The sequence below is a fragment of the Paroedura picta genome, chromosome 2, assembly GCF_049243985.1.
Source record: "Paroedura picta isolate Pp20150507F chromosome 2, Ppicta_v3.0, whole genome shotgun sequence".
In the NCBI taxonomy this organism is placed as follows: domain Eukaryota; kingdom Metazoa; phylum Chordata; class Lepidosauria; order Squamata; family Gekkonidae; genus Paroedura; species Paroedura picta.
In genome coordinates, this window is record NC_135370.1 from 95,519,025 (window position 1) to 95,625,327 (window position 106,303).

A 106,303-nucleotide genomic window follows, 5' to 3' on the forward strand; every position below is an offset into this window, starting at 1 on the left:
TATAGCAGGGAAAATAATACTGATATGGGTGGGATGGGGAATATGTACACTTTCCCTTTCCATATGTATACTACCCTGGTTGCTGCAATCTTTCTGAGACCATCACAACAAAGCACATTTGAGACCAATGGCACGGAAGATAGGGAAACTTAGATGTGGCAGAGAAGCACCATGAGGCCGTGGGGACATGAGGGAGGAGAAACTATTTCCCACTAGCATTTTCCCATTAGAAAAGTTGGTTTTTCTACCCTGCTTATCACTGCCTAAAGGAGGCTCAGAGTGGCTTATAATAGCCTTCCCTTCCTCTCCCCATAACTGACAACCTATGAGGTAGGTGAGCCTGAGGGAGCTCTATGAGAACAGTTTCTAGCAGGGCTGTGACTAGCCCAAGGTCACCCAGCATTTGGAGGAGCAGGGAATCAAATGCAGCTCATATGTTACAAGCCGCTGCTCTTAACAGTTACACCAGGCTGTACCAATTGCCACTGCTTTGAAGAGATATAGCTGGAGCACAGACAAAAGCAGCTGCTAAAAGAGGATGGTATAAGTCTTTTTATACTTGCTCATTGACTGCTATAGAATACTTTTCTTTAAATGGAATCCTTCTGGCCAATGGCTTCTCTGAGCAATCCAAGTATTTCCTACATGGAGAGATGATTGTGTGGTCCTTAAGGTTTGCAATTTGAGAAGGGATTAACGCTTTTGTCTTCTGTGTTCTTTCTCTGTGTGTGTGTGTGTGTGCGCGTGTGTGTAGGAAGGGAGTGCTTCACATCTCCCCCCCCCCTCCAGTTCCTGTCCCAAGCAGTTCTATGGAACTAATCTCTGCAGTCTCGGGAGGAGCTTTCATTCTGGGGGTTCTCCCAGGGTACCTCGAGACTGGTACCCTGAACATTGGCAGGGATGCTAACCTCCAGCTGGGACATGGAGATCCCAATTCTAGGCTTTCTTTGCCCAGCAATGTTTTCATGTTTTATTGTTATTGTAATATACAACTGTTTTTGATTTACATAGATATTGAACTGAAATGAAGAACATACAGACTGAAAGGTTTTCAGTTCTTCAAAAAATGCTATTAAATATTTTCATTGAAGGAGGAAACAGTGACAAGTTAATGAATTACTTGATGTTTATTGTTATTAACAATTACTGCTACCCAGCATTTTTTCTTTGGTTCCCACCTGGAGTCTGCACCTCCATGGGATCCAAAGCCAGAGTGTTCCCCCCTCTCAAGTAACCTTTTTCTCCTGGGGGCCTGATCTCTGCCCAGCCTGCCCTTTGGGAGATGGGAATGGGTGGAAAGGAGGCAGCCAACTGCTCCACAGCCTTCCCTGTCTGCCTTTTGGGAGATGGGGTGGGTGGGAATGAGGCAGCCCATATCCCATGTACTTCTCCTAACAGCCTAGCCTTTGAGAGATGTGGGGGTAAGTGTGAAAGAGGCAGCCTCCCATGGCTTTTCCCAGCCAGCTTGGCCTTTGGGAGATATGAGGGAGGGGGTGGGAAGGAGGCAGCCCCCCCCCAGTCTTTCCTGCATGGCCTGACCTTTGGGAGATGGGGGAGAGAGGTTGCTCCCATGGCCTTCCCCATCCAGCCTGGCCTTTGAGAGATATGGAGAATGGGGCAGGAAGGAGGTAGCCCCCCCTTGGGCTTTCCCTGCCTAGCCTTTGAGAAATGTATGAGTGGGAGAAAGGTGGCAGCCCACTCCCCCTTTCTGTCCAGGATGTGGAGGGTGGGGAGGTGGGGACAGAGGTAACCTGTGTAGACACTGTTATATGGGTTGCGGGTTAGGAGGGCCACTGTCCCTCCACAGCAGCTTTTTTCTCTAGGAGAACTAGACCTCTTTCCCTCCTCCCTTCCCTCTCCACTATTTCTTTCTCTTTTTCTCTGTCTCTTTCTCTCTCATCCTTTCTTTCATCTTCTTGAAGGTTTCCAGGCCCCCACCTGAAATTTGACAACCCAGCTGGCTGCATAAGGAGGAGTAGTCAGGAGTCAAACCCAGCTTTTGGGATTAGAGTAGACTTCTCTTTAACCACTTCACCACATTGAATGTCAAGATTGAGCAGGAAGGGGTGGAGGGCCAGAACCCAGGAAGGTGCAGAAGTATGTGCTAGTGCCCATTGTATTCCTGGGTGCAATGAGCTTTGCTTCCAGTTAAGAGTATAATGCCATAGAATTCACACACACCCCTAAAAAAAAGTAGCCATTTTCTCCAGGTGAACTGTAACCTGGAGATCAGTTGCAGTTTCTGGAGAGTTTAGTTGATGACCCTACGTCCTACTCAAATTAGCTGTGACATTTCAGTCAGTCAGTATACCTTTAACAGCATTAAAAGAACAATGCAAATTAAAGAAGTAATTTCTAGGGACTTATCAGCCAACAAAAGGCTGATAGCCTTGTTATCTGGTACATTAATGGAAGGTAACAAAGGTAAAATCAGATGCTGGCAAAGTTGATCATAATTTATACAATGTAAAATAATATGATTGAGTGAATCTGGTTCATTGCAGCAGTATCTGCAAACTCTTGCATTGCAAGGAGTGTTCCTGTATTCCCCCTGTAACCATAGCCAAAGGGGAATATGTTAAATCTGGCTAACACGAAAGCTCTAAGATAAAATTGAATTATTAGATTTAAAAAGTAATGGGCCATACAAGTTGGAGGGTAAGTAAGACTCAGGGAGTGTGAGGAACAGCTGTGACATTTCCTCTTTTGACCTTCTTTATAACATATCATGGGAAAGATACACTATAACTCCATCACTTTTTCATTCCTCCATATGTAGGCCTCTGTAAATTTACCATACATGGTAAAACCTAAGAACTTTAGGTTGTTCTTAATGTTGAGTTGATCAGGCTCTGCCCCATAATTTATTATTACTAACCTTATATATCATATTGTTCTCAAACTTTTCAGTGTCCTTTGAAGGGGGGGATGTTGATTTCCATAATAATCCTTGAACTGAAATTGCCCTTACAAGCCATGAAACTGATTTCAGGTCAAATAAAACAATCCTCCACTGGGTCAGTATTTCTCTGTCTGCATCTTGCAGATGTGGGCTGAGGCCACCAAGAGAGTTCATGGCAGAGGGAGAAATTTCAACCAGAGCCTTCCAAGTTCATACTTCTGAGTGGCTTTGGATATCAAACCAAGCAGGAGCAGACATGTGAGGTCAAGGCATACATCTATCTTGAAGCATTGGAAAAACTTCTCCAGACTTCAGACAAGGTTCAGAAGCCAAGCAAAAGCAAGCATTCCTCTGTTTTCCCTATAACTCGGGATCAAATATTTTGGTCATTGTACTATAGGAGCTCTTATACTATAGGAGCTCCTATGGATGGTGGAAATATTTTTAATTATTTGATTCAAAACATTTGTAAGATACCTTTCCACCCAAATAGAGCCCAAAAGGTGGCAAACATCAACATTAAACCATTTTAAACATTAAAATAGCATTGAAATCGGAGTATGTTAAAAATATTTAAACAATTCAATTTAAAGCATATAAATGCACAAACACAATCTTCCATTACCTCAGTATTCTACTGTCTGCATGTTGCAGTCATGAGATGTGGCTGGGATATTTAAAGCTGGATGAAAAGGAAGGGTCATACATATCCAGAGTCTTGGCTCCAAAGATTGTCAGACCCAAGTGAAATGTTAGTAATAAGAAGCTTATCTACATCTGTTTTTCCCTTGATATGAAATAAGTTTGCTTCCTCTAATTTATATGTTCACTTATTCTGATTTATATGTTCATTGATTCTGACATTTATTATGACCCTTCTTTGGAGGAGGAGGAGGAAGATGAAGAGAAGGAGAAGGAGAAGGATTTGGTTCTGCTGCTTTTCTCTACCCGAAGGAGTCTCAAAGTGGCTTACAATTGCCTTCCCTGTCCTCTCCCCACAACAGATACCCTGTGAGGTGAGTGAGGCTGAGAGAGCCTAGATATCACTGCTCAGTCAAAACAGCTTTATCAGTGCTGTGGCAAGCTCAAGGTCATCCAGCTGGCTGCATGTGGGAGAGGAGCAGAGAATCAAACCCGGCTCTCCAGATTAGAAGTCCGCACTCCTAACCACTACACCAAGCTGGCTCTAAGTAACTTTACTTCTTGTCCTAGAACCTGCCCAGGCATGCATTTGCCATATCAAAACCTCCTTTCTATGTGGACACAGAAACGAAGAGTTAAAATCATCCAAATATTTCCATATTACAATTAACACAGTCTTGTCAATGAAAAACATTGCATTAGCCAAAGCTCCATATAGTGCAAAATGGCAACCTCTGACCTGGTGAATATATATTTCTTCTTAAAATGTAAAATTTGGAAGGATGAATATATTCTGGCCTTTTTGATAAACTGCTTTTTGCCTATTCTGGGACCCAAAGATACGGTGGGTGCTATCATAATAATGGGCAACACTATATTCTTCAAGCCCTGTTTTAAATGGGCAACGTAAATTCATTTGTTATGTAGGTTTTCTAGGTTACTATCTTTTGATAGTTGATCAGGCTTATGTTTTGCTTTAACACCTCCATGTGGAAGGTTAGAGTTCTACTGCATGTCAAAGATCATTGGCATACTACTATGCAGGGCCCATCCTTTGAATATGGCAGTCACAAAGTGTGCCTATGTGCTGTCAATATTACATTGTACCCTAATGCAGGGCACCTTTGTTAACCGGAGGGCTCTGGGAACAAAGAAACAAAAAAGCCACCAGTGTGAGAAGTAGTCCCATCCTCTCCCCCCCCTTTTTTTCTTCTGGTCTCTTCTTTAATTCACAGCCCCTCAAAGTCAGTGCCCACTAGCTTTAAAACAAAGAAAGAAACTTCATTTTAAATAAACGGGAGTCCCCCATGTACCTCATTAGCAGGGAAAAATGAATCCTTTCCTAGTTTACCTGAAGCCTATTATCTGCTTGTACTATAGGCCAGATAAGGCCTAGAAAGGCATTTGCTTATTTTCCTGTGGGAGACAGACAGGTGGCTGCATTGAAGCTAGCATCCAAGCCACTGTGGGGGGTAGAAGACAGCTATCTGGAAGCAGGCATGCGAGCTGATTCCCACTAAGGCTGCCACCTGGCTAGTTTTAAATACTCCAGCATTGTGAAATCATCCTTAGTGTCAAGACATGGGCAATTTAATACGTGCATCTATGCAAATTATTTAACACAAATTTGATCAAAGGTATTTCCCTTCTGGAAGAGGAGCCAGTTCTGCTGCCTTCTTCCCAGAGGCAATTAATGTGCCATGGCACCTTCTTACCTCTTAGCCACAAAAAGTCTAGTAAGTTCAGCACGGGAGATACAACGTGCTGGTGAACAAGGAAAGTGGCACGACCGACGATAGTAACAAGCAGCCATCAGGAGATTTGTGCAGACATCTAGCCTATTTTGCAACTACAACACACATTTGATGCATATAAATTTTTGGACTCAGTGTTTACAGTCTGCAACCGTCTAAATCTTTACGAACGAAGCCTCTTATCTGTATGCAGCCTGCTTTTGTTCCAGGCCTTTCTTCATGTTCTCCCTCTCTTCTTAATTAACAGAAAGCAGTTATGAATATTAAAGAAGAAATTAACAACAGTGTAAATAATTTCTTGGTGTTTGTAGATTCCATATTTAGTTTTTAATTAACCCCCACTGGTTTCAAAAGAATGTTTGAGGGACAGATATGCTTTTTAAATTCTCTGTGTGAGCCTATATGCTTTTTCTAAAGGTAACATTGCATTTACTTACTTACTTTATTTATAACCCGCCTTCCTCCTTGAGGAAATGGCATCTCATTATAAGTTTTATTTGAGGGCATTACAGAATTTTTACTTAGGGTGAGGTTCACAATAATGATTATGTCCAGAAAGATACCTGTCACCTCTGAGAACCTGCATGGCATGGTGGCTAAAGCAATAAATGAGGATCTGGGAGACCCAGGTTCAATCCATGCTCCTCTGCCATGGAAGCTTGTTAGGTGAGCTTGGGACAGTCAGCCTGAACTACCACGCAAGGCTGGGGTGAAGACAAAATGCAGGCTAGAAGAATGGGGGGAGAGGGGGAAAAACAGGGTATAAATATAAATTAATAAATATAGATTACCTTCTGAAATACCTTTTTGGATGGTAGACACATGGGGCCAGCGAGGTTGCTTACTGTTGTACCAGATCAATGGTCAGCAGTATGGCCCATTATGCACGGGCCACAAGGCCCGCACTCGCAGCAACAGCGCTTCGGTTAAAATCACCGAGAACGCTCGCTGCCACCGCCAGTGTATGCGCCTCCCGGCCCAGGGCTTCGGAAGACCCGCGTTAAGCGAACGCGGGATCTTCCGGAGCTTCCTGGGTAAGCCAGGGCTGCGGCAGCCCAGCGCTGTGCATAATCAGCAGCGCCGGGCTTGTCGGGCCGCCCAGCCTCGACCTGTGGTGTCCCTTAAGGGACACCACTGGCCCCTGCGGGCTCCGTGGTGGCAAGGAGCTGACAGGGGCGACACCCTGCCACCCCCACTCCCCCCAGCCCCTCCACACCTCCCCCGCCCACGCCGCTGCACTTACCTCGGCCGGGCCTCCTAGCCCTGGTGCAAAGCGTGCCCCGCCGCAACAGCATGGCGCCAGCGCGCGGAATCTGGCGCCGTGCATAAAGGGCCTATATCCGAGTTTGTGAAGCCCCTCAGGCCAGAGACACTTCAAACAAGGAATGTACTATTATCATAGCACACCTCGTGCACTCTTCCAGGGCCTTTTATGTTCCAACCAACTCTCCAGTCTTCTCTTCCCTGATGAGCAGCATAAAGAATGGATATGATAGGGATCCATTCAGCAAGCAGCGATTCCAACTACTTACCAGAACTCATTGCTGGGCAAGGCGTTTCATAACCCATGAGACTGTTGTATTTGGACATGGATATCCAAGTACAAACTGCAAGTGTCATGTTGAATGCACGAATTGGGAAGGAGGGTTAAATGTGAATTTGAATTCAAATTGAAGAAACTTTAAATTCAAATGTCCCCTGGATGACAGTGCATTGATCCTCATCACCAGCTCTCCTTCCTGCAAATGTACCTCTCAGGGCAAAGGCAGCAAGGCCTCTTCCTCTCTCTCTCCCTGTTTTCCTCTCACCACCTAGAAGGCTTGCCGGAGCAACAGCCCATATTCAAGGAACCCTGCAAAACTTCATTCTCTAGGGCTCCGCCAGCTTGGTGATTTGGTTAAGAGCAATGGACTCTAATCTGGAGAACGGGGTTTGATTCCCCACTACTTCCCTTGCAGCCTGCTGGATGACCTTGGGCCAGTCATAGTTCTCTCAGAGATCTCTCAGCCTCACCTGCCTCACAGGGTGTCTGTTCTGTGGGGAGGAAGGGCAGGAATTGTCAGACACTTTGAGCTCCTGGAGAATACGGTTTCCCAGAAACCTTCAACTTGAGAGACGGGTGTTGCACTTTTATTTGCAACCAAACAGAGGTGATAAAGGGGGACCTTGCTGTTGCTACAACTGCTATCCCAGCACTGCTGCTAGGTAAATTCAGAAGAAAGAAAAAGAAGGGATTGGTCAGGCCCTATCAGTAATGGATATCGAGGGATTGGCAGAGGGATTGGAAAAATGCAATGTCCACTCACTTTATCCGGTCTTTCACTGTGAGTGCTCAAAGAGACTCAGGTAAAGACTGCAAAAATTGAGAGGAGAGCAGAAGGGCATGTGCCTATTGCTCAGGAAATGTTGACCCACTTTGGGGGTATTAAACCCATGCCAGCATTAAAAACAGGAGCCAAACTCCTGCCAAAATTTTTGAACTTCAATTCAATTCATATTTGATGCACCAGTCATGTGTTTTGCACTTGGGAATTCAAATCTCCATTAAGAGGACTGAGAGGGAAATCTAAATTATAAATTACTACCAGCTCAAGCCACCACCACCCTCCTGCAGCGGTGGCAACACAAAGAGCATGCAGGTGGCCACAGAATGTTGTGGGCGGTGGAAGGAAGTGGCCATTCCCCCTCCCTCTCCGTCCCTCACCAGAGCTCTGCAGCATGGCACAAAGGCAACCGTGGGGTTTGGGGGGGGGGCAGGGGAGGCAGTGGCCATTCCCCCCTCCCTCCCTGCCACCCTCCAGAGCCCTGAAGAGCACTGTGGAGGCAGCTGCAGGGCTTTGGGAGAGGGAGGAGGTGGCAGCCATTCCCCCCTCCCTCCCTGCCACCCTCCAGAGTCCTGTGGAGCATTGGGCAGGCTGGTGGTCATCACCGCCACCACCTGGCCTTCTGTGTTGGTGGCGAGTACCTCAGCATCTTGTTTGGGGTAGAGACAGTCGGGTCCTCAGCAGGCAGGGCCAGCGCCACATGGGCACGGCAGGAAGCTCACTGTGTGCCGCCTTGTCTCCCATGCTCTCAGCACCTGGGTCAGCATGTTCTTTGGTGTGGGTGAAGGCATACTGGCACAGCTGGGTGCTCCGTAGCCAGCACACGGGTGGAGTGGCAGAGAGTTGGAGACATGCTCCACTCACCAGGCAGTTTCAGAAATATTAAGAGGACCAACAATGGATAAGAATGACTGGAACAGGAAAATAAAGTTAATATTTATAGCATTGGTATAAGGTAATCATTTGTTCCTCCATTGCATTGACTTTCATTTTGTTTTACTTTTAGTTGGTTGGAGATAGTTTAATGCAAAGTTCAGTTGTAACACAGGATCCATGTTTGATTCATGCAAGAAGGATCAATGCCTACTAGATTTCCTCACTTCTGTGGAATAGCAAGAAGATGCAGAAGCTCTTAGGTATTTGATCTCAAAATGCTTGTGGAAAGCTTTAGTTTGCACTTTCCTAAGTGCATGAAGGGTTATATTGCCCTCTCCCCTGTGCTTAACACCCATTAGCGTTAATTTGAGTTATCCTTGTTCACAGAGAAGAGAACATTGCCTGGAGCTGCTAGCATAGTTTCTAGCCTTCACACTAACACAAAGTATTCCCTCAGCATTCCCACACAACCATCATAAATGTATGTTCTTGGGTAACATACTGCGTACCGCAGCTGTGCTCATTCCTGTTAATGCAACACCTCCCCCTATCTCCTGATGCTTCTCCTCCATGAAGAGGAGGAAGAGGGAAATATCTTTAATGGTTCAAGACTATCCTATGGCTAAAGACTATAGCTGGTGGACAGACTTGAAATTGCTGTAAAAACAGGGAATGTTGTTTCAGTTCAGCTAGCAGTATGCTTTTTATTAAGCATAAAATGTTAACTAAGAACTAGCATTCCTATTAAGAAATTCATCCTGGTTTATTAAAATTATTATTTGATTGAAGTCAGTCAGACAAACTAGCCTGTGCTCTGCTTTTTTGTTTGTTTGTTCATTTTTGTTGGAATATGAAACTTTGAACCTAACAGAACACTCTGCAGACCTCTGCACCGAAACAAACACCAATAAGTAACACAACATGGAAATACAATGGCTGCAACTAGCCTCATGTTGGGGCCCAATCCCTTGGCCTAATGGTGATCCTCTAGGGGTAAATGAATGTTCCCTGCTGTTGTAGGTGTGCTTCTGGTGTGCATAAATGTTTGATTCCCCCTCCTCTAACTGTTGGAGTTCTTTGGATTTCACTGTTGGTTTTGTTTATTTACATTACACACTCATATAGCACATGTTTTATATACAATGTATGTATTTGATATTATACAGTGCAAGTATACAATGTATAATTCTGTGTGATACATAAATAACATGGGAACAGTGTGCCTGTTATCAAGGAAACAGAAAGGGACATAAAATAGTCAAAAGTTTGATTCTCACAAAAGAGAAGCAAAGTCAGAAGGGATTTCTGGTGAAAAATGAAGGGGATGAAGATGGATGTATATCATTCTAGACACATGCATTTGAAAGCATGTGTGCACATAGAGGCAAAATAGGAGCACAACACATTCTGTTCATCCTGTCTAATAACTATTTACTTATATAGGCAGTGTCACTAAATATAAAAGCATAAGAACCATGCAGGATCATTCCAGTGGTCTATCTAGTCCAGAATCCAGCCAACCAGTTTCCCTGGAGAACCAATAAGCAGGGCACAGAGATCAAGGGCTTCCTCTGATGTTGCCTCCTAAAACAGGCATTCTGAGGTTAAAGGTAAAGGTAAAGGTATCCCCTGTGCAAGCACCGAGTCATGTCTGACCCTTGGGGTGACACCCTCTAGCGTTTTCATGGCAGACTCAATACGGGGTGGTTTGCCAGTGCCTTCCCCAGTCATGACCGTTTACCCCCCAGCAGCAAGCTGGGTACTCATTTTACCGACCTCGGAAGGATGGAAGGCTGAGTCAACCTTGAGCCGGCTGCTGGGATCGAACTCCCAGCCTCATGGGCAAAGCTTTCAGACGGCTGCCTTACCACTCTGCGCCACAAGAGGCTCATTCTGAGGTTAACTGCCTCCAAATCTGGAGGTTCCCTTTAGTCACCATGGATTGTAGCTGTTGATGGGCCTGTCCTCCATGAACCATCTAATGCCCTTTTAAAGCCATCCATGCTTATGATCATTGTTACATCCTCTGACAGAGATTTCCCCAATTTGATTACTCATTGAATACAGAGGTTTTTCCTCCTATCCATCCTGAACTGATTGCCCATCAACTTGATTGGGAACTCCTGAGTTCTAGTGTTATGGGAGAGAGAGAGAGAGATGTATATTCACTTTTTCAGCCCGACTCCATGCACAGTTTTATAAACCTTAGTAGTCTTTTTTTCTAAACTGAGTTATCCTAAGATCTGGAAATATATCTCTCATTCAGTTAGGCTTCCTGTTAAAATTCCTTACTTTTTAAATTTAAAAATTAACGGTTATACTTTGTTTACTAAAATAACCTGTTTCAAAAACTGGTGTGGGATTGGTTATTGTAAACAGATGTTAAATGCTGCAGAGGGCGGTGTGTTGTATTTATCTTGTCAGCTTCACACTATTTGCCCTTTTCCTTCACTGCACTGCACTGCAAATCTGAGGGAGTGGGATTACTTTGTTACTGGCTCTTCCTGCAAAGAACTCTGAGTTCCTGCCATAAGTCTACAAACCATTTTATATCCAGGCAGAGCTTAGAGGCATACCCATGCAGCTTCAGAAACAGAACTGCATGCCATGAGTTTTGACCATTGTCTGTAGAAGCACATGTTGTGGTGTCATGTGAATGGCCTGTAATGCAGAACAGTTGCCACAGTGACTTGTCTACAAGTATCCACAACATAGTATACTGCATGGCATAGTCCCTGTGACAGAACATTTTGAGGCAATGAGGAATTCTGTCTTCTTCCAACCTGTGTTTTCTCTTTTATCTCAAACTCTATGGCCAGTCTTTTATTTGACTTTCTGGCAAGCTATTTTAATATATCTGCTGGTTGTTACCTTTTTTTTTTTGTTTTTTTGTAGTTTGTGTTTTGGGACTCTTGTTATCCTTTTATGAGGGTTTTTAAATTTGTAAGATGCCTTATGAATCCTTTACCAGCATTGGTGTCCCAATTAAACATTTATTTAACGTACTGGGAATCCAGTGATGAACCCACCTTATAAGATATAGTTTGAATACAAAGCTTATTACATCTGGAAAATCAGGACCAAATTCAGTGGGATGATAGAAATAAAAAAAACAGACTGCCTATGGATATGATGGCTGCAGATATGGGGTGAGCATGCAACTTCCCCCAAGGATCTTAATTCAAAAAATGACTGCTTTTGTTCCCTTTACCCTCAGAAGCAGGGTACCGCTCTCAGTTCCAGTTCCTGAGAGAAAGTTATTTTTTTTCTTTTTTTGCCAGCTTGAAACAACCACTATCACCTCCTACTGTATCTTTAGTGAGAACCCATATATAATACAAACAGTCTGGTCCTCCATCATGCATTTCACAAAATAAGCATTTCAACATGTGCTGTAGTAACTCTAAATGGGAGCAAGGTTCACCCATGTTAAGGGCCCGGGGTCACATCAATGTAAATAGATTCATCAATAGATCATTTTAATTCTTCTCTTAAAAGGTACTTATTCTAGGACGGGAACTCCCAGGAGCTTGTCTAACAACAGGATGATAGAAATTGTTTTCTATCTTGCTACATAAGCTGGTTTTCATGTTAACTAGTCCATTAGCAATCTGCTGTGCCTATGCATTACAAGTTAATCTTGCCTCAGGCAACATTAATTTTGGTTTCCTTTTTAATGGCATCTCCTCAGGGTTAAACATAGATCATGCAGTACAAATATTTTCTTGTGTAAATCCACATATAGCATTCCCCATTCTGTGCATTTCTGGTTTCTATAAATCATTCATGTTTTTACATCCATTATGATGGAAATTCCCAATTGCACTTGACTGTATACCTTAAATATATTGAACAACAGACTCCAAACATATAATATCTGAGTAGAGTTTTTAAATTAACTTATCCTGTGAAGGAGTCTGAGCTAAATCCAAATCACTCCAAGTGGAGCAAAGTAAATAGAATGGGATTAACAATGATTTTAATGATTTTGTTTAATTTTAAATAGTACTATATATTGTACCATATGGCTTTTTATCTGATGCTACCCACTCTGAGTCTATTGAGAAGGGCAGGTTATAAAAATATTATCATTATTATCATCATCATGCCTCTTTTCTCCTCTTGCTGCCACCGCACACTGAGCCATCCTGATTCTTCTAATGGGAGTCCAAAGATCCTCAGAAGAACATGGGGAGGGATCCAAGTAAGCCCTGCCCTGGGAGAGAAATTGCACCCTGCTGTGCTGTCAACAACTGAGTGCCCTTATGCTGCTGTAAGTGCTGTCACACCAGCATCACAGCACCTTGGGAGCTAGCTACATGTTCTTCATTGTTCACAAGTGCTGAAGAGGTGTTTTGATAGACCAATTGTTGAAAATATCCCTAGCTGTAATTATGGATTTGGAAATATGTATTAAGCAATTAGGAAGCAAAAAATAGTGTTTTGGGTCTTAGCGCTCTCTCTCTCTCTCTCACACACACACACACACACACACACACCTACACTTTTCTCTTTGTCACCTTGTGAGTGTATATGCATCAATAAAAAGTAACCCTTGATACATTTGAGAAAAGGATCCTGTCTCCCACAAAATTTTAGGACACAATAAATCTGTTAAATATTTAAAGTGCAACAACACTTTTAGTTAATATGGCAATAAACATGATAGAATATGAGTTATGCATACGTGCAATTCTAAAATGGATCAAGCAGAGTTGTCTGAAGCTCAATCCTGCAAAGATTGAGGTCCTGTGGTTGGGTAGGAAAGGACCATGGGAGGAAGCGCGCCTGCCCATCCTGGATGGTGTGCAGCTCCTAGCGACTCACTCCGCCAGGAACCTGGATGTGATTCTGGATGCTTCCCTTACAATGGAAGCCCAGGTCACGAAGGTAGTACGGCTGGCATTTTACCACCTCCACCAAGCCAAACTACTAGCGCCCTACCTGGAACCAGAGCACCTAGCCACAGTGATCCATGCGATGGTCACCTCCAGACTGTACTTCTGCAATTCGCTCTACGCAGGCCTACCCTTATCCTTGATCCAGAAACTACAACTGGTGCAGAATGCTGCGGCCAGGATTCTCACTAAGACATCATGGAGATCACATATCCGGCCGGTACTTCAAGAACTTGGTTGGTTCCCAGTTGAATTCCGGATTAAGCTTAAGGTTTTGGTAATCTCCTTTAAGGCCATACGCTGTCTGGGCCCAGTGTATCTGAGAGACCGCCTCCCTGCCTATACCCCCAGAAGAGCTCTACGGTCCTCCACCTCCAACTGGCTACGGATCCCTGGCCCTAAAGAGGCACGTCGGGCCTCAACAAGGGCCAGAGCCTTCTCGGTCCTGGCCCCCACCTGGTGGAATGAGCTCCCTAAAGAGATCAGGGCCCTGCCGGAACTTCCACAATTCCGCAGGGCTTGCAAAAAGAAGCTCTTCCACCAGGCATTTGGTGGGGCCGACTGAGCCGTAACACCTACAGGTGCCCCCCAGACTGAGGGAACAAACCGACTGAGGGATTGTCAAGTTATTGTTGAAGTGCTGTTCTAATTGTACCAGTTGATATGTTGTTGTTATTGTTATACTGCTATATTGATTTTGATATTGATTTTGATAGTGTTCTATGTGAATGTTCAAAAATGTTTCATGTAAACCGCCCAGAGCCGTAGGGAAGGGCGGTATAAAAATATAAATAAATAAAGTTTTTTAAAGATCCCTCCCTGTTTAAATGCATGGTCTAATTCTGAGCAATAACAAGAGTATTTTGGATGCCCAAAGTCCTTCAGATTATCTCAGCTGTGAGATTGATGAAGGGTGAACCTGAGCTGCTTACCATATGAGTTCAGACCACAGGAGTTTGAAAGGAAGCTCTTGGTTTACTGTGCCCACTTCAGATTGATTAGCAGAGGGGCAATTTGCCAATGAAGACATGACTCTTATTTGGCGTAAACAAGGCCACAACCATTTAATAAATGCCTCCCCGAGGAGGGTTGGCCCGAATCTCTCAACCGTCAGGCTGCTTAACTTGAGGGTCCATGGATGCCCAAAGGCCCGCTCCATCCCAGCCAGGAGAGCAGGTCCCCTACGGATCTGGATTCCCTCACAAGGAAGCAACCCCATCGGGGTCCATCAGACATCCACCTCACTTTGGTGCCCCTGGCCCCCCCAGCCAGGTAGGCTGCGCTCATGTCACCACCAGTCTCATTAAGGAGACCCCCATCTCCAGGGAACCCAGTGCACAAAGTGGAGTCCCTGCCAACAGGCTGTAACCGTGCTTACACTGCAGCTGTGATGAAGAAACAATACAAACAATGAGGACAACAGAAACAGATGTCCGGGAGGGAAGCTGTTTGGGCTGCTGGACAGGAAGGCGGCCTATATAGGCTCCCATGCTCCACCTCCCACGCACAGTGTGGCCATGTCCTTTACGTGGCCCCAGCTCGCCGCTGTCCTCCTTGCCGCCTCCCGCTTCATCAATGGCGACTGCGATGAGTCACAGGCAGCTAATTATTACTCAACATTCCCTCAACGGTAGAGTTGCCAGTTGCTGGATAGGAAATTCTTAAAGATGTGGGGGTCAAATAAGAAAGTTTCCATAGTGCAGTTTACAGAAGTTTCAGGTTAAGTGTAGTGGATAAGAGCAGCAGCCTGTAATCTGGAGGACCACGTTTGATTCCCCACTCCTCCACATGCAGCCATCTGGGTGACCTTGGGCCAGTCATACTTCTGTCAGAGCCCTCTCAGCCTCACCTACCTCACTGGGTGTCTGCTGTGGGGAGAGGAAGCAAAGTTGCTTTGAGACCCTCCCTAAGGTAGTAAAAAAAAGTGAGATACAAAACCCAGCTCTTCTTCTTCTCTAGAGATCAGAAAAAGAATGCAATTTTGCCCATACATGGAATTCAGGTTGAAGGGGGAAAAGAATACTTGGTATGTCCTGATCAAATTTATTTCCTGCAGATAGTGGCTGGTAGACACAATACTGAGGAATATCTTCATTCCCCATTTTTCAATTGCCTGTCATTCGGGAGAGAATTAAAGTACAAGCTGATGCTATTTGTGTGTGCTCTTGACTACCTCTTGAAGAGCTGCAGCTGATGTTTGGGAATTTCCAGGATACTAACATGTTACAGATCTTAAAAAGTGATTGGATAGGATACTGACCTTATCATTCTGTGATACACAGTAGGCCATAAAAATCTTGGTGCCTTCAGGATACGAAATAGAATATAAACATTTTGAAGAGGCTGAAAATGAATTCCCACACCGTGTCATTCTGTCTGCAGCCCCAAACTGGGACGTAATCAATCATGATGAATCCACATTTGGTCAACGACTTCTGCGTTACTTATTTCAGCCTGCCCAAATGTATGCAAACATTAAGGTCAACAATTCTCTACTAAAGTATAAATAAAGCTTGCAAGATTATCTGAAAGAGAAGTATTCCTGGAAATTAATGTGTTGTTGTGGCTTACAACAAACACACACACCTACAATCCCGTAATTGGAAGCAGGCTTCTGGCACATTTTACAGGAGCCTCTCTAATGAAACCTTTGGAGAGCTTAGATAATCTTTAGTTCAACAATTCAACTTTAGGTGGGTTTTTTTCCCTGCTCTTTTCAGATGTTTCCCCCAAGGTGTCTTTGCTGAGAGAATAGCTTTATGGTTAGACAAGTTCAAACACAACTTAAAGAAAATGTGTTTCATGTAACTTTTACAAGCCGAGGTTGGCACCTCACTGTTCCACAATGTCCCTAGCAGGTAAAGAAAAAAGCAAAAGGCAGATGCAAAGAGAAATATTTAAGCTAAGCACTAAAGCGATTCACAGAAAAGTTTCATTATTTTTCAAGTGTTTTTTTCCCTGACACCATCATCCGTTGACCCAGCCACTTGTACTTTTTAATCTCTCATCTATTTTATGCTTTTTCATTGCTTCCCATATCCCCTGGCATGTACAGTTGTACCCTCCCTACCATGCTCATTGGAAGACCTCTTTTTGCCTCTGATCTTTTTCCTTGGGACTTTCATACTATTGCTAGCCAAAGTACAACATCATGTGAACCCTTCAAATCCAGATTAGTCTTACTAGGTCACCTGTACCTGGCACTGCGCTCCAAATGTTATTGACAAATCTAAGAGCCTTTGCTCTGTCATAACTTTACCAAACAGCAGGAAGTCTCAGGCTTCCTGGTTTCAAGCCACGTGATGATCTCTTGCATCAAAGACATGGCTGAGAATAACAACAACTTTATTTTTGTAGCCCTCCCTTCCTTACAGGCTCAGGACAGGTAACAATAAAATATTTGAGCCAATAAATTATAAACAATAAACACATTATTTACATAATTTAAAAAAAGTTTTCAAATCGGTTGGAGAGATTAAATGCACTCTCTCATAATTAAAAACCTTCTGGTGGGGTTAGTTGGTACTTGGGTCAGTGACTATCTTCATATGGCTTCCAGATAGGGAGGACAGTATTTTGATGGTATTAATTCCATGGCCTCAACCATAAGCCTGGTAGAACAACCGTGTCTTGCAGGACCCTTGGAATTGTTTAAAATCCTGAACGACCCTGATCTCACAAGGAGACCAGGGCCAAGGTTGAAAAAGTCAAGGGCAGTTTTACTTCTATTATTTGGGGAAGGAGACTGGATAAAAGAAGAAGGGGATGCCACCACCTTGGAGAAAGTGAGGTAAATAACAATATGTTACAGAAAGTGTACCATTCTTGTACCAATTTTCTTTTACAAATATGCATACAAGCAAAGAATGAGTGATGGTACAGAGACATCTCAACAGGGCAACAAACTCACATCAGATCTCAAGAGACAGAGATAGTTTGTGCACATGATGGGTGGTCCAGCTCTCTACTCTCTCTTTCTTTCTCATCTCACACAATCTTTAGCCCTCATAGGTCACCACACACTTTCCTCTCCAGCTGTTTCACTCCAGATAGTTCCAGGACTCGAGTCTCCTGCTGCACACACATGGGAGGATGGTGTATCTGCAGTGATTAGATATAGCATCCTACCTGAACTGCTGAAACCAGAAGCCCAAACATGTAAGACATGTAAGACAGAAACATTCACAAGTAACCAACAAACCCCTGTGCTCATTAAACCACCCCCTTTCCAACCTGGGTAGACTTCCACCTTGCTTTACTATCTATCCATTCCCAAGAAGAAAAGTGAATGAGAAGGAGAAATAAAAAACAAGGTGTACAATTAATATCCTCCAGAACAATCTTATCCATTTGGTGCCTCTTAATAATTGTGAAACAGCCTTGGGGGACGAATGGTCCAGCCTCTCCAGGGCCAATCAGGGCGCAGCCAGCTACACCCTGATTGGCCCTGCCCCTACAGCTCCCACCCTCCCTCACCAAGTCCTCCCCCCTTGCCTCATAGACGTGCCTGCCTGTTAGAGCCAGGCACATCTCTGACTCCGCCGCTTCACTTGCAGGGCCCCAGGTAAGATGCCTGGCCGCAGGGGGGGGGGGGGAGAGGGAGCACTTCCCAAAGGCCTGGAAAGCACGAACACAATTCACACACACAGCAGCACTGGAGACATACAGGGACATAAATGTTACCAGTCACCAGGTAGGGCCTGGAGGTCTCCCATAATTACAACTGATCTTCAAATGATAGAGATCAGTTCCCTTGGGCAAAATGGCTGCTTTGGAGGATTGCCTGTATGGCTTTATACCCCACTGAGGTTCCTTACATCTCCCATCCCTGCCTTCCTGGGACTCCACCCCCAAGTCTCCAGGAATTATCCTACCCAGAGTTGGCCAGGAATTATCCTACCCAGAGCAAGCTGTGGGTTAAACAGTAATGACTGGGGAAGGCACTGGCAAACCACCCCATATTGAGTCTGCCATGAAAACGCTAGAGGGCGTCACCCCAAGGGTCAAACATGACCCGGTGCTTGCACAGGGGATACCTTTACCTCCTCTTGAGGAATGAATTTCAGAGACTTCCTAGGCCATTGTTTTGCAGGTACATTTAATCATCTAGCTCTTAGGCTCATTTGAAAAGCCCAACCTACTGTTCTATAACTTTTTATTCCGTCTGCACTATAAAGAAACACTCCCACCCCTCATAAGGCAGATCCAGTTTCTCCATTTCACTGAATACTCCTTTCTGCATTATCACATCTAACGTCTTTTATCCTTTCAGGTGGAGGAATGCCCTGTGTGTTGGTGCCTTTGAATTTGATGGGATCTCAGCTCATTAAAAGCAATAAAAGACCCACTTCTTATCCATGAAATTATATTTAGTGACAGAAATGCCCGTTCTTACTAATGTACGCATATGGACAGCTGCATTCTTTCCTGTGCCGTTAGCATCACCCACCAAGTGCATTAATATTGAATTAGAGGCTATAGATCACTTTCCCGTTCATAATTAGTGCTTAAATTTTCCTTTAGTGAAAATACTGATTGATACAATGTTAATACCAGTCATTTCAATGTGCCTACAGATCTTCTGAATGTCAAATAGATTAAAATAATGTGATTAGATTCCCTTTAAAAAAATGATAAAAATGATAATTGTTCCCCCTTCCCCAACAGAATGTCCACCTCTTACACTGATATTTCAAACAGTGTGTGTTTGTTGCAAAACATGATGCACCCAGTACTACCAAGCAAGATTTTAAATTTGACTTTCAGTTTGAATTTTTATAAGGGGGAGAACTGGGAATGAAGGCAGCTGACATGTTCAAGCTTCATGTGTCCAAGGTGTTGCTTTTTTAAGCGCAGTAGAAAATTTAAAAGAGCCTCTTGTGGCGCAGAGTGGTAAGGCAGCCTCCTGAAAGCTTTGCCCATGAGGCTGGGAGTTCGATCCCAGCAGCCGGCTCAAGGTTGACTCAGCCTTCCATCCTTCCGAGGTCGGTAAAATAAGTACCCAGCTTGCTGGGGGGTAAACGGTTAATGACTGGGGAAGGCACTGGCAAACCACCCCGTATTGAGTCTGCCATGAAAACGCTAGAGGGCGTCACCCCAACGGTCAGACATGACTCGGTGCTTGCACAGGGGATACCTTTAACTTTACCTTAGAAAATTTAAAAGTCACACTAGCTCAGAATAATAGTAAGTCCAACATCCTGTTTCTCATGGTGACTGACCAGGTGCCCAGAAAGAGTGACAGCAAGAGAACAAAGTGTTCACCTCCACCAACCTGGTTTTTGATATATAATGTCTCTCAACATGGAAGTTCCATTTAGCCAGTATAGTTAATAACCATTGATGGACATATCGATGATTAGTTTGTCTAGTCCCCTTTGAGAAGGAGGAGTTTGTTTTTATATGCCACTCTTCTCTACCAAGAGTCTCATGGCAGCTTACAATCACCTTCCCTTTTAAAGTCATCTTAAACTATCACACCTTTTGGCAGAAAATTCCACAATGTAAGTATGCACTATGCAATATACTTTCATGTTTTCTGTCCAGAATATACATTTGCATCACACTATACACACAATACACTTTGGCCCAAGATCTTATTCTTGGTAAGTCACTACTAGTTCAAAACCCACCCATGTAAAGTTAGGACTTTCACCACAGTTGGCAAAACAACTTGGGCAGACCTCCATCAAGATATGCAAGGTTTGCTGCATCCTGAATATTTTGGTATCATTCATAAATTCAACTACAGCACTCAACCACCCATCTACCAAATCATTGATGAATAAATGAACCACATACCAGTTCAGTTCATGGTTAGGAAGGTTAGGAAGGAGGGATAACTGAAGGAAGGCAAAATGAAACAGAATAGTCTTCAACTGTTAGTGGGATAAGGCAACAGAAGGAAGAATGAATCTCACTGGGGAGAAAGTTCCAGAGCTTTGGCAACGCAATTGAAAAGGCCCTCTCTGAGGTTGTCATCTGCCAAATCTCATACGGAAGGGGAACCTGAAGCACAGTTTCTGAAGAGGACCATGGCAATCAGACAGGCAGAACTTGGATTCATGAAGACTCAGATCTCTCTCAAGCACCCTTTTCACTGCCCCTTTCAACTTCCTTTTGGTTTAACCCAGTCATTTTTGACATGTCCTTTTTGAAATCAAATGTATACATGTTGGACTATGGAAAACATTTTCGATATACATAAATGCTGAACATGGCTCAGGACCGGGGTACCTGAAGGATATGTTCCTGCCCAGGAGTTAATATCACAGGGAGAGTTCCTCCTGACTGTCTCACCATTCAATAAGGCTCATCTGGTGAGCAAACAAGAGAGGATCTTTCAGTGGCAGCCCCAAATAATAGGCTAGAGACTGTGAAGCTGCTTGGGAGAGCTGATGGTCTTAAGGGACTTTTAGCAATGAAGAGTCAATGACACTGGCTTCACCAGAAGTTAGTTCATTCATCGTATTGAATTTGACGTTACCTTAATCATAGTTACAGTAGTAACCAATACTATGAATTACTAGCACAAAGTAACTCCTGTGCATGTACTACCCAATACAATGCTTAAATTATGTATTTGCTTCAATATTATAAACAGTGGTATCTTGGTTGCTAATCAATACTATAAATCTCAATGCATTATAGAGAGTTTGGTCACACAGATAAATTCTAGAGCCATTTGAGAGTTTTTTTTGGGGGGGGGTTACTATGAAGTGCTCTGTATTTTGCATTTAGAAATTTACTATTGCTGATGAAGATTCCTTTGAAACACAGTGTTAACTGGTGGCTTATGTGATACTGGTATACCAATATACAATGTTGAAATTTATAGCATTGATTAGCAAACAAGATACCACTGTTTAGAAATATATGTTTATAATATTGAAGCAAATGCAGTTTGTAGCAATGTATTATACACAGGAATTGCTTTGTGCTAGTAATTCATTGACTACACCAAAGAGACAAACTTTCTATTGAGAATACCCACATCCTATTTCCTGAAGAGTAAGATTTGAAGGCTATTAATAAGTACTCTGGCAAACCTTAATTACATTAAGACAAAAAGCAATTTAAAGAACCTAGGGCATAAATCATATTCAACCCATTGACCTGCTTCTAGAAAAATTATGGAAGCTAATGACAAAGGCAGAGCAAAGATCTGGCTAGGCTTGAAGTTAGCTCAATGCGCAGCACATTAAGGAAGTCCAATCTGGAGGTTACAGTAACAAACAAAGGATTTCTGGAACCAGAGACATCAATTAGGCACCTTTAAGATGTACTAACATTCACTAAAAAGGTAAGAAAGGGAAAGATTAAAGTCCCTTTGTCTCTTTGAAAATGCTCATCCTGACCTTTTTTCACTCTAGTTTCATGGAAGCCCATTTTTTCCCATCGATCATATCAAAGAGAAGCAACCCTTGAGCTACCAAGTTTGCTTTTTGTCCCTTATCCATACATCCTTTTCTTTGATTTTAAAGTGCTATGTCCCATCTTTTCCCCCTTCTTCTTCAAAACAGTTCCACGTTTGAATGCAGAGAACCCTCAGCTACATCCCCAAGTGGATTTCCTGCTTTAGGGGAATAGGACTATAATTTAGTTTGGAACTCATTTGTTCATGTCTCAATATTATGAGTAATTAAAAAACCAGAAACCCAAGGAAAAGAAGCATTAAAAAATAAAAACCATTTATCACCAGAATAAGTTTAGGAAGGCCTGGGGTTTGCACAGCATTTTTTGAAGCTGCTTTGTTAGGTTATAGGCATTCAGATAAACTGTGCTGCACTTTGTTATTTATAGCATCAACATACAAAATAAATCCTTTCCAAACAAACATTTTAATTTAGCTTTTATTCTCTTAAATTAGAGTCTAAAGCGTGTATAAAAATATTTTCCACCATTATATATATCTACTGGATTTTTTAACTGGAAAATAATTGAGAAAGTATATATTATTATTCTAAACATTTTGATGCCAAATTTCCACCCAATCAGGGTCCATAAAGTGGCTAACATAAAAACATTTAAACAGAGTTAAAAACATAAAATTCAGTTCAGAAAGCATATCCAAACAACACTAGAAGTGGGACCAATAACCTTTACTGGGGTATGCCAGAAGACAGAGGAAAGTCTTCACCTGTTGATGAAAGATACTGAGAGAGGAAGACAGACAAATCTCCCTGGAGAGGAAGTTCCAAAATGTTGGTCCCATAATGGAGAAGATCTTTTCTCAGGTTGCCACCCATCAGGTGGTGGAGACAACCAAAGTAGGGCTTCCGAGGATTACTGGAGTTAGGGTCCTCTGGGAGAAGGTGGTCCTTAAGGTATGTTGGTTCTAGACCAGGCAGGGATTTAAAGCTCATGACCAGTACCTTGAATTGTGCCCAGAAACAATCTGGAAGCCAGTGTAGGCAGGACAAGACTAGAACAATATGGCAGAACAAGACTAGGCAGAACAAGATTAGAGACCCACCCCAGTTAGCACTCTGGCATCAACACTCTGTACCAACTATAATTTCCAACCCCACATAGAGCACATTGCAGTTATCTAATCTAAATGTTACCTGGACAAACACCACAGTGGCAAGTTTTTTTATGTCCAGAACAGGTTGAAGCTTCTGAAAGGCATCCTTAACCAGGTATATCCAACAAGAGGTGAGGTCCAGGAACACCTCAAGCTACATACTTGTTCCTTTAAGAGGAGGGCATCCACATCCAGAACAGGGAATAACCCATTTCCAAGGTTGATCAGGCTTTCCCTGCTCCAGTAGCTCAATTTTGTCAGGATTAAGTTTAAACTTGTTAACCTTCTTCCATTCCAAAACTGCCTTCAAACACCAGTTCATAGATTCCAGTGCCTCCTTGAATCAGTCTCCCTGTCCATCTCATCACACATGTGATCCACCAGGCAATCAAGTCTGATTTGGTCCCATAACCAAGCCTGGAATGGATTTAAACTATCTGCCTCACAGCTCATGTGAGCACCTTGCTCAAGAATGGTATATTTGAGACTGAACAATAGTTATTCAATGCTTCTAGGTCCAGAGTAGGTTCCTCTAGGAGTGGATGCACCACTGCCTGACCACCCAGATGAGTTCTGCAACTGTCCAGTGTGTGGATGTAATGTGTTGATTCTCTGTTACCATCATCACCGTGGAATATGTTTTCAAATGAGCCAATATCCTATGAGATTTTGTCTGACTTTTCTCCATTTTTGTCCCCTCTCTTTTTTGCAATACACAGACCCACAGTAAGACAAGGGGCTGCCCAGATTCTTTGACCTGAAAGAGGAAGCCTAGATTCAAATGCATGGGTCATTTCCCCATTCTAGAGGTCAGTTAGGACATTGACAGGAGCACTGACCATATCAGCAGGAAAAATCCCACAATGTGGTACTTCTGCCTCAAAAATAGCCCTCCCAAGAGCCCCACCCACCTGAGCCCCAAATATCCAGGATACCTAATGGTCCCCATAGACAGTATTGGAGCAAAAGAAATATTCATTCCTGAATATTTACTGATATCTGAATACCATAACAATATTGGGATTTGAGCATATAAGGAAATACCAATATTTTTCAGGTTTAGCATACCAAAACCTGAAAAATACTGTTGTTGGGGTGTATTAAAGAATGTTAGGTTACAGCATAAGAAATCGTATGTGGATATTCTAGTTGTTCAGAGATGTACAGAAGGTTCTGTAAATTATATTTCCAGTGGCACAAAGATGATAGGGTCAGATCTAATACCACTGGTATGGTTCTTAAGATTTCTCAGACTTGCCACTGAAACAACACTGCTTCAAAGAAAGCAATAAAGTCATATTTTCTGCATTACTCAATATTTATCATTACTCAATGAGGAATAACACTGAATTCAGCATATCTTAACATAGGCAAGCGAGTCCCCCAACTACTGGTGTATTGTGATTCTAGAAAGCAGTATAACGTGCGCCAGATTCAGTCCCAGGAAATGATTCCTACTGTTTTTTTGAACCGTAATGGTAGTTTTGCACGTTCATGACCGTTTATGCACTGGAGGTTTCCTGCCAAGCTGCAGGCTGTAGTTGTGGCAGGTTGCCCCACCTCTTCCTGCACCCACACGGGGGAGCATTTGGCCTGGTGTGCCTCATCCGCCCCAGATTTGTGCTCCTGTACGGGAGCTGGGGCACTGAAGTTCCCAGTGCATAAACGGTTCATGTCTGGCTTGTTACCAAAAGTTCTACGTGCACCATTAGTGCAGACTGGCAAAAGATATTCCAGTGGTTATTGTACCCCCCAAAAGCCACCCTTTCTCAATCAGTAGCAGTTGTTCCTTTACCTTTTTTTTTGTACTGCAAAGAATATGCCTGTGCAAAGTACTTGAACCGCTCACCATCACTTTTTAAAAACCTAAGTAGAAAGGTTCTCTATTGTCTCTCTATAACATATTAATATTTGAAACATTATTCAAGGTGATTGTAGCTATCAAATTTTCATGTAGATTGGACTGAACAAAAGAACTAGTATTGCATTTTTAAACAATTAGACTACTGTTGATTAAGGTTTGTCAGAATGGGCACTTTCCTCTCGTTTTCCCTATGGAGCCACTTACTGTGGTAACTATATCACCACTAGCAAAGGCAAGCTGCTTGGAGGACAGAAAGCCCTCTAAGATTTGATATTTATGTGGGCATCCTCTGGGATAAATACATTTTTCACATTTGTATTCCATTCTTCTTTCCAGGAAGTCACATTAGTAGTTCAGTTTCATAACATTCTGTGAGGCAGCTTAGGCTGAGAGATAGTGACCTAGGGCTAGGGCTACCTAGACCTAGGGCTACCCAGCAGGTATTTTTAAACTTAAAAAAATATTACAGCTAACTTTATAGCTGCTATTATCTTGGATGAATTATTTTTAATATATTGATTAGCTTTCTTCAAACTGAGAGGTAAGATGTAAACAGCTTAAACAAATAAACAAACAATAGTGTTTTGACTGTTCATTTTCCACCTTCAAGCTTAGCTCTCCAACTTCCATAAAGCATAGAGAGCTCATATAGCGTGGTTGAAGCTAGAAGGTGGCAACCAAGGCTATGTAAAGCTGTGCATTGAATGGGCCATGAGATGCTTCACAATACAACAGCACAGATTATGCATTCATCTTTTAAGGAAGACTGAATTATGCATTCCATTTCTATAAAACTCAACATGTTCACGGACTTATGGCTCAAAAGAGTAGTAGGCACAATATATGTCAATTCATAAAATTTCATTGACAATAACCAAGAACTTACCTGAACACAGAACAGAATCAATTTTACCACCATGTCATCAGTTTGCAACTAGGCAACTACTCTGAGCGGGTAGGACTGTCGGGAGGTTGCCTAATGATGCCTCTGCAGCTCTAGCAGAGCAAGTCCTGACAATCCCTTCAAGTAACTGTCTCACTATGGGGAAAGAACTAGCAATGTGAGTTAACAGTCAGCTAGATTTAGTATTTTATGACAAAAAGGACCTATTGTGTCACTGTCAAGGAAATCAGAAAGCTGGCCGGACTTTCTAAGGGAATCTCTGTCCGTTTCATATCAAGACAGAGAGACGATCAGGTCTAGTATCTGGAACAGGGATTTGCTGAAAATAACCTGAGCCATATACTTCACGAAAAATTCTGTAGAATAAACTGAGTAGTCCATGTTAAATGCTTTGGAATGTCAGTAGAATATTCTACAAAACTCATGGTAGTCATTCTGTCTCAAGCTTAAAAATGATTATTAAATTCTTCATCTATGGTACACCATTATGGTTTCATATGGAATAATGTTTCAACTAGACATTGGCCAAAATCTCTATTACCAGCTCCTACTTGGAAATCAGATTATTTATCAGAACATATAAAACCTGGGAAGGAGGAGGCAGGGGTGCTCCAATCTCTGCTATGCAACCAGTAGCTTTATTGAGGCACTGAAGGTTTCTATATACGCACAATGCATTCAGGATGACTTTCAGCAAGATTGTGCAAAATAATATAAAAACCTTTGTATGAAATATTATGTAACTATTTGAATCTGAATGCTACAGAAATAATTAGCCCAATAATAATAAGAGTTGGTTCTTATCTGCTGCTTTTCTCTACCCGGAGTCTCAAAGCGGCTTACATTCGCCTTCCCTTTCCCCTCCCCACAACAGACACCCTGTGAGGTAGGTGGGGCTGAGAGAGTGCTGATATCACTGCTAGGTCAGAACAGCCTTATCAGTGCTGTGGCGAGCCCAAGGTCACCCAGCTGGTTGCATGTGGGGGGGGGGGCACAGAATTAAACCCGGCTCGCCAGATTAGAAGTCTGCACTCCTAACCACTACACAAAGCTGGCCTTACTATGGTTAAAAAATGTGTCAGGTGTGTGTTTCTAAGCATACTGTTATGAAATAAAAGAATTATTTTCCAAAAGAAAATTTTAAAATAAATGTTGACCTTTCCTTTAGCAACACAACCCATCTCTTTAAAAATTAAGATTTACTTGTAAGTTAAAGTTATTCAGGTTATTTTTATTTAAATCAATACACAAAAAATTAGCAGCAAGAAGAATGCCTGAGTAATGCTCACTGTTCTTAAAAATAAGTTGTTTAAGAAATCTACAGTGACATAAACGCATCTGGAACAAGTCTCATTGACCTTGGTACATGAGTTATAAAGCCTACAGCAAGCTGAAAAGCAAGAGCCTACCCTAGGATTTCTTACAAGTGCAAAATACACAGTGTTATAAAAAATAACCCACAGCCACTACATATTGTGGCTTCTTATTTCCCACCCCCGCCCCCACTTCACAAATCTTTGTGACAATATTAAACAACCTCAGGTAAAACACAGAAAGTGCACTCGGAGAAGTGAACTATTCATGTCAATGATGCTTGTAACTCCACAGTAAATTTTATAAAAGAAATTTTTAGACAGTTCTGTGCTCAGAAAGCAATACTCAGTGGATGCCCTCATACAGGTTAGGAATTCACACTGCATTAGAACATTTATCAGCACTACCATGAAGCTAGAGCTCTTTTGATAGTTTTGGATCTCAGAACAACAAAATAGGCTTAACCGTTCAAGACACACTTGGTCCTTTGGATACAGTTGCCACATTTTGGCACTACCAATAGGTACTTCGTAAGAATGCCATTTGGAGTAGATGGATCTTCCCTAGGATTTCTTTTTGGTTTTGCGTAGGCCACTAGTGGTTGATGTTTTCGATGTATTTCTGATTAATGATCCTTGACTCGAAGAAAGAGAAGCCTTTTCTACATCCATTTTCTTTTCTTGACTTTCCTGACTCTGTTTTGAATTCACCCCAGGAGACACTGACCCAGATCCACTAATCTGTGACTTTAAAAAAAAATCACTATATATTAACATTATATATTAACAAAGGGGAAGACTACGACAAGGGTAAGCAATATGGTATTCACTAGGACCATAGCAACATAAGCTTGGCAGAATGGAATTTCTTAGTACAAACTTCAGCATCAAGAGCAGCCTCTTGAAATGGATGCTTCCCTCTCGTGACTAGTGGACAGCACTCATGTTGAATGTGTAAGCATATGCACTTGTCTAACAGTTATCCTCTGTGAAGTCAAGAGTCTCCTTAGTATAAATCTAATCCTAAAAATCCTTCAGAGTACTTCAGTTAAGGCTAGTTGTACAAGCTGGTTCAGAAATGAGCCGTCCACTGCATGCAAGTGCCTTCTCAGCACGTAGGGCACCACTGGGCCCACAGCTAGGCTTGTCTTACCTCTAGCTGCTGTATGTGTGAGCGAGATTCTTCATAGATGCTTTATATGGACATTGGAAATAGCTCAATTCCCATTAGGGCAATACAGATCTGGTAACTTCCAGTTACCAGTTGCATATTTTCAGGTATTAGCTATACAGAAGCTTGTGATTCACCCGCAGTACTTTCTAACATGACCCAGATAGAGCAGGTAGGTCTCTCTGAAATCATAGAGTTGGAAGGGGCCATACAGGCCATCTAGTCCAACCCCCTGCTCAATGCAGGATCAGCCCAAAGCATCCTAAAGCATCCTAAAGTATGTAACCAACCTTTGCTTGAAGACTGCCAGCAATGGGACTACCTATGAATACAGTTACAGCTATATAACTTTGTCTTTATGGTGAAAGGCCATCACAGTTAAAATATTCAACAAGCATCTTTTCAAAGAATTTTTTGTATAAAAATTAACTATATCACCAATGTCATTATTTTCACTATGACAGTTTTGTACTAAACTTCTGCACTACTATGGGAAATGGGGCATTCCCAAATGACTTTCTGAATCATATGTATACATATAAGATTCAGCCTGAATGTGAGTCCAGTGGCAACCACAGAAGTTTCTACAGTGCCCTTGTAAAGGCACTGCTGTCTTAACTGATGGTTAATTAAGAAGTGTAGATTAGAGACCTATTTGGTAACACACTTTGTGTGGGCTGCTTTTGTAAAGCACCTGAAAACTTCTATTGATTCAGAATGCAGTGACCAGAGTCTTTACCAAACCCTGTCGTGGAAACTATATAACCACAGTTCAATAGCTTCTAAACTGATGACTTTTAAAGTGTTAAATGGATTAGGACTAGGAGGTATGGAAGACCTTTTCCTCTCATGAGTTCTGAACTGTTATCTTAGGGCTTCTCTGCATGCCATAAATTTAGTGTCATCGGAAGACGCTATATTCTGGCTGCTCCACATGACGTCGCCAACCTCCTGCATCTGGCCACCCACTACATTTGCCATTTTAAAGCACGAGCTGGTGAATCCCAAAAAGTGGATTCACCAACCTAAAAAGCGCTATCCCTCAGCAAGTCACCTGACTACAAACAGCGGGAAGGAGGTTTGAAGGGGGCAATGTGCTTTAGCCCCACTTTCCTCCCTCCATTACCTGCCAAACAAGGCTGGCAGACTAACCCCCCACTTCCCATCATTGCAAAAAGCATAATTTTCTTACGCATTCCTACCTCTGTGCAGCCTTCCCAGCCTGCCTCCAGCTGCCCACCACCTCTTCTCAAGAGATGGAAAGGCCAGTGGAGGCGGGAGTACCAGGCCCTCAGCCCCTTCCCTCCAGTGAGCCCAAGCTACAAGGCTTAAGCAGCTCAGGCGATGCTGCAACGGCAGCTTGGGCTTGCGGGAGGGGGGGAGGTCTGCCACCTTTGCAATGCCGTCCGCTGGTTTCCATTTTGGCCACTGTTCGGAAATGACCTTAGATCTTCAACTGGGGTCCTCTTCTGTGTTACCATACTGTCAGAGCTGACAGAGCTGAGGATTTGGATTTGAAAATCCAAATTTGAAAATCCCATGTAATGAACCAGAGTAAATATAATAAAGCCTATGCATAACTTCAGGTTTTATGATTTTCTTGAAGACTCTTCTTATATTCATAATAAAAACCAAGACTGTTTGCTTGGAGAAACTTTGGTTTTAACAGAAAAAAAAATTGCAGACGTTTCGATCAACCGAGCTTCCTCAGTATAATTGTTCTTCACTACGGTTAAAAACTTGTGTCTAAAATAACTTCCACTGTGACTGCAGATCCTGAGTGTCCCAAATGAATGTGCTCCCATGTGATTAAAGTAGTGACTATTATTTATTAGTTTATATATAATAGAGCCCTTCTTGTGCCGACAATACCAGGTATTGAATGTGTTGGTCTCGGATGGAGATCAACCGAGAGCATGGCTAGTGTAACACGCAGCCAGTGCACAGCCAGATGCCATGCCAGCCCTGCTGGAGGCAGTGGCGGCCTGGAGGCTACAGTTCCCCAGATTATTAGTTCTGGGAGACTTTAACATCCATGCTGAGATGCTGTCCTCCAGAACTGGGCAGGACCTAGTGTCAACCATGGCAACATTAGGGCTCTTGCAGTTTGTTGTTGGCCCCACCCATCAAGCAGGCCACACCTTGGATCTTATTTTTGGCGCAGATCTGGATGGTTGACACAGTCGACCATAAGCTATTAGCTCGCCACCTCATCGACGCCGGAATACGAGGGACAGCCCTCCAATAGCTGATCTCCTTCATTCAGGTTCATGGACAGAGGGTTGCAATAGGAAAGAAAACATCAAACCACCGACTACTCACTTGTGGAGTACCACAAGGGGCGGTCCTCTCCCCTATCCTGTTAAACATTTTCATGCGCTCTCTTTCACAACTGGTACGGAAGTTTGGGTTGGGTTGTCATCAGTACGCAGATGACACCCAACTCTTCCTCCTGATGGATGGCCATCCTGAACCCCCCCCCCCCAGAAGCATTAGCCAGCTGCCTGGAAGCAGTGACAGGATGGCTCAAGCAGAGTCGCCTGAAGCTCAATCCTTCAAAGACAGAGGTCCTGTGGCTGGGTAAGAAGGGCCAATGCGAAGAAGCGCGCCTGCCCACCCTGTATGGCATAGAGCTTACTACGGCTCACTCTGCCAGGAACCTGGGTGTGATCCTGGATGCTTCCCTCACAATGGAAGCCCAGGTCATGAAGGTAGCACGGCTGGCATTCTACCATCTCCGCTATGCCAAGCTACTAGCGCCCTACCTGGCCCTGGAACACCTATCAACAGTGATCCATGAGACAGTCACCTCCAGACTGGATTTCTGCTATTTGCTCTATGCAGGCCTGCCCTTAGCCTTGACCCGGAAACTGCAACTGGTCCAAAACACAGCAGCCAGGCTTCTCACAGCGACACTGTGGAGATCCCACATCCGGCCCATCCTTCATCAATTGCAATGGTTGCCAGTTGAATTCCAGATCAGGTTAAAGGTTCTAGTAATTCAAGGTGAAACGCAGTCAGGGCCCAGTGTACTTGAGGGACCGCCACCCTGCCTATGCCCCCAAAAGAACTCTATGCTCCACCGCCACCAACCAGCTAATGATCCCTGGCCCTAAATAAGTCCTCCTGGCCTTGACCAGGGCCAGAGCCTTCTCTGTTCTGGCCCCCATCTGTGGGGCCCTGATGGAGCTAAAACAGTTCCGCAGGGCCTGCAAAAGGGCGCTCTTCTACGAGGCATTTGGCTGAGGCCAGGCACAACCAATCAACATCTGCATATATTATTATATTGACTGATCCATTACACAGGATTTTCTTTTCTCACACCTACTGGCATCTTTGTTTCCAGAAAGCATTTGAGAATTAGTAAATTATGTAACGTTTTGTCTTTTGGTTGTGCTGTTTTTCAGACATTGCTATTTTGTCCTCTGATTTTATCAATTTACAAAATTTGTATCTCACCTTTCTGCCCTTAGAAGGGACACCAATGTGACTGCTGACTTAAAAGATATATGATCAAATCACATTTTAAACCATTTAAATTAACGCTCTTCCTAAACACACATAATAATTAAGACAATAAAAAAGCCAAATTAAAATATCTACAAACTAAAAAATTCCTTATAAAAGAGGGGTTGAGGAGGAAATGCCAAAGAAAACAACAAAAAATAATTTGCTGGTGAAACACAGCAACAGAAGAGGAATCAATGTGGGGACAGAGATCCAGAGCTTTGGTGTCATGGCTGAGAAGGCCCTTTTTGGATTCAGAGGTTTGGGGCACACAAAGCAGGGCATCCAAAGACCATGGTGGTCAGACAGGTTCCTCTTCCTTGATCTAATATTGCTACTATTATTTCCACTTTATTCATACTGAGTTAACCACCTGGCATTATCTAACAGAAACGTGAGATATTGTATTTAATATAAAGTGGTTGTTTTTAAAAAAAAATGCTTACACTGGAACATGACTTGAGAGAGGAACTTTTCTTCTTAAGTGTCCCATTTGGTAAAGCATTGGTGTGACTTTTTTTCTTCTTAACCTGAAGAAAGAACAAAAGTTAACCTGGAGAGTTCAAGCATAAAGAATATGTTCTCTGTGACAAAATCAATCTGACTGCCCTTACTCAGATCTTGGCCTAGACAGTACTGGTCTATTTTATTTTCTTAGGAAATGTATATAGTGCCTTTTCAGGGTCCTGCTTGAGGCAGAATACAAATATTACTACAAAAATCACATAATTTAACAATACAGAAATACAAGAAGTCACTAAAATGACATAAAACCACTACTGAGCACCCTAAAAATATCTATTGAATAGGCCCTATATTTAGTTTTTGAATTTGAATTTTTTTTCATTGTACAAATATCAGGTTAATTGTTACCTGTTTTGTGGGTGTGGAGGATTTGCTGCTTCCACTTTCTGTCTCTGTTTCTGCCCCAGCCTCTGAGTTGCCATTGATACTAACAGGACTCTCTTGGCCTTCACGGCTTTCTTCTTGTCGAGCGCTGCCTGATGCACCATTCAGGTCATCTGCAATCAAGCATACTTCTCCAGTTTCAGCACCGCAGCTGCTATTCCACTTTTTCATCAGTTCAAGAACATTACAGGGTCTCTGGATGTCAGTTTCACCCTAAACAGTAATATTCATTTTATTTTTGAGTAATAGTATGTTGCTAATAGTATGTTGGTCCAATTACAAATCAGAAAACAAAACAAAAGAAGGCAGGCAGTCTAAAGAAAATCTATTAGGGAGAAAATCTATTGGGATTTATTATTTACTTAAACTTTAGGTAAATTGCATCCGATAAGAATAAATACAATGGACCACATGTTGACGTTCTCATATTTCTTTTCACAACTCACGAATATGTGAGCTCATTCTAACATCTGCACATCTGTTTCCCTCAGGGTGTGTGTGTGTGTGTGGGGGGGGTGAATAGGCAAGAAATACCTTCACTTACTGCCACTGCCATCGCCACACACTAACTGTTTGCCTATTCTGTGGTGGCACTGGATAATACATGTGCCATGCAGGCAGGCAGCAGGAGGGCTTGTGAACACGGGAAATGCATGTGCTGGGAAAAGGCCATGAGAGAGAGGTTGGCAGTAGTCGTGGTGGCAGCAGATGAGGGGGCGGAGTTTTCAATAGCCAGCCCCTCTGCCAAGTAATATGGAACTGATCTTGGGTACAAGTAGTATCACCATGCAATGGATTTTCATTATGCATTATAGTGAGGGGCAGTATATAAACGGAATGAATGAATGAATAAATAAATGACCTGACCATCCATGCTCTTATCATACCGAGATTAGACTGGGCCTTTGCAACACATTCCATGTCATGCTGCTGTCAGAAACGACTATTAGTATAATTGTGGCATCCACATGTTGACAGGGAACATACCTTGCCAATATTAAAAGAGCTATAGGCCCTGGATACCTATTTGTTTCTGAGCACAATTCAAAACGCTGTTTATCACCTTCATGCCAAAATTGTTCAACCTATTTAAAGGGACTCTTGCTCCTATATGAACTTGCTCACCAATTAGGATACTGGGCCGGCTCTTTACCCCCCCCCCCCCGAAGTTTGGCAGAAGACTGCCAGGGACAGGGGTTCTTCTGTTATGGCACCTCATCTTTAAAAAGTTTTCATACACCAGGCAACCAGTTACCCTACTTATAGGTGCAAAATGAAAGCTTTCCCATTCACTCAGTCTCTTTGTTTATTGGTTGGGGTACAATATTGGGAGTTTGGGCAGTGATTGCTTTTCATTAGTTAGGCATATTAATTTTGTTGCTGGGATAGCAGTTCAACCAGGATCTGGAAGATCTGGACAATCCAACACTTTCAGACTAACCTACCACATGGAGTGAGGATTTTGTTCTGGACCAGTCACTCCTAAAGCCTTTGGCTAAGAGTAATTCTGTATAAATACCATCCTGTTCAGCCAGTTGTCAGATAATAAATACAGAAGGCAATGTGCAAGGGAGTTGCCATGAAGAATCAATTCTGTGGGCCTTTTCGCACAGGGATCTTTGTTGCAAATTGTTTGCGGAATGAAAAATCACCATTTAAAATAGTGGAATTCGTCGTTATGCATACCTGCCTTTGTAGTGGAATCAGTTGCGTTTTTTAGCGTTTCCCACAGGCTTCCGGTCTCGGCAGAAATCGCTAGAAAGGAAGCGCTATTGCCAAGCTCGTCCCGCCCCTGGCCGTCAAGCAGCCAATGGGCAGCCGTTAGCATGCTCCCAAACAGCCCCTTTCCCTTTAAGGAAGGTTTTTAAAAAAAAAAAAAAACGACCCATAGCAACAAATCTAGGTAGATTCGTTGCTACGGAGAGACCCATCCAGCTGCCTAATGTGAGCTGTCGTTTGATTGTATGATCGTTTGCACGCTGCCTCGAGTGATAAAAAAAAAATCCCCCCCCCTCTCACGGGCACGATTTTCGGCTGAATTTATTTGTAAAAAATAAAGGGACTTTATTTCAGCAAACGGGCTTTTCAGTGGTTTGTGCTTAGTGACTAAAGGTGAAGGACTGAAGCCAGGGAAGCCTCTAAACAGAAAGAGGCTCGCCGGTGCGTTTATCCCCGCTCGCTCGGAGAAAAAAAAATGGCGATCGCTTCGCCGGAAGTTTGGAGGAGAGAGCCAGGGGGAGGGACTTTGAAGAACCAGCAACAATGGTAACGCACAGGTCTTTAGCGCTACTGTTGCAGATTGGTTGCAGGAGTGTATCGCTATCCGGAGGGTGAATCCACTTTTCTGGATTCCCCTGAAAGAGCCACAACGAAGCGCTTTTTGCTGATTGGTTTCAGGATTGTTGCAGATTGTCTACGACGTCGTGGGTTATGGCAAATTAGTAGCGTTTCCAAATAGCAACCATTCTGCTACTTTGAAGCCGTGCGAAATGGCCCTGTATTTTGGGGTTTTTTAAAGACTTTAAATATATATATATGCTTCATTCTTTTAAAAAAATCCAGAAATGAGTGTTTTAAAAGTTTGAACATATATGCATAAAATAACATGCGAAGACATCCTTTCAATATGAAGATTTTCTATGTAGTATGATAATGCTTCAAATACAGGCCAGATCCACCTAAGTCACTGGGATTCAGCATAAAATGACGAGGATGAGGTCCTCTGTAGCGACAATGGCTTGCATTGTCTCAATTAAAACTCTTTAATTTCATCATTTGACTTCCTATAGCATGAGGCATCTATATGGAATTTGGGGGGAGGGGGACATTGGCATATGAAGGGCATACAAACGAAGAATTAATTTTACATAAATTAGGATAACGTATCCCAAGACCTTCTGAATTTATAGAATGATTTTCAGATGTGGACTCCAATTTTGCAGCTGCAAATTTACATCTGTAATTAACTGTAGACAAATTGATGTTGCAGACATCCAAATAGCTACCTTATTTGCAAGCACATTCAGGTAATTAAATTTCTAAGTGCACAAAATCGCACCTACAAAATAAGAGGCTGGGTTGTGGCCTCAAGGAAAAAACCCCTATGTTTTAAAGAGCTACAAATGCTTAAATAGCACATGAAATGGAAGGGTGGTTGTGTTCTGACAGTTTTTAAGAAAGTGGAACCACTTAAGTTAATTGTCTATATTGCCTCATTTGAACACCTGTTGAGTTTAATTGGCTAGCATCTGGTGCTAATTGTGGGGAAAGTGGAGGATTACTAATTGGTTGCCTTTTAGATTGTTTCATTTTCTTTTGTCTTTCCTTCAAGGCTTTTCTGTTCAGATTTTAAGGGAGTGCGTGTCACAGTGAGAATCAAGACACAAAATGAAGCAGTATGCCCTTCCATCATGTGGCACCCAGCATATGTCAGGAACACATTTTCCACTCTGTGCTCTCTAGTAGATGGTTGTTCTGAATGGCAACACTCCCACACCACAGCACCCAGAGCAGAATAAAGGTTGTTGGAGAAACTCTATAGAAAATAAGGTCTGGAGAAGTTGCAGTGGCAAAAGAAATTATTATTATTATACTATATTTCTATACTTCTTTCTGATTAAAACTCTCATAGTGGTTTCTAACACTTAAAAATCATCTTTTGCCATATGTATGAAGAAAGTCATTAATATCAAGAGGAAATATCTGCAAAACGGGTTTGCAACTTGTGTTGGAACACTCCCCACTAGAGAAGAGTATTTATTCAAGAGAGCACAGGTTTGTGCTCAGTGTAAGGGAAGAACAAAAGGAAACAACAATGAAGTAACTGAGGATGAAAGTGGATTACTCAATTAGAAATAGCAAAAAATACCTGTTAAGCAATAGTATGTTCCATGAACTCCAAACCTTTTTGTACATTAACTCCTGTTTAACAGCAGCAGATATCCCAGCATTCCAAGGACAAACCCCTACAATCATTTGGTAATAATCTTGTATTGTATTCAAAAACATCTAGAAATCAAGAACTAGTACCACCAATCTTGGCATATGTCTACTAGCTGATTTTATGCATAAGGTTGGTTTTTGGTAAATAGCACCAACTGACCAAACAAAGAAATGGACAGTACAATCCTAAGCATTAACTTCAGTGGATTTAGAGTTGGAGGGAGCCTGGATGGGGTGGATGCTGCATCACTCTAAGACCTTTCCCACAGTCACAAAAATGCCACTCTACCCTTACTACAGTCCCACGTAATAAGCCTCAACCTTACAAAATGGCCTTTGTTCTTTATCCCAGGAGCAGCTATAAATGGAAACTTTTGCCACAAATATTTGGCTGCATTTAAGATTTTAGCATAGGGTCCTCTTTCTTTTGAAACATATCGTTAGCCAACAACTCCCTGCAACTGCAACTAGCTGCAGTTAAAAGACTGAGAACAAATACCAGAAACACAAATAATCAAAGGTACACATAAAATCACATGCATTTCCATTCTTCTGTCATTGATTATTTATTTGCAATGCGGTGTGCCAGATTCTTTAAAAATGTCATCTCTAATTGTGTAGAATTATGGTATCTGCCACATCTTTTCAGAACAAGTCATTATAGTCTCCTGATGGGAGAGTTCAGTTCCATATGCATTAAAAGTCTTGTGTGCCATTTGTCACCAAGGAGGTTTTTTAAAAAACACAGAAGAAGCCTCTACATGATAAAGCACTTTCCACACTATGCATCTGGACACTGTGAAATCATTAAGGCTGCCAAGATAAAAGTCTGAAGCCCAAACTACTACCCAGACATTCAGTGGGGTTTAGTACCATAATTTACACTACAGAGCATGGTTCTCAGCACATCTGAAAATCAGGCTTCCAAAGAATGCCTTAATAAACAATGGAGATAATTTATATACAGACGTACTTACTACTGAAGACCAAATACAATCTATTTGTACTTCCTAACAAAATCAAACACGTTTCTTACTAAAGAGGCTCCCAGAGTCATTTAGTATAGCAGGCTGTCAATTCAACTGTACATCAACTGCAAGCATCTACTTTTTGCTTTTACAGCTCTCTGCTTCAGTCGAACCAACTCTTAAAACAATAAATTCTGATACTTGGGCACAATCCTTTAAGTCAGGGATACGGCCAGGAGCAAAACCTTATCTATGTGGTCATCTTTTGAAAAAATAGTTGAAGTAAAAGAACATTATGTTTGTTTGTTTTTACTTACAACCGTGCAAAAAGCAAAGGACATAAACAAATACACCACTATCAGGGCATTTTTTCTAACTAGTTTGTAACCCTAAATCAGCAACGACATTTGTCCTTTTTTCATTATAACTCTGCTTAGCATAACGTTTATAATGTACTGAACCTCTGGACAAGCAGTTATACTGCATCTGAATCTCACAGGTAAGCATTCATTTTATACATGGTAAAAATGATTTTATGAAATGTAAAGGAAACTTACTGTTATCCATTGGTTATCAAGCAGTTCATTAGCGGTGATTCTGTGGGCAGGATCTACTTTCAGAAGCAGCTGCAACACGTGTTTGGCTATAGAGAGAGACATTATTTCTGTTAGTCACAACAAATACATTTTTCCAGTTGTCTCATAGTGTATCAGTCCACGAGAGAATATTTTACATCTAATACTAATATGTCATCAGCTTTGCAAACTTTTTTTTCATATAAATTTTGCATTTAAAAGAAAACATTCCTTAATGGTAGAAGAAAGGTTTTAAAACACATTTGCTGTGTTTCTGACTGGTACTGTTGTCCTTTGTTTTGTCATACATTTTCTACTTACCAGCCTCACTGACTGATTTCCAGACTGAATGTTCATAGTGAAGGTCTCCTTTCTTTATAATTTCAAAAAGTTTTTCTTCTGAGCTTGCTAGAAAAGGTGGTTCACCACACAACCTATTGTGAAGCAGAAAAGCCATTTTATATTCTACTTCGACTGTCTTACCTCTCCTTTAGGTTTCTGCATTCTACCTTTTTTCATTTTAGCATTATATTTTCACTATCCATTTTTCTGCATCCTCCAGAGTAACGATCCCCAACCTGTGGGCCGTGGACCACATGTGGTCCATCGACTAATTAGAGGTGGGCCCCGAAGGACGCCTTCTCCCCCCCCCCCCGGCCCTTTACAACACACTTCGGGTGTCATTGTCTCCCATCACTCCCAGATGGGACTATCTTGTTGCAGAGAAACAAGCTCAGGGTTCCCATTGATTTGTCATTGTCATGAGTTAAAATTTCCATGAAAATAAAATGTTCCTTATGTTCATTGTTGTGGCATGTCTGTATCTTATTTTGAAGGGGTGTTTAAACATTACTATAGCGATCAGAGAGCGTTAGGGCAGTGGTTGAGAGTAGAAGAGTAAACTACCCCCCCCCCCACCGGGCCTCAGTAAAATTGTCAAGCGTTGAGTGGTCCCCGGTGATAAAAAGGTTGGGGACCACTGCTCCAGAGGATGGTATTTGGGTTACAAAGTCCTTAGTTCCTCAGTTGAGGGACATAGGGCCAGGCAGCGAGTTGGTCCAGAAGGTCTCTGGAGCTCTCCCCATGGCCAGGAGGCTCGGGTGGATAATGTGGCCACCATGGAGCATGTTCCCCAGGGAGGGCCAATAAGATGTACATCACATTGTCGGCAGGACGATAAACATTTTATATATACACTAGCAGCAAAGCCCATTTATGAAAAATGGGCTTTATAATAAGAGAAGGTGCAAGGAGAATGGCAGGGAGAACCTGCCCCTGCTTACCTTGCCTAGTCATCCTAAATAGCTGGGTTGTGGTAGAGTGGCATCTGGGGGAGTGCAGGCCTCCCAGGTGTAAAAGCGCCAGTGGAAGGTCATCCCAGGGCAAGGGGCTGCGAAGAGGCCCCTGCTGCCGGGCACAACAGAGGAGAGCAGGCCCTTGGGCCGGGAAGGCCTGCTGCCACAGCAGCGCCACAGCAGAAGCCCCCCCCCGAGGCAAGGGGCCACGGAGAGGCCCTACTCCGGCAGTCGCACTGGCAGAAAGTGGCCCCTTGGCCCGGCGAGGCCTCTTGGCATGTCTCTGATGCCGAGGAAGGCCCCCCCCCAAGCCAAAGGGGCCAGGCACACCAGCAGAGAGCGGCCTCAGCAGAGAGCAGAGAGCGGCCCCGGGGAGGCCTTCCGGCACATGCGTGACGTGGGGGAGGGGCCTCCTGGGGCAAGGGGCTGTGGACAGCCCCCACCGCTGGGTGGCCAGGCGCACCAGCAGAGAGAGGCCCCTTGGCCTTGGGAGGCATTTCAGCACATGTGCAACATGGCCAAAGGGCCTCCCGGGCCAAGGGACCATGGAGTGGGCCCTGCCACCGGGCGCATTGACGGAGAGTGGCAGCTTGGGCTGAGAAGGCAAGACCCAGGTAAGTGGAGGGGGGAGAGGGCAGATCGCGGGGGTGGATGGCCATGCTGAGATAGAAGGCTGGTTGGGGGAGGCACGCCGGCTGCAGCGGGGACTTGGCGCAGGGGCGGTAAGCGGCGGGAGGTCTCACGGGATGGTACGTTGTCTGTGTGGTGTCCGGGTGATACAGCAGCCACTGGGGAAGGGCCTGGCAGAGCAGGAGCGGCGGCTGCAGCCAATGGCTGCAGGGGCCTTCCCAATCCGTAAGCACCCAGCTTTGCTGGTTGCATCCGGATTGGCCCGCTCAGCTGGCTGATGGAGACAGGCACTCCGGGGACCGGGCCAATCCGGACTGGGCGCGTTTGGATAGGACTGCCTACATGGCTCTTTAACAAATATAAGAGCCACTAATGGTTAAGATAAAAGATCAGGAATCATGAGCTGTGACTACAATCATAACAATTCACTGTCCTCTTTTTTACAAGGCCTATGAATTGTTCTGACTGCAGAAACAGCTTGGAATTTTTAATGATCCATCAAGTTCTTTAGTTATTCCAGTCTAATTTATAATACAGTCAACTGTGCTATACTGTATAAGTATAATTTCTGCAGTGGCTATTTAAATCCTGTAAACTACAGTCATATAAGTAGTACTGCTGCATTATTAAAAAGTATGCAGTTCACAATGTATGAACAAAAAAATTAAAAGACAAGCAATAAAACTGGGCAGGCTACATTATGTTATACAATATAACAGAATGGATGGGTTATGAAAATGGGTGAATGAGGAGGGTGACTACTCAGAGCTCACCATCAGTACTTTTTTCCTCCATCCCTTATCAAATCGACTTTTGGGAAAAGGCTTATTCTAATGGTACACATTCTTCATTTCTTCCCTCATTTGCACTTTGTCAGAGCAAAAATGGGATATGGTTGGTGCTTGCTAACCTAAGCTCTAAACCTCACACAGTTTAGAGGAAGTATAATATCTTCCCTGTTGAGTTTGGTCCCAGGTTGCATTCTGAGCCTAGAACAGCATGGGGGAGGAAGCAGACTGCATTTCACCAGGCTGCAAACATATTTTCTCTCCTTCCTCAGCATCCCTCAGCCAAGAGCAACACTCTAAACTAATTGCAGCAAAAGGGGAAAAAAATGTCTCCACATCATTTGTCCCAAATTATTTTGACATTTTGTTTTCTTTACTGAAAGGCCTAAATTCAAGTAGTATTATTAACTAGAAATTGATAGATACAAAAGCCAAATTGGGGGTGAGTGGAGAGGACAAACACAAAACCTGATTTTTGAAATTTTTACTTGCAACTTTTGATATTTTTTATTTAATTGAAATGTTTGCTACATCATATACTAAACCAAAATAAAGTAGTGAAATATTGGAATAGCAAGCAGAACATCATCTGTAAATACACTCAATTCTGGAAGCAGATTAAAGTTGTCCAAGTAGAATTATTAATAAAGCCTGTACTTTTGCATTGACATCCACAGCAAACAATTACTATTGTTGTCAAATATTCAGTACGCAAAATAGAACATATTTTCATAATCCATATTTTTCTTCAAGGAAAAGCGCCTCCAAGGGAACTTATCAGGAGTATTCTTTATCACACTGTCTAGACCAGGGGTAGTCAAACTGCAGCCCTCCAGATGTCCATGGACTACAATTCCCATGAGCCCCTGCCAGCAAACGCTGACAGGCTCGTGGGAATTGTAGTCCATGGACATCTGGAGGGCCGCAGTTTGACTACCGCTGGTCTAGACACACACAATCTAAAATTGTGATGCTGAGAACACTTGAAAGTGTCTATAAGGATACCTGAGAGTAAGCCCCAATGGATAAAATAGGACTTCCTTCTTAATAGACCTTCTAAATAAACACTGAATAATTTTACTTTATTCAGACCTGAGCCAAGCAATGACTTTTGATTTAAAAATAACTAATGAAAACTATTTTTCTTCAGAAGGAAATTTACATTGCATATAAATATATAAAAGCTACATACAGCATATACATAATGACACCAATGCTCCAAACATCACATTGCTGGCTGTAGTCATGTGCACTGATAACTTCTGGAGCTGCCAACCAAGCAGAAAAAAATAGTATTAATAATACAGATATTTTCTTTTAAATGCTTAAAAATGAAGCATGTGCTGATGAGATTTACTTTAGTCCTCCCAAAGGAAAAAGGACAGCAGCAGATACGGAGATGAATAATGTACAGCCCTTAACATTTCATGTGTCCTCACTTTGATCACTTAGGGATAATAACATTGTGCATTTAGCTAATTGTGGTTTCCCTACCTGTAAACTGTGAAAACATTGCTTACAAAATACTGATTGCAAAATACTTATACTTCATGACACTACCAAATGAAAACATTTCCTTCTGAAAAAAGTACACTGTAATGAAAAAGGCTGTGGACTAGCTTTAAAGACAGGCCATCTAAGACAAATCCTAAAAAGTACAACATTAACTTACAAATGAGGTAAAATATATAAACTAATTATCAACATTATTGTCACACAATATATAACTGGAAAATCTTCAAGCAGTGGCTGGGCATATATCATGGATGCTTTAGGCTGATCCTGCGTAGAGCAAGGAGTTGGACTAGATGGCTTATATGGCCCCTTCCAACTCTATGATTCTATAATTTTGGACTAGAAAATCTTGATAACTGCAAAATGCATTATTATTTGATTTCATCCTGCCTTTTGTTCCTGTTCAAGGTAGCACACATGATTTTCTCCATACCAGTTTTTGTATTCAGAACAACCCTGTGACATAGATCAGTCAGAGAAAGTGTAATGGCTTCTAAACATAATCCTAAACTTGGATACAAAACTGAGTGTTGGTCTCACCAATCTAGGAACAAATTCAAATATGTTCATTAAAGTGTTTTTTCATGTCATTCTCCTATTGTTAGTGCTTCCATGCAGAACAGGATGAGCATGGAGACCAGACAGAGATGCCAGCTTCCAGGTGGGACCTGGGGATTCCCTGGAATTACAACTCATCTCCAGACTACAGGGATCAATTCTGCTGGAGAAAATGGATGCTTTGGAGGGTGGACTGTATGGCATTCTATCCCACTGAGGTTCCTGTCTGCCCCAGGTTCCACCCCCAAATCTCCAAGAGTTTCTCAATCTGGATCTGGCAACCCTTCCCCCTCACCCTCCACCAGTGGCCAGACTAGCAATTCTAAAACAGATGGATTCCAAAAACCCATATGTGAAGCTCCACTGGGTTGCAGAATCCTGTCTCCTGAGGCTGGGCCATCATCGTTATGCAGGACAGAGGACAGGGTATGCCTTTTTGTTGTCTATGCTTTGTAATTCTGTATTTTCCAGAGCCAGGTGATAGCTGGTCACTGTTTGTCCTATCTAGATGAAAATGGCATCCGAATTGTTGTCTTTAACACTGATAATCAGTCTTTGTCTCACCTGCTGGATGGGGATATGTTTGGGGGAACAGAATGATGAGGGGGATGGTCCCATGATCAACATGGTGTGGATAGGGAGAGATATGGTGGTTGGAAAAGAACAGGATAGGCAAGGGAAATGGACAGCAGACATTTGTGACACTGCCTCTTCTGGTTCTTTTTCCAGCCATGGTAATGCTGGTGACCATATCAATATAGAACGTCAGTTCTAAATGTACCAGTAACAGGTTCTCGATGTATGTTTGCAGTACAAACCATGCAGAAAGACTGTTTTAAAATTGCATTTTAACCTACCGGTGCTTTATAATACATCTGTGACTTCTAAAACCAGTGGTCTAATCATATTACATTAGCTTTCAGCTTCATAGATCATCTCTACTTTTTCTAGTAGCCATTGCAAATATAGCCATGTATATATAAACATACTTCTTAGTTATTCAATGAAATGTATATGTCGATGAAATCATCTGGAAATGCTATTCTTGTTAGCAGATCAGATTACAAGAACTAGAAACAGCGTGATTGAAAACACAGATAATGGACAATATCTTTTATTAAAATCAGAGTCCAATAGCACCTTTAAGACCTACAAAGATTTATTCAGGGTATGAGCTTTCGAGTGCAAGCACTCTTTGTCAGACTCTTTGTTAGTTGTGCTACTTCAGACCAACACGACTACCCATTTGAAAATATCTTTTATTGTTAGTGTGCCACAAATGCAATCAATCTGATCATAGGAGATTTTAGTATAACTCCCTTCAAGGACCACAGCAGGCAAAGTTTAAAACCAGAGTGCTGTAAATGTTCTGTGCAATTTACATCTTGTCAGATCATAGAAGCAGCTGCCTATCCCATGTCTTGACTTGGAAAAAAACACAAGCATAGAGAAAATAAAGATTCTTGAAGAACTGATGATACTAAGCCACATCTTCAATTCCAGTTTTAATTAACAGTTTAATAGTTTGGGGATTGATTCTACTAAAACAATGGCCATCATCCCAGGTTATGTTTTGTTTTATTTAGGAGTTTAGTACTATGCCTCTTTAATCAGATGGCAGTCCCATTATAATAAATGTAACTCTGATTCAAGTGTGCATAGAGTTCTACCATTACTGTGCAGTCCTATACAGAGTAACTCTACTCTAAGCCCATTGGACTGGAGTAACCTTAGATAGGATTGCAATGTCAATGTACCAACATTTATGGAAGGAAAGAATGCCTTTCTAATACACTTAAACCATTTATGAATTCTATCAATAACTGACACCAATGTCTGCCGTCAATGAGAAGAACAAGACATGTTAACTCAAAATAGTTTTGTACAAGAGTAATTTTGGCCATGTTACCATGGACCCAACATTTTCTCCAATAGACTTGCATTATTTTGGCCTTCTTATTTTTATGGAGGGTTCACCAGACAGACCCCTCTTTATCAAATAAATGCAGGAAGACCTACATTCCTCACAATTTATTTTAATTGGGATTATGTGACTGTTAGTAATATGTAATGTAATTTTGAATTCTACTTTCTGGTCCCAGGACAAGATAGCTGCCAGCTTAGCTTCTACTTGTAAGAAAGTTTCACACTGGTATGGAGACAGATGGGGCCGGGCAGTAAATAGTAGGGTGTGAGCCATGGATCACTGGCTTTGACAGTTTTATTTCTGATATGTCCCTGTGAACTACAAATGGGTTCCAGGGGATTGATTGGCTGGTTTGGCAGAGAGTAATCATATGGCTGTGTTTGGATGCTGTGACACAGTTTACTAATGTAACAAGATTAACTTTTGCTTATATATTCCTACTGTTATGATGGTCAGTTCTTAGTCTGACGAAGAGCGCTTGCACTCGAAAGCTCACGCCCTGAATAAATCTTTGTTGGTCTTAAGGGTGCTACTGGACTCTGATTTTACAAGTGTCTTGTAGTTTATAGTCCACTGACGAAGAGATTATGAACAGACTTCTGGAAAAAGGATCCTAGACATCTGAAAGAGTTAACCAGCTCAATATTTTGGTCACCCATATGACAGGTTTGTTTTTTTAAAATAATTTGTATCCAATTGTTCTCTTGTATGTCCCATCTATGCTTAATATTATTTATTATTTATTTGATTTCTATATCATCCCTCCCCACAAGCAGAGCAGTTTACAGTAATAACAGCACATTTAAAGCCAGTACCCCTCCCACTAAATAACCTCTCCTCTGCTGGGATATAGAACAACATTTGCATATCATCCGGCCCAAAGGAGATTAAATTGGCCTCAACCAGGGCCAGAGGATTTTTGGCCCTGGCCCTGTCCTGGTAAGAATGCTCTACTGAATAAGATCAGCATCCTGAGGCACCTAATATGGTTCTACAGGATTTGCAATCTGGAGTTGTTCCACCAGGCCTATGGTTGAGGTCTGAAATAACATCTAAAATCCACTGGTTTCCCTATCAGAATCTGTCAAATTAGACTCCAACTAAAGGGTTTGCATGACCTCTTTCTTCTTTTCCCATATAACAGAGGAAACTGGGCATGTAGTTTTTAATTTTTGTTTTAATAAATGTTTAAAAACTTATTTAATTGAACTTAAATTTCTATTTTTGTATTATATTTTATTTTGTAGTAATCTGCCCTGAGTTTCTAGACAGAGGGTGGAGAATAAATGCACATATAAAATAAATATAAATATATTGGAATTTATTTATGTATTATTTATTTATATTTCTATACCGTCCTTCCCTGAGCTTTATGATGTAAAACATGGTGGAAACGACAATACAATTCTGTGACAGAACAAAAAACATGCAGTTTTGAGAATACCCCTTGAAGTCATAAAAGGAGTAGTCAAATTCACCTTTCAAGCCAACCCTCACCCTCATATTTACTAAACAGAACAAACAACAATCTACATCAAATAATTTAAACTATAAATCTGATTAAATTAAAGACTCAAGAAAACTGCAGAAATTGTATATGGGTGGGGCTTTTTGGGGGGGAGGACTCCAGAAATATATTAGGAAACCTCCCAACACTGATTGGGATACTTTTATTTTCTCTATGGTTCTTCTGCCAGCAGTACATTAGACTTAACCCAGTTTTTCTGCTTAACAGAAGCATATAGGTGATTTGAGATGGGGCAGAGTGATTTGAGATGGGGCAGAGTGAACTCAAAGGAATTAACTTTCTTGACATACAAAATAAATTATTCAGCTGCTGATTGAAGTTTTAAGAAGGCCTACATTGGTAAAGTTATTTCAAAACTGTTTATTACAGCATTTATTTAAAATCCTGAAACAATGAGTCATAGTTACTTTCCAAGACTAGTAGACTGTATGTGAGCCTAAATAAATGAGCATTACCATGTCATTCATGGTGAGCTATAAAACTAAACATTTTTTGAGCAATGAGACTCAATAGGAATACATCACATGAAGTGCTTGACTTACCCATGTAGATAGGAGTCCCACAGGTAGACTGGAACATACTTTCACTTCCACCCACCTTTTGTACCGCTAAACCAAAATCAGTCACCTGCAAAAACAGAACTCAGCTGTCTGGAAAATTCCCTACTCATATGTAGTTGCAGCACTTAAGAGTTCACTGTTCATAGCAAAACCACTTTTGTGAGAGCTAACAGAACTTGACTAGATTTCTCAAATGATCACATATAACAAGTTCTGCACCTTAAGCAGACAACACCCTATACCAAACCTCCCATACATATTCATAGTCTAGTTTTAAACAACTTTAATCCTTACTTTGCAAATTGCACCAACACTTCAGCATACATTATGGTAGAAAGCTTTTTATGATGTTTGAGCTAAGCATACACTGCTTTACATCCTGCAATACAGTCTGAAGCAAAGCCATTAAATAAAAACGACAGCTATTTTTATTATGTTGTATTAGGCTTATTATGTGGCCATTAGTTAACAAGCCAACTGGGAAGTACTAGATTCTAGCTGGAAAGTACTGAGCATTAGAGGTAGTAGAAGAGTTGTTTCTTATATGCTGCTTTTCTCTACCCAAAAGAGTCTCAAAGCAGCTTACAGTCATTTTCCCTTTCCTCTACCCACCACAGACACTCTGTGAGGCAGGTGAGGCTGAGAGAGCCCTGATATTACTGCTCGGTCAAAACAGCTCTATCAGTGCGGTAGCAAGCCAAGGTCACCCAGCTGGGGAGTGCAGGCTCTAACCTGGCTTGCCAGATTAGAAGTCCGCACTCCTAACCACTGTGGCTAGGTATTCTGGGGCCAAGTAGGGCGCTAGTAGCTTGGCATGGCGTAGGTGGTAAAAGGCCTGTCACACTACTCTCATAATCTGTGCCTCCATGGAGAGGGAGGCATCAAAGATCACACCCAGGTTTCTGGTGGAGTGAACTACCAACAGTGGCAACCTGTCCAGGTTGGGTAGGCGTGCTTCTTCGCTTGGTCCCTTCCTACCCAGCCACAGGTCCACCATCTTTAAAGGGTCGAGCTTCAGATGATTCTATTTGAGGCACATCATCACTGCTTCCAGGCATCTGGCTTAGGATTCTGGGGAAGAATCGGGGCAGTCGTACATTAAGAGGAAGAGCTGGGTGTCATCTGCTTATTGTTGGCAACCTAGCCCAAACCTCCGTACCAGCTGAGCAAGAGGGCGCATGAAGGTGTTAAATGAGATAGGAAAAAGGACTGCTCCCTATGGGACTCCACATGTGAGCTGATGATGGCTAGATACCCTCTCTCCTATTGCTACTCTCTGTCCGTGACCCCGGAGGAAGGAGATCAGCCATTTGGGGGCTGTCCCCCATATACCGGCATCGGCAAGGAGGTGAGCTTAAAGCTCATGATCAACTGTGTCCAATTCTGCAAAAAGACCTTATAGTACAAGCAGCACTGACCCGCCTTGGTGGCGGAGGTCATCCATCAGGGTGACTAGTACTGTCTATACCCCATGGCCAGACCAGAAATCTGACTGAAATGGGTCAAGGGCTGACTTTTCCTCCAGGAATTCTGATATTTAGTCCACAGCAGCGCTTTCAACCAACTACCCCAGAAACGCTAAGTGTGAAATAGGGCGGTAGTTGTCAGGCTCCTGTGATTACAGAGATTATTTTCTCAGCAACCGGCGCACCACTGCCTCTTTTAATCCTTCTGGGAATTATCTTGTTGAGAGGGAGAGGTTGATTATTTCTCAGTGGGGGGCCCCTATTCTGATGTCCATTGTTTTTAGGAGCCATAATGGGCATGGAACTAGTGGGCAAGTGGTTGGCCTCACTGTTGTTAGCATCCTGTCCACTCCAGCTAATATAGTCATCTGAAGTAACTCAATGCTCTCCAGAGACAGCCAAGGGGCCTCTAGTTGATTTTCTGTGTCCAAGGTTGGAGGGAGGTTGCGGAAGAGAGTCGGGATTTTGTCTGTGAAATCACTTACAAATGCCTCACAGCTAATATCTAATTGGCTATTGTTCTGTTGCCCTTCATCTAGGGTGGTGAGGGATCGAACTATCCTAAATAACTGTGCTGGGCATAAGTGTGCAGACACGATGGAAGTTGAGTAAAAGTTGTGTTTCACTGATTTCACTGCCATCTCATAGGCTTTCATCTGCACTCTATAAGCTGTTCTCAATTCTTCATTGCAAGTCTTCCTCCAAACTCATTCTAGTCTTCTCAGTTCCCATTTCTTCTTGCAGAGCTCCTTGGTATATCAGGGGCCCCATTTGAGACGGGGGCAGAGAGGGCATCTGGGAGCTATTTCATCAATGGCAGCGGCATTCTGTCATACCAGTCACTGACCAGACCATTTAGAGAAGTGCCAGAAGGCATTGGGTCCTGCAGAGCATTCAGGAATCCAGTTGGATCCATAAGTCTCTGAGGGTGAGGAAAAATATACTTGGCACCCAACTGTGGGGGGGGGGGGGTGGCAGCCTTCGCCGAGCCTTCAGGCATAGTGGTCTGACCATGACACGGCAGTAGCCACTACCAGATCTACATTCAGCCCTGCACTGAAAATGAGGTCCAAAGTATGACCTGCTTGGTGGGCAGGGCCAACAACAAATTGTGAAAGTCCTTGTGTCACCATGGCTGACACTAGGTTCAGCCCATATCTGCAGGGCAGCAGCTCTGCATGGACATTGAAGTTCCCCAGGGTTAATAATCTAGGGAACTATAATGTCCAGGCTGCTGCCACCTCCAGCAGGGCTGGCAGGGCATTTGGTGGAGCATTGGGCATGTGGTAAACCAGCCAAATGGCCACACTCAGTTGTACCCCACCCATGACTGACACATTCAATTCCTGGAATTGATGGTGCAGGGAGTGACCTGGAGGAGAAATCCTTACATAGGATTGCCACACACACCCCGGCCACAGATTCAACAATATGTTTCTGTGTGCATTTTCAAGCAAGTGCATACTGAGGAGCAATCAAAAAGCAAGAAAAGGTTGGTGGCAGTATGCACATTACAGAAAACTCACACAGTAACTCCTAGAAAAATCGTAAGAAAGATGATGCAATATATAATTGATCAACTGTGAAAGGCCCATTATTTCCATACAAATAAATGAATATAAGCATTTGGTGTATTAAATGTGTTTAGTTAGTAAATACTTATAATATCCCAAATCTACAAAACAGAATATAACTGATATGTTAAAATCAGGAATACAGAGATAGGTTTTTCAAAATTACTAAAGCTTTTAAATTAAACTGGCAGTATGAATAATTCAAAATCATTACGTTCCTCTTGGCTTACAGCTGTTAAAGGCTTGAAACTATATCCAGCAGTAAAAGTACAATAAGCTCTATTAAAAAAAATGTAATGACCTATACTACTCTTCACTCAACAAGAAGTGTCACCAATGGCACTTAACTCCTGCATTATTGTCAGTTGTTCCTGCCTCAGACCTTTTCTTTTTGGTATGATTGCACCACTTAGTGCCTCAGTTCAAAAGCTAATAGGCATTTACTAGGAGATGGTTTTGATACCTGAGTCTAACCCAAGCTCCACCCCCAAAGTACTGCGGGAAGTGCTGCAGTTTCTGGACTTACCTTTATATTCAATTTCATTTCATTCTCTTCATCAACATCACTGCTTTTAACTAAAATGTTTTCCAATTTCAGATCTCTGTGAACAATATCTGTCAAGATGGAGAACAAAAAGTAAAGTGTTATTTATCAATTGCATTGAAAATATTCTGACAGAAATGTTTTAAATTCTTTTGACTGAGTAATTTTATGAACTACACTTTCAGTGCATTTCATTCTACGTTAATGTACAAGGTAGATGCTGTATTTTTTTTAATAGAAATTGTCTGTAAATTCTAAACCAGAACAGACTTTGATCCATGCTGCTGATAAAAATATAAAAGTATTCATAGATTTCATGGTATTACCTAATGTGATTTGTCACATAATTTGCTTTAAGAGAACCAAGTTGTAAAATTAGTACATAAGCAAAAAAGTTCAACTTTTTGCTGTATTCAAAAGAACAACACATACAGTTCCATTTAGTCTGTTTTTATGAGCAATAATAAGCACAGAGGAAAGCTGAACATCAGAACCCCAAAGAGGCAATAGCCTCTTAGTGCATGGAGAAAAAAATAAGTGAGCACTTCTACAACAAATCAAGATAAGAGATGAGTAAATTCTGCTGTATTAACCCAAAAAGGATAACCATGGGACTGTGCAGAAAGAAAAGTTTACTAGGAGTAAGAATGAGTGAAATATCAGCTGCGAAATACTCTTGTTTAACAACTAAAGGAGTAAGGTATCTTCTAGGGTACCACTAATAGCAGATATTTAAAAAATGTGAAAACTACTAAGCTAAATACAATACAGGGTAAACAGCTTTACCTCTTCTGTGAAGATATGCTATTGCTGATGCAAGACTCTGAATTATGTGCCTTGTTTCATTTTCTGTGAATTGACCTTTCCTGTGAAGAATCTCTTTAAGTTCTCCATCTTCACACAGTTCCATTACAAGGTACATTCGCTAACATGGAACAGAAAATATATTTCGATTATGTGCAATATTAAAACAATTACTAATTACCTTTAACTTACAATTATTTCAATTTTAAGAGCATTTTGTATATAACTTTTTACATATTTCTTATATTCCCCTGCCTATGCTTATGATCATATATTCTTATATTCCCCTGCCTATGCTTATGATCAGCAAGCTGTCTATAGATTAATGTCTAAAATATAAAAAGTAAAATTTACATTGGTTATTAGTTGATCTTCAAACAGCGAAGGCAAATTTCCTATTAAATAATGTATTTATCCTTAACACTATTTCGCTCCCTTATATATTTGGGAAACAGCCTCCTGGGAGGAGACTGTCCAGGGCCCTGTCCATCCAGGTCCATCCTCATTGGCCTTCCCCCTCCAGCTCCCACCCTCCCTCCTTGCCTGCTAGAAGCCTTGTGGCTGCGGCCTCCATTGTCGCCCACAAGGAGAGAGGCAGCAACAGGCCTTTGCGGCCTGCAGGTATGCTCCTGCTGCAAGGGGGCGGTGGGGGAGTTTGCAGCCTCCCTGAGCTGCAGCCCTGTCGCTGCTGTTGGGGGGGGAGCATTCCACTCCCTTTAGCCCACTTTGCAGCCCAAAGGGAGCTGCACCCACCCTCTCACACTCTCCTGCCTGCTGCCCCTTTCAAAGCCCAAATGGGCTTTGATACTAGTTATTTATAATTTGACTTATAGCCCACCATTCCTGTTGCTGGCTTATGGTGGATAACCCCATAATTTCAAACCCCACAATAAACCCCATAAAAACCATAAAACCCTTACAACACATGAAGGCAGCAGAATAAAATACCCTGCACCAGGCCCGCTCAACAGAGGGCATATAATCGCCTCAGGTGGCTAACTGGGAGCCACTGATTATGTCATTGGCTCAGGGAGGGGCCCATATCGTAACTGTCCTGGTCTCAATGAGAGACCTGGTGGAAAAACTCCATCTTACAGGCCCTGTGGAATTGCAAAAGCTCCATCAGGACCCTCAGCTCTCCCAGGAGCTCATTCCACCAGATCGGGGCCAGGACCAAAAGGCCTGGCCCATGCTGAGGACAGGCAAACCTCCCTTAGGCCAGGGATTGCCGGTAAATTCATATCTGCAGAGTCAAGTGCCCTGCGGGGAGCATAAAAAGGAAGGCAGTCCCGCAAAAGGAAGGCAGCCCTGACTGCAGATGATCTTAAGGGTTAATAATTACACTCAGATTCTGTTGACATTCACCAAACTTAGAGGTTTCTTATGGGCACAAATATATATATTATAGATCATTCATATGCAAACAGAGGTTTCTCCATAGAAATGAATGAGGATTCCAGCACATGGACAATTTTGATGTACATCTCTGAATATATACAAAAGTGAATGTGAAAGAACAGCTGATATCTGTGGCTATCTCCTCCAAATAATTAGAGTATTCCAAAGGCCCTAAGGGAGGAATTCTCATATGAGTAAGGAGTTCCTAGTGAATTTTGTCCTACATAAGAAGTACCATGTGCACATCACAAAGATGATAATATCTCAATTTAAGAATGATCTGATCCTCACTCAGACCCATTCCACACTGGCAAAGCCACAATGGGCTGCCAACAGGTGTTTGGGCCAGGGCAGGTCAGCCCACCTCTTCCCAGGTCCAGACGAGGGAGCATTTTCTCTGCTGCACTCAGTCCACCCTGGATTTGTCCCTCCAGATGAGGCAGCTGGGGCTGCAAGGTTTTGCCATGCTGTATGGTGACAGGAGCCTGTTTCATTTTGTTTGAAGAATGTGGTATCGCATAACAATGTAATACCGTGTTCTTCAACTAAAGTGTAGTGGAACCACCTGGGGCAATTTTTTGTCCCTTCCAGGATACTGTAGTTGCAGCTGCTGTTGGGGAGGAGCCGGGCCATGATGGCCCAACTCTTCCCTTTCCGATGCCCCAAGCCCAACATAGGCCCTGTCGGTGCCTGGGGCAAAAAAGGGAATGTGTAGATAGATAGATTAGATAGATTAGATAAGATTAGATTAGGATAGACAGACAGACAGACAGACAGACAGACGCACGCACGCACGCACGCACGCACAGACAGTATCAAAAAGAGGTTGAATTTATAAAAAGTTACCTTGGGTGTCTCAAACACTTCTTCAAGATGTATTATATGTTCATGATTTACTCTTTTCAAGATGCCAACTTCTCGTTCAAGTAGTTTTACAGCAGAACTTCCAGCCTTAATTAGCATGAAAAACACATTACAATGCTTCTATTGTTCATCATTAAACAGTTTTTTAAAAAATACCACTGTGCCACTTGAGATGCAGCTTTCATAGCATCAGTTGTTATCAGATGGTCACGAGAAGACACCTGGCTTATCACCTCTCTTTGCCACACACACACATGCAGAGGGAACACATATCAGTAAATGTGTATAAGGCAAGCTGCCTTATACTAAATCAGCCCACTGGTCCCTCAAGGTCAGTGTCATCTATTCAGACTGGCAGTGGCACTCCAGGGTCTCAAGCAGAGGTCTTTCACATCACCTACTGCCTGGTCCTTTTAAGCAGATTTTTGATACAAAGGAGATGCTCTTCCTCTGAGCCACAGACCCATCCTGAGGGCCATCACAAGAAACATAAGGTCTATGAATTTCTAGACCAAGCAGGGAGTGTAGTGCAGAACTTAGCTGTCTTTTAAAGTCCAGGACACATAAGCCAGCAAAAACTATGGCATAGCCCATAGAGGACCATGCAAGGGGTGGGGAGATCCCTCCTTCCATGGCCCTAAACACTGGCACAGGTTAGGATGCTGGCTAAGCCTGCAAGCCAATCACATGATTCCATAGAAGACAATCGTAACCCTTCCCCATTGTTTATATAAACCCTATTCAGTACATAGCTTAGATGATAAGGCACATAGGCTATACATAAGGCTATACTTCTTTGGCCCATACTGTACATACTCGCAGTACTGAGGTTTGCATTCTGCACAGGGCTTTTTACCCACTCCCAGTTCAAATAAATTCGTCCCATCTACACTGAATTCAATTTCCATTTTGATTTGGGGCACTTTAAATTTTCCCTCTGCAACATGCATGATTGATCCAAAGTGACCCTAGCTTTCCCTGCAATATCTAGAAGTGGATATAACCCTTGATATTTGAAAAATCGCCATCAGTAAATGTGCACATTTCTGCTTTTTGTGAATTAACTTCCTTCTCCGTGCCTCATAGCAAAGCAGTCATCCCTGATTGGCCAGGGCATCAGTTCAAAGACTTCCTGGTTCCCAGTTTCAAGGCTTGTCTTGTCAGTCAAACTTTATTACAGTCGTTCAGACCAAGTTATATGAAGTTAATACATAAAAGACCAAAAGAATATGGTCATTTAATATAATACAATTTAAAACATATCATAAAATAGAACTTAAAATTATGCTACTTTAGAGCTTCGGATTTTTATGACGGCGGCACAAAACTTAGCCAGCTGAGTTGACACCGGGGACTCATTACTTAGCAGCCTCTTTGCTTGATCTGCATCATGATGTTCTGGCAACTTTTTAAGGAGTGGTTCAATCAAGTTGCTACGAATGTCTACATAAGAAGCGCAGTGGAACAATATATGCTCTCTTGTATCAATTTCACCACTCCCACAAAAACATTGTCTCAATGTAAGAGGAATGTTCTTATAGCGACCCTCTACAAGAGCTGAAGGCAAGACAGAGCATCTTCCAAGGGTAAATGCCCTTCTTTGTTTACTTATTACCAGCTGAGACAGATAAGTGGTAGGGGCCAGAACATATCTTGTTTTAACTGGGGCCAAAAAAGTTGGAGCTTTACTCAGATCCAGTTGTCTTAAAGTGACTGTGCTCCTAAGGCCCTAACTTCTCTCAGCAGAGATTTGCCTTGTGGATTTATTCCCCCCTCCTCTGCTGTCTCCAATCCTCTTTCCCTCTCCCTCCTCGTTCAAGAAAAGGAAGAAAGAGACTCCTGCTGCGCTTGGCTCCCCTCTCCGCTCTAAGCTTCCCCAATCAGGTGCAGAACACTTTCTGTTTCAGTGGGGAGGAGGGATAGAAGAAGACCTGAGTGCAAATTGATTTGAATTCAGCAGGACCCACAATGGAAAAAAACAAAGTAAGTGCAGAATCAGCCTGGGTGTTGGAACTGCATAAAACAGGCACTTAGCAGCATAAAAGGGGCTTTAGCACAAACAGCCAGGGGAGTGGACAAGAATTGTTGCATTTACCTAACACTGTTCTGCTCAGAACCATTATAGGTATTCCATCAAAAGACACAGACACCAAAAAGAGACTCTGCTGTCCTAATGGGGGATTGTAAGGAGAATACACCCCATACAGGCAAAGGAGTTGGCTCCCACCTGGGACCACTGCAAGTGTCTGTGCCTGCCCCCCCCCCGACCCTTTTATGTGTACTACCTCAAATACCCTGTCTAACACAGTAGTTGAGACCAGTATGTGTGCACAGTGGTGAAGGGGATGGGGAAACAGCAAGTATGCTAGCACTCCAGAACCAAGCCATCAGCACAATGTAATTTCATATACAGTGGTTCAAACGTATAATCAGTCCCTCCTCTCATCTTTCTTCCACTTGTAGGTTATGTGTATGCATCTGTCAACGGAATATATCAGGTGACTGCAAAGATGAAAATTATTATTTACTGTAATCTGCCTTTTTGCATACTCTTGTATGGGTAACTTCAGTCACAAAACTCCAACAAAACAAAAGCATCATGTATCTGATTAAACATCCTCTGGTTTACAAAAGCTTTTGCTGAAATAAATTTGCTAGTCTTTAAGGTGTTACTAGACTCTATGTATTACAGTGATTTCAATGTATATTAAATAATACTATCATGGCTGCATATAGAAAGCTTTTATCTACCAGAAATAACGCCTACCTTTTCCCGGTTTACTTTCTTGATTGCCCACTTCATACCCGTTTCTCTGTGAGTTACTTCAATCACCACTCCAAAGCTGCCTTGTCCTAGTTTTCTTCCAAACAAATAAATTTGCTGGAAAAACAAAGAATAATAATTCATAATACTGATACTGATACTAAAAGAATTTAATAGAGGAATGTGGTTAAAGAGGAATGCTTTAAAAAGTTCATATCTAGGAATGAGGAGAATAGCAGAGACCTATAGATTTCAGCTATTTGGTAGAAGTCATGAGCAATTAAAACCCAAAATCTCAGCCAAAAAACTGCAAAAGAAAATTATGTATTAAACATTAAAAACAATAATACATGCAGACCAGGAAGGTTTTGTAAACATCTTTGTTTCTCACCTATAATGGCTTCTTAGGCAGTTACAGTCTTCTAAACCAGTGGTCCCCAACCCCCGGTCTGGAGACTGGTACCGGTCCCTGGATCAGTCGGTACCGGGCCGCAGCTCCTGCTCGTTCTTCTCCCCGGCTGCTGCTTCGGGGGCTGGCAGCGCCCCCCCAGCAGACAGCGGGAAGTCAGGGGCACCGGCGGGAAAGAATCATAGAATCATAGAGTTGGAAGGGGCCATACAGGCCATCTAGTCCAACCCCCTGCTCAACGCAGGATCAGACCAAAGCATCCTAAAGCATCCAAGAAAAGTGAGTATCCAACCTTTGCTTGAAGACTGCCAGTGAGGGGGAGCTCACCACCTCCTTAGGCAGCCTATTCCACTGCTGAACTACTGACTGTGAAATTTTTTTTCCTGATATCTAGCCTATATCGTTGTACTTGTAGTTTAAACCCATTACTGCGTGTCCTTTCCTCTGCAGCCAATGGGAACAGCATCCTGCCCTCCTGCAAATGACAACCTTTCAAATACTTAAAGACGGCTATCATGTCCCCTCTCAACCTCCTTTTCTCCAGGCTGAACATTCCCAAGTCCCTCAACCTATCTTCATATGGTTTGGTTCCTTGGCTTCAGATCATCCTCATCGCTCTCCTCTGTACCCTTTCAATTTTATCTACGTCCTTCTTGAAGTGAGGCCTCCAGAACTGCACACAGTACTCCAAGCAAGTAAAGCAAGGGCTCAGGTGGCAGAGGCGACGTCCCTCAGCAAAAAAATACCCCCCCCCCCAGGCCTCAGTAAAATTGTCAAGCATTGATCGGTCCCCGGTGATAAAAAGATTGGGGACCACTGTTCTAAACCCATCACATTCCAATTGCCTGCTGAGGGTAGCACCACAATTATCTCAATGGATGCAAGAAAAGTATCAAAAACTCTCAATCTAAAAGTAATTTTAATTTACTTTAACTTATAAAATATATCCTCGTTTTTCTGACCAACTTTCCAAAGTCAGTTGTAATGCAGTCAAGTTCATTTCCCCCTAACACTGATACCAACTGTTAACAGCTTTTCATTTTAAAAAATTCTATAAACCCAGCAATTTAAGCCACTATTTGTTTGGCTTGGAAACATACACCAGGCAATCCTCATGGAATGTATCATGCAACAAAACTGTTCCCAAGAAAGTCCAAATGAATATTATTCTATACTAACAAAGATAAAAATGTGTAATCTAGAAAAAGTTCAACGCAACAGAGTTGCAAACCTGTATTGCTGCGCCATCATCTATTCGTGTGTGAGGAACTTTGCATTCTGTGATATTGCTTCGAACGCTTGAGGAAAAGAACACTGGTCTGTGAGAGTCTGTTATAGATGATTTTGACACCTTTGGGAATATAAAAAGAGAAGAGTGACATTAAAATAGAAGTCATTGTTTTAAAAGGCTGTATAATGTTTTGTACCAACATATGAGGACAGAACATGCAAGTTACATGACACAAAAATGCTGGAAGTGAGACAAGAGCTAGAAAAGGTGAACAGGTTTCAAATCAGTAGTAAAATATGTATATTGGGATGACTAGTGAGCCTTTATATACAAGAGAGAACTTGTATATGAATACTATATAATTCTTTGATATCATACCAACAAGGAGGTAATTGTGGGTGAATCCTGTTAGCTTTCTCTATGAAAAGTAAGTTACTCTTGATCACACATAACCTATTCAAGATTATATTAAGGCTGCATCCTTCTTTTTAAGAGTTTTACTTTAAGGAGACCAGTGTATGGTAATGTACCAAATTATGAATTATCTTCAGAACTTTCATATTTATGTGCATATTATTGTATTATTTTTAAATGTGTATTTATTACCGATATCTGCAACAAAGACTTTTAAAGATTCCCACTCTGTGTTAAGAGTGTATTGCTTTAAAGAAGATATTATAATATTTGATTACTCAGTTCCAAAAAAATATATTATGTAACACTTGATGGGAAACAAAAGAAATGGCCTGTCAATAACTTTTCCTTAAAAGACTAAAAAAATTTTAATCACATCTGAATTTTTTTACCTGTTACTGTAACTTAATTCATAGTCACTATTACTGCGATCTTTGAGATTAACAAAAATATTGTATAAACATTAAGCTTTCAAAGAGGGCTGCCCAACATTCCTTTCTACTGATAATATATACCTTTGTGATTGTGGATTATTTCATTTATAACATAATCCTAAACCCTTTCTTTTAAATGGTTCTCAAACTGCAGGTTGAAACCCAAAACAGGAGCAGTGTGAGCTGAAACAAAAAAAAATTCTGGGAGTTTAGTGGCAAATTTGGATTTCTCCATGATATTATATTTATAAACAGTAGATATGAAAATAAAATGTAAACGTGTTTGGTATTAGCTGAAATAAGTTTTCTATGGCTTATGTCGGAGAGAAGGAGTCTGGAATTACTTTGCAAGTGGGCCCCACAAGATATAGTGAGGGTCCTGCTTCAAAAGTTGAAAAACCACTGATTCAGGTTGGTACCAGAGTAAAGTTTGTAAGGATCACAGAAGTCTCAAGGAAGGAGCAGGGATACTAAAACTGTTCATTTTGTTCCTCCTACCCCAGCGCTGGCACAGCATTACACCAGCAACAATTCTGGCATAATCGGGAAATTTTTCACAGAAGTCATCCCCCCCCAGCTGGCCACCCCCTCCCCGGCAATTCCCCGGCTTCCCTGGGGGCCTCGGAGCAGGGCTGCCGCGTCCCTCACGTTACAGGCCTCCTCCGAGGTCCAGAGGGAAGCCTCCCCTGCCCGCCCCTCTCCCTGTCGACTCTGTGGCTTCCCTGTGGGCCTCGGAGCAGGGCCACCATGTTGCCGACACAGCGGGCCTATTCCGAGGCCCGCAGGGAAGCCTCCCCCACTCACCCCCTCCCTGCTGACTCCACGGCTTCCCTACGGGCCTCGGAGTAGGGCCGCCATGTTGCCAATATGGCAGGCCTGCTCCGAGGCCCACAGGGAAGCCTCCCCCTGCAGGGGAGGCAGTAGGTCAATGGGCCAATCGGAAGGCATGAAGCGCCTTCTAATTCACAGGGGGCTGTTGTCATTCCGGGACCAAGGGGGCAAGGGGCCAATTGGAAGGCGCTCTATGCGCGCCTTCCGATTGGCTGATTGGTCCCTCCGATTGTCAGTCTGGGGCCAAGGGGCCAATGGCCTCTGTTTCCTATCCCGGACTCGGCCCGCTCCCCCTTAGCCTTAGCAAATTATTTATACGGCTCTCCGAGTGGTTTACAGATGAAGAAATACTTTCTCTGATCCATATTGAATTGGTTGCCCAATAGTTTAATTGGATGCCCCTTACTACTGGTATTATGGGACAGAAAATATTTTCTCTATCCTATGCATAATTTCATAAAACTCTATCTTGTAAGCCACATTACATCCCTACTAGGAATGGGAAGGCGACTGTAAGCCGCTTTGAGCCTCCTTCGGGTAGGGAAAAGCGGCATATAAGAACCAACTCTTCTTCTTCTTCTTCTTCTACTGGGGAGAAAGGGCGGTTTTCAATGGAGAAAATATATATTTTTTTAAATTTAGTCTTTAAACTGAATGGCCCCACACTCCTAGGCGTTTCTTCAGAGGACAAACCTCTTAATCATCTTGGTTACTCTTTTCTGCATTTTCTTCTAGCTCCGCATCATCTTTGTTTCCTTTGATTCCTCCCTTCTTATTATCTACGCATGAACACTACCCATGCCAACAGTAATCCATGCCAAAATTACAGGCTCTGGCTGGTTGCTTCCGTATAGGTGTTATGGGCACATCCACTAAATAACTGGTGTGTTGTGGAGGGGTTGATGTGGGCTCCAATCCATTTTTTTATGTTCCCCATACTGCGGAGTTCATTTTTTTCTGACATATTTTTCCTCTTATGAGGGACTGTAGTGCCCTATTCAGCAGCACCAGTGCTGGATCAGCAATCCACCAACCTTCATGGTTTAGGTTTGGGATGCTAGTATGTTTCATTTTCCAGTATCAGTAGTCAGCTGAGAATAATAAACACTAACTATTCTCTTTCAAAATTGTCCTATTAAAAACAACCCAGTTTTCAAAGCAAATGTGAGCACTATTTATTGTGGGCCTGCGGTGGGAGAACAAAGTCTGCTTACCTCTTTTGTAAGAGATGCTCCTTGGCAAGTCAAAGAAACAAGCATGTCTTGAGATTCTGAACACTTATTCACTGATGTAGAGGCAGTCAATGCCTCTGATACAACTTCTTTACAGTAGATGGGGCTGTTTTGGCAATGGAGGCAAAAAGATACAATGTTGCTGGCTTGAATTGGTCCTGAGCACTGAATGCATTTTACTGTCTTCTTTTCCTGATCAAGGTCAGCCATCTGCTCCATTGTGTAGATGCTGCTGTGAAGATTAAATGATAGGACAAAGATTGGCACCTCTAAATCCTATGATGGAAAAAGCAGAACAAAAGGCTGGGAACTAGAATGGTAAGATCACAGTTAGTAGACTGGGGGTATAAAAATTTCACTAATAATGACTATCAGACAGCCAAAATAGACTAATACAATTTCTTTGAATATATGGCAAAACTAGAGAATCACAAGAAAAATCCAGTTTTAAGAGCAAGTTATTCACCAAGCAAAAGAGCATTGTTAGGTGACCACAAGGAATTTCACAGTTTTTAAATGATACATTTTTGTCCTCTATGACAAATAATTATTATATACAATACTACAGTATAATCATCTTCTGTATACTAATAGTAAAATCACCCAAATCTGAGGATACCTAAATCCAGTGACAGGAGCTGTGAATGGGTAAGACACATCTTACCCATTCACAGGGGGTAATACTCTCTCACACACTCTTCAACATCTATATGTGCCCCCTGGCCCAGCTGGTCTGGGGCTTTGGGCTGGGTAGTCACCAGTATGCAGATGACATCCAGCTTTACCTTCTGCTGGACATCGGGCTGGACTCCCCCCTGGATACATTTGCCAGATATTTGGAAGCAGTGACTGAAACTCAACCCCTCCAAGATGAAAGTTCTGTGGCTGGGCGGGATGGGGCAGAAACAGGCAGCACCTCTCCCATTCCTGGACGGGGTACACCTAACACCTGCACCTTCAGCCAGGAATTTGGGAGTGATCTTTGATGCCTCCCTTTCCAGGGAGGATCAGATCACTAATGGAGCCTGGACCGCATTTTTCCATCTTCACCAAGCGCAACTACTAGTGCCCCACCTGTCCTCGCAACACTTAACCACAGTGATCCATACAACGGTCACTTCCAGGTTAGACTACTGTAACTCGCTCTGCACAGGCCTTCCCTCGGCTTTGATCCAGAAATTGCAGCTGGTACAAAATGTGGCTGTAAGGGTCGTCACTGGAACACCTTGAAGGATCCATATTCAGCTGGTGCATTAGTTACCAGCCGGCTCCCAGGTCAAGTTCAGGGTTTTGGTTTTAACTGTCAAGGCTATACGTGGCCTGGGTCCTTCCTATCTGCAGGAACACTTATCTGCTTATGCACCCTACAGAACACTTTGCTCTGCGGGTACAAATCTACAGGTTGTCCCGGGCCCCCGGGACATTCACCTAGCCTGGTGGAATGAGCTCCCAGGAGAGCTGCGGGCCCTAATGGTACTATCAACATTCCGCAGGGCTCTTCCACCAGGCTTTTGGTTGAGGTTGGGGAGGAGGAGCTGTCCCAGGATTTACGAACTGAAGGTCCCACCTAGTGGAAGGCACTCTGTGAGATCCACCTGGTTATGCCAGAGTATGGATGCAGTTGAGGTAGGTGATCTACCAATTTGGGATAGGGTAGGAATATTGTTTCTCACATCTGTTGGAGTTTTTAGATTGTACTATTACAATTAATTGAGGGTTTTCTTATGGGAATTAATTGAGGGTTTTCTTATGGAAGTTGTATTTTATCTTTTATCTTTCTGTAAGCCACCTCGGGCTGACTTTGTTGGGAGGAGTGGGGTATAAATTAAATTGTAAATAAATATTTCTATAAACCTGAAAAATGCCCTGGGAGTCAAGAAAAATCTGAAATAAAAAAATAAAAATGTTTTTTTTTAAACAAAAACCCAAAAGCGATAAAAGAACTGTCTACAATTTCAAGAAACAGAAACCCTCAATGACTATTGCTGGGCAACTGCAGCATTCCACGTTGGGTTTCTATGAGGAAAAAAACAGGAGAGGGCAGCTGAAGGGTTCTTTCTTTGGTCTTGGGGGAGGACTCTTGAGGCCAGGCCATTCTAGGGTTGCCAGCTCCTAGAGATTTTGGAGTTCAGCAGGATACAATGCCATAGAGCAATCCAAAGCAGCCATTTTCTCCGTGAGACAGATCTCTGTTGTCCACCTGAAGGTTGGCACCCTAGGCCTGGCAGCAACCACTTGATGACAATATCTCCAGATCTGCATGACTCATGTAGGCCTAACTGCTTGCACTGTTCAGCAGCAGCCACTCTATGAAGGTCAGTGTGGTATAGGGTTAGCTACAGAGTAGGGTCTGAGAGACCCAAGTTCAAATTCTGATCCTGCTGTAGAAGCCCACTGGGTGATTTTTACCCTAACCTACCTCACAGAGTTGTTGTGAAGACAAAAGTAGAGAATTATGTAAGGTGCCTGGGCCCACACTGTGGGAAATGGTGGGATATGAATGAAATGAATAATATAGCTAAAGATAGGTGACAAAATAGGTTGGTGAATGGCTAAGAAGAAAAACATGAAGCATAGAAGGGGACGAGAAAATGGGGGATTGCTAGGAGAAAGGAGAAATAATCTGGGGTAGGTGAAAGAAATGGATTGACCCAGATATGACATATTTATCCCAGTTCAATGTGAAGGCCCAAGGGTATCAGGGGCAAAGCAGCTAAGGAAATATGATTGGCTAGCAACTCAGTGGAGGGGGTAATGAAAAGCCACACATCCAGGTAAGAATATACTTTGCAGTTCTTCACATGTAAGTGGGCCACTAATGCAGACATGCACTTATTTGTTTGTTTATTGCCACACTCCCAGACCAGGCCAGTTTGAGGCGATTTACAGTAAAATCCCCAATAAAACAGTAGATAAAACAACAGACGTAAACCCAACTGGTGGCAAAAGTGCCAGTTACAACCCCCTCCCAGCTTACCAGTCCAGAATTAGGTAAACACCCTGAGGGCAGAGCCCAGACTGAAAGAGAGAGAAGTACACTGGTAGCAATTGTGGCCACATGGGCTAGGTATCTAACCTGGGTGTATAGTAATGTGAAAATAAGGCCAATAATAGCAAACCAGAAATGAGGACAGAGTAGGTTCAGAACATCCAACAGTGTGATCAAAAGAAATCTTGGGACCACTAGGAATTTGTTGAGAGGTCTTAAATCTAAGATCCTTTTTTGTAATCCAGGAAATAATGAGAATATAAAGCAGCATTGGATTTAATAATGGCCACTTTATTGAGGAGTTGGAATACCTCCTATTGTAACTCAGGATGGGGTATGGTGAAGGGAGAAATAGGGGGATGACCTATTAAGAACAACATTAGAACTGTCCTTTCTGACACAGCTTTTGCCTCTTATCTACTGGAAGAATGCCTATTTTAACTATCAAAATCCAAGATTTGAGAAAAATTTCATGTAGGGATGAGCACTTGGTAGCATTGTGCCTGAACAAGAGCCAAGGACGATCTGGAGCAGTGAGGCAGCAAGTACCCAGCACTAGACAGCCTCAAGTAGATGCAAGGCAGGAGACAGCACAGCTACCAGAGATCATAATCAGCACAGCCTCCCTGGAACCAGCAGCCCTGAGCCTAGCAATGGCAGCAAATAGCAGTGACCATGAGACCCTGGGAAGCCTGCCGGTGCCTACCTTTTGCTGTTGCTGTGGGTAGGGGTTCCAGCCACTTCCTCTGACACCTTTCCTCTCACAGATAGGCTTCTCACACCACCTCCACCACTATCACTCAGCCGCTGTCTGCACTGCAGAAAGAGAGGAGCTGGCCAGATCCCCATAGGCATTGTATAGCATTCCACTCCAAACTGTCAGGTGGCCTGGGGTTGGCTCAGGTGCCTGTGACCCCTCCCCTCCCTTCACTGGGCCACCACTTCTTAAGAGCACTCACAGTGGCCAGAGAGGCCCCACCCTGTACCAAATGTTGTGGCAATCCATGGCCTCCCCCTACTATACTGTTAACCCTTTGCTGTTGTCTGTCCTCAAGAGGTGCCCACAGCCCCAATATTTCACCTACCCAGCATTACCCAGCATGCAGTGGTGCATGTAGGAACATCAGTGAGCCAAATACCAGCCACTTAAGCCCAGGAGATCCAAGCTGGCTGGTTCAGGGCATTTTTAGCTTACCCCAAACTGCAATTTTCAGTTCATGCTCACCTCTAATCTTATGTACACTGTGTGGAAAATTCATAGTAATTATATTGAGAAGGTTCCTTGTTTCAAATATTTAGGGGTCTGGTTTCACTGGAGATCAACTTGGTCAGTGCAAACTATTAATGTTAAAAATTGGCTACAGTAGCCACAGAGCAGAAATATAAACTTTATAAAAGTCACAGGGATACTGTATTAGTAAAATTATTTTTTTATTCAAAATACAAACATGCTTAAAGCCATTAACACTTTTAATGTATTTCCTTAATTTAACAGTCTTTGATAACTGACACCTCTTGTTCTGAATTATTGCATCAAAATCTGGAGTCTATGTCTGTGCTGTAACTATCTTCAATATACTGTTCAGATGTAAACTGAAAATGTACTTCTAATTTATTGACATTTATTACAGAGCTGTCACAGGTGTATGTTGTCCTAAACATAGACAAAATTTAAAAGTAAAATCCCTAAATTGGGGATAATTCAGACACAAAACCTGCAAAAATGTGCTGATATCAACTTCAGAAAGTTTATCCTGTAGTACAGGATTTCACCTGAGATCAATTATTTCCATCTGGAGCTCCTCTGGAACCTCATGGACATCCACAGAAAATGGATTATGGAAAATACGAAAATCTTTGCATAGGTTTCTGAAGTGAGAAATTTTTTTCTTGGAAATCATTCTTTATTTCAGAATTTTTTCTCCTATACTTCTCTCTGGCAATATATTTGATCACTAGTCAAACATTTCATGGGGGAAAATAATAAATTATTTTCTTGAAGCTGCTTTCCCCAAAGCTGAAGCTTCATCTCAAAGGTATAAATGTTATATAAAAAAACCGTGTCATAACTTTGTTCCAACTCTACATCTTTGTGTTGAGACAGTTCACACAATCTAATATCTATCTAATGCTATCACACAATCTAAAAGCAAGATCTTAAAGCCATTCGTTATCTTGTAATTCAGGGACAGCCTTCCTTTTTCTATCCATAAATATTTGTATTTCACATCATAGTTCATAGAAGGGTTTCAATACAGATCAACAAGTTAACTATTGCACTTCAATATGATCATGTTTTCCTCCAGAAGACTGTTAATGCCTATGATTGGAACCTCTGGCATTAATAAAATTGACAGTTTTTATGACCACACATCACATTATCCATCATCAGTGTGTTACTGCATAGCTTCCTGGTACAAAATACAGTGAAAACTGAACAACTGATGCTGTGGGTTTGCAGTTACCTTTCTAAAAATTTTTTGTAACAACTCCAGCTCCCCACCACCACCATCTGTGGTGCCCCACCTCAGATATAACAGGCAACAACACACCTCTAAAATCATGTAGCCCCTTTATCATGGTTCTTGATTGCTCACAAGAGAGTCAGTCTTTGGTGAAAATTAGTTTCCACTTTCTGGAGAACAGAATAGTTCCCACAAGTATTTATTTGGAATTTATTTATTTTACTTATGCATGGCATCTCTGACATAGTTAAGCTTAATGATCAGCCATGCCAAACCAGAGTGTGTCTTATCTACCACATAGATACCAAAGAATAATTAACCTCAGGCATCTCTTCTATGTTTTTTGTGTTAACCAGCCATATCAAATATGCATGAAGATCCAGCTTTAAAAAAAACATTCATTAAAAAAACAAAGCAACACCACCAAACATGAACCTTGTAATCTAAGCAATGTAGGGCAGCGGTCCCCAACCTTTTCCTGGTTGAGGACTGCTTCCGGGGGTGGGGGAGAGCCGGCGGCCCGGGCACCGCGCACGCATAGCAGTGCCATGCAAATGCCCATGCATGGAGCTGCCACACATGCACGTTTGTGTATGCCGGGGGCGTTTGCATGCCAGCGGCCGCGCCTGCCTCTCCCCCCACTGCAGCGAGAAGCTTGCCAGGCTGCAAGCAAAGCGACCGCTTTGGCAGCTGCTTTGCTCACAGCCCGGCAAGCTTCTTGCTGCGAGGGGTGGGGAAGAGGCAGGTACGGCTGCTGCCGGCCCGGTACCAAGGCCTTCGTGGCCCAGTACCATGCCCTGGACCGGGGGTTGACGAACCCCGATTCAGATGGGTAACCATGTTGGTCTCAAACAACAGAACAAAGTTTAGTTCCAGTGGCACTTTTAAGACCAATGAAGTTGTCTTCAAGGTATACGTTTCTGGGTATAAGCATGCACATAAAAACTTATACTCAGAATTAAACTTTGTTGGTCTTAAAAGTGCTATGACTCAAACTATGTTATAATATAGGATAATGTATTCATTTTTGTTTCTAAACAAATTCAAGTGAAAATAAAGAGGGGTCAATTTCATTTAATTCTGTATAGTTGCTAGTTTTTAGATTAAAATAGTTCAGAAAAATTCAGTGTAGTTGCAGCCAATTCTTCAATCTTTTAAAACATTATGTTTTATTTATTTTTCTCTTTCCTAGAGTACATTTACAAGCAATAGACAAAAGAAGCTCTGAATTCTCACCTAAGCTGTGATATGTCCAGTTTAAATAATTGAATATTATGCTAATTCAGATTTTGCACTTAGAAATACTTTGTCCATGCAATTGACTAATCCTTGTTGAACTTAATGGAAATTGCAGTTACATTATTTATACATGATGTATCTCAAAGTAACAAAAACTATTTAATCCAGATGGCCATTTCACACTTTCTGCAAAAGAAAACCCAAATTTGCCATCAAGCCTCACAGAGCTTCTCTCTGTTTAACTCATTCTTTCGCTAGCTTCCCTCCAGCTCACCTACAAGAGGGTTATGGACCTCTCTTAGGTCCTGTCATACAGCTGGAAAAAACTGGGCTTAATCCTTTATACAAAGTTCTCAGTGTATTTTATTTAAAACAAAGCATATAAATACTGCTTTGGTATTTATCCATTCAGAACATTTAAAGAATATTGAGAAGGGTTTATTTATTCAGGAGAATAAGGCGCAACACCACAAACTGATACTATTAACAAGCACAAAGTTTGTAATTTGCTAAATCTGAAAAAAGTCTTTTAGCATAACAAGAAGTTCATGGGTTAACTCAAGGGTACAAAGCAAAAAATGTAAAAAGCAAGAATGGGTTTAATTTTGCTATGAAATAAAAATAAAACTGTGTGTGCATTTGGGCACAACAGTGACCTTGAATACACATCACCAAAAAATTGACTCAAACATTTGATTATTTTAGCAACTGGTCAGAGGGAGACATTATTATTTGAATAAATGGTTTCCACAAAAAGAAAATTCAAATATGTATTTTCTTTTGCTTGGCAACTTTCCAGTACTTCACAATGGATCTTTTTTTTTTAAGTGAACAGAATTCTAATATAAATTCTGGAGTAATTTCATTGCAGCCCATGCTGCTACTCTAAGTTTAAAGAATCTGGCTCACTGTGATTAAAATCAATAGAGCGCATCATTTGATGATACCATTTTTCAAGAAAAGGTAATAAGCCTGAGGCATGCTATTATTAGATTACACATTTTCATTGACAGGTTGAAAGGCTTAAAAGGCGATTGAGAATGTGGAAGATTTCGTTTTCAAAGAAAGAGGATTCATTTCCTCATTCAAAAGGACATCACCATGTCATTTCTTCCAAGTTAAAAAAGTTTGTCCTTTGTTGCAAGAAAGTTAACTAGAAAATTACTTTTCTATATCTTATAATTAAAAAAAAAACCTTATTTGCCAGTTATGGTTTAGATTATTTTTCAACAATGCAGAACATCATTTGCACATGTATCTAATTCTGAACATGGCTCTAGATGCAGTTTGTTAAATCCACAGATTAGAGCCATGTACACATGAGGGAAATCTTTCTAAAAACTAGGGGGACCTGAATATACAGGAAAATCTGAAATTGTAAAACAATAGAGGAGAAAAAATTAAAATGTTTTAAAATGCCAAGATCTGACAGGATTTTTTCAAGGCATCTCAGCAACCATTCTAGATTACTTTAGCAACTCTTGTAATCCAAAATGGCTGCTATAGCTTCACAACAACACTAAACGTAATTTGGGGAAAGAGATGAACAGGCAGATAAAACAAGACCAAGAAAGAGAAAAAGATGGCATCAAGTAACAAAAACTATTTAATCCAGAAGAAGGAAATAAAAATGGAGCAGACAGAAATGGAGACTATAAGAAGTCAAGAAAGCAGGAGGAAACAGAAAAGTTTAAAGATGAAGGAGGTATAGGAGGAAATGTGGCAGATTTCAGGGATGAAACTAGTACTTTCCAGGGCTAGGAAGAGAGGGAAGAAAGGAACCAAGAAAAGGAGCCAAATTCTGGGTGCAGTGATAGGCAGGGAACAACAAAACTAGATAAAAGTAGGAAGATGATTCATTTCCTCATTCAAGGCATCCCAATGTCATTTCTTCAAAGTTAAAAAGTCTGTAAGAAAGTTAGCTATAAAATTACTTTTCTGTATCTTACAAACTAAAAAAACTTGTTTGCCAGCTATGGTTATATTATTTTTCTACAATGCACAACATTGTATGAACATAAGAAATATGAACCATTGTATCTAATTCTGAACATTCACATATAGGACAGTTAAGTTTGAGATTTAAGCATTTGGGTTCCCCTTCATCCATTCCTGTTCCTCCAAAACATCCATTCCTGTTCCACAGATACAATTGTCCATTGCATGCATTAAATAAGCCAAGCACTAGATTCCACAAAATCAACTTTTATGTGAACACTCAATCTATATCTTAGCAAAGAATTTTATTTTTTAAACTGACACCATCAATATCAGGGGCTGCTATGCAACACAGTATAATGATTAGCCTCCTCCGTGAGCCCTCCTGCAGCTGTCCCTTACATCCCCACCTATGACAGGAAGCCATTGCTTCCATAAAAACAAGACTGCCCTGTTTTAAAGAGTTAGTGCAGTACTATCTAACGGCAGAGAATTGAGTTGGAAAGACATATCTTCCCTACTGAGAAGAATGATTGGCAGACTGGCTCTTGCTGTGATAACATTACAGACCAAAAGCTCCTTGCCTAAATACTGTCTTAGCTCACAGCTCAGATCTAAGACCTTGATATTGGGTCTGTTCCTGTTCCTGGCATCTGCTTTTTTTCTGAACACCTGGTGCCTGATCCCTTGACCTGACTGACGTTAAATCAGAAATACCCCTATTATTGTCTCCTTGTTTTAGCTCATTTATTCTTAACCCACTAACACCAAGGCATTTCTTGTCATGAAACTGTAACACAGTGCCAGTAATTCATCCTTGCCACACCCAGTTTTGACCCTGGACTGAATATCACTACCTCAATTTTAGGCAGATATATGATACTATGTGATACACTATATGATAGCGGGTGCATTGTATTATGTTATAGTATCTACAATATCTATCTATTTGTTATTGATAATTCACCTTTCTCACTTGACTCAAAGCAGATTAGACAGAGTGAATCTGTTCCTTTCCTTTATTAATAATAAGCTTATTCGGCCTGAAATCTTGAGCCATACAATAAAATCATAGTTCAAATATCAGTAACAATGACAGAAAGATGATAAAGAATGTTATGCCGCTAGTAAAATTGGAAGATTGTCACATTAATACCTAGCAGAAAGGTGTCTCAGAAATATTATCATAGACAAGAATTTGCCACAGATTATGTAACTGCAAGACTAACATCAGCAAACCAAATGGAAACTACCTGTGGTTCAAGGGCAAGTTTGTACTTGCTCAAAATGGGGGAAAGGAGACCTGCAGGGGGGCACAGAGTGAAAACCTCAGTCAACAGATGGGACAATCAATAAACAATGCAACAGAATCAGAGTTGTAGAACCAACCAGAAGTCTTTAAAAAGAACTGAAGCAAAGCATAAGTATTACATTAAATGATGCCAAATCTGATAGTAGGATACTAGTTTCAGCAAGTCATACAGAGTAGTACTGACCACAGTCCCTAATAATTTCTCCAAGTAACTTTGTGAATCTATTGCCTGTGTAAAAAAGCCCTCAAATAATTCCTTTTTGCAGTTTGTGAAAAGCCAGGAAAGTAGAAGCCTTCCTGTCTCGCTCAGGCAGGCCATTCCATAAGGTGAGGGGTACAACAGAGAAGGCACATTTACAGAGAGTTGTTGATTTTGCACATTTGCCTTCCTCTGAGGAGTGCAGAATGTTGTTTCCTCCCTCTGTAAACTTCACAATAGCCCTGTTTGCTACTTTGGGCTGACAGACAGCCACTAACCCAATGTTACCTAGCAAGCTTCACAGTAGTGTTGACATTTGAATCCCGATCTCCTACATCCTAGTCCATCTCTCCAACCACTAAACTACATTAGCTTCAACAATGCAGTGGGTTATCAATTGAGTAGTGGAGGTTTTGCAGTATGAACAGAACATAATGTCTATTGTGTGTTTGTATATTTTTATTGTATGTATTTGTATGCTCTTCTCACTGAGACTTAAGGTGAACAACACAGTACAAGTCAATGCAATCAACAGTGTGAAGCATCTAATAATATAATAAGTGTAGTAGAACTGACTTGTAGTGAAATAACGGATGGCATTCTGTTGTATGTCATGTGTAAGAGACCAGACATTTTCTGTGATGATACCTTGATTTCAAAAGGCCCCTTAAAGCTTGGCTAGTACCTACTTCACTTGCTTTTGGTGCCAAGTTAAAACACAACTTTTAATTAGGCTTTTAATTAGGGGTGTTATCACATCCACTTTTTAATAGTCTGCTTCTATAGTATGGAAAGTTTTTATGCTGCTCATGTCTAATAGTTTGTGTTTTAGTGGCTTGTGCTTTAGTACTGTATGTTTTAATGGTAAGCCACCTTGAGCTGGACTCTGAAGAGGTGGCAAAGAATATTCTAAATAAACAGAGTTTCATATGGAGATGTGTAATGGGAGTGCTGGATGGCGGATGATGTAAACTTTAGATGAAAACTTTAATGATATATTCATCCCAGCTAGTTAGAATGTCCATAACATTCCATGACATCCCAACAACTCAACCGATCATTACTATGACCACACGGTTATCACAGAATCCCTGAGAAGAATTATAATAAAAGAACTTCATGAAAACAAAAATAAAGGTCAATTTGTTCCTCCTGATGTTCATGGCCCAAAAAAACCCTTAATATAAGAAACTCTGATAGTACAGAACAGTTTTAAAATTTCTGTAGAAATTGTACACAAATTAAATAAGTATAATTCAGCAGCTTCGTCAAAGATCGAAGAAACCCTGAGACTGCATTGGGATATTAAGTCCCTCTTCAATTACTCTTCTGGAATAACTTCGTTGTTTCACTTTCCATTCCCTTTAAATAAACCTGTATGTCATTTTTATTTGGCTAATTAACTGTTATGCAGTTGGTTCTTTGTAACTTAATGCTGCTATTGCTAGCCACCTTGAGTCTAAGGAGATAAATTTTTACTTATTTAAAATTTATTTTAAATATTTATATGCTACCTTTCCACCCAACTAGGGTATGCAAGGAGGAATATATTTGGAATAAATAAACTATGTTTAGAGTTAAAAGAAACCTAGATATATGTTGGTGCCAATGTCCTTGAGACATGTTCAACATTTAAAAACTGGAATTTTTGCCTTTACCAACATAAATAAAACAAAATGCATGACCTCGAGGAACATAACATTCCAAGTGACAAACAAATGTTACCCAAGGAGAGCTAAAAGTAATGCTAACCGTCTACCTACCCACTATCTGCTTCAAAATCCATAATGTCTGACATGTGTCCAACACATGCCAATATTATAAGAACAATGAACAAGCTTTTAGTTATGTTAGCTACAAGTTCAGTCTATAGCAAGAGTCCAATGAACTATTAAAGCAATCAGGAATATTACAGAGACATCAAGATTTATTTACATAATTTAAGTAATTTCTGGTGACATTCCATGTACAAATTAAGAACTGAGTAATAATAAATTGTTATTGTCACTGTTTTCATTTTCTACAGCTGAATATCTGAAGTATTCTTACTGACTTTACAGTCATGGCCTCTTTGTTTTGGATGCAAAATGCAAAAATTGAACTGAAATTGTCCAGAACTATGAACACTCTTTATATCTAAATCCTAACAAAAGAAAAAAATAGGTTTCAAAAATAAAACAGTTTCTATTTGCTGAACACCAAAGGGAAGATAAACTTCTAGAAATCTATTACTAAAACTTATTATTAAAAATAAAATTCTTACCTGATTTACTTTAGGATGGCCATACAAAAGCAGGCAATATAACAGCAAAACTTCTCTACCACCTTTAGCAAAAAATAAATAAATGGCAAAGTTTGACTGTAAAGTTTTATCTTTCTGCGTACTGTTGGCAAAACAGCAAGTCAAGACAGAGAATGAAGAACATATGTTAAACTCATATGATACATGCTCATATTTTAAACTCATATGATACAGGTTTTTACTAGCTACTAACCCAAGCTGTAAAAATAATTGGTAGGGCACAGCAGAGATTGAGACCCAAGAGAAGTGGAAGCAAAATAGGACTTGATTCCACACCAAAGAATCCCATTTCCAAGGACAACAAAGGCCAAGCCTGTACAAGTAAAACGCTAATCCTTAACTAAGGAAGCTGCTACTTAATGCTTAATAAAGCTAAGAATATTAACTATATAATATACACTACAGTTGGAATTGAAAATTAAAGGGATCTGTTCAGTCTTTTTTAAAAGCAACAAAAACTCATATTACTATCATCCTTCTACAGAAAGCTGCAGTGGGAATACTGGCTGGCATAGGTTGCAGAGACCATATCACTCCAGTCTTGTAATATCTGCACTGGTTTCCAATTTCGAAGAGGCAGAGGAACTAGAGATCAAATTGCCAACATATGCTGAATCATGGAGAAAGCTAGGGAGTTCCAGAAGAACATCTACTTCTGCTTCATTGACTATGCTAAAGCCTTTGATTGTGTGGAGCACAACAAATTGTGGCAAATTCTTAAAGAGATGGGAATACCAGAGCATCTTATTTGTATCTTGAGAAACCTATATGCAAGTCAAGAAGCAACAGTGAGAACCGGGCATAGAATCACTGATTGGTTCAAAATGGAGAAAGGAGTTCGGCAAGTCTGTACACTGTCGCCTTGCCTATTAAAATTGCATGCGGAGCACATCATGAGAAAGGCGGGGTTAGATGAGTCATAAATTGGGATCATGATTGCAGGGAGAAATATCAACAACCTCAGATATGCAGATGACACCACTCTAATGGCAGAAAGTGAAGAGGAACTAAAGAGCCTGTTGATGCGGGTGAAGGAGGAGAGTGCAAAAGTAGGCTTGAAACTCAACATCAAGAAAACAAAGATCATGGCATCCGACCCTCTCAATTCCTGGCAAATAGATGGGGAAGAAATGGAGGTAGTGACAGATTTTATTTTCCTGGGCTCCAAGATCACTGCAGATGGGGACTGCAGCAAAGAAATTAAAAGACGGTTGCTCTTGGGGAGGAAAGCTATGGCAAATCTATACAGCATCCTATGGTCTTCCCAGTTGCAATGTATGGCTTTGAAAGTTGGACCATAAGGAAGGCCGAGCATCAAAGAATTGACGCTTTTGAACTCTAATGCTGGAGAAGACTCTTGCGAGTCCCTTGGACTGGAAGGCGAACAAACCGGTCAGTCCTAGAGGAGATCAGCCCTGACTGCTCCTTAGAAGGCCAGATCCTGAAAATGAAACTCAAATACTTTGGCCACCTCATGAGAAGGAAGGACTCCCTGGAGAAGAGCCTAATGCTGGGAGCGATTGAGGGCAAAAGAAGAAGGGGACAACAGAGAATGAGGTGGCTGGATGGAGTCATTGAAGCAGTAGGTACAAACTTAAATGGACTCTGGGGAATGGTAGAGGACAGGAAGGCCTGGAGGATCATTGTCCATGGGGTCACATTGGGTCAGACACGACTTCGCGCATAACAACAACAACAACTGGCTCCTATTACAAGGAATGTATATATTTCCATTAATGTTATAATAAATTCATGGATGTTACTGGCACAACATAGTAAACTGCCGTGTCATAGAACATGAATAATTTAAACATCTTGGTTAACACAGGTATTATCAGAATTTTGAAAGCCAGTTTCATTTTAAGTGATTCTGACAAGGGCTGGTGCAGACATAATGTGTTAAAAGGGCAGGGGCTGGGTGACACAACATGTGGAATCCTGTAATTTATTCTGGTCTGTTATCAACAGGCTTTTACCACAGTCAAGGGTCGCTTATAGTAGCGGTCCCCAACCTTTCTCAGGTCAGGGACCGCCTTCGGGGTGAGGGGAGAGCCGACGGGCCGGGTGCTGTGAAAACGCAAACGTGCAGTTGCAGAACATGCACGTTTTCACCACCAGTTGGCACTAACGCGCATGCACGCAGTTGCCATGCATGTGTGTTTTCACCACCAGGGGGGCACTAAAGCGCATGCGCGGCAACTCCGCGCATGCGCTTTTGCGTCGCCGGCATGTTGGCGGCTGTGCCTGCCTCTTCCCTTCCTTCTCACTGCGAGCGGGGGGAGGCAGGCGCGGCTGCCGGCGGCCCGGCACCGGGCCGTGGACTAGGGGTTGATGACCCCCGGCTTATAGGATTCCACACTTCACCCTTTCAACAGAAATCCCAGTGTTATGTCTGGCTTTTAATGTGGGGTTAGAAATGTCCCTGGGCTTGCATTAACCATGGTTTAACATCAATGCTGGCTCAACATTAATTAGAAAATTAATAAAGTAAACAAATAAACATGGACAAAATTTTTAAATTTAACTTTAATGACAACATTCTTAAATAGGTATATACAATGTTATGAAAACCAAGAACTAGGGTACTTCTTATGAACTGCTAGAGTATTCTCCACACTCCTATATCATGAACTAGCACACAATCAGAGCTAGACAGACCGATAACATGACTTTGTATATTACTTCTCCATATGCTCAGGTTGCCCACCAAACTCCCTCAGAGTGACACATACTGTTCTTTACATGTTCCTTTTCAAATTCATAAAGTCTCTCGCAGATTTATTGCCTGTACTCTGGAAGAGGGTATGACAAGTTCCCTAAACTGCAATCATTCATGCAACAGTGTTCCATAATGGATTGAGAAGTGTTTCCTCAAACATGTTGAGAGGTCTTGTGATAGGGAAAATATTAATAATTGGGAAATTATCATCTCATGCAGCACAGTATAAAGGTAAGGGTAGTTTGGAGATTTTCTTTTAAACCTCACAAAAAAAATATTGGAATGCAACTTCCAGAGGACTTCTGGCTACATCTGTGATATCTGAAAGACTATGTCCCAACCAGCGGTCAATCAAAGAAACTCACTGGAAATGTCTCCATGGCTTTGATGGGCTAGCTTTGAGAAGGGACGCTTGCATTTGTTATATCATTGGTTATTACAACATGTTTAAAAGTACTAGATATGTTAAAGTTAGTCAAAACATACAGAAGAAGGATTAAAAAAGAGCCTATATGATTTTGAAACCTGTAATATAAGAATCAAGGGAATCATATTTTATGAAGCAAATATTCTCAATTTTGCTATGTCTTCCTGAAATTTTTGCTTATACATAAATACTGTTGTGATGGCAACTGAGAGACATAATTTTTTTTTAAATCACAAAATCATCCCAATGGCAAATTCTTCCCTACTCTGTCCAAGCAGCATTCCTCTATAGCATTAAATGCTATTGCTAGATGATAAAATTATGTCAATGGTATCCATAAATCTTCAGCAAATGTCATATGTAAACTCAACATAAGAAACTTTTCCTATATATAATGTGATAAGACTGGGGTAATAAGATCAGGTCCTCCCCCTTCCTTTTGTAATCGGTATCTCCCCCCTCCCCCCGGGCCAACATTGCCTAGTGACACCTACTTGAATATTGCAACTGTGAACAGAAGAGTCGAGGCGTTAGAGGATAAAAACTGTTGCCGCCATCCGTTGTACAGTTTTTGTCAGCAAGGTGGTATAGTCTTGCTGGTTGTATGGGGATACCAACTTGTCAATAGGAATTTCACTGGAAACTTACCAAAAGCCTTACTGAAATCTTCTTCAAATGCACCATGATGTTGTGAGGAAGTAGGGAAAATACCACTTGCCTCCAACATTGAACAATGAAAGGGTTTCAATTTCAAGGACATAATTTTCTTCCACAAGAAAATGACAAGATGACATAGCCTATTAAAATCATATAGCAGGGCTGCACACCATCAGTATTTAGCAATTTAATTCAGAATTTATTGTGCTGGATATTAACTCAAAATGTTATTACATATTCTAATGAAAGGACAAACGCTCCTTATCCATTCCCTTTGGAAGGATCGTTAAAACAGCCCTTTGTATCTTGCCTTACTAATAATTCTATTCTATAGTTTTTTCTGTAAATGTAAGATAACACAAGAACTATTGTCCAGGTAGGTTTTCATTTCAGCTACTGCCTAACATGAGGCAGATTCCCATCTTTCTATATCTTGTGCCTGTTGCTCTTAAAGCTCCAGGATACACATAAAGCACATCAGTGCACAGGGAAATTTCAACACAAGAAAAATCTACTCAATCTCAAAACAGATTCAAGGACTATATGAGTCACTGAAATAATGTGTCACTAACTTCAGCAAATGAACAGCTTTGAAAATTAAAAACATAGGCTACACACAGTTACTATTTCTCATTCAACGTTTCCCAGCTTAAAATTATAATAAAGCTCTCAAAAAGACAAAATACCTCAAATAGTATGAAAATACTATGCTAAAATGAAAGATCTGGAAAATTAAGCTCATACAATACTTAGAAACATAGGAATTCTAATGCAAAAGAGACCAAGTATGAGATCTTAGCAATCTTATAAGATCTTAGTAATCTTATACAAGCCCTATGAAGATAGGTTGAGGTACTTGGGAATGTTCAGCCTGGAGAAAAGGAGGTTGAGAGGGGACATGATAGCCCTCTTTAAGTATTTGAAAGGTTGTCACTTGGAGGAGGGCAGGATGCTGTTCCCGTTGGCTGCAGAAGAAAGGACGCACAGTAATGGGTTTAAACTACAAGTACAATGATATATATAGAGCCTCTTGTGGCGCAAAGTGGTAAAGCAGCAGAAATGTTGTCTGAAAGCTTTGCCCACGAGGCTGGGAGTTCAATCCCAGCAGCCGGCTCAAGGTCGACTCAGTCTTTCCGAGGTCGGTAAAATGAGTACCCAGCTTGCTGGGGGGTAAACGGTAATGACTGAGGAAGGCACTGGCAAACCACCCCGTATTGAGTCTGCAATGAAAACGCTAGAGGGAGTCACCCCAAGGGTCAGACATGACTCGGTGCTTGCACAGGGGATACCTTTACCTTTACAATGATATAGGCTAGATATCAGGGGGAATTTTTTTTTTCAGAGTCAGAGTAGTTCAGCAGTGGAATAGGCTGCCTAAGGAGGTGGTGAGCTCCCTCTCACTGGCAGTCTTCAAGCAAAGGTTGGATACACACTTTTCTTGGATGCTGTAGAATGCTTTGGGCTGATCCTGTGTTGAGCAGGTGGTTGGACTAGATGGCCTGTATGGCCCCTTCCAACTCTATGATTCTGTGATTCTGTGACTCTGTCACCACTAGGCATAATGGAAATGACATACCAATGCATTAAATCACTACTGGAAATCATATAATTAGTTTGCAGGGCCACTGAGCCTCAGCAATAAACTTTTTTCTCATAGAGCATGGGCTGGACTTCAAATCAAGAGTAAGTCAAAAATTATTACTTCTATGAGTGGTGCTACAGCCACAATGATTCTTCTTTACAGTTCTTCCACCTTTTGGCAACCATCTCCATTTGCTGCAAGCCAGTGGTAACAAGGGATTAATTTACAAAATGAATAAATTATTCAGGAACTTATTTTCAGGGTAGGTTCATATAAATTGAGAGCAATGAAATTTGTTTTCAGAATTTTTGTGTGATTCACTGGAGAGAGCTTCAGGTATAGTCAGTCTTAATGTCCATAGCGATTTATGGACATGTAAGTCATTGTATGCAGAGCAGACTGGTATGTATACTTAACTACCAGGCTTTTATTAATTAATTTATTTGATTTGTATACTGCCGCTCCCAGCAAGCTGGCTTGCTGCAGTTCACAGTAATCTTTAAATAGGACAGGGTCCTATTAAATAAAAGAGTAAGGCCACCTGGGGAGGAGTTAGGGCGGGCCCTGTCCAGGATAAAAACTCAGAGGGCCCAATCAGGAGCCGCGAAGCAGCCCCTGATTGGGCCCTCCGAGTGTCCATCCAGGGCCAAGCAGCCAATGGGGAGGCGCGCAAAGTGGCCCCTCACCAGGACAGACCAAAATTCCATTCACCCAGCCCAGTCTGGCTGCCAGTCTGCTCCTGACCACCAAAGGGAGAGGATGTCAGTAGGGCTGCCAACGGGGATGAGAACAGAGGCTTGGACAGGCTGCGCCAGCCCTTTTCGCCCCAAGGCTGTCCTAACTGTCATGTCCAACTGTAAATTGCCTCAGAACCCTGACAGAGCTGGCAGGAGGCTGCAGAGGGCTCCCCCTCCCCCTCCCCCCCTCCAGGCCTGCTGCAAGGGAGCCTCTGACAGGCCCTGACTGAGGGAAGGAGGCCTTTCCAAGAGCAACGCAGGTGAGGGCCTTCCTTTTGAGGGGGGGGGGACTTTCCCCTTCTGCCAAACAGTTGCCTGACAGGGAGGCTACAGAAAAGCCCCTTCTCACTTAAAATACTGCTCTGGCCGGGGGTTAGACACAGCCAAGCCATGTGTCTTTCTTCTTTGCAACTCTCTGCAGATTTGAGGCCACTGCACACCGTTATTCTGCAGAGGAAGCTGGCTCTTTTGTCTCCTGTTTCATCTGCACAACAACCCTGTGCAGTAGGCCTCAAGTCAAGTGAACAGGGTTGTGGTAGAGAAGAAACATTTAAGGCTTCCCACACAGGTTGTTGTTGAACAACCTGTGTGGGAAGCCTTAAATGTTTCTTCTCTACCACAACCCTGTTCAAAGTAGCCCTTTCTGCCTGGGGAGCTGATCTTTATACTCTGCAGGTGAGCTGTAATTCCAGGAGCTCTCCAGGCCACACCTGTAGGTTGGCTACCCCTGGGTTGGAAATATTCCTGGAGGTTTGGAGGTGGGACTTCAAAATCGTACAATGCCTCAGAGTCCAGCCTTCAAAGGAGACATTTTTGCCTGCAGTTGGTAGGGAGTGGTGCAGGAGTGTCCCTACTGTGGGTTATGGGTTATGGCCAGCCCTTATCAGCAACTGTTTGTATTCTGGGTCGCAGACAGGCAGACCAGCATCAGTCCTGTGAGTCTGGAAAGTGCAGGAAGATCTAAATAAATATTTACAGCCTGAAACTAAATAGAGAACAAGTAAATGTCTGGAGACACATCATCACTGAAATAGTAACTGGCAAATATCCTTGGCCTGGCAAATAAAAAACCAGTATTAAAAACCTTACTAAGGTCAAGACTGCTGTGCACAGACAGTCTTCCTCTTAGGGTTGCCAGCTTCCCCGTGAGGCTCGCTACCCCACCTCCCTCATGGGGAGTCTGCTATGGGGACAGAAGGGGAAGACGATTAGAAAATGCTTTGAGACACCTGAGGCCTGCTGGGTCACTGCAGCCCATTCCCAGTTCTCTCAGATCTCTCACAACCCTACATACCTCACAGGTTGACTATTGTGGAGAGACAAATGGAAAAGGTGTTTGTAAACCTCTTTGAGACTCCTTTGGGTAGTAAGCAATAGGCTACAAAAATCCGTTCTTCTAAGGAACAACCATGAAAGAAGCATGTGGGCACATAACATTTTACCAACAGTGAAAATATGGGAGACAGAAGGAACAGGGTGGACACCTGTGTACTGTGACTACCCTATGTGTATTAGGGCAGAGGGACATTTCGGTGAATGTGGCCTAATTCACAAAGAAGGGAAATGACGCAGAACTGGGGGGAATTGGTTGCCATGTAATCTTCCCCTAGGAAGAGTCTCCAGTCTGATTTTCCTTTCACATATCTGAGGACATGGCTCTGGAAAGCTCATCTGTAACCACTATGCCAAAATTCCCAATGGTCAGTCCTCTCCCACATTCAACGAACATTCCACACCACAGGTTCTTGACACCCATATCTCCACACCCATGGCCTCATTTGCCACCATGCCACCACAACCTCCCACACAACACACATGACAACCCCATGCCCTTACAGACTGGACAACTCCTCCCCTTCCTCTTCCCACTGACAAACTCTAGCGCCCGTTGTGTTCTTGGAGACAACGGGCTTTGCCCCTAGTATAACATAAAACAATATCCGATTCTATAAAACCACATAAAATATATACAATAATAACCTAAAACAATTTCCCAAAACTATAAATCTTTAACATGGTGGTAAAATACTAAAAACTCCTGCCCCAGCCATTAGAGTTGGCCCACAGGTGGTGGTAGAAATCAGGGGCAGCTCTAGGCACAGTCTAGCACTGTGCCTGGAAACATTAATATCTGATTTTAAACAGTTCATATGTTTAAATTTGTAGACCACTTTTCACCTTTCATTCACCTTTATTCCTTCTTGTGTTTATCTGCAATGGCTAGTTAGAACACATTTTAGATGACTTTCTTGAATATGGGTACCAGTTTTGGTCCCTGAACAATTTCTCAGTAAGCCAGAATTCTGAATTTCAAACTAAACAAGAAATGTGTGCCAGAGCAAGAACCAACTTCAATACAGATATGCCATTTAATTTCTGGATACTACAATGTTTATCAGTGCTTAAACAGAATAACAGAAAGCTGCACATACCACAGATATGGTGCCTAGTATATACATAATTCTATAGGTTCTGCATGCCGTACTATGTTTACCTTTTTTTAAGTCATATCTGACTTCTAAACTTAATAGCTCTTCCAGGCCCATGATCTACAAATTCCACATATGTCTCTAATTCCTATAGCATCTGTGCTCCCTGTTCCTCCTCTCTGAGCGCCACCTTCACTAGGATTTTATGCACATACCTGCATTATCCATACATTATCCATATTCCATGCTACTGCTTCCTGATTTTTCCAGTTTACTACTTTCTATCTGTTCATCTAAGAAGCCTGAAATCACTGGGTCTCCAGCAATCATGGGCCCATTTCTCCCATCCCAGTACTCCTAAGAGTTGATATCCACACTTCAGAATATCTTCTATTTTGCTTCTTTAGTAACCTATTTCTAATAGTACATTGACCAATTAATGCTGCTTCCCATACACTTATGCAGGATGTCTTCAAGCAGCAGCTGGACAGATACTTATCATGGATGCTTTAAGCTAATCTTGCATTGAGCAGGGAATAAGACTAGATAGCCTGTATGGCCCCTTACAACTCCATGATTCTATGACTATATGTCTTCTTTCTCAGTTTCAGAAATACTCTAGTACCAAATTTCAGAAATCTTTTTTACATAAAGTTCAAGGGATCAGGATAAGACTTAGTTGCCTTCACCATGGTATACATAACCCTACTTCATCAAACACATAACATAGAGAGACATGGACTGATTCAAGCTGAGAAGGCAGTAATGAAATTTGCTCAACCTGGACAGCTGTGTTTTATAAACTGAAATCAAATAGAAGCTTCAAGACTAAAACTGAAACAATTGTAATCTTAACAAATAACTAGCGTGTGCTCTCCATTGAAAGCACCTATGTTAGACAATGAGGTATCTGCCAGATAGGGTAAGTTAAGGGGAAGGGGAAGGGGAAGTTAAAGAAAACAACATACTTTAGAAATGTCTGTAAATCGTGTACATAATCAGCATGAAAATTATTTATATTTCCACACATTATTCTCTCCCCGAAGGGAAATAAATCAAAGCCCTTATCTTTGTAGTTTTATCTGGAACAAAACACTGGGAACAGCAACCTGCTGACCTTTTAATTATCCTCTGAACTTAAACTAAATTGTTTCACATACAAGCCTGTTACATTATAAGAAAAAACCTCCAGAGAAGCTTCACTCAGACACCTAGGATGATCTACAACATAATTTAACACAATGTTGCTAAAAGCAATAAAGAAAATGCTGAAAGCTCCATACCCGGAGAGCTCAACTGAACTGGAGAGCTCATTATGAACCAAGAAATGTGTAGCTAGCTGCAATAAGGATCTAATACAGGGGCAGAAGCCACAATTGATAAGTTTAACTATCTGAAAAGTATTTAACTACTAAAACAAATATTACTTAAATAGTCTTTACCTACTACATTTTTTAAAAACTGTGCATTTTTAAGGAAACATAACTGTCAAGCATATATAGCCAAATAAGCCTATTTTTTATCATTAACTTAGATGTGTAGGTATTACTGTTTTCCACAAGGTGGCATATTTGTACCATACTTCCTTAGTACAGCACAATTAATTTGTTAATACAAAAAACAACAACACCATTCCCCTCATTTACAATTCAGAGTCATGTAAGACTTTCATGTAAAAATTCTCTAAAATATTTCTCTCCTGCTGTGAAACAAATATATATTATAACTACATAGGCTTTAAAGGCACTGGTCTTCTCCAATTGTCAGGAAAACATCAACAGACACAAAGAAAATCTGGACACCACCATCAAGTGCTAGCAAGGCTGGTTTACCTGCAGCATGTTATATAATGTCCTAAAGCATGCCATACTAGATTATCTGTGTCTCACTATACCAATCACAGATACTTATATAGAAGACCAGAAATCACTCATACCAATATATTGTGTATTCAAGTTTCCTGTTAATGCCATTATATCTTTTTTGGATTAAAAAGTCCTGTTATTTAAATTATCTAATGAATACTAATTTCTAAGATTTAACAAACCTCTTGATCAATATTAACCCTGAATGGTAGGGAATAACCTCCAGAGCTGGATCAAACTAGCATTTGTGCAAGTGAAAGGCATTTCTTGTACAGCAGATGCATATGATTTCCATATAAAGGTAAAGGTATCCCCTGTGCAAGCACTGGGTCATGTCTGACCCCTGGGGTGACGCCCTCTAGCGTTTTCATGGCAGACTCAATACGGGGTGGTTTGCCAGTGCCTTCCCCAGTCATTACCGTTTACCCCCCAGCAAGCTGGGTACTCATTTTACCGACCTCGGAAGGATGGAAGGCTGAGTCAACCTTGAGCCGGCTGCTGGGATTGAACTCCCAACCTCATGGGCAGGCAGCTTCAGACAGCATGTCACTGCCTTACCACTCTGCGCCACAAGAGGCTCTGTATGATTTCCATATATTTAACCCTTAATCTGCAGTCTTCTGCCCTGTGGTCAACGATGCTCCTGACAGCCCTCTAAATATCAGGAGTGGCAGAAAAATGCAAGAGCAAGAGAGAGAGAGAGGAAAGATCTGTTCAATCTTCCACCTGCAGTTCTTACAGTCCACCCCATGTATTTCTATGAAAAATGTAGTAAATGTATGCATATGATTGAGTTTGGAATCATAATTAAACACTTTAAGCGCTGTAATTTAAAAGGATCTGTGAAATCAGTAAACATATTTTGCAATGCCAATTCTCAGGACACCATTGACCGGGGGGGGGGGGTTCTTGATTAAAATTTGGTCTATATAGTGCAACAAAAATTTTCATAGAATGCATAGAACACAAAAATAGTATTGTAATATATATTAATATATATATATATTAATATATATATTAATTTCAACATAAGTACAATTTGCCAGGTATCCCCAGATGTCCCTCCAAAAGTGATAATCTGGTCACCTTAGATAGTGCAAGACAGCAGTCTGTGCACGTAACTGCAGCAACTTTGCTTGCACAGTCTTATCTACTATACTTACTTCTGATCCCTCTCATTCTAGAGCATAACGATAGTTAAGGCTTGAAAATTCTACTTCTCCCATCTGAAAAACAGCATATCTATCTACTCTGCAAGGAAGCAATGCAAGGGAAAACAGTCATGTCTTCCAGCTGCCTCTTTCACTACTTTGCAGCTGCCATCCCTAAACCTGCCAATTGGGCAAGAAAAGTATCTCCTGCCCCTTTAATTGAGGTTTAAGCAGTGGAACTGGCAGCTGTAGCTTCATGTGGCATGACAAAATAATCTAATAACTGCTTGCAGATCAAACTGATATTAAAGGGGCAGTTAGAGGGCAACTGTAGATCCTTCATCTGAAGGCTGTAGACTGCAATTGAAGTTTTATCCCTACCCCTTGAAATCATTTCTCCTCTCTCCACCTTGAAGGTTCAGAGCTGTATGAGAGTGGATAAAGGTAGTTTCAAGAGAAATAATCTCTGGGTTCCCTTCTTGCAATTAAATTTAAAAGAAGTGCTGCAACTTTTCCCTTAGAGCAAATCTCTTACAAGGGAAATAAAAGCACTCTGCATTTATTTCATTAAATGAATGAATATGTCCCCCACCTTACCAGACATCCTGTTCTGTACTTCAAAGGAAATTCATCACAGTAAGAATGGGTGCATGTCACATGGGAAGTTCTCTTCACATGGACAGCAGGAAACTGCCACAATAAAGGGTAGCATCTAGTCGATACCATGTCCAATCCAGACACAACTCATATGGTTCCTTGATTCCCCAACCACTTCCCTTTATCAGACCAAAGTTCAAAGGTCACAGATGTACTGGGCAAGGGGTCTCCCTTGCTGACACAGCTGTTGCAATTCAGCTCAAGCCTTCTGCTAATGGAACAGGTCCCCAGAGCGTGCTTGCAGGCTCTCCCAGAATCTTTGGACACTTGCCAGTTCTGGCTCCTGTACTTCATGGAGGGTAGCCCAACACATACTGGCTTCCCCCTCCAGATTAGCCCCAAGGGTGTGGACCACATCAGCCTTGGTGAGGAAAGTAGCCCGCAGTCTTCCATGAAGCCTGCCACTTGCACCAGGAAATAAACAGTTTGTCCAGTGACCCATCATACTTAGCAGGAAACTTATGCCCCACCACAGTCCCTGTTCCAGGACTGCATCCCAGGGAATGCAGAGCCACGGGTGGAGTTTGCAGGTAGAGGTGAGGCACCAGCTGTGCTGTGGGTACATATGCCATGGCAGGTGGTACAGCCCAGCCCCATAGCTGAACCTGGTAAACTATGGGGTCATGGAAGGTGCCTGCTGATAAAACAGGGGGGTGCTTGTACCAGAGACATATATGTTAGGGGCAGTGGGGCAAATACTGAGGTCCCAGGGCGCTATAGCCTTGTGCTGATGGGGGGGGGGAACCATTCTCTCATCTGTGATAGAGCTCAGGAAGCCTAAAGGGTGAGAAGTACCTGGCAGGACCTGGTTGGGATCCCCACTGCTCCCTGTGATTCCAGGACATTAGTAGTGACTGTGTAAGAAGACACCTGTGCCATCACTGGGGGCAGGTTGGACATGGTGCTCTCAGTCCATCGAAAGAGGGCAGCTGTAAGGTTCCTCCTGGGTGGGAGACCAGTGGCTCTGTCGCAACTGCTTCTCAGGTCCTCTCTGGTTGGGAACCTGGAGCTAAGCCTGACTCACTCCAATGCAGTTGCAATGTCAGTACCATGGGAAATTTCAAGAAGTCCACAGGTGAGCTGATAGATCCTCCATTGGAGGAAGCCTCCCCCATCTGATGAGCTGTTCTGGGCTCATTCCCCATCAATGAGGTTCACCATCACCCCTCAACAGATGTCTCCTGATGCCACCTTCCCTGACAGTGTCCTTGCGGCAGATGGACAGATTCAGCCTGGTGCCCTCCTCATCCCGCCATGCAGGAGTGCTGTGTGCCTTCACTGAAGGCTTCTCTTGATGGGGCAAAGGCAGGGCATCTTGGAACTGGGAGCTGAGGAACTTGACCTTTTTGAGCTTCCAGTTCTAATTAACCACAACCCAAAACTTATCGGCATGGCCACTGGGCCCACCTGGCCTGAAGTCTGTTGGGCTACCGCCTCTGTGATGGCACTGTCTGCCAACGATAGCCCAGTGATGGCTCACCAAGGTATACTGAAGGAACAAAGAACACATGAGAGAGAAAGGGGGAGTCAAAGGCTGAGGATTTGGCATGGCTAACCGCCATACAGGAGGAGACTGGAGATATTGGCATGCCACATGACAATACCCGAGAGAATGAGGTGCCCCCCAGTCAGTCAGTCAAACTTTATTAGTCATTCAGACCAAGTTATATGAGGTGCCCCTCAGTAGGCCTCATGGTTTCCCCACTGTGAAGCAACCTGGCATCATGCAAACAGGCAGATTTGTCCAAGATAGAAGCTATAAGGAGGAAGGAAGAAGAAAAATTGAAGGTGGGGTAGGGGAGATAATGGCAGGTTGGCTGGTCCGTGGGAAAGACAGAAGGAAGCAAAAAAAGTGGAAAGGCTATGGGGGCTGCCAGGGAAAGAGGAAATAATGGGGGAGGGAAAATGAGATGCTTGCTGCAAGTCCTTGCAGATCTCCACTTGTCAATGTATTTCATTCTCAACATAGCAATATCTGTGGATACTTACATTTAGAGCTTTCTACAAACCTTTAAAAAACACGTTTTCAGAAAAATCAGAAATTGGAAAAAGGGAGGGTTGTGCAGCTAGGAGATCCTGGCACTATTAATAGTGCAGCCTGGAGATCCATGGATTCTCTTACAGCCAGGCAAGGGACAGTCAAAGGTGGTTTGCCATTGTCTCCCTCCACGTCATGATCCCTAGTTTCCCTTGGAGGAACACCATCCAGATCCTTGGAGGATTAGCATCAGGGATGGTCCTGCTTAGTTTCTAAGGTCTGATGAGATCGGGCTATCCAGGTCAAGGCAACGGGAGGATTAACTCACATACACACACACTGAATTTTAAGTGCCAGCACTTTAAAAGGCACAGGGTAGGGAACAGGAGTGCCTTAGCCTGCTGCACCTTGTGGCAATTTTAAATCCTTTTAAAATGATGCTGGCACCCCCAGGTTGGACCTCATGGGTACTTGTCAAGTCTAGTTTGGCACTTAGCATGTAGGTTTCCTTGGAACAACAGTTACAGAAATATATAGCCAGTCTTTGCATGAATGAACATCTCAGCTAAAATACCAGATGACATTATGGTCATGAAGTTATTTGAGGTCTTCCTCCAAAATTTTTTACAGCAGCTCATGAAACAAAATGATGCTCAGAAAGTAAGTAGTAGCATAAATTTAAGGCAAAATTGTGCTACAAAATTCACCAGAGCAAAGCAGAAAAGCTTCTCCAGTACTTTTCAGATTAAGGTGGGAGAAAATCTCTCTCTTACAAAAGGTACCTAGTCCTTCTGCTACCTACCCTACTCAGAGTTCATATTCCATCTCCCTGGAGTACCACAGGGTACAATCCTGTCCCCAAACTGTTTAATATTTTTATGCACCCTCTGGTCCACCTGGGCTGGAGCTTTGGGCTGGGGTGTCATCAATATGCAGATGGCACCCAGCTCTATCTCCTGATGGATGGCCAACCCAATTCTCTTCCCCCTCCCCCCAAGAAACATTTGCCTCATGTTTAGAAGCAGTGACAGATTGGTTCAAGCAGAGTCAATAGAAACTCAACCCTTCCAAGATGGAGGTCCTGTGGCTGGGAAGGAAGGGCACAGATCTGGAAACATGCTTGTCTAGCCTGGTTGGTGTGCACCTTCAGGTCACACGGCCCAGCAGGAACCTAGGTATGATCTCTTACATCTCCCTTTCTATGGAGTTGCAGGTCACCAGAGTAGCCTAACTGGCATTTTTCCAAGCAAGGCTACTAATGCCCTATCCACCCCTGGAAAACCTGGCCACAGCGATCCATGTGACTGTCACCTCCAAATTAGACTTCTGTAACTCACTCTATGTGGGCCTACCCGTGTCCCTGACCTGGAAATTGCAACTGGAACAAAATGCGGCTGCTAGGGTTCTCACTAGAACACCTTGGCAAGCTCATATCCAGCCAGTGCTGAGGCAGCTGCATTGGTTAATGGTTGAATTCTGGATCTGGTTCAAGGTATTGGTCCTGATCTTTAAGGTCTTACAAAGTCTAGGCCCAGTGTATCTGAAGGACAACCTGTGTGTCTATGCCCGGAGAGCACTTCACTCTTCAAATACCAACAGGTTGGTTGTCTTGAGCCCAAGGGAGGTCTGCCTGGCCTCAATCAGGGCCAGGGCCTTTTCTGTCCTGCCCACCACCTGGTAGAATGAGCTCCTGGAGGATCTCAAGACCCTGATGGAACTAACTCAGTTTATTCCTTGGCTCAGTTTCCCCAGATGTTTGGTTGAGACCAGAATATGGACTTAAAGATTCTGGGTTCCTCCTTGAAATCCTGATGACCCTATGCCACTAGAAGTTAACAACTGTGTTGTTTATTGTATTCTAATCCTGTGTGATACTGGTGGGGTTCATTTTATGTATTGTTTTAATGTATTGATTTTATTGTATATTTTAGAAGATTGCTGTAAGCCGCCATGAGCCGGTAACCCCGGAAACAGTGGCACAGAAATCAAAATAAATAAATAAAATTCCAAGTGGGTGCAAATCCCTGATTTAACCAAACTGATTACACAGACTGCCACGAACATTCCCAGAGAGTGAAAATTACTATCCAGATTAGTTCATAATTCAGAAGCAACAAGAAAATGATTAATGATCTTAGTCTGGTGCCCTTATGTCTTACAGCCTAGTAACCATAATATAACTTTTATTTCAACAACCCAGAAGGGACTTTAGAATTTAATTTATACAATTTAATAAATTATTAGAATAAAAGTGATCTAATTTAGTAAAGTGGTTGAGAAACCTGCCAGAAATCATATAAGGGAGCAAACCACAGAAGAACTTTGCAAAACTGAGAGCATTAAACTCTCAATACTGCTGGGGAGGGGGAGGGGGGGAGGAGGAGGAGGAGGAGGAATTTCAAGTTCTGTCCAAGTTTAGATCCGCTCCTTGCAACAAAGGGATTACTGTTTTTATCCTATAAAGGTAAAGGTATCCCCTGTGCAAGCACCAAGTCATGTCTGACCCTTGGGGTGACGCCCTCTAGCGTTTTCTTGGCAGATCAATACAGGGTGGTTTGCCATTCCCTTCCCCAGTCATTACCGTTTACCCCCAAGCAAGCTGGGTACTCATTTTACCGACCTCGGAAGGATGGAAGGCTGAGTCAACCTTGAGCCGGCTGCTGGGATCGAACTCCCAGCCTCATTCAGACAGCATGCCGGCTGCCTTACTACCCTGCGCCACAAGAGGCTCATTTTTATCCTATATTATTGCCAAATTAGCAATTAAATGTAGAAGTGCCTGGCAAAATATGTACAAGGGTTAGGATGGATCTATTGAAGTATTTTGGGACTTTTAACCAATCTTATATTGTGTTTTACTGTTTTGTATTTTGTACCGGTAGCTGACCGAAATAAATGTATTTGCTTGGATTATTGTTTGCTCTTTCTGTTTGCCTTGCCCTACTCAACCTTGCCACTCCACATAACAGAGAGAAAAAAGTCAGAAAGAACACTCATGAATTATGACAGATCCCCAGAAGGCAGCATAATAAGAAAGGCAAAATATATGGGATAGACAAAGCCGGGGGGAGTTCATAGAAGTCCTCAAATAAGAATCAGTTATTTTCCTTAGACTGGTGCAACCACTACTGCCAACCACTTCACTATAGTTATGTACTCAGGAGACATGTCACAAAATCACATATTCCCTTCCCGACATGCCCACCATAACTGAATGCAAATGCCTATTATCAAGCTTTGTCATTAGATTAGCAGAATGTTCCCATTCAGAATGAGCCCCCATGCATCCGGAAATGAAATTTTCTGTGGGAAACTCATAGTGCACATCTGATTGGAAGTCCTTAGATAGTTGCCGCAAATATAACCTTCAAACTGTGTAGCTGGGACTTATACAAAAATAGCCCCAAAGACATCACTAAATTGCCAAGCAGCACAGTAGGATGAAAAGTAACATAAGTAACACTGTAAATGACTGCCCAGATAAAATTTTAATACTGCTTTGATTTTTGTATGAGACCATTTTGGTTACATGTCCTTGGGAAAAGTTCTATGTTTTGCAGGATAACAAATCATAGTTTTAGAGTGCCACAATATTTCTTTCAGAACAAACTAGACTGAAAACATCTTTTCGAAAATATAAAGGAACAAGATTCCCGCAGTCATCCAATATGAATCTACCAATCCTATGCTTTATGGTTAAGTTATAGAGATTTTTTACAAAACCTGTTTGCCTTGGCTGTCAGCCCTCCTTTTTGCTGAATCATGCTGACAACTGAGTTTCCAGGAGGTCTTCCCAACATCTGCTTTTCTGTAGCTGTTTTCCTGACACATTCAAAGAAAGTATGGAATTTCTGTAGTGACTGTTTTCATCTCCAGTGGCAATCAGCAAAATCAAATAACTGTGAGTATCCATTCCTCACCATCTCATGCACAGCACAGCTTCTCCCTTTACAGCATATTGATTGGGCAGTCACATACCTGCCCTAGGGACTCCAAATTCATTGGATTTCAGTTTAAACTTTTGTTGGATTCTCTAATCTGCTCTGCATGATCAGTGACATCAGTGCACCATGGATCCACCAACACTGTATTGCTGATGTTGGTTCATGTCATCACTATACCCCCAAAAGTTGTTTGAATTTCTGTTCTCTGTATCTTTGGCACCACCTGGTTTGGCAAAAAAGGACTCTTCCATGCATAAAGCTTGTGGCCAGCAGGAGGACTGTTCACAGGGTCTACTGAAGATTTCTTGAAAGGCAAGGTTCTAGCTTCATTGGTTGTTGTTGTTGTTGTTAGGTGCGAAGTTGTGTCCGACCCATCGCAATCCCATGGACAATGATCCTCCAGGCCTTCCTGTCCTCTACCATTCCCCGGAGTCCATTTAAGTTTGCACCTACTGCTTCAGTTACTCCATCCAGCCACCTCATTCTCTGTCGTCCCCTTCTTCTTTTGCCCTCGATCGCTCCCAGCATTAGGGTCTTCTCAAGGGAGTCCTTCTTTCTCATGAGGTGACCAAAGTATTTGAGTTTCATCTTCAGGATCTGGCCTTCTAAGGAGCAGTCAGGGATGATCTCCTCTAAGACTGAATGGTTTGTTCGCCTTGCAGTCCAAGGGACTCGCAAGAGTCTTCTACAGCACCAGAGTTCAAAAGCCTCAATTCTTTGACGCTCGGCCTTCCTTATGGTCCAACGTTTGCAGCCATACATTGCAACTGGGAATACCATAGCCTTGACTAAACGCATTTTTGTTGGCACGTATCTGCTGTTTAGGATACTGTCTAGATTTGCCATAGCTTTCCTCCCCAGGACCGTCTTTTAATTTCTTTGCTGCAGTCCCCATCTGCAGTGATCTTGGAGCCCAGGAAAATAAAATCTGTCACTACCTCCATTTCTTCCCCATCTATTTCCCAGGAATTGAGAGGGCTGGATGCCATGATCTTTGTTTTCTTGATGTTGAGTTTCAAGCCTACTTTTGCACTCTCCTCCTTCACCCGCATCAACAGGTTCTTTAGTTCTTCCTCACTTTCTGCCATTAGAGTGGTGTCATCTGCATATCTGAGGTTGTTGATATTTCTCCCTGCAATCATGATCCCAATTTGTGACTCATCAAACCCCGCCTTTCTCATGATGTGCTCCACATACAAGTTAAATAGGCAAGGCGACAGTATACAGCCTTGCCGAACTCCTTTCTCAATTTTGAACCAATCAGTGATTCCATGCCCGGTTCTCACTGTTGCTTCTTGACTTGCATATAGGTTTCTCAAGATGCAAATAAGATGCTCTGGTATTCCCATCTCTTTAAGAACTTGCCACAATTTGTTGTGCTCCACACAATCAAAGGCTTTAGCATAGTCAATGATGTCTGGCTCCAGGTCAGTAATTACCCCACTGTGGTCATCAGGGATATTAAGCTCACTTTTGTATAGTTCTTCTGTATAATTTTGCCACCTTTTTTAAATCTCTTCTGCTTCTGTGAGGTCCCTACCATTTTGGTCCCTTATCATACCCATCTTTGCATGAAACGTTCTCTTCATATCTCCAGTTTTCTTGAAAAGATCTCTGGTCCTCCCCATTCTATTGTTTTCTTCTATTTGTTTGCACTGTTCATTTAAGAAGGTATTCTTATCTCCTCTAGCTTTTCTCTGGAATTCTGCATTCAATTGGGTGTATCTTTCTCTTTCTCCCTTGCCTTTCACTTTCCTTCTCTCCTTAGCTATTTGTAAAGCTTCCTCAGACAGCCATATTGATTTCTTGCATTTCTTTTTCTTTGGGATGGTTTTAGTTGCTACCTCTTGTACATTACGAACCTCCGTCCATAGTTCTTCTCTGTCTATCAGATCTAATTCCTTAAATCTATTTGTCACCTCTACTGTATATTCGTCAGGGATATTATTTAGTTCATACCTGAGTGGCCTAGTGCTTTTCCCTACTTTCTTCAATTTAAGCCTAAATTTTGCAACAAGAAGCTGATGATCTCAACCACAATCTTCATTGGTATGCCTTTGCAAACCCTGTAGTTGCTGTGTCTACTGCCACAGCAAAGACTGGTGGGAGAATTTCATGATGTAGAACAATCAAGGTTGGATGGAGATCTTCCATGTGATCTGTGAAACCTTCTTTAGGATTGTCAGAGATTTCATACCAGCACAAGGGAGCAGTTTTCAGTAAAAAAGAGAGTTGGAGTACAGTATCTAGCAAATGGTAGCTATTATAAGGAAGTATGAAAGCAATTTCAGATCAACCTGTCCATGGTAGAGAAGATAGTCCTTGAGGTAAGATTCACCAAGGACTTGAGACTAGGTAGAGTTGCCTTACATCATGCCTTTGCCATCTTTCAACAAAGTGTCAACACCATTGTTATAGCTTTTGTTATACCTCACAGTATTTGTTTGGGAAAAGGGCATTTTGCTCTTGTTGCCCTCTGTAAATCTGTTCCATTAGGCCTATTATGCACCGAGGGGAAGGTCCACATTCGAGGTGGGATGGCAGTGGCTAAAATCACAAATAATGCACGCCGCAGGCAGCAGCCGGGCACAGAGTCGACGTATGCCGCTGAAAAAGCTGCATTAGCGAAATGCGGAAGAAAGTGGCGCTTCCCAGGCGACCAGGGTGCAACTAGAAGTGGCTTCGGAGTGGCCGCGTGCATAATCGGGGAGGTCCGTGGTATACAGGGTGTCTGGGTGTGCTTGCTCTCTCTGCTTCTGTGCACTTCGGTTCTGCCAGCAGGGCCTGCGCCTGCACATGCCATGGCCGCCCTGCTTGGTGGCCCAGCCTCGATCAGCACCGTGCTCACCTCCCTTCCTGATTGCTCCACATCGCTGCCTCGTCGGCCGCAGCTAGCGGCTGCTCTGGGTTTTGCCACCCTTCCCGTGCGTTTGCGGTTTGCTTCGCTTCTTCCTCCTCCGCGTTTTCCATGTGACCGCCAACCGCCGTTTCAGCGGCTGTGCATAATAGGCCTTACTGGTATCCATGGCTGATGAATACTTCTACCAAAATGATAATAGGCATTTTGATGAAGGGAAGGGAGTAAGGACAGTAGTTGCAAACTTCATTAGAAATCAAATATCTTGACCTCTGGGTAGGAATCAGAACACTGTTGATTATACTATACACTTTAATGCTTGAATTCTGCATCAAAGTTATTTCTTTAACTTCCACACATTGAATAAAAATAATCTACCATTTCACTGAAATGTGTACTGGCTCCCTGATACTGCAATGGATATCACTGCTTCACAGATCTGCTGCTAACAATCTTAGAGGTGAAATCAAATATAAATAAGTTATGAAAAACAATATATACTGTTTTTTCTGCAAAAGCAAAGTTTAACAATACTTCAATTGTTTGCATTTTTGTCATGGACATTTGGTTCTTGTAGATACTGCCTAACATGTAAAAAGAAAATGCCTGGGGAGAAACTAAAACAAGAGGATGAGGAGGTGGATAAAGGCTGGAAAGACCACCAAGGAGCATCTATCACCTGAAAAACCAAACACCCCTGAAGATTTTGGTGATGACCCAGGTAATGCCCAGTCCCCATTTTAAAAGAAGAATTTCTCTCAACATAGCATTATGATTCCATTTGTTTTTAGCATCACACCAATTGCATAATGTAGGCTAGACTGTGATAACAATACTGGCTCTGGCTCACCAAGATAGCTTCAGGGAAGAGCTGGAATTTGAGGCCTGGTCTTCCAAATGTTAATCAACATGATAATCAACATGTTGATCACAGTGAACACAGAGGCAAAGAATTCATTTTGCTTATTTTCCATTTCCTCGTCTTCCTTTAGCACTCTTTTTAATCCTTGGTCATCTAAGGCCCAACTGTTTCTTTGACTAGTTCTCTGCTATGAATATGTTTTTTAGTTTGCTTGATGGGTTTAGGAAGCCATGCCCCAAATTCTCATTTTTGTATTCCTCTGGCAGCCCCCACCATCCCTTCTGTTCACTTCATTGGGGCAGATCTTCCACTTTTTTAAAAGAAGATTTTTATTATTTTCTTTTTTTGTTTCCTTGGCTGGTGTTGTTAACCATGCATGCATTCTTCTTGACTGGGCAGTACCTTTCCTAACCTGAAGAAAGCATTTTGAATTAGTGTGGTTTTAAATATCTTGTGTCCTCAGCTGGTCCACACAATCAATGTTCCTGTGCAAAATATGCAGTGCTTCCTATACCTTTTCTTCTCTCTAAAAAATAAGCAAATCTCTGGTCTTTCTTGTACCAGGACTCTAAATGGCCTCGAGCAGCCTTGTTTGAGCTGACACTCTGTTTAAATTTAAATTTAAAGCAAGGCAACCAAAAGAAAATGGAAATTTGCTCAATATGGTATTTGTATGACCAAAGCTTCCATCCATACTTTTGAGTTATATGGTTGATAAGGGCAGTGACCCAGGTAATGCCCAGTCCCCATTTTAAAAGAAGAATTTCTCTCAACATAGCATTATGATTCCATTTGTTTTTAGCATCACACCAATTGCATAATGTAGGCTAGACTGTGATAACAATACTGGCTCTGGCTCACCAAGATAGCTTCAGGGAAGAGCTGGAATTTGAGGCCTGGTCTTCCAAATGTTAATCAACATGATAATCAACATGTTGATCACAGTGAACACAGAGGCAAAGAATTCATTTTGCTTATTTTCCATTTCCTCGTCTTCCTTTAGCACTCTTTTTAATCCTTGGTCATCTAAGGCCCAACTGTTTCTTTGACTAGTTCTCTGCTATGAATATGTTTTTTAGTTTGCTTGATGGGTTTAGGAAGCCATGCCCCAAATTCTCATTTTTGTATTCCTCTGGCAGCCCCCACCATCCCTTCTGTTCACTTCATTGGGGCAGATCTTCCACTTTTTTAAAAGAAGATTTTTATTATTTTCTTTTTTTGTTTCCTTGGCTGGTGTTGTTAACCATGCATGCATTCTTCTTGACTGGGCAGTACCTTTCCTAACCTGAAGAAAGCATTTTGAATTAGTGTGGTTTTAAATATCTTGTGTCCTCAGCTGGTCCACACAATCAATGTTCCTGTGCAAAATATGCAGTGCTTCCTATACCTTTTCTTCTCTCTAAAAAATAAGCAAATCTCTGGTCTTTCTTGTACCAGGACTCTAAATGGCCTCGAGCAGCCTTGTTTGAGCTGACACTCTGTTTAAATTTAAATTTAAAGCAAGGCAACCAAAAGAAAATGGAAATTTGCTCAATATGGTATTTGTATGACCAAAGCTTCCATCCATACTTTTGAGTTATATGGTTGATAAGGGCAGTGAGGGGGCACCAGTGATTGGCTATTGAAACTTCTCTTCAGGAATTATCTTGTTCGATGATGAAGAAAAATGTACATGCACTGTTTTGCTACACTTAAAAAGGTTTCCTTCAATTATCATTTATTAAAATTAGTTGTTGGCTATCTCATTATGGGAGAAGACAAAGACAGCATTATATTGCTGTATCTGTAAAAGGCAGATTTTTTTTTAATGAAAAGGAAGAACAGTTATCCACAGAAAGAAATGGTTACATACAATATGTCCAACACAGTAAAAAATAGCCACTTCCCTACCTCGCCCCACTTATGTTTTAGATTATTAAAAATATTATATATTTAAAGGAAGATCAGAGCTGATAGCTGCCAGAGAAAAATGATGCCAATGTGTCATCTGAAGTGCACAATGCGTCCCCATAAATAAAATGTCTAAATTGGTATTTTAAAGCATTCTATCACAATAAGACGCAAAATATTATGTGTTTTTTTAAAGTTTGGTGGTGTAGGGCATGTTAATGGGGACAGGCAAACATATGGTATCATGCTGGCAAACCAGATAATTTTTTTATTTATTTATTTTATTATATTTCTATACCATCCTCCCTTTCAGCTCTCGCCTCTGCCAGAGGGGTAAAAAGATAGGACAGGGCAGGGGAGCAGGAATTGGGGAGGGGGGGCACTTCAAAATCCCATTAAATATTACACAGAGCCAAGAAACATACTTCATGCCTGCATCTTTAAAAACATTGGCACAAAGGCATCCCAAAAAGCCATTAAAAAGATTAAGAAAGAGCAATGGAAGACTGGAGGATGCTACCATGTGTAACCTTGGGGGAAAAACTGACATAGCTTGGAAGATGAACCACAATAATGATGCCAGCAAGTCCCATAATAATGATGCCAGCAAGCATAATTCTAACAATTCATTTCCTAACCTCATAGCCTAAAGATATATATGAGCAACTGCAACCAGCAGAGGACATTTGAACATAAATATGAAAAATTTGTTATGAAAGAATATATAAGAATCTAAAAATATAGCTAAAATATTAGGAAGAATTTCTAAATCCAGAGTTGTTTCTGCACAGATGGTCCTACTTTCAATTGGGTTTATAATGCATATATATAGAAATCTACCACATTCCAAGTGCCTTTGCTCTACTTTCTTTTCTGCATGAACCATCATCAGACATTAACCAAGGCAATATGCAACAGGCTCAATAGCAATTTAGTTTCACATGTAAACACCCTAAGGCTGCAGTCCTATGCACACTTATTTTGGGAGAAAAAAGAACAGACTATGGAAGTTCCTTCTGCATAAATATATCCATTATTTAATATTAGTTTGCTAAAGCAGTCTTTTGTTTTCCATTGAGATGACCTATAGTTGACCACATTCTAATTTGAAATACATGACTGTAACAAACTAGTAGTACAGAACACAAAATTGTAAAGTGATGCTTTATAAAGAGCTGCAAGGATAAAATAAAGACATTTCCTGTGGTTTCAGAGACATCTATTCTAAGAAAAACTATGAAACAAGGACCAAAATTATATGTGCATTCTAAAGCATGAAGACTGTAATTCACCTTTTCCATCAATTGATTTACAAATCCAATAGGAGCATACTTAATACTGGCTTTTTGCTTTTTACAAATTAGGAACTGGATATACTCACTTTGTATTGTTTAAATATGCATACCAACAAGAAAAGTTGAAAAATACTACTTTAAATGATAAATGTGAATTCAGTCACAGCCTCTCTAACAATTGTGTACTTCCTAGAACAGCAAAAAGGATTGTAAAACTCCAGATTATTGGCAGACTGAAAGTGTAGTCATGTAATGCTGCTAGCTAAACATTTGGATCTCTTTATGAATTCAAAAGGACAAGATAGCAGAGATATCCATTAACTTGGCAAGTATAACTTTGGTCTGTGGCAGCCACTACATATAGTTCTATCCCAAGGCAATATATGCAGATTCACAGAGAGTAGTGAAAAACTCAAGGTAATGAGGAATAAACTTACAACTCTGTGTGATGATCTGAGCCACTGGAGAGCTATGATGTTGAGTGAGCCTAGTAACAAAACAAACCTTAATTGAAACTTCATAGACAAAAAGCCCTAGATGTAGTCCATTAACGGGGGGGGGGGGGGGGTCATTTGAGGTCAGAAATTCCTGAGCTTGTGAAAAAGCTATGTAAAAAAGAGCTCTTATGGACATGGGATTGTGATATTTTGTTAATCGCAACCACTCACTGTTTTTCCTACTTGGGTGTTATACTGGGCAGAACTTCCCCTGCCCATCCATAGGTGAGGCTTTCCCCCATCATTGCTTCTGCTTTACCAAGCAAGTTTTTCCCTGTTGTGTTACTGATAAAAGCACAGAAACCACGTCAGAAGGAAAAGTTGGCAACCCTATGAAAATCTTGTAAACAAAGTTAAAACATGGCTTCAGCTTTTGCACGCGCACACACACCTATCACTGTGGAGAAATGGTGACACCCAGCCAACGACCTCCCCCCCCACACACACACAGAACTAAGGTATCTGCCTGTTCAAATGATACAATATCCAAACAAATCTCAGAAGCGTGGGTCAAAAAGAGCTATTTAGCGCAACAAAACTCACAGAGACCCCGAAGGCTAGGCTGGCATTCATTCATTCATTCATTCGCGCAAAGGTCACACCAAATGGGGTCCCCGCGGAACAGACCGCTCTGGGAGCCCTAAAGCCGCAGGCATCCTCCGCGTTGTCATGGCAACCGGACAACTCTCCTCGCTTGTCCCCGCGGCGCGAACTAGTTCGTTTTGAAACTCGAGGGAGGGGGGGGGGGGGCTGCTCTTCACTTTCAGTGCTAACGAACGCGTCTCACCCGCTGTCCTTCTCCGACGACGGTCCCTTACGGCCCCCGCCGCCCCGGCCCCCAGGAGCTCCTTCGCCCCTGCACAAACTTTTCGCTAAATTCGCCGGCCTGCAGATCCACGAAAGGTAGTGCGGCCGCGCGGGGACAAAATAATCCAGAGCGCGGAGACGTTCCTGCCTTCTTCCCCACACTGCAATAGAGGTGGCGTTGACTGGGCAGCTCTGACAAGGAGGAACGCTCTCGCTCGCTCTTCCTTCTGGTCCCCCCCCCCAAAAAAAATCCCCCTCTCCTGCAGATTATAAACCTAAACATACTGCTAGGAAGCAAGTGCCATGGATATCAAGGGGAATTAATTCTGAGGAAATGTTAGGGTTGCCAGTCCCCAGGCAGGTCCTGGGAATCTCCTGAAATTATAACTCATCTACAGATGACAAGGAATTATAGCTCATCTACAGATGACATTTTATCCCCCGGGATAAAATGGCTGTTTTGAAGGATTCACTCCACAGCATAATACTGCAGTGAGGTCCCTCCCTGCCCTAAATCTCACCCACTCCCAGCTCAAGCCCCAAAGTCTCTGGGTTCCCAACCCCGAGCTAGCAACCCTAGGAAATGTGGCTGTGAGTGGATTGAAAGTGATTGTAGTAAAGTAAAAAAAAGATCTCATACATGCAAAGTTTGTGTGAATGGCAGAGTTGTTCAAAATAAAAAAAAATGATCCTGTTGCTCTGCCATAAAAAATATAAGGTAGTATTTCTACACTTTGGGCATACTAGATTTCCAGAATATCTGATTTTAAGAAATTATTCTGGTGGCAATGATGCCCTGATCCACCTTCAGGCTAACCATCTATACAGCATAAGACTGTATACAATGCCAGCATAAGACTGGCATACAGCATTGTATGCCAACTTTATTGCTGTGATTTATTAAAATAAACAGGTGGCATCCTATAAACACTCTGATTTGTTGTTGTTTTTTTAAATCCTGGTGCTGGAATTTGAGTTGCTAAAAATGTGTATATGTCATCATCAGTACACATAGTCTGAATACCAATAAATCTTACCTGAACTACTAACATTTGTTTTCATAAATATGTTTCCCCATTTGAGAAACGGCAAAACCACTTGATACATCATCTCATAGCAACACCTGCTTTGATTACTCTCAGTAGAAGTGAAAAATGCCTTTGGGATTCAGGGTTTTCATAATGCAGCTAAAAACGACAGGCATTCATTTTGGGAAAGCGAAATAACACTTCCATTTATGCAAGTGTTAAATGTTTCTACAAACATGGTTAGACATGTTTATTGTATTTGGCCTACTGAGTCAAATAAAATAACTTAATGTTTACAGTTATTGCAGTTCTCTACATTTACATTTGTAAACACTATCAGTTCATGAACTCTTGTGAACAGCTTAGTATACCTGGACACTGTGAAGCACTACATCACTCTGATTGTTATCTCCTTGAAGAGGATGCCTCTCTTTGTTTTAACCTGGGAGTTACCCTCTGACCCTTCTCTCACTTTGTCTTCTCATTCCCTGCACATGACCTCCCAGTAGTCATGTTTCTGCAGGCCTCTCCTGTAGAGACAATGCTCTCATATTCCCATATGCATAATGCCAGACAAGCTGACCATTTGTGATAAAGTACTTTAGACATTTTTTTTCTTCTTTTGACTGCAACACGAATGTGGACTGGATCTACCTGAATAAAAATAAGTTTACCTTTTTTGCAATATGCCTCTTGGGAGATTTATTTACTGTACTCAGTATCACACTTCTATGACTCGGAAAATATCTCCTATATTAACCAGATATCCTAATACTCTTAATAAGGATTTCTTTCACACAGAACAGGTTTAAGTAAACATATATATAAAGTGAAATATAAAATATGTACTGCTTATCTGTTCACTGCATTTTTATCCTGCTCTTTTTCCCTTCCTCATTTCAGTCTACAAGATAAATGGAAATCCTGCTTTCCAGACAATAACTAGACTAAGTTTCCATAACTCACCTATTCTCTTAATATTAATTATCCTATTTCTATAGTTGTGTATCCCTCGGGCACTTCCTGTTGCTCCTTTTGTTACCAGGACAACAGCAGTGGTGCAGTTGGACCAAATTCTGAACCCTGTGTGGTTTCTAAACAAGTATATACCTATAGTTCAAAAATATAAATATTATACTAGCTTAGTACCTCTCAAAGAATTCTGGGAATTATGGTTTGAGGAAGGGGTGGAGAACTGTAATACGAAACCCTAGCCATAGAGTACTACTGTTCCTAGAATCCTTGCATATAAATGGATATAAATGAATGCCACTTTTTCAGTGGACACACTATTCTGGTGAGAATCCAGATGTATGCATAGCAGAAACTTGGCTACACAGAATATTATTTAATAATGACTAATTGGAAACTACAAATAATATAGGGTAAGACAAGTTAATGAAAGAGTGTAAAATCTGATTCAAGAATTAGTTTTGCATCCAAAATTTAGCACATAAATACCGAAACTATGTGGACAAACCAATGGGACCAGGTGGTTTTAAATTTACCAAGTTATGGTGCATGATTTGCTGCCTGAGTGAATGTTTCATATTTAGCACTAAATGTTGAAATGGTCAAGATGGATTAATATTAAAAGGTATTACTATTGTTGAATAAGCAATTAGCTTTTATAATAGGACTTAATAATCCCTGGTATTGTTTCACAGGTGGTGATAAATTTTTGCTTTAAATAATGTTGCAAGTTTGTAGTTGTGAATTCCTGCACTGTGCAGGGGGTTGGACTAGATGACCCTGGAGGTACCTTCCAACTCAATGATTCTATGAATAATAAAAGGCCTGTGCAAACTTCTTTTGAGTTGACCTTTAAAGAGTTTATAAATAATAATAATATAAGGTTGGTATAAAATTTATTCATGTTTCTAACCAAGTAGATGGAGACATGCCACTTGTTCCTTATTACAAAGAATTATTTCTTTGCTTTGTATAGAAAAATGTAATGGTGAAAAGCAGCTTTAATATAGTTCAAGGACCATATTTCATATAAACTGCTGTGACGCACTTAATATGTTACTCTTAAAGTCTTAAATTGTGTTCTTTGTTTTGGATCTCTTCAGGTAGCAACCCTACTTTACAGTAATAAGAGGTATGTTTTATCATGCTGTGTGCACTTAGAAACAAACCTCATCACTGTGGGCACCTGAATGACAAAGCAAACATTTCATCTTACCTCAAACGAACTGTGAATGTAACCAAACATAACCTTAGAATACTTTTCAGGACTATCCAGAAACTTCAGCTGCTGCAGAACATAGCAGCCCAGGTCACTACAGAAAGAAATCCTAATAATGAGTAGTCAGCAGCACTTTCATCAGGGACCTCATGCCTACACTGGATTCTCATTGTCATCTATGCACATTTCAAGATGATGGCTCTTATTTGAAACTCTAAAATGACTCAGTGTTCAGCATATCTCAGGGGCAGCCTGCTCGTCTACTCTCAGTTGCAGTCTTCAAGTCTAACAAGAAGCAACTTATGTGTGCAATATATCCATACAGCTTCATCAGAAACTGCTCCACAATGAACGATTCTTTCCCTATTCAAACAAGCAGAGTATTCAGGTATGCAGTGTTAATCTTGAAACAGGGAGAGCCATATTCAAATAGTTGTCCAGCCTCATACCTTTATAATTTACTGGGTGACTTTGATCCTGTCAGTCTCCAGTATAAATATATTCTTGTACTATATAATTTAGCCCAAAGTTAGATATGGACCTACACATCCAGACTCGGGCAAGCTTAACATCCCTGATAACGGCAAGGGGGTAGTCACTGACCTAGAGCCAGACATCCTGGAATGTGAAGTCAAATGGACCTTAGGAAGTCTGAGCAATAATAAAGCTAGTGGAGGTGACAGCATTCCAGTTGAACTATTCAAAATCTTAAAAGATGAAGTAGTAAAAGTGTTATACTCAATATGCCAGCAAATTTGGAAAACTCAGCAGTGGCCACAGGATTGGAAAAGGTCAGTTTACATTCCAATCCCAAAGAAGGGCAGTACCAAAGAATGTTCAAACTACCGCACCATTGCACTCATTTCTCATGCTAGCAAAGTTATGCTCAAAATCCTACAAGCTAGGCTCCAGAAATATGTGGACCGAGAACTTCCAGAAGTACAGGCAGGATTTCAAAGAGGCAGAGGAACTAGAGATCAAATTGCCAACATATGCTTGATCATGGAGAAAGCTAGGTAGTTCCAGAAAAACATCTACTTCTGCTTCATTGACTATGCTAAATCCTTTGATTGTGTGGAGCACAACAAATTGTGGCAAGTTCTTAAAGAGAAGGGAATACCAGAGCATCTTATCTGTCTCTTGAGAAACCTATATGCAGGTAAAGAAGCAACAGTGAGAACCGGACATGAAATCACTGATTGGTTCAAAATGGAGAAAGGAGTTTGGCAAGGCTGTACACTGTTGCCTTGCCTATTAAAATTGTATGCGGAGCACATCATGAGAAAGGCAGGGTTAGATGAGTCACAAATTGAGATCAAGATTGCAGGGAGAAATATCAACAACCTCAGATATGCATATGATACCACTCTAATGGCAGAAAGTGAAGAGGAACTAAAGAGCCTCTTGATGCGGGTGAAGGAGGAGAGTGCAAAAGTAGGCTTGAAACTCAGCATCAAGAAAACGAAAATCGTGGCATCCGTCTCTCTGCATTCTTGGCAAATAGATGGGGAAGAAATCGAGGTAGTGACAGATTTTATTTTCCTGGGCTCCAAGATCACTGCAGATGGGGACTGCAGCAAAGAGATTAAAAGGCGCTTGTTCCTGGGGAAGAAAGCTATGGCAAATCTAGACAGCATCCTAATAATCAGAGACATCACCCTGCCAACAAAAGTGTGTCTAGTCAAGGCTATGGTATTCCCAGGTGCAATGTATGGCTGTGAAAGTTGGACCATAAAGAAAAACATAAGGTCAAAGAATTGAGGCTTTTGAACTCTGGTGCTAGAGATGACTCTTGTAAGTCCCTTGGACTGCAAGGCGAACAAACGGGTCAGTCCTAGAGGAGATCAGTTCGGACTGCTCCTTAGAAGGCCAGATCCTGAAGATGAAGCTCAAATACTTTGGCCACCTCATGAGAAGGAAGGACTCCCTGGAGAAGAGCCTAATGCTGGGAGCGATCGAGGGCAAAAGAAGAAGGGGATGACAGAGAATGAGGTGGCTCGATGGAGTCACTGAAGCAGTCGGTGCGAACTTAAATGGACTCCGGGGAATGGTAGAGGACAGGAAGGCCTGGAGGATCATTGTCCATGGGGTCTCGATGGGTCGGACATGACTTCGCACCTAACAACAACAATCCAGACTCACAGGCTACTCTGAAGTAGTCAAATCTAAGGCAAATCCTGCAAGTTTGTTTATGATATCTGAGCAACTGAGGTTGGGAAATCAGATCAATCAATAATACCAAATAAGGTTGTCAGCTTTGGCTTAGAAAACTCCCATGGATGGCAGAAGGTGTAGAGAGGAGAGAGCTCAGTAGGGATGTGATGTGATGTCCCATCTAGGACAAAAGTTAGTTTCTCCAACACCTCTATTTCTCCTCCCCTCATATCACTTCCCCCTACCTTTTTCTCTAACCTTACAACACCTGTAGACTTTTGCATGCATGTGTTCTGTATGTCATACTAACCCCTTGTTTCTGAATATTGGTGCTGGAATAGAAGTTGGTTTTTATACCCTGATTTTCACTACTCATCAGCTTCCCTTACTTCCTCCACAATCACCTTCCCTTACTTCCTCCACAACAGCCACCCTGTGGAGTAGATGGGGCTGAGAGAGCTCTGATAGAACTGCACTGTGAGAACAGGTCTTACAGGACTGTGACTAGTGCAAGGTAGCCCAGCTGGCTGCATGTTGAGGAGTGGGGAATCAACCAGTTCTCCAGATTAGAGTCTGCTGTTCTTAACCCCTACACCACACTGGCTCTGGCTGCAGTCTGGTTATGTTCCACTCAGTCTAAAACCCTCTCAAATATTTCAGGTTTTTCTCAGGGCAATTCTATACCCCTTAAATATAGTGAAATGCTTACCATAGATAGTCATTATATTCCGGCCGCTCTGCATGACATCGCCAACATCCAGCATCCAGGCAGCAAACTGGCTACATCCTCCATTTTAAAGTGGTAGTTGGGGAATCACATAAAGTGGATTCCCCAACCTATGTAGCATGAGCTACAGGAGAGCAACCACTAGGCCACCAGCCAAAGAAATATATAGAGGAAAAGAAAAACTATCTCCACCTCCAATGTCCTGCCCTCGCGCCCCCCTCCCTCTCCCTTCTCCCAGGGATGGGAGTTGTTTTTTTTTTTTTGTGGTTTTTTTTTTTACGCGAAGTGCCTGGAACAAAGAATAGCTTTACAAGCACACAGGCAAAGCCAAAAATAATTTTTTCACAAAGTTTTCACACAAAGCATGCCTCTCTAAAGTCCTCCCCCCAAAAAAAAATCATGAAGATTTTTCTTAAGTTTCAAGACCCGTGCTTCCATAATGGGTGGCATTCAAAAAGCCACTATGAAGATCCATAGAAGGATTACCAGCTAACAGAAGTACTATTCTGCTCTCAATCTCCAACTGGACTCGGCCCTTTAGCATCTTTACAGCTAGCAATCCAT

The 106,303-nt window shown here is 41.9% G+C and overlaps 1 protein-coding gene across 16 annotated transcripts; it reads right to left on the bottom strand.

The window, feature by feature from the left end:
* Positions 1-26,900: 26,900 nt before the first annotated feature.
* On the bottom strand, positions 26,901-99,787 carry STK33 (serine/threonine kinase 33). 16 transcript variants are annotated; one of them, XM_077321724.1, is made up of 17 exons: positions 99,620-99,787; positions 98,773-98,822; positions 73,247-73,308; positions 64,537-64,646; positions 60,824-61,073; positions 57,931-58,050; positions 56,294-56,407; positions 53,509-53,613; positions 51,247-51,385; positions 50,443-50,531; positions 46,859-46,943; positions 41,981-42,056; positions 38,397-38,509; positions 38,058-38,143; positions 32,555-32,803; positions 32,128-32,211; positions 26,901-27,750 (listed from the first exon to the last, which is right to left on the bottom strand). In XM_077321724.1, exons 5-17 carry the CDS (start codon positions 61,058-61,060, stop codon positions 27,568-27,570), a joined length of 1,680 nt encoding a protein of 559 aa, XP_077177839.1. In that variant the 5' UTR covers positions 61,061-61,073; positions 64,537-64,646; positions 73,247-73,308; positions 98,773-98,822; positions 99,620-99,787; the 3' UTR covers positions 26,901-27,567. The 16 variants fall into 16 exon arrangements, with proteins under 16 accessions (XP_077177839.1, XP_077177837.1, XP_077177832.1 ...); XM_077321722.1 differs by lacking the exon at positions 64,537-64,646 and having other exon boundaries at positions 60,824-61,070; positions 99,620-99,744; XM_077321717.1 differs by lacking the exon at positions 64,537-64,646 and having other exon boundaries at positions 99,620-99,744.
* Between the last annotated feature and the right edge of the window lie 6,516 nt (positions 99,788-106,303).

Bases quoted from the DNA above. Each gene is read 5' to 3' on its own strand.
- STK33 (XM_077321726.1), bottom strand. From the start codon at position 61,060: ATGGAGCAGATGGCTGACCTTGATCAGGAAAAGAAGACAGTAAAATGC. The intron at 42,057-46,858 runs GTAAGTCAAGCA...CTTGGTTGGCAG, and splicing joins TGGGACTCCTATCTACATGG to CTCCAGAAGTTATCAGTGCA. The intron at 32,212-32,554 runs GTAACAATTAAC...TTCTTTCTTCAG, and splicing joins CCTCCACACCCACAAAACAG to GTTAAGAAGAAAAAAAGTCA.